This window comes from Podarcis muralis, chromosome 15 (genome assembly GCF_964188315.1).
Source record: "Podarcis muralis chromosome 15, rPodMur119.hap1.1, whole genome shotgun sequence".
NCBI lineage: Eukaryota > Metazoa > Chordata > Lepidosauria > Squamata > Lacertidae > Podarcis > Podarcis muralis.
The window spans coordinates 45,370,136-45,484,881 of NC_135669.1; the positions used below are offsets into that span (position 1 = coordinate 45,370,136).

At 51.4% G+C, this 114,746-nt stretch overlaps 4 protein-coding genes across 5 annotated transcripts; 1 reads left to right on the plus strand and 3 right to left on the minus strand.

Annotated features, from left to right (window-relative positions):
- Window positions 1-1,291: 1,291 nt before the first annotated feature.
- BLTP2 (bridge-like lipid transfer protein family member 2) lies at window positions 1,292-45,060 on the minus strand. 2 transcript variants are annotated; one of them, XM_028707645.2, is made up of 39 exons: window positions 44,909-45,060; window positions 38,810-38,939; window positions 38,136-38,185; window positions 36,729-36,882; window positions 36,519-36,637; window positions 35,909-35,969; window positions 34,781-34,949; window positions 34,173-34,299; window positions 33,774-33,898; window positions 32,557-32,624; window positions 32,299-32,447; window positions 31,199-31,314; window positions 29,930-30,093; window positions 28,722-29,001; window positions 27,676-27,881; window positions 24,921-26,004; window positions 22,637-22,828; window positions 21,157-21,359; window positions 20,922-21,040; window positions 19,753-19,973; window positions 18,058-18,248; window positions 15,566-15,665; window positions 15,254-15,456; window positions 14,573-14,867; window positions 13,316-13,473; window positions 11,171-11,377; window positions 10,201-10,300; window positions 9,436-9,618; window positions 8,541-8,662; window positions 7,444-7,599; window positions 7,161-7,282; window positions 6,437-6,617; window positions 5,951-6,037; window positions 5,606-5,716; window positions 4,716-4,851; window positions 3,842-3,966; window positions 3,101-3,202; window positions 2,627-2,761; window positions 1,292-1,820 (listed from the first exon to the last, which is right to left on the minus strand). In XM_028707645.2, the coding sequence occupies exons 1-39, from the start codon at window positions 44,977-44,979 to the stop codon at window positions 1,635-1,637; spliced, it is 6,708 nt and encodes a 2,235-aa protein (XP_028563478.2). In that variant the 5' UTR covers window positions 44,980-45,060; the 3' UTR covers window positions 1,292-1,634. The 2 variants fall into 2 exon arrangements, with proteins under 2 accessions (XP_028563478.2, XP_077775844.1); XM_077919718.1 differs by lacking the exons at window positions 35,909-35,969; window positions 36,519-36,637; window positions 36,729-36,882; ... (1 more) ...; window positions 38,810-38,939; window positions 44,909-45,060 and having other exon boundaries at window positions 34,785-34,912.
- Window positions 45,061-50,409: 5,349 nt separating this feature from the next.
- SDF2 (stromal cell derived factor 2) lies at window positions 50,410-54,693 on the minus strand. Its single transcript, XM_028708470.2, has 3 exons — window positions 54,306-54,693; window positions 52,582-52,778; window positions 50,410-50,984 (listed from the first exon to the last, which is right to left on the minus strand). The coding sequence occupies exons 1-3, from the start codon at window positions 54,676-54,678 to the stop codon at window positions 50,697-50,699; spliced, it is 858 nt and encodes a 285-aa protein (XP_028564303.2). The 5' UTR covers window positions 54,679-54,693; the 3' UTR covers window positions 50,410-50,696.
- Window positions 54,694-55,430: 737 nt separating this feature from the next.
- On the plus strand, window positions 55,431-96,698 carry SUPT6H (SPT6 homolog, histone chaperone and transcription elongation factor). Its single transcript, XM_077919897.1, has 37 exons — window positions 55,431-55,584; window positions 63,621-63,826; window positions 64,784-64,936; window positions 65,253-65,323; window positions 66,602-66,797; window positions 67,197-67,281; window positions 67,889-68,162; window positions 68,449-68,550; window positions 69,773-69,889; window positions 70,103-70,192; window positions 71,150-71,292; window positions 72,040-72,191; window positions 73,007-73,101; window positions 73,701-73,834; window positions 74,447-74,597; window positions 75,173-75,327; window positions 76,742-76,937; window positions 78,081-78,220; window positions 78,314-78,431; window positions 79,189-79,265; window positions 80,489-80,624; window positions 81,457-81,594; window positions 82,848-83,015; window positions 84,558-84,685; window positions 85,456-85,663; window positions 85,767-85,914; window positions 86,444-86,586; window positions 87,049-87,189; window positions 88,821-89,016; window positions 89,619-89,857; window positions 89,954-90,067; window positions 90,380-90,504; window positions 91,029-91,141; window positions 91,818-91,895; window positions 91,985-92,151; window positions 94,003-94,193; window positions 95,687-96,698. Exons 2-37 carry the CDS (start codon window positions 63,721-63,723, stop codon window positions 95,871-95,873), a joined length of 5,175 nt encoding a protein of 1,724 aa, XP_077776023.1. The 5' UTR covers window positions 55,431-55,584; window positions 63,621-63,720; the 3' UTR covers window positions 95,874-96,698.
- A 6,193-nt stretch (window positions 96,699-102,891) lies between these two features.
- Window positions 102,892-108,590, minus strand: PROCA1 (protein interacting with cyclin A1). The gene is made up of 4 exons (XM_028708463.2): window positions 108,055-108,590; window positions 105,933-106,065; window positions 104,799-104,933; window positions 102,892-103,584 (listed from the first exon to the last, which is right to left on the minus strand). The coding sequence occupies exons 1-4, from the start codon at window positions 108,479-108,481 to the stop codon at window positions 102,915-102,917; spliced, it is 1,365 nt and encodes a 454-aa protein (XP_028564296.2). The 5' UTR covers window positions 108,482-108,590; the 3' UTR covers window positions 102,892-102,914.
- Window positions 108,591-114,746: the final 6,156 nt, after the last annotated feature.

Here is a 114,746-nt window from a genome sequence, read left to right on the forward strand (position 1 = left end):
ACATAAGAACCTGGTCTTCTGGCATGGCAGCACCTTGACTTTGGAACTCCCTGCCTCTTGACATGAGGCAGGCACCTTCACTGTACTTTTTTTTTGGCACATGCTAAAAACACTTTTATTTTCTTTTGTGCACCACTTTGAGGTTGTGTGTGTGTGTTTTTAACATTCCAGTGGTGTATAATCTTAATGAAATAATGTACCAGAGCAAGTCAGAATCGTAGAGTTGGAGGGAACCCACAGGGCCATCTAGTCCAACCCCCCGCAATGCAAAGGGTGCTTCCATGGCTGTGGGTGGGTGATTCTTAAAATCAATCTTTGCTCAGCAGAGAGGAACTTGCACGCATTTGGCTCTGGCGGCAGCCTGCCTGTCCACCTCTGCTTTTAACATTCTGTGTTCCGATGATCCTTCGATGGATGCTTGTCTTCCCAAAAATGCTGCTGTGAGCAGGAGTGAAAGATTTTAAGAGGATCTTTCCATATGAGTGCAACCCACTGGGCCTGAACCCAAAATAATTCCTCATCTTAGTTTCTGCCAGGCCTTTCTACTGAGTCCCCTGGAAGTCGCCCAAGGTCACCTGCTTTGTTGGCCTCATTCCGCACCCTCCTCAAGTGTTTCCGCCTGCCTGGAATTTGTCCTTAAACTCCGGTAATGACTCCTGCCTGCCTGGGATGGAGGACAGATACTGTGTTTGTTTGTGTGCAAAGACTAGCCTGCTGTCTAAAGGTAAAACTTGCATTTGTTGCCTGTCTCTGGCCTGTGACCCCGCCTACCACTAGGTTGCTGCCAGTCTGGCCCCTGACACATTGCCCAGAAAAGATTATGGCCCTTAGGTTTGATAATAGGTTCCCCAGGACTAAGTTCAACTCCGATTAAGTTCAGCTCAGGTCCGCTGGATTTAACAGGCCAAAGTGAGCCATTGCTGTGAATTTCAATAGGTCTCCTCTCTGTAAGAGTTAAAACTGCATCCCATTCAAGCTGTGAGGGGGGCAGTTTTGAAAAGAGTCCCTGTGGCAAATGCCAGTGATATTTTAAGGGCCCCAGAGAGTAGCAGTGTAGAGCCCGCCTGGTCTGGGATAAATGGTTTTGGTGAAAGCCCAAATTCGAGCCCTGCCAGCCGGAACAATTTGAGAGTAGAGTTGGAAGGGACCCTAAGGGTCATCTAGTCCAACCCCCTGCAATGCTCAGACGCAGCAGGGCTCTGCAAGAGGAAGGTGGCGCAGTGCAGCTGAGGAAGGGCCCCGATTCCCCTGCTGGCTGCCCAGAGAGAGTAAAGACAGACACACACCCAGCTCCAAATGATAAACTCTCTTATTTAAACTCTGTTCCCCTCCCGTTTCCCAACAAACAATGCATAGAGCAGCAGGCGGAAGCAGGGCGCCCCCCCCCCCAGCAACCACGCCAAGGCCAGCGCAGACAGCCCTGGTCATCGTCCCGTGGCGCCAGGCCTCCAGCTCCCGCGGGGTGACACTCCGGCCACAAGGCATCCGGCGGGGCTGGGTCCCTGGCTGTGGCCGGACTCTCTGGGCGCCTGCACATCCCATGTGCCGCAGGAAATTTGGTCCCTGGTGGCGGAGACGTCCTCCCTGCCACCTCCTCTCTTCTCCCCGGCCAGCGGGGCAGCGGAGCAGAGGCCTCACTTGCGCCTGCTGAAAATGGACTTCTTCCCGGGGACCTTTTCTCCAACGCTCAGGCCAATGAGGAGCCGGGCCTTCTCGTCCTCCTCCTGCTGCTGAACGTGGCCCTCCAGCTTGCCCTCCTGCTTGCCCCGGGAATCGTTGCCGCCCGTGGCCGGCTTGAGCCGGAGCTTCTCCTTGATGACCTGCAAAAAAAGGGCACGAGAGGGAAAGGGGGCGCTTGTCTGCTCTGCTCCTTAAAAGAGGGTGTGGGGTGAACTTTCGGGTCTGTCCCCCATGCTGCTGCCAGCTGGCGAAGTTTGATTCCCGATTATTGCACTGGGTTGGACTAAATGAGCCTTGGGGTCCCTCCCCGCCCTACAATCCCGGGATCCTTTAGCTGCGCTTCCTGCATTGCAGGAGGTCAGGCTACGTGACCCTTGGGGTTCCTTCCAACTCTGCAATCCGACGATTCTAGGCGGGTGGGACGGTGCGCCTGCCAATCGCCTGGCATAATGGTGTTAGGGGCTGTGGCAGGTGGGTTGTCCAGCCCACCTGCTGACGCTTTGAGACTGCTGATAAAATATAGCTGAAGGGCTCTTCGGATGCTTTCATGGAGCCTCCACCTCCAGAGACAGTCTATCGGGATTCTAGGTTCTATGGGGTGTTTGGCCACTGTGAGGACATGATGCTGGACTAGATCAGCCTGATCCAGCAACCAGGCTGTTCTTATGCTCTTATAAACCCTAAGAGAGCTACTGCCGGACAGTGCAGGCAATACGGGGGCTAGAGGGACTCAGCAGACGGCTGGGTCCTCCGTTCCTAGAAGGCCACCGAAGGCTACTAGCTGCGACGGCTGTATGCCACCCTCTTTGTAAGGCTCCTTCCTAAGCCCTGGCAGTCTTTTGAGCAGAGGCCTGGCAGGCAGAGGGTGAACCAGAAACTACCCCCCTTGCAGTCTTTGGCCCATCCCGTGCCCCTTCCCCACACCCCCGCCAGCACCCACTCTTACCTGCGCCACCAAGGCCTTGCGGCTGTCCCGCTTCACCGCCATGGCAAAGTCCAGCCACGTCCAGGTGTTGTTGTGGTATTCCAGGCAGGGCAGCACCAGGTTGAGTTCGCCCCAGTCCACACTGTTCTTCTCCCCCTGGGGAAGAGGGTGGAGAAGCAGCAGGTCAGGCCATGTCCCGGGGGGCAGGGGGATAGGGACGTCCTTCTCCTCCTCCCCGCCATGCTCCCCGCACCCTAGCCCCAGGAAATGGGAGCGCCCACATATCTCAAGGTGCTGGATGGGGTTAAGGCGGCAGCAGACGCAAGCCGGATCCAAGAGGTTGTGTGGGCAGAGAGAAGGGAGCTCTTCACACAGCTCATGGCTAACTTATGGAACTCTCTGCCACATGATGTGATAGTGACCACGACGGTAAGGAAAAGCCATGCTGCATTCATGGTCCGTGCCCAAACCCCAAACCCAGGACGACTGGCTGACCTTGTAGCTCACGCAGAGCGGCACTTGTGGGATCTTGATGTAGATGAACGAGTTATTCATCGCTGCCCTTTCCTTCATCTTGTCAATGTCGTCTACTGGGTACTAGAACCACAGAATCATGGAACTGAAGGGTTGGAATCACAGATAAAGACTCCCCGGCAGGCGGCCACCCAACCTCTGCTTAAAAACCGCCAAGGAAAGAGAGTCCACCACCTTTATTTTTTAATTTATTAAACTTGTATACTGCCCTTCATCCGTAGATCTCATAAAAATAAGAGAATAAAGCACAGAATACATAATAAAACCAAGCAAAAACCACACAAAACAATACCTTCCCCACAACACGTTTAAAAGGGTATTGGATGTAATCAGCCAAATTGGCCTGGCTGAAGAGGAACATTTTCGCCTGATGCCTAAAGGTGTGCAATGAAGGTGCAAAGTGAGCCTCCCTGGGGAGAGCAGTCTACCTTCCAAAGGAGTCCATTCCGCTATAGGGAGGGAGGAAGGAGCCCGTGTTGGGAGAAAGCACCAAGGGGCCCCATCCTGCCTGCCAGGTGGGCGGCATATGCATATACCTAACATAACATAATGACCCTCCTCCACACCCAGCTCAACGATTATTATTCTTTATAATAATAAAATTCACTGTGCATGGCTGTCAGGTTGCAACCAGCACATTGGGGCAAGACCAACGCCCCCTGCCCCCACGTGCTCTCACACCCCACAAGAGGGGCAAGTTACCTCTGGCGTTTTGCGGAAGGAGCGCCTGACCCCTGACGTCCGGTTGAGGCCCTGAGCCATGCCCTTCCCCGTCCCCAGGGAATCTTCGGAGACCATGAGCTGTCGGGGCTTCACCACTGGCATGCCTGCACAGGGCAGAAAGAGGTGCAGGGGTGGGGTTCTGCTCCCAGCAGCTCCCTGCTCCCCACAGCACACTCACACATAAAGCCCCTCCCTCCCCAGTGAAGGCGGAGTAGAGGGAGAACAGGGAATCGCTCAGGGGTGCGGCAGGCAACCTTCTCTGTGGGGACAGGAGCTGGTCACAAATTTATCTCTGCCCAGCGCAGTGTTTGGGCAAGTGCCAGGTCATGGCAAAAGCGCACTGATGGGGTGAAACCAGATGGGTAACAGCAGCAAGAATATTATTGGCCCAAAAATGGAAGCAAGAAGAGTTACCGACGATTGAAGAATGGAGGATGAAGTTAATGGACTATGCAGAATTAGATAAACTAACAGGAAGGATTCGAAACTGGCGAGACCAGAAATTCACGGAAGACTGAAGTAAAATTACGGACTATTTGCAAAGTATTGTGAAGAACAGACAATGTTTGTAGGGTTACAATAAGTTTTGTGAAGAGTATTATTAGTAGTATTGTAAAAATGGACAAGGGGGAGGATGATTTTTTAAGAGATGTAAAGGCAATATAAAGTTAAGAAATGCATAAGAAGTGGTTAAAACGGTGGATCATCAGAAGGGCTGATGGAAGTCTAAAAAGATTGTATAAGTGATAAGTTTTGTGGTACATTTTATAATTTATATGTTAAAATTAATAAAAAATATTATTTTAAAAAAAGTGCACTGATGGGAGGCCAGCGGAGGCCAGGAGGAGCTCACCTGTCGTCACCAGCTTGGACTTGTCCTCTTCGTCGCCCACCTCCTCCTCCTCCACGTTGCGTCCCGGGAAGAAGAAGCCCATCATGCGGTGGAAAAACTGGTGCGTCAGCTGGATGGTGAGGGGCACCACGTTCACCTGGCCGGGGCGGAAGGGGTGGTCAAGATCCTCGACATGTGGAGCCTTGCCACCCTCTCCCTACCACCCCATTCTCCCTCACATGATTCCATAGACTGCCTGGTGGGGGGAGCCAGCAGGGGAAGAAGGCCAGGAGATCTGGGGTGGGACAACGATGAGTGGTCAGAGGGAGAAGAGGGGGCAGACTGGGAAGCTGAAGAGGCGACAGGGTTTGGTGAGCAGGAAGAGGCTGGAGCAGAGAGCAGTGCAGAATCAGAGGCTGGAGAGGAAGGGGGCCAGGAGACAGGAGGCAGGCAGGGGAGGAAGCCCTCTTGCTGCAACCAGCTCCCTTCCCCTCTGGTCTCCCAGAACCAGAAGAGGGATGAAAAGGGAGGAGCAAAGAGAGACAAGACAGCAGAGCCTTAGGCTGCTGGGGAAGGAACTGGGAAAGGGAACGTAAAGATCGGTGGAAGACGGGAACCTTAAGTCCTTGGGGAAAGACCTACAGGGAAGTGATCCTTGGAGATTTTTAAGCAGAGGCTGAATGACCATCTGCCCTGGATACGTTAGCTGAAATTCCTGCATGGCAGGGGGTTGGACTGGATGACCCTCAGGGTCCCTTCCAACTCTGCAATTCTATGATCGCTAGACCTGCACTGGTTTCTTTGACTGAAGAGTTAACTTCAATGACACCAGTGAAGTTAACCGACTCCAGCTCCTGCCACATGCATCCCATCACCTCTCTCTCTCCCATGTGCGCGCACTGCCGTCTCACCTCGAAATGCTCTTTGATAGAGATGCCACCCACTGGCGGCCGGACTTTGCTGAAAATCCGCAGGGCCAGCTGGCGGCCGGACTGGCAGGTGCTCTGAGGGCGGAGGACCACCTGCAGGCAGGAGCAGACAGGGCAAGGTGGCCGTGGTCACAAATGTTACACCCCACCCACTCAAAAGAAGAGGCTTCGTCATAGGGCTTGGCAGGCTCAGGAGCAGTGGGGAAAACACTCTGCGCATGCCCAGAGCATTCATTGGCACGCAATGGCCCCAAGCCTCTCCACCTTCCAGGTTGGGCAGTGGGGAGTCCAAGGGGCAGGGAGGGGAGTGCTGGCTCTGCCACTGACCTTGTAGACGGCGTTGGGGAGGAGGTTGTTCATGGTGACCCATCCCAGCTCCAGGAGGTGTTCGGCCGTGTCGTCCGACTTATTCACCTGAGAGAGGGAGAGAGAGAGAGGAGGCAGCACGGTGAACCCTGACCATGGCAGCATCTGCTGTGACCCCCACTCTCCTCCTTGGATTCTTACATTGCAGAGCGTTGGATAGATAATAATAATAACAATAATTTATTATTTATACCCCACCCATCTGGCTGGGTTTTCCCAGCCACTCTGGGCGGCTTCCAACAGAATATTAAAATGCAATAGTCTATTAAACATTAAAAGCGTCCCTAAACAGGGCTGCCTTCCGACGAAGCAGTGTGGCTTTCAGGGCAGAAGTTAAACAGAAACTACAAGCTCAGTTTAATTCATTAATAAAATATTTCTCATTCTCCTGGTCTCAGAGCTGCAAAGATGACCCCTGGGGGTCCCCTCCCCACTCTTCCACCCCACCTTGCTGTACAGGAAGCGCTGCAGCTCCAGCTCAGCAATGCCCAGCTGCCCGTCCTCCTCAGTCAGGCGCCACCGGGCCTGGGCGAAGTAGAACTCTGTCCGGCGGGCCACCCCCACGTCCTCCAGCTGCTTCCGCAGCTCCATCTTGTTGGCCCGCTGCAGCTGGAAGTCCTTGAAGCACCTGGAGGGAGGGGGGCAAGGTGAGGAGATGGGGGAGGAATAGGGGCACAGGGAGAGACTTGGGGGCAAGGAGGGCCCACAGCCTGCTGCCAGGGACATTGGGAGAGGTGGAACCGCAGCTGTGCAAGTAGCGCCTCCATTTTCCCTTTCTTTAACTATGTTAATGACCAAAATCAAGACCTCCTTATGCCAAGCGCTCAGTCTTCTCAGTGGAGAGGTTGCGTTAAGTTATGTTTGAACGTTGAATGTGCAGGATTATGTCTGAAGTTCATGGAAAGAACAGACACCATGTACTGCTAGGTAAGTGTTTAATGGTTGGTATTTGTTTTAAAAAATTATGTTCTGTATTGCCCTGAGATCCAGGGGTATAGGGCGATATACAAATTTAATAAATGAATAAATAAATAAATAAAATAAAAGCCAATAAGTATTTGTTTTTTCCTAAAAACAACAACAACATGGGGCTCCCAGGTTTAGAGGCAGTCTACCTGCTCAGGATAACCGCTGCGACTGGGTGCCTCCAGAGGGAGCTCGCCCCTCCTACCTGATGAGGATATTTAGCTCTTCGCTTTCCTGCTGCAGTTCAGCTTTCTCCCGGCTCAGCTGCTCCTGCAGCTTCTGGTTGTGGTCCAGGAGAGACTCGTTCCGGCCGTCGTCCTGCAGCGACTGGAGGAGGGAAGGAAGGAAGGAAGGAAGCAAGCCGTCACAGTGCGCATGGGGACGTGGGATCTTGGGGCTCCCGCCGACCTGCTGCCCCCACTGCCTGCCTGCCTTGGAGAGGCACGCACGGCAGGTCGGCCTGGAGGGTCAAGGGGAGCGAGAGTCACCTTCATGACCGAGTACATCTGCTTCTCCAGGTGGCGGATCTGGGCCACGTGCTGGCGGACGGCCTCCTGCAAATGCAGGATGCTGCTGCGCTGCTCCTCGGGGTTGCTGGAGATCTCCAGCTGGAAGCGGACGCGCTGCTTTTTCTCGCTGTGCTCCTGCGAAAATTGAAACGTGGAGGGGGAGTCATAACCTCATAACCTCAAGACCTGGGCAGGGACAACATGGAAAGTACAGGGGTCTCAATCCAACAGGGTGGATGGATGATGAGAAGCACCCTGCTTTGCCTGAGACCCTGGAAAACTATGGTTTCTTGTCCTTGGCTTACAAAACTACAGCTTGCTGAACCCAAAAGCTTAGCTTAGGTTAGCTGTGGCTTGCTCAGCTATCCCGCCTGAGATGCAAAACAAGTCAGGGTTTTATTGGGGGGGGGGGGGAATAACAAACCATGGTTTGCTTGTTTGCTTGGCTGTGGGGTGGCATGGTTAGAACAAACTGTGGTTCAGTGGTAAGTGCAAACTATGGGCATCGAATGGAGATGGATGCTGGACGATTCGGGACAGATAAAAGGAAAGACTTGTTCACGCAGTGCATGAACTTTGGAACTCTCTGCCACAGGAGGCAGTGATGGCCACCAGATTGGAAGGCCTTAAAAGAGTAGACAAATTCCTGGAAGAGGAAGCAGCTATCAGTGGCTACTAGCTGCCACGGCTATCCTCTGCCTCCACTGTCAGAGGCAGGTGCACTTCTGAATACATTTGCTGGAAACCCCAGGATGGGAAATGGCTCTTGTGCTCGAATCCTGCTTGGGGGCATCTGATCAGCCTCTGTGAGAGGAGGAGGCTGGATTTTTGGAACCTCCCGCTCCAGAGACAGTCTACCTAGATTCCTAGGGGTATCTGGGCTCTGGGAGGACAGGAGGCTGGCCTAGATGGGGCCCCCATGGCCTGATCCAGCAGCCTTTTCTTACGCTCTTACAGACAAACCACACTTTAGCACTCTGCAGAAACGCAGGCAATGTAACCATTGCATACCCCAGCCTGCTAGGATTTCCAAGGCTAACAACAACAAAAAGCTAGTCCCCAATATGTCCTCCCACCTTGCGCTTGGGCTCCACATGGAGCAGGAGGTTGTTGACAATGTCGAGGATCATGGCGTACTGCGCCGGGTTGGTGGAAATCTCCAGGTCGTGGTGGATGAGAGTGAAGGTGTCCGCGGCCCCTGGAGGGTGGGTGGGGGGTAAAAGAAGAGGGCAGAAAGATGCCCCCAAAGTCCTTCATTCAGAACCATGAGGACTGGAGCCTTGCTTTGTTTAATAAATAATTAATAATAATAATAACAATAATAATAATAAAATTATTTATACTCCACCCATCTGGCTGGGTTTCCCCAGCCACTCCGGGCGGCTTCCAACAAAATATTAAAATACAGTAATGCATCAAACATTAAAAGCTTCCCTAAACAGGGCTGCCTTCAGATGTCTTCTAAAAGTCTGATAGTTGTTGTTCTCTTTGACATCTGGTGGGAGGGCATTCCACAGGGCGGGTGCCACCACCGAGAAGGCCCTCTGCCTGGTTCCCTGTAACTTGGCTTCTCGCAGTGAGGGAACCGCCAAAAGGCCCTCGGAGCTGGATCTCAGTGTCTGGGCAGAACGATGGGGGTGGAGACGCTCCTTCAGATATACCGGACTGAGGCCATTTAGGGCTTTAAAGGCCAGCACCAACACTTTGAATTGTGCTCGGAAACATATACTATTTTAAAGCTCAGGGACGCAAAGGCAGAAGGTCCCTGGTGGGATCTCTAGGGAGGGCTGGGGAAAGTCCCTCCTGGCTGAAAGGCTGGAGAGCCTTAGCTGCCAGTCAGTGCTGGCAATACTGAGCAGAGTGGAGCAACGGCTCGGCTCAGGATAAGGCAGCTTCCTCTGCCCCCTGGACCACCCACTACCTGCCACCACCTGCCCGTCCCTCTGCTTCTCCTGGCTCCTCCCCACACACCTTCCTGCTTCTTGAGGAGGTCCTCCTTCTCAGGGTGGGCCGGCGGCTCGGGCGGCTTGATCTCGGTGGCCAGCTCGGGGTTGATGTCGTGGCTGTAGCTGATGTAGTACATGCGGCAGCTGCACCGTGAGATGATGCGCTGGACCTGCTGGGTGGGCTGCACCTCGTGGGGCTGGTTCCAGTCTGGGGGGGGGCGGGGGCAAAGAGTCGCAGGTCAGATATGGTACAAAAAGTGAATAAGGAGTGGGCTATCTTTAAGGAATGCATCAAAATTTATGTGGAAAAAGTAGAATTTGCGACAGATATTAAGTGAATCCAGAAAATGATTAGAGTGAAAGGAGAGTAAAGTTAAGATAGAAGAAGAGATTAAAGAAATAATGAAATGCGTTTAAGCTAGTTGGAAAAATAAAGTAGCGTAACAAGAACAGCTGGAAGTCAAGTCACTTGGTGGGTGTCCGTGTGGGGGAGGTGTGTAGGTATGTTGATATGTACAGTATAGATAGGTATTATATAGAGTAATGTAGCTTTGTTTTATGTTATAAAAATAAGGTAGTGTGTTATGTACGTGTATTGTGTAATTGGATAAATGTATATGTATGGGGGGGGGGGGGAACCAAAGAGTTGGAGGTCAGATTCCCAGGCGGCTGAGAGAACAGCGCCCCCCACCTGCCCGCCCTTCCCAAACCCCTGCCACCCTCCCTGCCAAAGGAGGTGGGCACTCAGCTCTCCGGCCTGGCCTGCCTCCTCTTCTCTTGGCGCACTGACCTGTGGTGGTGCTGACCATGCCGCCCACCGCCTGCCCGCTCTCCATCAGCTCCTGCACGGAGTCCAGGCTTCGCTGGCGGTGCTCCTCAATGTTCTTGACCTGGGGGTGAGGGAGGCAGGGAGCAGGGGTGAGGGAGAGGGAGGAAGGGCAGCCTCCGGGGAGAAAGCAGTGTCGTCCAGAATTCGCCAGGTGCCAGGCACATTTTGCCCCTGGCTATCGGCCACCTGAGACCACTTGTTTTGGCAAGGTGTGTGTTGTGGGGAGCAGCACTGCAGGAGTGCAAATATCCAGAGTGTGGGATTACTATGAGGAATTATAAAATATGCATCAAGCCATTGTGTCCATGATGAAAGCATTGCGTTGACTGGGTTTGATTCATTGACAATAATTTCTGATCAAATCCCACAAGCCTCTGCATCTCTGGCCATCTTCTCTACTCTTCAATTTCTACGCCTGACAGGCACGTATAAGCATTCTATACACAGGCCAGTTGCTTCATCAGGCATCCTCAGTACATAAAGATAGTAGGTTACTTTGATGTAGTTTAGTCTTTAGATAGATCTTAAGGGCCAGGAAGAGAGTTCACAAGGAGATGGTAAATCCTGCCTCTCCTGATTACTTCTGTTTATGACCTCCGGAGTTTCCTAAAAGCATTCCTCTAGTCCTGTTTTATTTACTCTCAGATATGTATGCATGTTCAGAGTAGTCTTTGTAGTTAAAAGAATTTATTCTGATCTAACGTTGTCCCCACATGGGGTTTTTTGAAATGCTCAGAGGAAATCTGATTGGTTCTTACGACACTGTGTAAAAAGTTCTTTTGTGAATAAAATGACCTGGGCCGAGGGGTGGAGAGGGAGGATTATTATTATTATTGGCACCCCCCCCGAGTCTTGCTGGTCAAGCCTCGTGTGTATTCTATTAATCAGAGTCCAATCCTTCCTTGCTTTGGGAAGGCTACACAGCACCCACCTCTAGCCAGAGCTGCACGTCTTCGTGCTCGGAGGGGCTGCTCTCGGTGGTGGCGAAGTACTGCATCCCGTCCAGCAGGCAGGTCCAGGAGGTCTTCTGCTTGAGGGTGTCCCCGTACCAGGCTGGGTGGTGCTGGCACTGGAGCAGCTGAGCTTTGGCGGCCGAGACAATCACACAGCCCTCCGTCTCTGCCCCACGGAGGACCATCTGGGGTGGGGGGAGGGAGGAGCAGGAGTTGGCAAACAGGCAATGATTCACTCCAAAGAGACAGGGTGGTGCAGTGGTTAGAATGCCGGGCTAGGGACCAGGGTTCAAATCCCCACTCAGCCATGAAGCTCTCACCTTGGGCCAGCGACAACCTCTCAGCTTAACTTCACAGGGGTCGTTGTGGGGATTAAATGAGGAACAGGACCTGGGAGAGACTAGGGTTCAAATCCCCGCTTGGTCCGTGACACTCATTGGGTGACCTCGGTGGGCCACTCATGGTCATTCTCAACCCAGCCTACCTGGCAGGGTCGTTGTAGGGATAAAATGGGGAGTGAATGTAACGCCCTCCCATCAGATGTCAAAGGAATAAACAACTATCTGAGGTTTAGAAGACACCTAAAGTTCTTTAATGACTGGTGTTTTAATGTATTTTTAATCTTCGGTGGAAGCTGCCCAGAGTGGCTGAGGAGACGCAGCCGGATATAAGTAATAAATAATTATTATTGTTATGATGAATAAATAAAGTCACTAAAAGACTGGAGTGACATCAAATATACAATCCAAGGATGCCGTCTCAGCCACCAGCAGTTGAAGGTGGCAGATGCGCTGTCAGGGGCTCAGGAGCAGAGGCACAGGAGAGGGAGGAAATAGAGACCGAGGGGGAGGAATCTGAAGGAAATGTTAGCGATGACAGCCGTCCGAGGTCTCTGAGTCTCTCCAGCGACTCGGAGGATTCACAGAAAGGGGCTCCCATGGTCAGAGCAAGGGGGGTGCCTAGGGGGACACCCCAGGAAGAAGGGGCAAGAGGGGACTCAGAGAGCAGCAGTTGGAAATCAGGACCAGCTTCTCCACCAGAGCGCAGTAGGGGGGAGGAGTCCCAGGCATCGGGATCAGGCGGCTCACCGCCAGCGGGAGGACATGAGTCAGGATTGGCCACACCTCCATTGGAGAGCAAGGAAACGGTCAAAAGGAAGGTCGGAGACTGGGCGCGCGCGCCAAGTTCAAATGTACAAGAGGGCGGCGCAGTGGGCAGCCCGGATAGGGAGCCAGGTCCTAAAGCCCGCCGAAAGGAGGGAGGAGACTCAGGGGGGTCAGCGTCAGCGTCAGAAGAGTCCAGGACAGAAGGGACCCCGGGGGGTAGTAGGACCCAGAGGAGAAAGGAGAGACGGAAGAGGTGGAGTAAGGTTAGAGTCTTAAACTGGTGTACAGGGGGCGGAGACTCAGACGGAGCTTCGCCGGTCTAGCCTCTAAGACGTAGAGCTGGGGCGCTCCGGTTTGGAAATGGAAACTGTACTTCAATAAAGACTTTTGTACATTACTGCCGGCTAGCGTTGGTCCTCTGTGAGCTGGGACCTGGAGCCAGCTCTGACATGCGCCTTCACGGGAGGTTTTTAAAACAGAGGCCATCTATGAGGGATTCTGTAAGTATGATCCCTGCATTGCAGGAGGTTGGACTAGATGACCCTTCCGACTCTATGAATAGTACATAAAACCATACAGCAAAATCCATATAAGAGAAGCTTAAAACGGACACCATTTCACTATTGTGGAATGCTCCATTCTTAATTGCCGGCATGGGCTGGGCTGAATAGGAAAGTTTTCAGCAGGCATTTAAAAGTAGGAACAGAAAGCACCTGCTGAACCTCCAGTGGCAGGGAGTTCCACAGGGCTGTGCCATTGACACTAAGTACTAGTCACCTTGCTGTTGTCAAATGAGCCCCACTGACCTGGGGAATGGCCTACGATGTTCCTGCAAGTGAATCTCCTTTGATAAGATGCAGACTAACCCCCTCAAAACAGTCAGCCCCCCCCCAAAGCTGCCCAACCAAGCAAAGTATCCCTGCAACCCCGGTTGCTCACTCCGCTGGGTGAGAGGTGGCAGCAGCCCCCGTTTCCCACCCAGCAAGGAGGAAGGGGGCCGTGGCAAGTGGCAAATACCTGGCAGTTGACCAGCTCGATAAGGCAGTTTCGGTTGAAGATGTCGTCCGTCTGGCAGGCAGCAATCCCACACAGCTGCTCGCTCACCCCGGAATCCTCCTCTGTGAAGACCACAAAGCGGTCCGTCTCCTCGATCAGCTTCTTGAGCATGTAGGCTCCTGGGGGGGAATCACAGATTTCAAGAGTTGGGGGAAGCCCAAGGGCCAACCAGTGCACCCCTGAGAAGGACGAAAGGCTGGGGTGAGAGGTGGGTGTAGGAAGAGCTCTACGGTCTGGGTGTGAGATGAAAAGTACACAGAGCTGGACCGAGAAAGTTTGTCCACAGTAGTTCATGCGCTGGGGACTTCAGGGCTGGACTACTGCAGTGCGCTCTGTGTGGCGCTTTCCTTGCATGTGATTCAGAAGCTGCAGTTGGTGCAGGATGCTGCAGCCCGATTGCTGACAGGAGCAAGGCCTTGTCAGCATTGAACTCCTGTGCTCAGATATACGCACTGGTTGCCAATTTCTTACCGCACAAATTTCAAGATGTTATCAGTTTATAAAGCCCTTAATAACTTGGGACCAATTTGCCTACAATATCACCTGACCCCACATGCACCCGCTTGACTACTTTGATCGGCAGAACTTGCCCTGTTACAAGCGCCACGTTATATCAGTTCCGCATTTGTAAGAAAACAACATTTTAGTCTAGCGGCGCCTACACTTGGGAACTCCCTGCCTGCTGAGATCAGGCAGACACCTTTGCTGCACTCTTTTCAGCTAAAGGTGCTCTTGTTTAGACAAGCCAGTCCAGATGTCCAGAAAGTGGATGCGAGTTTCAATCCATTTTCAGCCTATTGTTGTGTTAACTTTTAGAAAGCTAATTCTTCTCAGGGATTATTTTATCGCTTTAGCTTTCTTGTCGAATGTTCAGAGATTTCTTTACAATGGAGTGGTGTATAATTTTTATGTAACAAGCAAAATAAAAAAACGAGGAAGCTGAAAAAAGTGACGTTCTTTCCCACTTCCTCTCTCTGCTCTACAGTGTGTTTCAAGGCTCAGGTCTGTTCTATGAGGTCCGACTCAGATATTTACACGCATCTTCCCCTCTTCTTCTGTCGGGGGGAATGGGACACTGATCCAGCAATGATTGGTGACCGGGGTGTGTGTGCCTATGACACTTGCTCCATAATTCAAAACCCCCACATGCAAAAGGAGAGGCTCTTGACTTCCCCACCCCCCGCCACTTTACAGCCAACCCCTTTCCCCCTCCCTCACCTCCGGAGGGGCTGCGCTCCGTCCGGGTGCTGCTGGGTGGGGTGATGACCCTCAGGGGAGGCTGGTAGCTGGGGGGAGGCCCCCTCTTGGGCTTCTTGGCCGGCAGCTGGGGGTCGATCCTGAGCCCCTTCAGGGCCTCGGTGGAGAGGTTGCGCTTGAGGACCGCCGCTTTCTTGTAGCCGTCATAGAGGCCAAAGGCGATGTCCCGGTTTGTTGTGGTCCAGGAAGCCCGCAAGTCCACCAGGTGCAGCTGGTGCGTGTGGAAGACGTCGTCCCCGTCGCGAAGAGGCAGCTCCTGGCGGGGAAGGGAGGCTGTCAGGCACCACATGTGCCCCAGGGGAGGAGGCTGCGCAAGGGAAGGACAGGGCCAGGAGCAGCGCGTAACGACTGCTTGTCACACTGGTAGGGCTGGGAACGCACACACACACACACGCCTGGAGAGCTTCTAACAGTCAGTGTGGCTAATGTGGAGCTACTGGTTCCACAGATCTTCCAGATCATGGGGACTAGAAACTTAGTTTGTCTTTCAAGAGAAGAGGCGAATCTGTGGGACAGAGCACCTGCTGGGCTTGCAGAATGCTTGCAGCTCCAGTTGGGGGCTGAGGGAAAACCCCCTGCCTGGAACCTGGGGGAAGGCAGGCTCCCTGCTGAAGGAAGGGGGGCTCCTGCGCTGCTGCCCACCTCCTCGGCGGTGCGGACGCTGTGGCGCTGGTAGGCGAGGGAGGAGAGGCTGAGGAGGTGGGTCTTCTTGACCAGGGAGTCCAGGCGGTGGTCGGCATTCTCGTCGCAGGTGGAGGCCATCAGGTGCACTGTGACAAGGCTCAGGTCGCTCATCATCTGCGTGATGCTCCACTCGGAGATGAGGCGCCGCATCACCGTCCCGGCTGCAGGGTGAGAACGGCGGTGTGAGGGAGAGAGAGGGAAGGGAGAAGCCTCCCCCACCTGCCAACGTCAGATCCCCTCCCAGTTCCCACCCCCCTTGTGCCCACTCACCCTGGGGGATGAGCCTCTGGGTTCCTCGCGTGAAAATGTGCCCCTGCCCACACTCCAGCTGGATGCCACGCTGCTGAGCGAAGGAGGCCCAGTAATGCACCTGGGGGGAAGCAGGAGAAACAGGGTTTGCTTTCGTCTCGGCCTTCGGTGAAGTTCGCTCAAACAAGGCGCACAGCATTGGGGGGGGGGGGGAGAGGTTTTTTACTCTCCCTCTTCCGCAGTGCAGCACCTTACTCTCCCCAGAGCCAGCTGCTCTAGCACTGCCGCCACTCTTTCCAGAAACCATGCAAATTGAGTAATGCGAAGACCCGGTCACCCATCGAGCGACAGCAGCCAGGCTGCAACTGGCCCAACAATGGAGATCTCCTTCCCACATCATTCTAACCTGGGTTTCCCAAACTCAGGTCTCCAGCTATTTTCGGACTACAGTCCCCATCATTCCTGACCAATGGTCCTGCCAGTTAAGGACGATGGGAGTTGCAGTCCAAAAACAGCTGGAGACCTCCTGGGGTTTCCAGCAACGGATTTTCAGAAGCATTGCTGTGTCCAACTGTGGAAGCAGAGCCACTGTGGCTAGGAGCCATTGATAGCCCACACATTTGTCTAATCCTGTTTATTAATTATTTTTGGCCAAATCATTGTTATTGGTTTTTCCTAATTTTTACCAAATCAGCCACAACAAATTTTGCAAAAATTGGTTTCCCGCACTCCGTTCTTGCTGCGCCTAAAGTTTCTTCTTGTTGCTGCAGTATTTCCCTAGTTACTTCTAATTCACATTCCATTCCTTCCAATTAACTTTATATTACAATAGTTTGTTTTTTGTTTGTTTTAATTTTTTTTATTTTCAATGCAGAATCATAACAAAAAGTACAAACATTGAATCCAAAATAATACTATACAAAAAAAATAGGAACATACAAAAAAAAAAAAACCAGAAAAGAAAAAGGGGAAAAAACACCAAGAAACAAAACTAAACAAAAGCGAAAAAGCACACATCTACAGAAAAAAACCATATCATTACGTACATAAACACATATTGACTTCCTTCCTTTGTTCTAAGACCTCAAAAAGTTTACTCTTACTATATTGCTGTGTCTAATTAGATTACTTCCACCTTTGTACTTTTTTTTTTAACACCATTTTTCTTTTTCTTTAACCCTGTAAAGCATCATTCATTACATACCAATATACTTACTCCAGAACAATGTTTTTTCATATACTCTTTAGCACAACCCCATTCTTTTAATAATTTCTGGTCCGATTGTCCCCTTATGTAAGCTGTGAGTCTTGCCAGATTTATGTATTCACAAAATTTAATTTGCCAATCTTTCACTGATGGAATTTTTCTCCCTTTCCAGTTTTTTGCTATAAGCATCCTGGCAGCTGTTGTTGCATAAAGGAATACTTTCCTTTGATTTTCGGGAATATCATTTGTAATTAAACCTAAAAGGAATGCCTCCGGTTTTTTACTGAAAGATATTTTAAACATCTTTTTGAGTTCTTCATAGATTTCATTCCAGAATTGTTTAATAGGTCGGCATTCCCACCACATGTGAAACATTGTTCCTATTTCTTTTTTACATCTCCAACAGGTATTCGATTTTAATTTGTAAATTTTAGCCAATTTTACCGGAGTTAAGTACCATTGGTACACCATTTTCATAAAATTTTCTTTTATTGTATAACATGCCGTGAATTTAATATCTTTCCATAATTTCTCCCATTGTTCCAGCCGAATTACATATCCTATATCACATGCCCATTTAATCATAACTTCTTTTACTTCTTCACCCTTTAATTCCCATTCTAATAATAAATTATACATTTTAGATATATTCTTTTTTGAGTTTTGTAATAATACTTTTTGTAATTTTGATTCTTCTTTTTCAAATCCAATTACTTTATCCTGGTTGAATATTTGTGCAATTTGGTGATATTGTAGCCATGTGGTACAGTATTGGGTCACCTCTTCGTATGGTCTTAGTTTTAATTGGCCCTGTTCTTCCTTTAGGAGCTGCTGGTATGTTGCCATTCTTCCTATAGTATTTTTCTTTTTAACCGATATTACTTCTAACGGTGAGAACCACCATGGGGTTTTCGGTTACAATAGTTGTTTTAAAACTTGGTGCCCTTAACCATGAGCTATCCACTTGCCAATTTTTTGCACGTACAATATTTTAATGCTTACAATATCTACAAGTAAGGTTAGTCAAATAATTACCAGTCCAGAATAAATGATAATTATTCTCATTTCTAAAAGTTATTTTAATTTATTGTCTAGTCCTGTTTAAAAGCCATCCAAATTGGTGGTCACAGATGCCTCCTATGTGCTGCAACGTGCAGCTTCCTTGGGTGTCCCCAAGTCCTAGTGCTATAAATCTGAGGGCTGCCCCTTACACCCCTCCCCACTCGAGCAAGTGGGCTTCCCAAGTGCAAATCCGAAGCCAGATGAGACCCCACCCGGACCTCCGGGAGCCTGGCCTGCACCTCACCTGGAGCTTGGGGAAGAGGGCTGTGAAGGAGAGCTGCCGGTAGTGCTGGCCCAGCTTCTTCCTGATGGGCTTCAGGTTCCCGAAAAGTTTTCCCCGGCAGATGGGGCGCGTGACGCTGGTCCACGTGGCCCAGAAGTTCTGCATCCAGCGCAGGGTGCTGCTGTAGAGCAGGATCCGGGGCTGGGAGGGCTCTGCGGAGGGCGGGGTGGAACAGAACAGTTGTCAAGATCAGATCATCATCGCCATCAAGACAAGAAGTCCCAGGGCAGGGACTTATAACCACTTTATTTTATTTTTAAAATAATTAATAATCCCAATATAACAAATTATCATAACATATCATCTTCCTCACCCCCCCCCATTTCCCCCTCGCAAAAAAAGAACCCTCCCTCCCTTCCCAAGCCTTCCCTCAGTTCCTCTCTCTGACTTTTCAGCACATGTTGTTCTCTGCATATTGTAAAATTGTAAAGATCCTTAAATTGTCTATTATATTAACAGTCAATAAATTTGTGTATGTTTATTCAAAGCCTGCCAAGGAGTCCAATTCATTTTGTTGTTTTTTTAAATAGTTTGTAAAAAGTTCCCATTCTTCTTTTAAAGTCACAGTTGTCTTTGTCTCACAGTTTGTATGTCATTTTCTCCAGTTCTGCATAATCCATCAATTTCTCTTGCCACTGTTCTTTCGTCGGGGTTTCCTCATTCTTCCATCCTTGTGCTATTAAGACTCTTGCCGCCATTGTCGTGTACATAAAAAAAATATTTATTTTCCTTGGCAGGTCGGGTTTTATAACCACTTTAAATGGGATACTTGATTTTTAATTGCACTTTATTCATAGCAATAAGGATGCCCTCAGAAGGTGGGCTCTCTTTTGTTGGGTTTTTTAATAATAATAATAATTTTTATTTATTTATTTATTTATACCTTGCCCATCTGGCTGGGTTGCCCCAGCCACTCTGAAATAATGGGATCATCTAGTAGGAAGGGACCCTAGGAGTCATCTAGTCCGACCCCCTGCTGCAATGCAGGAATCTCAACCAAAGCATCCCTGGCAGGTGGCCACCCAACCTCTGCTTAAAAACCTCCAGGAAAGGAGAGTCCATCACCTCCCGAGGGAGACCGTTCCACTGTCAAACAGTTCTTGCACTCAGAAAGCTCTTCCTGATTCTTAGTTGGAAATCATTTTTTAAATAATTTTTTAATTGGTTTTACACAGTTTTATACATTTTAACTGGAACCATTTCAAACATTTAAGCGAAAGGTTCTTTTGAACCTCCTTCCCTCCTTCCCTCCCTCCCTGGGTTCCATATTTAAAATTAGATCTTCTGCATCTTTTACCATTATCCATCTGTTATGTATCCATAGTTACCATAGATAAGTCCACATTACAAGTGTCATTACATCCCTGCCAATGATTTTAACTGTTTACGTTGGTCTTTTAAATGAATTAAGAATTTACTCCAGTCTTTTAAAAGTACTTGATCTTCCTGATATTTAGTTGGAAATTAAAATATTTCCTCCTGAGGGAATCAGACTCAGCCCAGCTCCTGTACCCTGCCTTACCCTAGAAAAAAAAGTGGGGAAAACACACGACCCTGTCTTCTGTCATGGATGTTTTAGCTGAGATTCCAGCATTGCAGGGGGTTGGACTAGATGAGCCTTGGGGTTCCTTGTGACCTCTACGATTCCACACTCACCCCCGCTGGGCCGCGTCAGGTCCATGCAGATGCAGAGGTTGAGGTTCTCGGAGCGGAAGGCGCGGTAGGAGTCATAGTCCTGGCCCACGGGCACCTCGGGAAGGAACTCTGGGGAGCGCAGCACCACCCCGTGGTGGTCTTGGGGGTTCCCGTGGCACAGCCACGTCAGGTCCAGCGTCATGCACAGCTGCGGCAGGTGCAGGAAGCAGCAGTCGTCATACCTGCCCCGGAGGAGGAGGAGGAGGAGGAGGGTGAAACAGGTATTACGCCCCACGGCAGGAGAGGAGCACCCTGATTCTGCCCAGCAACTAAGGGGAATCTCGGCCTGACATTAATATAATTAATAAAGGCATGATATTGTGCTTTGATGTTGTAACCTAGGAGTCATAAATTCATAAATAATAGCAGTACTTTTTGCTGGGGGGGGGGACACAGGGGTACGCATACCTCTAAACATTTTGTGAATCTTTATATTTTTGTCTATTTACTGTACAGTGGTACCTTGGGTTAAGAACTTAATTCGTTCCGGAGGTCCGTTCTTAACCTGAAACTGTTCTTAACCTGAAGCACCACTTTAGCTAATGGGGCTGCCTGCTGCCACCATGCCGCTGGAGCACGATTTCTGTTCTCATCCTGAAGCAAAGTTCTTAACCCAACTTAATATTTCTGGGTTAGCGGAGTCTGTAACCTGAAGCGTATGTAACCCGAGGTACCACTGTATTTATTTTTCATGATTTGAACTATAAAATGGTGTACCCCTAAACATTTTTTTGGAAAAAAAGCACTGAATAATAGTAATAATAAGGCAACTTATATGCTAATTTTTCTTTATGCAAGGACAACGCTCATCCTGGTTTTTTCTTTCTTTCAGTGGCTTGTTAGACTCACTTACTTAGCCCACATAAAACCCTCTGTATTCTGCGTGCCTGGTTCATGCTTTCGTTTCTCATCTTTCCATTTCCATCTGCTGTTATTACTGCTCTCTCTGGCTCCCTTCCCATGCTACATTCCTAGGATTCTCCGGTTATTGAAGAAACGCCAACAGAGGCAAGCTTCACTACCCAACGCCTGGGCAAACGTCATAGCGCCCTCCCCTAAAGAACCACCTCTCTCTCTCACACGCTCTCGCCCTCGAAGCCCTGCTGCCCCCTGCCAATATGGCCACTTACTTGGAGGCTGTCCGGACGTTGACGTCCAGGTCCCCCTTGAAGACGAACTGCCCCGGGCGCCAGTGGAAGGAGAGGTGGCTCCACTCCCAGTGCATGTTCTCCGTGGTGTTGTAGGGGTCCTGCGGCAGAAGGCGAGGTTGGAGCAGAGACCAGGCTGCCCCCCTTCTTGGTGGCCGCCCAAGCCCCCGGCCCGCCGGGCTCCCTCCATGCCCTGCCTCGCCCTGTCGGGCCTCACCTCCGTGGCCACCTGGTGCAGGTTGGCCTGCTCAATGTCCATGTGCCAGTCGCCGTGGAGAAGCAGGCGGCTCTTGTCCCACCAGGGCAGGGGGGCGCTGGGGTCCTCGGAGGGCTTGGTCAGCAGGTCAATGGCCTGCCCAATCAGCGTCCAGGCCGGGTCCCAGCACGGGCCCCACACGATGGTGTACTGGAAGACCTCGGCTGCGAAGGACAGGGGGCTCAGGCGCGGAAAAGGACATCCCTCCGTTCAGAACCACGAAGACCAGAAACTTGTGTCGCTTTTACCAGGTGAGCTGTAGCTTATGGGCAGAGTCCCTGCTCTGCCTGCAGAAGGTCCCTGGCTCCATCCGCTGCAGCATGTCCAGGTAGGGTTAAGGCCCCCCTGCCTGAACCCCTGGAGAGATGCTGCCAGCCAGTGTAGGCTCAATGGGCTTGGGATAAAGCAGCTTCTGTTTAAGTCAGCTGTTTATTCCACCCCATGAAGACTGGAAGTGATCAAAGCTCAATGGGAGAGCCCCTGCTTTGCAAGCAGAAGGTCCCTGGTAAGAAACAATAACAGCAACAACTTTTGTTTTATACATAGCTGCTGTAAACCTGCTGATTTTTTTAATGAACAATGGCATATAAATATTTTAATAAACACAATGCTGTAAAATACTATTATTCTGAACTCTAGGTTCAGTCCCCAGAGGCATCACCTCTGGCGCGGCCAGGAAAGATTTCCTGCCTGAAGTCCTGAGGAGTTGCTGCCAGTCTGTGCTGGCAGTACTGAGTTAAATAGACTTAGAATAAGGCAGCTTCCAGCATTCCCTTATCATTGCACTTTTCACTCCACCTTCCCTCTCTGACAACTTAGGCCAGTGATTGTGGGTCTCACCAACCTAGCGCCCTGTTTTATCCTCCCAGCAACGGGCCGGGCCATGAGACAGAGAGGCTGGCCCAAGGTCACCCAGCGGGCTTCATGGCTCACAGGAAATGTTAGTTCACATCTTCCTGGTTGGAGACCAACCCTTAGACCCAGCCTTCTTTGCCTTTGGGTGCCTGAATGTTGCATGGCTACAACTCCCCTCATTCCTGGCTGTTAGATTGGCTGTGGATGATGGGAGTTGAAGTCAAGACCATCTAAGACAGAATCACTCTGCATGGAAGAACCATGACACGGGTGCAATTCCTGGAAGCATCTCCAGCTTAAAAACAACAGACGTTCTTTCTTTCTCTTTCCCTCCCCCCCCCCATTTTTTATTTCCCCCCCTCTTCTCTTTCTGTTCTGTGTTTCTATTCATGTTAGCTTTTTAGTCTTGAAAAAGAAATTAATCTTTTCCTTTTTCCAAATTTCAATAAAAATCTATTCTTTAAAAAGGACCAGGTGACAGAAGTGGGATTGGGGCAAGGACCCTTCTCTCTGCCTGAGATCTTGGGGGCGTTAAGGCTGCCTCCTGCTCCTTCCTCCTAGCCTGGAAACCCTCGCGGGGACTCACAGTGGAAGTCGTGGTAGAACTTCAAGGGGGGCATGTTCCTCTCCACCGAGACGTCCCCCCAGGGCGGCCCCAGCTTCAGCACCTGCCGCCGGCGGGAGCAAGGCTGGCCCCGCTGCTCTGCCCCGGCCAGACGCCCCGAGAGCCGCCAGTCCCGGATCTCAAACAGGTAGCGGGGGTAATCGCGGATCCGCACTGCAAAGTCAAGAGGTGAAGCGTCAGGAAAGGGCAGGCGAAGTGACCCAGGGGATGTAGGAGCAACAGCCCCCGGAGGGAGGCCGCAGCATTGGGGGCTTTTTGGAGAAAATGCGAGGAAGAGGCAGAATGGCAGAAATTTATAAAATGATGCATAGCCCAGAGAAATTGGAGAGGGGAAAGCTTTCCTCCCTTCTCTCATAGCACCAGAAGTCGTGGACATCAACGTGGCTGAATTTTGGAAGATCCGGGACAAGTAAAAAAAAAAGGACTTGTGCTGGGTTAAACTGTGGAACTTCCTCCCACAGGAGGCAGTGAAGGCCACCAAGCTAGGTAAAGGTAAAGGGACCCCTGACCGTTAGGTCCAGTCGCGGACGACTCTGGGGTTGCGGCGCCCATCTCGCTTTACTGGCCGAGGGAGCCGGCGTACAGCTTCCAGGTCATGTGGCCAGCATGACTAAGCCGCTTCTGGCGAACCAGAGCAGCGCACGGAAACACCGTTTACCTTCTTGCCGGAGCCGTACCTATTTATCTACTCGCACTTTAACATGCTTTCGAACTGCTAGGTGGGCAGGAGCAGGGACCGAGCAACAGGAGCTCACCCCGTCGCGGGGATTTGAACCACCGAGCTTCTGATCGGCAAGTCCTAGGCCAGATGGCTTTAAAAGAGGATTAGGTGCATTCATGGAAGAGGTGGGTGGCTATCGAGGTCTACCAGCCATGGTGGCTCTGCTCTACCTTCACAGCTGGAGGCAGCAATGATTCAGAATACCAGTTGCTGGAAACAAGGGGAGGGGGAAATTGCTCTCGTGAATCCTGCTTCCTGCTTCCCATTGCGGCATCTGGCTGGCCTCTGTGAGAAGAGGATGCCGGACTAGACTGGCCATTGACATGATGCAGCAGAGCTCTTCTTACGTTCCTAATAGTGCCTCTGAGCATGTACAGAGGGCATCCCCCCCCAACAAGTACCTACACAACCCATCCCGCATTCTCAAGACAAATGGAGAGGAGGAGTGCAGTGTACACAGCCTGAGCTTCTTGGGGAAGAAAGGTGGGGTGTAAATGGAATGATAATAATGTTTAGAGCTTCGGCTGGTTTATCAGTAATGCTCAACTTATTTATTTGCTTATTGGATTAATGTCCCACAATTTCCCCCCTGAGGAGCTCATGGGTTCCCCCCTCCTCGTTTAATCCCTATGAGGCAGTCGAAGCTGAGAGTCAGTTACTGGCGCCCCCAAGGTCACCCAGAGCACTTCAGTGGGGATTCAAACCCTGCTCCTCCAGGGAGAGCCACACTCTGGCTCTCCCTCAAGATTTATGAGGCTTGATAACAAACCATTAATTAGCTGCAGCTGCCCCCTAAACCCTGCAGTCACCTGAGGACAGCGCAGAGACCTTTCCGCTAGAGACCCCCTGGGCTCTAGGGCTGGGCAACATTTGGTTATCAACATCGCGATATATCACCAGCTAAACATCGTGATATGCGGATATTTCACAATCAGGATGGAGCAATGTAGAGGCATTGGGGGGTTTCCCCACATTGTGATTTTTGCATAGCAAGCACATACAGACATCGTGATTCACAATATATCGCCAGGTCAAAAATTTCAAAGCCATTATCGTGATATGGACTCGAAACTGGTTTTGGACAATATATTGCCCAGCTCTAACATGATTCATGATACACTGCCAGGTCAAAAACTATGAACCCAATATCATGATATGGACTTCAAACCAGTTTTGGACAATCGTACCTTGGAATCTGTTCTGGAAGTCTGTTCGACTTCCAAAATGTTCGGAAACCAAAGCGCAGCTTCAGATTGGCAGCCAATCGGAAGCCGCGGAAGCAGTGTTGTACATTCGGGTTCCAAAGAACGTTCACATACCGGAAGACTCACTTCTGGGTTTGCGGCATTCAGGAGCCAAAACGTCTGAGTACCAAGACATTCAGGATCCAAGGTATGACTGTATATCAACATATTGCCCAGCCCTACTGGGCTCCCTCCCTTCGCAGCCCCTCAAATATTCTCCCCACATGCCCTGGGATGAGGACAGCAAAGCCCCCACGTGCTCGGAACGCCAGGACCTCACCGAAGAAACTGTTGATGCTCCCCTTGACCATGCGGCACCAGTGGGTGATGAGGTCCAGCCCGTCAGCGGGGAAGGGGCTGGTGGCGTCCAGCTCGCGGATCTGCCGCAGGACCCTCTCGGCACCGTGGAAGGACTCGTCGGCCAGCGCCACCAGCTCCAGGCCGGCCACGGTCCAAGTGAGGAGGGCTCGGCGCATGGGCGTGTTGCCGTAGAGGCGCTGCGAGCGCTGGATGTAGATCTCGATGTTCTTCTTCTCCAGTGAGGCGTACAGCTCCTCGATCTTGCGGGCCGGCAGCAGCTCCCCGTGCTGCTTGCGCAGAGCGGCCACCTTGGCATCGAGAAGGTGCAGCCGCTTGGCGCTCTCCTTGCTCTCGTCCTTCATCAGCTCGTAGTTGTCGCGCAGCTTCACCTCAAAGACGTCATCCAGGAAGACCCAGGAGAACTGCTGGACTTTCAGCAGCAGGTCAGGAGGGAGCTGGGAGCCAGGGATTTCTCCGGCGCCGCTTCTGCCATGGAGGCCCTTGAGCCACTTCTGGATGCCCAGGGCTTCATCCAGGGTGGCCGAGAAGTCGTACTGGTAGGGGAACTCCACCGCCACGCTGGCGCACGACAGGGCCCAGACGCGGTTGCGCAGCGTGCTCAGGGAGGGGAACGGCCCTCGGTGCAGGATCATCTCCTCCAGCTCGGGGACGGCTTGCAGCTCAACCTCCTTCAAGACAAAGATGCTGTTGCCGTCAAAGCCGGCCGCCAGCCCTGGGCAGTAGGCATGGAGAGATGTGCCGTGGCGGTTGAGCAGGAGGCGCTCGGCCGCCAGGCTCAGGTAGTGCATCTCCGAGACGAAGGCCGTGGCCTTGAGGGAGCTGAGCTCCAGCGTCAGGGTCAGCAGGCGCCGAGGAGGGGAGCTGGCCTCAGGGGAACCCCCCTCGGCGGTGGCGGGGTGGCCGTCAGTGGGCAGGGCAGCCCTCGGCGGGGACAGCAGGTCCCGCAGGGTCTCGTAAGAGTGCAAGGTGGACAGGAGGTGCTGGAAGAGGTACATGTGGTTGGCGGGGCTCCAGAGGATGGTCAGGCTCTCGCCGCACTGGACCTGGCGGTGGAGAAGGGCAGAAGGGTCAGGCAGGAAAGAGGAGAGAGAAGGCAACCCCGTCCCCCAAAACGCGGGGGAAGAGAAGAGAAAGGACTTCTTCATGCAGAGCGGAGTGGAACTGTGGAACTCACTGCTGCTGCAGGAGGCGGTGATGGACCACCAACTGGTATGGCTTGATTTAAAGAGGATTGGGCAAATTCATGGAGGAGGAAGAGGACTTAGCCTCTGGAAGCTGTGGTGGGGAGAGGGCTCTTGCTGGTTTCCCACGGGGGCATCTGGTCGGGCACCGTGGGAAGAGGATGCTGCGCCAGGTAGGCCATGGGCCTGATCCAGCAGGCTCTCCTGAGGTTCTTTTGTGCTCTTGGTAGTGTCAGGGTGTGATGGCTGGGACTCGGGCTCAGACTCGGAGCCAGAGGAGTCTCCGTCTGCACCGGATCCTCTGCTTCAGGCAGCATCTGAACCTAGTCTGGGGCCTGATTCTGAAGAGCCCCAGTCTGCACAGGTTCCCCTGCAACAAGCACCAGCTGGGCCGAGTCAGGGGCCTGACCCTGCCCTGGCTCCAGATGCAGGGATTACCTCCTTGCCCTCTGCTGGGCAATCACGTACAGCAGCTCCATGCCCAGTTGGGTCAGGAGAGGCTGAGGCGGCCTCTGGGTCTAGTAACCCACCAACATCTCTTGAGCTGCAGAGACTGAGGTCTGAGAGAAGGAGAGACCTGAGTACTCGCAGGAGGAGTGCTCGCCTTCGGGCGAGACAGGGAGGTGAGTCACCGGGGGATCAGGACGGGCCGTTACCCTGTCAGAGATAAAAGGCTGCCGGACCCCGCCCCAGGTTGCAGAAGCAACATTGCTGCTTGCTGGAAGCTGCCTGAGACCCTGTGCCTGACCTGGCCCAGTTTCCTGCTTTGGCCCTGTTGGACTGACTCCTCGCGGAATCCTTGGATTTGGGACCGGACCTGGACTGCGTGGCTCTGGTTAATCCCCGGGCCCAGCACACAGGGAAACCACAGAAGGGGAGGGTTAATCCCCGCTGCAGGAGGAAGTGATGGCTCCCAACTTGGATGGCTTTAAAGGAGGATTGGACAACTCCATAGAGGAGGAGCAAACTATTCATGGTTCCTAGCCAGGATGGCTCTGAGGGGGCATTTGACCACAGCGCAAGGTAGGCCCCCTTTGGCCCAGTCCAGGAGGGCTCCTCTTATGTCCTTATGCACATCAATAATAATTATAACAACAAAATTAAAATTGTACACCGCCCTCCATCCAAAAATCTCAGGGCAGGCCACAAAATAAAGATACCGCTGTACCTTGGTTTTCGAACAGCTCAGTTCTCGAACATTTCGGCTCCCAAAGGCCACAAACCCGGAAGTGAGTGTTCCGGTTGGCGAACTATTTTTGGAAGCCGAACGTCCGATGGGGCTTCCGATTGACTGCAGGACCCTCCTGCAGCCAATCAGAAGCCATGCTTTGGTTTTCAAACGTTTTGGAAGTCGGACGGACCTCCGGAACGGATTCCTTTCAACTTCCAAGGTACGACTGTACAGGTAAAAGCACAAATAAATAGTTAAATCATAATAACCGCCCCCCCCTGTGTTGATGCCCCTTGTCCCAGGTGAGCAGGGAATTGCTGCCCGCCTCCCCCTCCCCGCTTGACAAAGGTGGGCGGTGGTACCTCCAGGGAGCGGATGCTGCTTCGATAGGTGAGGGAGAGGCTGGAGAGGTCGGCCAGGGGGCTGGGGATGGCGGGGGCTTTGCAGCAGGGCTGCATCTTCTCCATGATGCTCTTCACCAAGGCCAGCGCCACCCCCTGGACACTGATGGTACAGCTTTCAGCACTGCCCAGCATGGTCAGGGTGTCCAGCCTGGCCTCTGTGGCCCCTGGTGGGGGGGGGAGAGAAGAGGGAGAATGGATGGCACGCCGGTCAAGCTCCATTTATTTATTCATGATATGATTACCTTATTGAATTATTAGGATTAATATCTTTAACAACAACCCGTCCTTCAACCCGTCCAAGCAATGTTAAAAACAGTTGCAAACAGCTCACAATATTTTGTTTTGTTTTGTTTTGTTTCATGAAAAGAGTGTTCTGGGAACAGCAGTTTGCTCTTGGTGCTGGGAATTGTAGCTCCATGAAGGGCAAACTACAGTTCCCATGATTTTTGGGGGGAGTGGGTGCTTTAAATTTATTTATTTCATACCGGTAATTTACAGACCTCTTGATTGTAAAAAAAACACACCCACCAAACAAACCTCAAAGAAGTTTACAAAAAGAATAAAAAAGTTTAAAATCATTCAAAATCAGTAGCAAGAAATGATTAAAATCAGCTAAAAAGCAGATTAAAAGACAGGTCACTTTCTATATAGCCAGGAGAGGCTTTGCAAAGGTGCCTTCCTGGTGTCAAGAGGCAGGGAGTTCCAAAGGAAGGGGGTGCTGGAGCTCTAAATGACTGAAAATGATTTTTCTCCCTCTCTTGTAACACTCAGACATCCAAGGAAGATGAATGTTGGGGGGAAACAGCACAGATAAAAGGACGTCCTTCTTCATGCTGCCCTGAGTTCAAATTTGGAACTCACTCACTTGTGCTCCTAAGGAACGGTGCCCCAATGGCTCACTGAGACCCATCTCCAGCTTCCCCCGGTCCTGTCTGACTTTGGGGGCAGAAACAGCCTCCGCTGCCCCCCAAGGCTCTTGTCCCACCCCCACCCCCCGCACTCACCGGCCAGGCTGGACAGAGTGAAGAGGTTGACGTCCTCCACCTTCAGGTCAACCTTCCAGAGGACCCCCAGCTCCTCCCCAATGGAAAGAGCTGCCTCCTCCTCCTCCTCCGGGCATCCCAGGGTCTCCTCCATCCTCTGGGGGCGCCAGAGGGACAGCACCCTGGAGAGGCACTCAGAGCAGGTGTCCGAAGACTCCACCTGCAGCCCGCGGAGGGTGCAGTCCAGGAAGAGGGTGTCAGCATGGGTGCTGGAGGTGCCCAGAGGCTGGTTGTAGCTGCCCTGCGGAAGAGGCCAGAAATGAGTCACTGGGACATTGTGATCCCAGGCAGCGGCCATGAGGACTAGCATCTTGGTTTCGTTTTTGGGGGGTAGATACCGCTTTAGAATCGTGAGGTCCAGAATCTTATTTTCTCTTCAGGAAAGGGCGACAGCTCAGGGCAGAGCGCCTGGTCTGCATGTAGAAGGGTCCTGGGTTCAATTTCCCGAATGCCGTCTCCAGGTAGGGCTGGGAGAGTCCCCCACCTGCAGCCCTGGAGAGCTGCTGCCAGTCCGTGTAGACAATACTGAGCTAGACGGGCTTGGTTAAAGGCAGCTTCTTAATGTTCCTTTAAAAATTTAGAAACAAGGGCAAAAACTTGCTTTTGGGGGGAAGGAGTCGTAGCTCAGTGGCAGAGCTCCTGCTATGCACACAGAAGGTCTCGGGTTCAATCCCCAGAATTTCCAGGGATGGATGAGCCCCCAAGATGCCAGAGAGCTACTGCCAGTCAGTGTAGACAATACTGAACTGGCCTGACGCCTGCATTGCCTCCTACAGCTTTTGCTTCGCAGGGGGAAATCAAAGCTGTGATCTCCCTGAATATTCACGGAGGTGGCAACTTAGATTAGCACCTTCACTTTTCTCTCTCTCGCTCGCTTCTCTCCCCCACCCCCCAAAAATCCATCTGTTCCCAGCTCTTTTGCCCCACAGAAAAATGGGACAGGAGATGCAAGATTCTCTGTGCCCTGGGATGCAGCAGGGATAGCAAGGATGCTGCAGAAAAATGGGGTGGGACAGCCCCAGGATGCAAGGGTGGGGAGGCCCTGGGCTGCACGGTGGGGGTTTGGCACCCAAGCTGGACCCTGCCAGAAACCTCCCAGAATCTGTGCCAAGCCACTTCCCCCCACCCCACCCCACTCTCCCTGCCCCAAGCCCCGTCCCCTCATTCACTTGCAGATTGAAGGAGTCGAGGATGAGGGCCTCTCCCCAGACGTGCATGTTGGGTGGGTGGGGGGCGCGCTGGATGTGGGAGTCAGCCCCCACGCGCCAGCAGAGGTGGTCGACTGCCAGGACGGCTCGCTGGTGGACGCTCTGCGGACGCAGGTGCTGGTAATCTAGAAGGCAGAGGGAGAGAGGGAGAGAGAGGAGGAGGAAGGGAGGGAAATTGTCCACAAACTCTGCTGGGAAAATTCCCCAACTTTTTCTCCCCAAAGCTACAGGAAATTGCTGGTCTTTGCGGACCCCTTAAAACAACAGGGTTTACTTGAGGGGCATGCGAAGAGGCAAGGAGGTGGCAGGGGGGCAGGCTGCAGGTGTCAATGACCACCCAACTTTGAAAGCTGGCATCACTCGATCAGGTTTTTGATCTATTTGTTGCATTTATATCCCACCTTTTTTCTCCAAGGAGTTCAAGGTGGCACGCATGGTCCCCCCCCCGATTTAATCCCTCACAACAACCCTGCGAGATAGGTCAGGCCAAAAGTGAATGACTCTCCCAAGGTCACACCCCGGGAGAGCTTCATGGCCAAGTGGGAGGATCCGAACCCGGGTCTCTCGCAGGTCCTAGACCGATGCTCCAAAAACTGCTCCACCCTGGCTCTCAATTAAAATAAATGGTTTTAATTTGTTTTGGAATCAATGCACAATTAATTGTGACTGTTCTGAATTTTATTGCATTATCATCTCAGGCTCCAGAGCAGCCGACAGATTTGTTGTTTTGAACGAAAATGAAGCAAGCCCTTTCACGCAGATCAAAACCCTTAAAAAAACTGCCATTCAAAACGTCTGAGATTGATTACAGTCTCAGCTGCATTGCAAAAGCAATAAATTAGAAACAATCAAAACTTTTGAACAACTGTTTTAATGCTTTATATCTAGGCATGCCAGTTTTCCAAATTTATAGTATTATTTTTGAAAATAATATCTATCTATCTATCTATCTATCTATCTATCTATCTATCTATCGTTGCAAAGGGACGATCCCAGTTTTGTTTTGTTTTGTTTTCAAAAAGAGGCCAGTCCCCAGTGAATTGCAGGGGTTAGGCTACGATTCTAACTGCTACTACCATGAGTACTAGTAGTTAGAATCAGAGCCTAACCCCTGCAATAGTAGTAGTAGTTGTTGTTTATTAAATTTACATAACACCCTATACAGGCAGGTCTCAGGGTGGTTTGCGGGATTAAATCACAATACAAAAATGCAAAATACACAATCCTTACCTAGGGAGACGGAGTTCAGGACCAAGGCAAATGGCGGGGTGTCCCCCAGCTGCACAGAGACACTGACATTGGAGACGGAGGCACTGAGGATGATGGTGGCCAGGATCTGCGGCATCCTAAATGGGGGAGAAAGGGGTGTCGCTCTGCACTGGATCTGCATCCTCACCAGAGATGCCATATTTGAGGAAGGGTGGTGTGATGGACCCAAGGCTCCTCTGCTGGCTCTGCTGCAGCAGGCCAGCTCCATCAGGCCTCCTCCTCTCCCCCCAACTGTCGCCTGGGGGCCGCCATCCCACCAGGCTGCCTCGGTGAGAAAGGCAGGAAGCACTCCATCAGCTCTGCTGAAATAGCAGGGGGGTGGGCTAGATGACCCTTGGGTCTCCCTTCCAACTCCGCAATTCTATGAAAGCCCAGCTCCTTCAAGCACCCCCTGCCCCTGAACTGTGCCACCTTGTCATTATAAAAAAAACCTGGTGCCTGAGCTTGCTTCTTTCCTCTACCCTCCTTGGCCCTTTTCCTTCGTGTGTCATGTACTTTATATCATAAGCCTGCAGGCAGGGAGTGCCTTGCTTTATGTGACTGAATGCAAACCACTCAGGAAGACTTTACGGCTGAAGAGGGGGTGCAAATATCCAGAGTGCTGCCATGTGGATGGTGGAGCAAGCTTGTTTTCTGCTGCTCCCGAGGGGGGGACGGGACCGATGGATTAAAATGAGAAGAAAGGAGATGCCAACTACATCTTTGGAAGAACAGACGGTGAAAGCTGTTCGCCCGTGGAACGGACTCCCTCGGAAAGTGGTGGGCTCTCCTTCGCTTTATACAGAGGCCATCTGGCCATCTGTCAGGGATTATTGGGCCGCAATTCCTGTATGGCAGCGGGTTGGGCTAGGTGACCCCCTGGTGCCCCTTCCAACACAACAAATCTATGCTCCAAATAAATAAATAAATAAATAAATAAATAAATAAATAAATCTGATTTTGTGAACTGCCCTGAGGCCTGTGGGTATAGGGTGGCATACACATTTCATAAATAATAATAATTGCAATAATAAATAAGTAGCAGGGCTTTGAGCGCAGAGGGGGGGGGGAGAGACCCTGACCTCCTGTTGCTGTTCCTGGTGGGGGCCAGGGGCCCCTCCTCTTTCCGCGCCAGAGCCAGCATGCTCAGCCAGTGGGAGAACTCCTGGTGGCGGTAGTGGACAATGCAGGTGTTGAGCACCACGGCGACCGAGATGTCGATGGCCATGACCTACAGATGGGTGAGAGAGGAGGAGTGCCATTGGCAGCGCGGCGTTGCAGGGGGTTGGGCTAGATGACCTTTGGGGGTCCCATCCAACTACAGCAAGAGAAGCACTTGCCTGCAAGGTGGCTTTCAGCAGGCTGAGGCAGACGATCCGCTGGCGGCTCTGAGAGAGCAGGAGCCCATCTGCGGGGAGAGAAAAGAAAAGAAGAGGGGCTTCGTCGGGGTTGTGGGTGGCCGAGTCTCCTGCGCCCTCCTGTGATCAGATTGACGTTCCTTGTGAAAGAGCAGCTCACCTAGAGAGCGGGGGGCGCATTCCACTCCGGGGGGGGGGGGGGGGAGCAGGGCAAGGGATGAGACATTTCACCCCTTCCTGAGGCTGGCTGGTCTCCTCCCTTGAGGAGACGCCAAATTAGGGAGTACAAATGGCAGTGCATTCAGTAGATATGCAGTGCAGACATTTCAGTAGAAAAATGAATGAAAGCAAGGGCCAAGCTGGATCGAGACACATCAAAGAAGTGTTTCAGCTAAACGCGTTGCAAACATTGTATGAGAAATCAGGTGAGCAAAAACAAAACTCCACAGCGCCATCTGCTGTCACAGTGTTAGAATACTTAAACATACAGTCGTACAGCCATACCCCATGTTGCGTCCGCTTCAGGTTGCGTTTTTTCGGGTTGAGGACTGCCGAAACCCGGAAGTACCGAAATGGGTTACTTCCGGGTTTCGGCAGTCGCGCATGCGCAGAAGCGCTAAATTGTGCTTTGCGCATGCACAGAAGCACCGAATCACAACCCGCACGTGTGAGTTGTGAACGCTGTGGGTTGTGAACGTGCATCCCGCATGGATCATGTTCGCAACCTGAGCGTCCACTGTACCTCCATTTATGTAACCCTCTAGTTACGTAAACCTCGGGATGCGCACGCAGCAAACCCAGAAGTTTTACCAGGGTTCGCTGTGTGCGCATGCGCAGAAGCAGTCCTCAAGTTACGGAAAAATCAGGATCCAACCGGACCTCCGGAACGGATCCCGTCTGCAACAGGAGATACCACTGTACTGTAAAGCACTTTTTCTTTGCCAATGTAGCTGAGTAGCCAGTGAGCAGAGCGGCCTACGGAGAGAGGGTGTGGCTAAAGAGGAGGCGTGTCCTGAGGAGAGGGTGTGGCTGAGGAGAGGTGTGACCTAGGGGAGAGGGTGTGGCTTGGGAAGAGGGTGTGGCTGAGGAGGAGGCATAGCCTAGGAAGTGTCATGAGGGCCGGAGAAAGGCTCTAAGTGCACACCATGTGCCCTACTGTTCCTCTGCCCTCCTCTTACTACTTTCCTCCAAGCACTTGCCTTCCAGCGTGAGTTCGAGGCTCATCTGGGGCAGGTCGCAGGTGGGCGTGAAGCTGCGGAGAGGGATCTGCTCCCCGTCACACTGGTACGCAAACTGCAGCAGCTTCAGGGTCCAGGCGAGATGCCTGCAATGGAGACGACAATGGAATGGAAGCTCCCTTCAATATACCAAGTGGGACTCTTTGCCCATCTAGCTCAGTGGTGCCTACTCTGACCGGCAGCAGTTCTGCCATGACTCCAGGAAGGGGGTCTCTCTCCCAGCCCCAAATGCAGAAGCCAGGATTGAGCCCAGGACCTTCTGAGCTAAGCTGAAAGCAAGATTCCCCTCTTCATGGCTTTGAATTAAAGGTTTTGCATCCAGGAACAGGGGCTCCCTGAAACCCCCCACTCCCCCGTTACCTCTTCTGGCTGTTCATAGAGAGCACCAGGCTGGTGTTCTGCAGCTCCACCTTCACCCGGCAGGGCACGTACTTCAGGCTAGCCAGGCTCAGCATCGAGGGGCGCAGCTCAACGGCCGTGGCGGGGTCTGGAAGGAGGGGAAAGAGCCATGCGTGAGAGGCTCATGGGCCTCTCGAACCCAAGACACTCGCTTCGAGGGCACCCCACCTGAGGAACGGAGGAGAGACAGACCCCTCTCCCAGCTCCCTCCCTCCCTCTCTCGTGCACTTGCCAGTTTCAGGGTAGAGAACTACAGACCCTTGCACCCCGTGCCAAACCGCCTCCCCACCGCAGCTGGTTCCTTCACACCAACCATTCATTCGTAAGCGACCCGCTGAAAATGGAAGCAGCAAACCAAGGGTTTGGGGTCAGGACACCAGGCGCCCTTTCCAATGGCAGGGCAAGAGAGTATACTTCACTCAACTAGGAGGAGCGGGGTGTTCACCCCAGGTGAGTTGCAAATTGTGCCTGAGCTCTGGGAAGCCAAAGAACAGGAGGAGGAGGAAGGAGCCCACCCTCAGCCCTTTGAGGTCCCCCTCAAACACCCCTGGGAGCCCAGAGTTCTCGACCTGCCGTATCTCCGACGCGTCGCAGCAGCTCGCTGTGGAAGAGTCCCTCGTGCAGCTCGGCGTGGAAGCTCCAGACGCCCACCTCCAGGCCGCAGAGCTGCCACTTCCTCAGGCGCAAGTCCAGGGAGACGGTGAGGGCCAGTGACAGCTCAGCCAGGCAGGCGTCGGCCTGCAGGGGAGAGGGAGAAGGAGGAATCCGCCATGGGGGAGATGCATTTCTGCCTGTTAGGGCTGGACGATAGATCAATGTATTGACCAAAGCCAATTTGAAATCCGTAGCATGGTATCGGTTTCATAGTTTTGGACCTGGCAATATATCGCAACTCATGATGTGTGTTGTTTAGACAAGTCAGCCTGGAAACTTGGAAAGCTGGTGTAAATTGCACAGTCATACCTCAGGTTACAGACGCTTCAGCGTTTTTTCGGGTTACGGACCGCCAAAACCCGGAAGTACTGGAACAGGTTACTTCCGGGTTTCGGCGGTCGCACACGCGCAGAAGTGCTAACTCACGCTTTGTGCATGCGCAGAAGCGCCGAATCGCAACCCGCTGTGTGCAAATGCGCCGCTGCGGGTTGCAAACGTGCATCCCGCACGGATTATGTTCGCAACCCGAGCATCCACTATAATCTGTTTTTATTCAACTGCTATTTTAACTTTTGGAAAGTCTTAGGTTGTTGTTTTTCTTTACTTATTGACTTCTTTTTTTTGCAAACCGTTTTGAGGCTGGTGGCTGTTTTAACACCCAAGTGCTGTATATGAATCAATAAAGCAAGCAGGTCTGAGAAAGGCAGGAGCCCTTGGGGAGAGGAAAGGTTGCAGCTGTTAGTGATTGGTCAGAAGTTGGGCATTCAGCATCCTTGATCCTAGGCTGCGGGACATGCATCCAGCAGAGATGCAACAGGCACCCTCTCACTTTCAACTTCTGGGCATCTCTAGAAGACCCAGACCTATGCAGTTACTTCTAATTATGCTTTTAAAGAAAATCGCTTTCTTTTATATCTTGGTGCTGGACACTGCTGTGTCTTATCCTACAGGCTGGCAGTCCGGAAACACTTTTACAAATAAATTGACATAAGCAAGCTCCCAACCACCAGGTGTTTCTCTCACTTTCCCCCCCTCTGCCTTACCTGTCGGCTGCTTTTCAGGACTTTGCTGTTCACCTGGGAGAAGGTCGCCTCGCAGGCCATGCTGGGGGAGGCAAAAGGGTGGGGGACAAGAGAAAGCCAACTCTGAGTGATCGAAGAACAAAGAAAAACACTGCAGTGACCCCCACCCACAACTGAGAGATTTGTTTTTTAAGAAATAGTACTGCCTTAAGAAGAGGCTGGCTGTTGGAGCAGGCCAGTGGCCTGTCTAGTCCTGCCCCCTCTTCTCACAATGGCTAGGAATCTAGATAGACTGCCTCTGGACCTGTAGGTTCCATAAGAACTGAAGAAGAGCCTTCTGGATTAGGCCAGTGGCCCATGAGGTCCAGCTTCCTGTTCTCACTGGGGACAACCAGGTGCCCTTAATCCAAAACCCACAAGCAGTGCTCCCCAGTTGTTCCCCACTGCTTGGTTTTTGGAGGTAGACTGTCCCTGGGCATGGAGGTTCTGCTGTACCAACAGAAGAGCTGGATCTGGAGACCTCGGGAAATGAACCCAGAACCTCTTGCACGTTAAGTCAGGCGCTCTGTCCTGAGCTGACCCTTCCCGCAAGGCAGGGCTACAGGTAGCCAAACCACCCCCATAGACTCACCGTCTCCCGTCGCCATCCAGCAGGATTTGTGTCCTGGTCACCTGCACGTGCCACAGGGACTCGGAGGCCGCTGCATGCAGGACCATGACGTTGACCGCCTCCACATGGACAGAGCAGAGCTGGGGAGGGCGCAGAGGGGGGTGTCTGTGAGGAGGCAGAGGTCCAGACCTGCCCACCCAGGCTCCCTGCCCAGACCTGAGCACCTCTCACCTGGCTGAGGAGCCGCAGCAGCGAGGGTCCAAGGGAGAGCACCTTGCCTTGCTCAACGCCACCATCTGCTGGGGCCTCCGGGGATGGCAGCCTGGGCGCCTTCTGCAGGTCCACGCGGATGCGCACCTCTCCGAAGCAGAGTGCCAGGTAGCGCCTGCAGATGGAAGGGGGGGTGAAAATGGGGTCAGGAGCAGGGGGGTGCAGCTGGAGGTGCAACCGTCTTCCCCCTGCCAACCCTCCCACCGAGAAACAGGATTTCAATGCAAGCAGAGCTAGTCCAGTTCAGTATCAAGACTTAAAGAGGAATTTTTAAAGTGCTTAAAAAGCAGTTTGGGGATTTGTAGGAAACTGGCTTCTCCTCCGATATTTGGGTCTGTTTAACTCAGCACTGTCTGCACTGACTGGCAGCAATGGCTCTCCAAAGGGTCCTGCCCTGTCCCTCTTGCAGATGCCATCAGGGATTCAGCCTGGGGCCTTCTCCCAGCAAGCTGCAGCTCCTCCTCTAAGACTGAAAACAAGATTCTAGTCCTCGTGGTTCTCAAGGAAGGGCGGCTTTAAGCAGGGGCACAGGATGCTGCCTTACACTGAATCAGGCCATTGGTCCGTCTAGCTCTGTATTGTGTACACTGACTGGCAGAAGCAGCCAGTAGGAAAAGTAGCCAATGGACAGGGCATTGGGAGTTGTAGTTCAGCAGCGTCTGGAGGCCCACAGCCTCCTTTCTGCTGTAGGATGGTGGTACAACCATCACCACCAAGCCCTGTTTCTCAGCCCTAAATGGAAATGCTATGAGTCAGCAGAGGTTATTTTTATTTTTTATGATTTATATATTGCCTTTAAGCAGAAGATCCCACGGCAATGTGCAACATAAAGAACGTAATTTATGTTATGAATGTGTTCTGGGGCCAAGCAGAGGTTGTAACACCACCCTTCCTCCCCAAATTTGGCCCATAATCCACCAGGGTTCAATATCCGCCCGCTCTGCAGAGTTCCATGCCAGACGAGTGGATGCAGAGAGCGTTCCCTGAAGGATTGACTGGTGGGGAAACTACAAGAGGCAGTGTGGTGTAGTGGTTGGAGTTTTGGACTAGGACCTGGGAGACCCGGATTCAAATCTCTCACTTGGCCACAGAGCTTGCTGTGTGTGACCTGGGCTCTCCCTCTCAGCCTAACCTGTCTCACAGGGTTGTTGTGGGGATTCAAGGACTAGGACCCAGGAGAGACCAGGGTTCAAATCCTCACTGAGCCATCAAGCCCACTGGTTGACCTTAAGCCCAGTTGCTTCCTCTCAGCCTAACCTACCTCACAGGGTTGTTGTGAGGGTGAAATGGGAAGGGCGAAGACAACGTGCGCCACCTTGATATCGTTCGAGCAAAGGCGGGATATGAATGCATTCAAGAAATACTCACGGGACATCATGGTTCAGGAGCTTGCTGGAGATCCAGACGCTGTCGATTTCCTAAAACGGCACAGCCAAGAGACACCCATGATGGCTGCATGTACCTCCCAGGTATGTGCCCTCTGCCCCACAGATTCAGTGTGGCACACCCACAGCTATCCCCCCCCCCCCCGGGGACAAGGTTCAAGGGGCAGCACCAGCTTCGTAGGGCTGAAGCAGGGGAAGAATTGCACAAAACTGCTTCTTTTGTGTGGTTTGCCTAATAATAATAATAATAATAATAATAATAATAATAATAATAATAAAAAATTTGTATTTGTATCCCGCCCTCCCTGGCTGAGGCCGGGCTCAGAGCAGCTAACATAATAAAAACAACACAATAAGCATAAAAACAGACATCAATCAATTAAAACACATCTTAAAATTAATTCAGACAAGTTAAAATCTGGGCAGGTGGGAATGATCAGGGTGGACTTGAGAGTGGTTAATAATTGCCAGCGGAAACCAACTGTTTCCGCTGATCATACAAGGACCTGTGAGCGCGTTGGGGACCTCCTTCGGGCTTGTTTTATACAAAGGAAAGTAAGTCAAATGGGCAAGACTCGCCACAGGTGAGCAGGAAAGTTTGCAAGCCTCGCCAGACCAGGGTTGATGTCAAAGACTCAAACACCCCCCGGTACTTACCACAGTCTGTTGCTCCTCCTGGAACTTCAGGCTGAGGTTCTGAATCCAAAAGAACCCAAAAGAGCCCACCTTCAGCTCTGCCTGCAGCCGCCGGCGACACCAGTTGGTGACCAGGATGTACAGGAGCCACCTGAGGGAACGTCAGGATTCGAATCAGTGGCCGCCCACGCATGCAAAATGCAGTCTTCCCCACGGCACCTGCTTTCTGAGGTATAGCTCAGCGGTGGGGAAACTCTACCGGGGGAATCAAACGTGTGGCTGTAAGGACATAAGAAGCAGGAAATCTCCCCTCCTGGGGTTTCCAGAAACTGGTATTCAGAGGCATCGCCGCCTCCAACTTTGGAGGCAGAGCAGAGCCCTCTTCTCTTCCATCCAAGTTGGCGGCCCTCACTGGCTCCTGTGGCAGGGAGTTCCACAGTTTAACTCTGCCCTGAACAAAGAAGGGCTTTCTTTCATCTGCGCTGAACCTCCCAACAATCAGCAGAGGAAGGCAGCCAAGATGTCTGGAAGCCAAGATGGAGCAGACTCAGCCCGCAGACCACCAAATAATAAAGTCACGGATCCCACCACTGACTCCCCCCCCCCCATTAAATATTGCACCTCACAGTATGCTATTGACACAAATGTCTTCCATTTACCACAGGCTATGTGTGTCTTGCGTGAGGGAATAATAATAATAATAAAAAATATATTTATACCTGCCCTTCCCGGTTTAGAAACCAGGCTCAGGGCAGCTAACAGCAAATATAAAACATTGATTAAAATGCCACTTAAAAACAGCATAAAATACAACATAAAATGCAGTATCAATATCAATTAAATTCAAAAATTCAGGGGTCATTTTGGGGAAAAACAAACGAACTCAGGTGGGCTGACCCAACAAGAAAAGTTCCATTTGCCAAAATAAGAAGTTGGGTCAGGAGAGGCGTTCTTTCAGGCAGAAGTTAACTTATGGCTTATGTTTCAGGCTGAAACACAACAGGCGCAGCAGCTTCTCTTGAAGTTCAGTGACTCAAAATCAGTTGTTACACTTCACTTGGAAGAAGAGGTGGTAAGATGCAGGGCCGGATTTAGGTTTGATGAGGCCCCATTACTGAAGGTAATGGGGCCCTTTATATGTCCAGCTGTCCTTTCACTGCGGAAATGGATAAAAGCTCCCCATCTCAACAATGACTATCATCAATGCAGGTAAGAAATTTTTTAAATTTTCATTTTTATCATCTACAATACTGTTTTGTTTACTTTATAGTACAGTCCATTGATTATTGCTTTCATTTTATGGATCAATGGTCTCGTTAGATAGTAAAATTCATGTTAAAATTTAGGGGTTGTTTTTAAAAGTCTGGAACGGATTAATCCGTTTTGGATTACTTTCTATGGGAAAATGTGCCTTGGTTTTGGAACGCTTTGGTTTTGGAACGGATTTCCGGAACGGATGAAGTTTGAGAACCAAGGCACCACTGGATATATAGAAATGAACAAACCAGTGATATTTTAGGGAGCAGGCTAGCAGGTGAGGCCCATTCCTTACATCATAGGAGCCTACACAACGCAAAACACTGTTGCTGTATTTTGTCTTATTTGTTTTTTATCTTCTATTTTGGAAATGTACAACCAGGTTTTTTTTATTTACATTTTTTTGGGGGGGGCCAAGAGAGTGGGGCCCTAAGCTATAGCTTGTTTAGCTTATACGTAAATCCGGCCCCGAGGAGATGTTCTTCTGAGCTTCTGCGTACTCTCATTCCTTTACTTAGTTGTGACAGGTGTCAGTTACGGCGAAATATTTTGGACGCAGCTAAATCTCCCTTCGCCGCTTCATATTTTGGCTCCTGAGCAAGGAGCCCTTTCCCTCAGCTGCCCTCTCTCTTAGCAATGCCCCTCCTGAGGCGTTTTATTTGGGATACCGGATCCCAGGGAATCCCCTCGGCCCTTGTGACTGGCTTGGGAGCCTCCTCTTTCCAGAAGATCTCTCCCAAGAGGAAGAGTGGACTTTTTAAAATTTAAATTTCAATATATTTTTAATCTTTTGTTGGAAGCCGCCCAGAGTAGCTGGGGTAACCCAGGCAGATGGGCGTGGTATGAAATAATAATAATAATAATAATAATAATAATTCCTGCAGTGTCTGCCTCTCCTGCCTCAGCCCTCCATTTTCCTCCCCAGACCCTCAACCGGCTCTTAGAGCCAGTTCTCCCTCAGTCCAAGCCCTGACTGACTCTCTCCCTCAGAAAAAGTGCCTTTTATTCTCCCGCCAAAATGGCTGGCTCCTCCCCCTCCTCTCAGCAGCCAATCGGAGAGAGGCTCCGGCCCTCTGGTGGAATCCTGAGGGACTGCAGCGCCAGACTCAGGCTCTGCTGTCCGTCACATGCGCCTGGTGAGGAACAGTCGAAGGAGCTGGGGATGTCGAGCCTGGAAGAGGAGACCGAGAGGAGACAGGAGAGCCATCTTCAAATATCTCAAAGTTTGTCAAATGGAAGAGCAAAGAAGCTCGTTTTCCCCTGCTCCAGAGGGCAGGACGTGAAGTGATGGCTTCAAATTGCAGGAAAGGAGATTGCTTGCTTGCATGGAAACGGATGAGCAGAGCCTACCGTCCAAAATGGGAAATGTGCCTTGGTTGCTCCACCCAATTTTGCCTTTTTTTGCAAGTGATTCCTGGAAGGTTGCTTAGAACTGGATTTGGTTGCTTTCAGGGGACAGGCTGAACAGGTTTTTGAAAAAAGAAAAAAGAAATCTGCAAATGTGTGCCTTCAAACACTATTGACCTTACTTCACACAGTTCCTCACCCTGGTCTTCTGAACGCTTCCCAGTAGCATACTACATGGCTGAAGAGGATCTTAGGAGGGCCAAGGTATATTATTTTTTGCTATAACAAATCCACCTCAATTCTCACCAAATGCCATTATTCACTGGCTTGCCACTCTAGCCTGAGATAGCTTGTTTGGTTTTAATGAACTGCATCATTTTTTTTAGATGCGTAAGACTGGTGAGATATATTTTTACGAACAACAGAAGGAAGGAAACAGCAAACAAAAAAATGACAGGATTCCACACCAAAAAGTTAACTCCAAAATTCTGCATGGCAGGTAGAAATCTGCAAGCTGAATTAAACTCCAACATTTAAACCTATTGGTTTATTTTGCACAGAATTTGATTCCGTTTCCTTTCACAGTAGGGAGGTCTCTCCTCCTTCTTCCCCACTCCCATCTCAATCCCATCTCTCAGTAGCCAATAAGGACTAGAAACTTTAATTCTGCACCCAACGGTGCTAAGTTCTGCACTGGGGCAGCGTCACTACTGGAACAAAATATCTATGCTGCAACAGCTAAGCCCCTCGCCATTCCCCTCACAATGGGGACATCGTGTAGGGGGTTGGACTAGATGACCCTCGGGGTCCCTTCCACCTCTACAATTCCATGAAATCTAGAGTGCTCATTTTTTCAGAATGTCAAAACCAGACTATTGATCCATCCAGTTCAGTATTCCTTACACTGACTGGCAGCAGCTCTCCAAAGTTTCAGGCAGGGGATATTCCCAGCTCTGCTTGAAGATGCCATTGGGGATTGAGCCTGGGACCTTCTGCATGCAAAGCAGATGTCCCCCCCCCACCTCCTCCCTTAAAATGAATTAAAACGCTAGTCCTCATGATGTTAATAATTAGCTGGCTTAAATAGGAACATGGGAAGCTACCTTGCACAGAGTAAGACCACTGCTCTGTCTGGCTCAGTGTTCTCGACACTGACCGGCAGTGTCTTCCAGGGTTTCAGGCAGAGGAAACCTGCAACCCCATCTGAAGAAATCGGGGACTGGACCTAGGACCTTCCGCCTGCAAAGTAGGGGCTCTGCCACTGAGCTACGCCTCTTCGCCTAGAGAGAGCAAAGCAAGGCTGCAGTCCTCATGGCTATTCAATTCGGGACCAGGGACACGGGTCCCTGCTTTATATCACTGTCCCCACAACCATCCAAAATGCTCCCGGCCAAACACAGAGCGACTCGCGACGGAACAGGAAGATTTTGCACTGCTGAAATTCAACTCTCCCCCCCCCCTAAAATGATTGGACTTGAAACACCACCAACCTGTCTCCTTTTGAAACTGATTGTATCACTCCAAAGCAATCACTGAGGATGCGCCATAAATAACCCTGATCCGCCACCATGGCTGAAAGCAAGACTCACACCCAGGACCCAGACAAGGCCTACGGGATCGGAAGTGCGAGGAGCCCAAAGGGGTGCCCACGGTCCTTTAAGGGTGCTGTAGTTCCCAAACTGAACCCCGACAAAAGGGGTCGCCCCACCCTTTGCAACCAACATCTCCTAGTGAACACTTGAGACACCGCTATTTACGTTCTAAGCCAGCCTTTGGATACCTGGAGCCTGGCAGGTGTTTTGGACTACAACTCCCATCAGCCCCCAGCCGGCCCGACCCAGGGGGACAAGGCTCTTCCTATCTGTGACCAGGCCCCAAACAAACGTGAGCTGCTGTTGCTTACTGGCAAAGGAAAAGCACCCTGCACGAGCTCAGGGGCACTCCTGACATCAGGAGTATTATTAATTGCAATCAGTATTAATGCATTTCTGTCCCGACCTTTCCCCTTCCAAGGTGGCATGTGTGTCCCCGCCCTCGTTTAATCCCCACAACAGCCCTGTAAGGTTCATTAAGCTGCGAGGCACTCTAACCACTACACCACACTGCCTCTCGCGAGCACCTTGTAACGTCGTCTCAACCCCCCCCCCCAGGCTGTGTGGGGCAAAATGAGCTAAAGCGGTGGGGTGGTATATTTGGATGATGTGGTGTAGTGGTTAGAGCAGGTACCCCCAAACTCGGCCCTCCAGATGTTTTGGGACTACTACTCCCACCATCCCTAGCTAACAGGACCCGTAGTCAGGGATGATGGGAATTGTAGTCCCAAAGCAACTGGAGGGCCAAGTTTGGCCAAGGGGAACTCAAAAGCGAGTTGCCAGGCACTACCTCTCAGCCTAGCCTACCTCGCCGGGTTGTGGTGGAAATTAAGCGAGGAGAACCATGTGCAGGATCTTGAGTTCGAAAGAAGCTGGGACAGAAATGCAGACCCTGGAATTGGGGGAACAGAACAAACCCCCCAAAGAGGCGCAAAGCTTCGCAGTGTTGCGGGCACTGGTTGGGAGCAATGCCAGCAAGGGGGCAAAGAAGGAAGGGCAGTGTCAGCAGTGGGCATCTGGGTGGGCAGCAGTCCAGGGACAGGAGACCCCAGGGGCTCAGATTTGGGGGAGCGAAGGGGTTGAAGACTGGGCCGGTGGTGACGGCAAAGTGGGACAGGCAATGCCAGGCAAGGGGTGAATGAGAGGCTGGCACAGATGCAGACAAAACAAACAGCACAGCCACTGGCAGCTTGGCCAGCCGCGATGCCCCGCAGAGTGGGTGTAAGGCAGCCCCGGCTTGTGGAGGTGCCCACACCGAACATTTGGGGAGCCTGTGGGTGGTATTTTGGGTGAGGGGCGAGAACAGGCGCTTTGAACCCCGGCCTCTTCTCTCCAAAGCTACACCACGGGAGCCAGGCGTGCCACCCCACTGCAGAAGGACTTCCCCAATTCCGCCCCTCGCCCTTGGAGAGCCAGTGTGGCGTAGTGGTCAGAGCAAGCCCAGAACTTAGAAAAGGGGCTTTCAGAGGCCGGAGCCGGCGACGCTACCTGGAATCTGAGCAGTGCCAGGCTGACGAAAAGTGGCAATCTGTGCCATGGCAGATAAAAGTGGCAACGTTTACCCAGGGCGGGGGACCAGTTGGCATGAGGGAGGGAGGGAGGGTGGGCGGCACACAGAATTATTTGGGAAAGGGAGAGGGCTAATGAAACTGGCAGTGCCCCCTGGCATCCAGAGTGGGCAGAGTGGCTGGGGGGCGGAGGACTAGGCCAGGGTGGCAGTGCCAGCCCAACTGCAGAGAGGTGAACAGCAGGGGGTGCCCAGTTTTCGGGGCTGGGGGAGCAGGGAAGGGAGGTTGGCAGTGCCACCTGGTCATGGCAAACTGGGGGTGGCAGAGGAGGGTCTCGGGCCTTAATGGGGACGGGGAAGGCGCCCCCTAAACCGATGCCCCCCTGGAAAAATAAAGAGTGCTGCAATCTCCCTTACCTCCCCAGGCAGAAGCCGCCCAGTAGCACCAGCAGGACCAGTAGCAAGGCGCCCAGCACCGGGCCCGCCATCGGGGGCGCCTGGGCAGCTCCTTCCAACCGCCCGTCGCCGGCAGCGCCTGGGGAAGGGCCGGCGGGAGCGCGCGGGAGGCGGAGGCGCGCGCGCGGCCCCGTGCGCTGCAGCCATAGGCCGGGGGCCGGGGGAGGGGCGGGACTAAGGCCTCTCCGGGGAAGCCCCGCCCCTGCCTGCCTGCCTGCCTGCCTGCCGGCGCGCCAGCCTCCGGGTGCGCACAGAGCGCTTCGGCACAGGGCGGCTGCCGGCGCCGGAGGGAGCGGCGGGGCGGGGCGGAGGCCGGGTTCAAAGAAGGGGGGCCCTGAAGAAGGCCCCCAGGAGGGTTGCTGAGCCAGCCCCCTCCTCTGCCTTCCCAGCCCGGCTCTCCCTCTCCGAGGGAGTGGAGAAAGGCTCTGTTGCGCCCAGCAAGGCGCAGCACTTGGCAGATGCAACAGCGGGTTAGTGGCCCTCCCGTCTGCCTCCAGCTCCTCCTGGAGCATCCTGGGAAATGTAGTCCCTGGCCTCGGCCTGCCCAACAGATGATGATGATTATTATTATTATTATTATTATTATTATTATTATTATTATTATTATTTACACCCCGCCCATCTGGCTGAGTTTCCCCAGCCACTCTGGGCGGCTCCCAATCAAATATTAAAAACAGTACAGCATTAAATATTAAAAACTTCCCTAAGCAGGGCGGAAAAATCCCTCTGCAATCGAGGAATGAGCCGAGGCTTTGTATTGAAGCGCCTGTTCAGCCAACAGCATTCCAGGGTTTGTTTCGTTCTGTAAGAATGCCGCGCTCTCTGCAGGATGTCTTTGCCCTGCCGTTGTCACCCAACTGTATCCAGCCATGCAATTGTCAGCTGTCACCAATAAGCCTGGGGGTTGGGGCTGCTGGGAGTTGTAGTCCCAAACATCTGGAGGGTACCCAGTGAGCGAAAAGTGGCTTATGTAAATAGAGAGAGCACATTTAGTTTTTGCACCACTGTGTGTACTGTATTTTATTTCGCTCCTGGATTGCAGGGGGTCCCTTCCAATATTCAATTCTATTATAATATGCTCCTTTTTAGATGGATCAAATGTGGAACTTAAAAAGAAATTCAAGGTGCTTGAAAATATTTAACTGTTTAAATATGAAAAGTTTTAGCTCTACACTGGAAAACAAGCATGTTATTGCAATGAGTAAAAAAAAGTCTGTGAGGGATGCAGTGTGCCATTGTCTGCTCTACAACATACACTCCCCCCCCCCCCCGAAAAAAATGCATTGCAATCTCCTTAAGGATCGCTTTTAGGGAGGGCTAGGAGTGGAGAAGGCAGGATTTCTCTTCCCTGTATCCCCATCTCCAAGACCAGCACTGCGTTCCATGTAACACCCATTCCACATTTGGGAACTCAGCCTTTTAGGGCGGAATCACCTGCCCTTCGGAACTCCCTGCCTCTTGATATTAGGCAGGTGCCTTCACTGCAAACTTTTTGCTGCCTGCTAAAAACATGTTTTTTTAGGGACGCGGGTGGCGCTGTGGGTTAAAGCCTCAGCGCCTAGGACTTGCCGATCGAAAGGTCGGCGGTTCGAATCCCCGCGGCGGGGTGCGCTCCCGTCGCTCGGTCCCAGCGCCTGCCAACCTAGCAGTTCGAAAGCACCCCCGGGTGCAAGTAGATAAATAGGGACCGCTTACCAGCGGGAAGGTAAACGGCGTTCCGTGTGCTGCGCTGGCTCGCTAGATGCAGCTTTGTCACGCTGGCCACGTGACCTGGAAGTGTCTTCGGACAGCGCTGGCCCCCGGCCTATAGAGTGAGATGAGCGCACAACCCCAGAGTCTGGCAAGACTGGCCCGTACGGGCAGGGGTACCTTTACCTTTACTAAAAACATGTTTAGAAAGTTGATGCGAGTTTCAATCTGTTTTTTTCCTCCATACATTTTTATTGAAAGTATGCAAAAACAAAAACAAATCAAAGTACAAAAATTATAACAATATATGTACTTATAGCCATTCGCAATAAACATATGTATACCCAAAACTATCTTGAAATGAGTATAAATATAATTTGTTTACATAGCTTATTTGTTTACATAGCTAATTTGTTTACATAGCTTATTATTTCCCTTCCCCAAACTATACTAAAAGGAAAAGAAAAAATAAAATAATCATAAGTAGTCATACTATTTAGGCTCAACCTAGCCTTAGACTCCCCTCCACCCTTTTGGTAAGTATCGAATAAATACACAGTCACGTACTTGATTTTTGATCTTAGAGTTAATCGCTGATAGATTTTTTCTAACCCCGCCAGTTCACTTTATAGATTTATTCCAATATATTTCCAATATTTACTCCAATTTTTCTGAAATTTCTGTTCATCTTGATCTCGAATTCTACCTGTTAATCTGTCAAGCTCGGCATAATTTATCATTTTAACCTGCCAATCACTTATGCTGGGCAAAGTTTCCAGTTTCCAATTTTGTGCCAACAGGATTCTTGCTGCTGTGGTGGCATAAAGAAATATTATCTTGTCTTCTTTTTTAATTTCTTTACCCATTAATCCCAACAGGAAGGCTTCAGGCCTTTTGGGAAAGGTATATTTAAATATTTTTTTGAGTTCATTATACATTAATTCCCAAAAGCCTTTCACCTTATTACACAGCCACCACATATGGTAAAGATCTCCCTCCACTTCACCACATTTCCAGCATTTCTTATTCTGTAACCTATACATTTTGGCCAATTTCACCGGCGTATGATACCATCTGTATAACATCTTCCAGACATTCTCTCTCAGTGTCATACAGGCCGTAAATTTTATAGTGCTGTTCCACAGTTCCAACCACCTTTCTAAGTCAATATTGTAACCAAAATCAACTGCCCATTTAATCATTGCCTCTTTCACCTCCTCATCCTTTGTGTACCATTCTAATAGCAGATCATATATTCTAGATGTTTTGTTCTTACCTTCTACAACCTCTACGTTAAATTTTGACTTTTTGTCTTCAAAACCTAGGTTCTTTTTATCTTCTTTTAACAAGTCATTCACCTGGTGGTATTGCAACCAACCCGTGAATAGGCTTTTTATCTCTTCGTAGGGTTTAAGTTTGGGCCCTTGTTCTGTTTTTCTTAGAAGTTCTTCATAGGTGGCATTCTTCCCTTCCATATTAGTTTTCCTGATCGTTAGTACCTCTATTGGTGAGATCCACCAGGGTGTTTTCCTTTCTAAGAGGTTTTTATGTCTTTCCCATATCTGGTAAATTGGTCCCCTGAAAATATGATTTAGAAAGTCCCGCTTCTCGGCCTTTTGGCTAAGATCAAGTGTAGAGTTTCAATCTGTTTTTAGTCTATCGTTGTTTTAATTTTGCAAATGTCCTCTATTGTTAATTTAGGTTTTTATATTTTTATTACTTTATCATTTCTGTAAACCGCTCCCCCCCCCCGATCAAGCAGTATATAAATTTTATGAAACAAATGAACAGCAAATACGTATGCCACCCTAGGACAAGTTCCAACCATTCTCTTTATAGGCAGGGGAAGAAAAGGCCCTGTTGGTGTAGGGCAATGTGTGGCGAGCATACAGCCCTCCAGATGTTGCCAACCCCATCATCTCTGTCTATTGGCCACACTTGCTGTGGCTGAAGGGAGCTGTATTTCAGCAATATCTGGAGGGCCAAAGGTTCCCCACAGCTGGTCTTGGAGGAAAGCTGCCTCCAGAAGCCACCTCAACTGAGTTCTGAAGTCACATCAGAATGGAGCAGATACTTGCAAGGGAGGGAGAGATTCTATTTATTGGTTCAAACACAGGACGTCACAAAGCATGGACTGGATGGAATGTATTCATAAAAATCAAACATTAACCCGGTTTCCCCAAGCAGGTGACCTCTGGAAGTTTCTCACTGCAATTCCCATTCGCTCTAGCCGCCGCTGGCATAGCCAGAGATCGCTACGTGTCAGAAAAAAGTGACAAGGAAGAGTTTTCTTTCACAAGTCAAGGTTTCTCACCAGGGAATGAGGAAGGGCCTTGGGCAAGCACAAGTGTGTCAGCTAAGCACACAGAAGGTCCCAGGTTCAAGCCCAGACAGCGTCTCCAGGTAGCAGTGGTCTAATCAGTTTATGCCCAACTCATGTCAGTTTATCTTATATGCAAAAAAGGGCTCCATGCCATCCTATTTTAAGGTGCTGGTTTTGACCCTTAAAGCCCTATGTGGCTTACGACCCACGTACTTATGGGACCGCATCTCCTGGTATGCCCCATGGAGGACCTTAAGGTCCACAAATGACAACATTTTGGAGGTCCCATGTTGCAAGATGGTTAGATTGGTCTCAACTAGGGCCAGGGCCTTTTCAGTACTGGCCCCGACTTGGTGGAACGCTCTGTCCCAAGAGACTAGGGCCCTGCGGGACTTGACATCTTTCCGCAGGGCCTGCAAGACAGCTGTTCCGCCTGGCCTTTGGTTTGGACTCAGTCTGACCCTTATGTTGCTCTCCCTTTATGGTCTTGATCTATCATCTACTTCAAAAAGAGGCTGCGTTTTAAATTGCATTTTAACCTGTATTTTAAATTGGTCCCCCCCCCCCTTATGTTTTTACTGTGATTTTATTGGTGTTAGCTGCCCTGAGCCCAGCTCTGGCTGGGGAGGGCGGGGTATAAATAAAATTCATTATTATTTACATGCATGTGTTTTTTGTACCAAAAAAACACCTTTAAAAACCCACCTCTGTGTGTTTTAGCTTGTGAATCTTTTGATGAAGGGCAGTATATAAATCTAAGAAATAAATAAAAATGAGCACATGGATTCCCTTGCAGACCATGCCCTGTAAACAAACCCACAAGTTACTAGCCTGAAAACACTTTTTTCCAAGGTTGATGGAAGCAAATTGGTAATCCTCCTCCAGAAAACCCGCTTGCTCCTCTGGATGCAATTCCTCCTTTGCCTACTGCTAAATGGAAGAGCTGTGGGCATACAGGACTTGATGGGGAGTGGAAAGAGGGTCCTGAAATGATGGGTCAGCTGAAGCAGTGCACCAAAATTAGGAGGGAGGGGAGGAGTAGAGTAGAGGGACAAAGCCAGCTCTTACATGGGAACATGCATTTGGCCTCTTCCTCTCAGTGCGGAGAAATACAGAAGAGACCTTTAGTGTGTGCATGCGATATTGGCTACCATTGACCAGCCAAGAGCTGCGAGCTCAGCGTAGGTGGGCTTGCACCCGATAACTTTTTGTAAAAGCATTAAGCTGTCCTGGGGAACTGCCATGTAGCTGAACACCAATGGCTTCCTTTCAATGCCTTTCTTTGAGAACTGATGAGAGAAACAGAAGATACTATGAATTGTGAGGTGGTAGAAGGGAACACGCAGTATCAGACATTTTAGAAATCTCACTGCTGACTCACAGTAAGATTTCTGTTCTTACTGTGAGCATAAGATGGGGAAGGGAGAAAAACCACAAAGTACTCATTGCACCTGCTTGAATAACCTGCATTTATTTATGGCTGACTCCCAGGCACACGGGTGCTTGAATATCAGCAATAGGTGTGCAGGGAAGGAGGGATGGGGGAACACTGTTGTGCGGTTGCAGATGGCTGCCCACGGAGTGGCAGAAAACCTTTGTCCTGGTATTCCCACAACAGGACAGCGTCTTAGCACCACTGCAACACCTGCAGCCTCAACCGCCTAAGGATCAACCTGGGGCTTGCTGGCCCTGAACACCAGACCGTTGGCAGAGGAGGAGGGAGAAACCTCGATGCTGTCATAGCTCAGAGTGGTAGATTTCTGCCTTCAGGAACTCGGAAGGCTTCATGAAAATCCCTTCCATCGCCTTCCAGTAGCTGTCCTGGCTGGAGTAGGACATGCCGTGGACCTCTCTCTGGCCATGAATAGGTCGCCCGTACTGTTCGCCAGTCACGGAGAGCAGCACATCTGTGGAGGAGTGCTTGAAGCGCACCTCACTGTCCCGGTCCCAGTAGCTGCCCCCGCACAGGACAGTCCAGTCGTCCAAGAAGTCTCCCTCGCCATCCTCCCCAAAGGCGCTGACCTCCTGGAACAGACAAGGCAGAGAGCAAGGCCATCTTAACAGACGCACACACTCTTCAAAGGAGAACAGCCTCCCTTTGGAAGGTGGTGGACTCTCCTTCCTTGGAGGTTTTTAAGCGAAGATTGGATGGTCACCGGTCAGGGGGTCCTTAGTTGCAATTCCTGCACTGCCAGGGGCTGGACTAGATCAGGGGTCAGCAAACTTTTTCAGTAGTGGGTGCTCCACTGTCCCTCAGACCTTGTCGGGGGCCAGACTATATATTTTTTGTGGGGGGGGGGGAATGAACAAATTCCTGTGCCCCACAAATAACCCAGAGTTGCATTTTAAATAAAAGGACACATTCTACTCATGTAAAAACACGCTGATTCCTGGACTATCCACAGGCTGGATTTAGAAGGCAATTGGGCCAGTTCCGGCTCCCGGGCCTTAGTTTGCCTGCCCATGGACTAGATGACTGTCGGGTTCCCTTCCACCTCTACGGTTCTATGAAACACTCATCAATGGCAAGAGCTACTGTAAGGCGAGTGACAGAGAACCTTTGCCACTAGCTAGAGCAGCTGGTGCCAAGGTGGTGCCCTCCAAAACACATGGTGGGGGTGGGATACCAGGGTGGCAAAGAGCGGGTAGAGCTCTAGCGCTGCAACCCCAGAGTCGGCCACAACTGGACCTAAAGGTCAGGGGGCCCTTTACCTTTACCGTAGAGGGTGCCAGCCAAGACTTTCCAATGACTCTGTTGTCATGTGAGAGAAGTGGTTACACTGTCCAGCACAGGGCTGGCAGCACAATGTGAAAGGGGTGTGGAGGCCGCCCCATTGTAGGTGTGCAATGGCCAAGACTCTCATTTCTGTTGCTGATATCAAGCATTCAAATTTCTTGGGGGTGGGGCATGAAAAACAAAAACAAAATAGAAACCTGGGGTTGAAAAGAGCTGGAGATCACTGGAAGAGCCCCTGCTTTGCATGCAGGAGGTCCCTGGTTCAATGCCCAATGGCATCTCCTGGTAAGACTGGGAGATACTTCCTGTTCAGAGTTGGAGTTAACTCTTTATTACTAAAACAATGATCTTCACACTCAGCACAGCAGCTCCTCCTCTGTAGGTCTTACTCCATGAACCAGTTGCCGAGAATGAAAGTTGTACCCCCAACGCAACAGCCCACTGCACCTGGGTGAAGCCTGTCACCGCTTTACCCTTCTCATGCTGCTTCTGGTTCTGGGAGACAGCTGGGAGAGGAGCTTGTTGCAGCAGGAGGAAGAGACCCCCTGGCATCTTCACCAGCTAGATTCATCTCTGCCTCTTGACCTCTCTGTTCCTCCCACTCACCAGCTTCTGCTTCTGATACTGGACTCCTCTCTGTCACAGACTCTCCCAGCTCACTAAGCCCTGTTACTTCTTCAGCTTCCGGCACCTCCCCCCCCCCCCGTCTGCTCCCTCTGATCACTCATCATTGTCCCAGCACCAGTCCCTGGGGTCTCGGAGTCTTCTTCCCTTGGTTCCCCAGCTCCCACTGTTCCTCTGTGTCCATGACACCACCCTCCACCTGGCAGTACAGGTGGCAAGTTGAGCCTTCCTCCTGCGCCACCTCCAGTCCACCAGCCTCACCTGGTTGCCCGAGAGGGGGGATGTGAAGTGGTGGCTGTGCAGGTTGCGTCCGGTGTTAATGTGGGTCAGCCTGATGGACTGCCCGCACTGCACAGGGGTGCCCCTTTCACACACCGTGTCTGTCTTGCCCCGGACCCGCCAGTAGCTGTTGCTGTCGTCGACCGTCGTGACCCCCGTCACCGACTGCTGCCCACTGCCTGTGGGGAGAAAGGAACCCACAAGTTAGCCTCACCCTCCCTTTGTTCCAGGGACGATGCCTGCAAGTTTATCTGAAATGTTCTTTGTCCGTGTGCTTCTATGACATATAGGGAGGGGTCTATAGTTCTGCACAGATATTGAAAACAGAGCAAGACCTCTTCCTTTTTTCTTAATTCACTGTCACAGGAAATATAATAAAAAGAAACATAATTTCAACGGGTCTACCCTAAATATGACTTCAGATTGAAATGATGCTTAAATTAATTTGTATTATTATCATTATTAGATTTTATACACTGCCCTTCGTTTAAAAAAAACCTAGAGAATTTTATTATTGCTCTTATTTTAATAGGTAAAGGTAAAGGGACCCCTGACCATTAGGTCCAGTCGTGGACGACTGGGGCTGCGGCGCTCATCTCGCTTTACTGGCTGAGGGAGCCGGCATACAGCTTCCGGGTCGAGTGGCCAGCAGGACTAAGCCGCTTCTGGCGAACCAGAGCAGAGCATAGAAACACCATTTACCTTCCTGCTGGAGCAGTACCTATTTACCTACTTGCACTTTGAGGTGCTTTCGAATTGCTAGGTGGGCAGGAGCAGGGACTGAGCAATGGGAGCTCACCCCATCGCGGGGATTCGAACTGCTGACCTTCTGATTGGCAAGCCCTAGGCTCTGTGGTTTAACCCACAGCGCCACCCGCGTCCTTATTTTAATAGTGGCCTTTAAATAGCAGTGTTTTTACTATCTGCATTTTAATATATTTGTTTTCATGTTTTAATTCTAAGCATTATATTATATTTTTATACACACACACACACACACACACACACACACAGTGGTACCTCAGGTTACAGACGCTTCAGGTTACAGACTCCACTAACTCAGAAATAGTACCTCGGGTTAAGAACTTTGCTTGACTTTCTTTGAAAAGCTGGTATCATTGAATCAAGTTCATCCATTTTGTTGAATTAAACTGAATAGTTCATATATACAGTGGTACCTCGGGTTAAGTACTTAATTCGTTCTGGAGGTCTGTTCTTAACCTGAAACAGTTCTTAACCTTAAGCGCCGCTTTAGCTAATGGGGCCTCTTGCCGCTGCGCAATTTCTGTTCTCATCCTGAAACACCAAGTTCTTAACCTGAAGCACTATTTCTAGGTTAGCAGTCTGTAACCCGAAGCGTATGTAACCTGAGGTACCACTGTATACCATTATATATCATCTTCCTGTGTATTTTCTGTGTTTGTTTTGGTTTTTGCAAGCTCCCTGAGACCCAGTTCGGAGAGGGGGCAGAAATGTGGGATATAAATAAACCTAACAACAGTTTCTGTTGTTATTTGTTCACTTGTTTTGTATACCAGGTCGCTAGAAATATTGTGCCCAACCCGGAACTCGAACCCAGGACCTGAGATTAAGAGCATGGACAGAGTGCCGCCCTCCTCGCCCCATGGGGGCGGGGCTTCAGGCAGCCAATCGGCGAGCGCCCCCCCCCCCGCGAACTTGAAGGGTCTCGAAGGCGGCGGCCTCACCGGAGCCGTATCGGACGTCGTGCGAGTGGAGGCGGACTCCGTGCCGGGGGTTGAGCAGCTTCACCACGGAGCCGCACGTCACCAGCCCCGAAGGGGAACCGTCGCCGCCGCCCTCCGCTGCCGCCGCCACGACGCCCAAAAGCAGCGCCGCCCACAAGCGGCCCCGCGCAGCCCTCATCGCCCGCCGCCGCCGCCTTCCTCGTCCCTGAGGTAAACCGGAAGCTCCTCTCAGAGGCTCCGCCATCCGAGAGGGAGGGAGGGAGCGGCGCCAGGGGCTACTTCCGGTTTCGACGTCGGCGAGGTGGGAGGAGGACTCTCCCTGGAACCATAGAGACAGGCAGCTGGGCGGAAGTTCCAGGAAAGAGGGGCGCATGGCTGACCATAGAGTAAGGAAGTAAAAGGAAGGGAAAGAGGAGCGAGATAGAGCGCCTCTGATCTCCCTGGTTCAAGGGCTGGGGGGAGGGGAACTTCCAGGTGTTTATATAAGAATAAGAATAAGAATAATAAATTTATTATTTATACCCCACCCATCTGGCTGAGTTTCCCCAGCCACTCTGGGCAGGTCCCAATCAAATGTGAAAAACAGTACAGCGTTAAATATTAAAAACTTATAATTTCTCCCGGTCGCTTTTCTTACCAGCATGGCCAAACTTGACCCTCCAGCTGTTTTGGGACTACAACGCCCATCATCCCTAGCTAACAGGACAAGTGGTCAGGGATGATGGGAATTGTAGTCCCAAAATAACTGGAGGGCCAAGTTTGGCCAAGGGGAACTCAAAAGCGAGTTGCGATCAATATGTAAAGCAACACGTGTTTGTAAAACAGGAGGAAAACACAGGAAGATTTTCTAGAAGGCAGCCCCAATCCCCCTTTGGGGGAAGAAAAGGCAGGGCCGAAGCATCCCGCCCACCTCATGGAGGCCCCGGGTGTAATTAAGAGCCGATGGCCTGGCGGAAGATCACCGGGAAGCTTTTAATGTCGGACTTTTTTATTTTTTATTTTATTTTGCCGGAAGCCGCCCAGAGTAATGGGCGGGGTATAAATAACAATTATTGTCGTCGTCGTCATCATCATCCGCATACGGGTATTTGGAAGGATGCCGGAAATGGGCACAGCGAACCGGAAGTCCCCCCTGGGGCCGCTCTGCCCCGACGCCTCCTCTGCTCCCTCCCTCCCCGCCCCCAGTCTCGCCGCTGCGGCTGACGGAGCGAGGCCTCCATTTTGCCTGCGAGAGGCCGGCGCCGTCGCTCGGCTGGGTGGGCGGCCCCCGACCGAGGAGGTGAGGCTGCCTGGCGGGAGGGCGGCGGGGACGAGGAGGCCTGAGGCCGGGCTCCTTCCCCCCCGAGGAGCCGGCGGGAGGGGGGTGTCGGGCTTCGCCTCCGAGGCCTCGCGGCGCCTCCAGAGCTCCTCCGGGCCCAGGCGGGGAAGGGGAAAGCGGGTGCAGGGGGGGGGGAGGGCGCCTGGTCTCCTGCCGTCCAATTTGGGGAGGGGGGAATTAGGCAGGGCCCGAGGAAGGGGGCGGCGGGGGAAGGGAAAGGACCGGGGGGAGGAGAGGGTCTTAATTGTTAGGGAGGCTCGTGGGGGTCATAATTTATTACTTATACCCCGCCCATTTGGCTGGGCTTTTCCAGCCACTTCAACAAAATATTAAAATACCAAGGTATATAATAATTTTTTTTGTCATTTATACCCCCCTCCCATCTGGCTGAGTTTCCCCAGCCACTCTGGGCGGCTTCCAATCGAGTGTTAAAAACAATACAGCATCAGACATTAAAAGCTTCCCTAAACTGGGCTGCCTTCAGATGTCTTTTAAAGAGAAGATAGCTGCTTATTTCCTTCACATCTGGTGGGAGGGCGTTCTACATGGCGGGCGCCACTACCGAAGGCCCTCTGTCTGGTTCCCTGTAAGCTCACTTCTCGCAATGAGGGAACTGCCAGAAGGCCCTCGGAGCTGGATCTCAGTGTCCAGGCAGAACGATGAGGGTGGAGACGCTCCTTCAGGTATACAGGACCGAGGTTGCAGTTTCCTTGCTGCTGCTATCTGTAATCGTGATTGGAGGGGTGGGATTCGCTTGTTATTGGTGTTCCTCCTATTAATCATGGTGATCGGGGAGGGGGAGGCGGTTGGACTTCCCTTTTTGCTCTCCTTACTGATCATGATGGTGTTTGGTGTGTGTGCGGGCTCTTGGACTCTGCTTAGTATTGTCAGCGTAGAAACAGCGTGGGGGGGCAGATGGAAATGCTTCTTGTAATATTTCTGCCCCCCCCAAACCTGCTGGCTGCTGGGAGTTTGAGTGCAAGAACATCTGGAGGACCACAGGTGTTCTCTCCCCCTTGTTTACCGAAACAGTTGTGATGAAATCCACATTTGTGTTGTGGTTTTTAATGGCTTTTGATCTTTCCGTAAGTCACTTAAAGACATTTTTGGTGTTCTGTTGCTGATACTGTATAAATAACATTTGGTATGGGCTTTGTTACAAGAGAAATAAACTGCTCCCTTTCCCTTATGGGGTATTCTGGAGCCCATATACAGTCCTTGAGGGTTCCCTATCAGTAGGTGGAAATAACAGGCCAACCAGAGTGTACTGTATTTGAGAAACAAAGCTGCTAGTAAGCCTGGTCTTTATTCAAGGAACTGTTGCAACAGGGTCCCCACACGCAGGAGGGAGGAGAGCCCTGAACAATGGTGTTCAAGCCCTTATATAGACTTTTCAAATTGCTCACCCTGTAGCCAAAAGACCACCACCCCAAAACATCATAAATACATCACAGAAGGAGGCAGTCTACAGCAGAAATCCTGTCTGCCAGGATACATGATAATGGTCACTGATTGCATTACCTGGGCTGTCTGGCCATTCTTTTGTTATGGTTAATACTTTCTCATTCCCAAATCGTAGGTCACAGGCTCACCCTATTCATACCCAAATGCATCCTTAAGACACGATTTGCAAGCAAAAAATACAATAGGAAGACTTTCCCCATTTGCTTCCTTTAACTGCAGAGGAATATTTGAGGTCATACTATTTCAGACACGTGATTTATATACTTATGTATGTGTTTGCCTTATAAGTTTATGAACATTTTATATTTGAGACTTTAGAATTCTTATAACGGGTTGAAAATTGATTTTTTAAAAAAGCATTTATCCCCCTTCTTAGTGGCTAAAAACAACAACCAGGCACCCAACCAAGAATCTTGCGCTATCTGAAAGGCTAGCACATTCATTGCTTATGCCCCCCCCCTTTGTTATAGACTGCAGCATACCCTCTAGTCCAGGAAAATATCCTGATGTAATAAGTGCACTTGTTTTTTAAGCTGACACAGATTCTTCTGCTCAGGGATCCCCCTGAAGAATCCTCCCGCATTACTGTCTCAGGCACTTGCTCCTTGTTTTCCTTGCCTTCTCCCCACCTCCCAAATTGCTCTCTGTAGCCAGGGTGGAATTCCCCCTTCTGTTCAGAAGCATCAGCCATTAAGGGAAAAGAGGCCCTTTGGTGCCTGCTCTGGGGGGTGGGGAGGGCAGCAGGTAGAATCATGGTTCACCAGATTTGTACCACGCCACATCTCAGCCACTGTGCTCCTCGAAGCTGCTTATATTATCATTTTTAACCCCCTGTTCCTAGGGCTAATCCTGTTGTTTTTGGAGGAAAAGTGCTATTGACAATGGGTGCTTTTGTGCAGGAATCCTGCTTGTGGATTTGCCATTGGGGCATCTGGTTGGCCACTTGGAGAACAGGCTGCTAGATGTGCCCTTGGCCTGATTCAGCAGGGCTCTTACAGAAGACAAGGCTATTACTGGCTACTAGCGACAGTGTTGGTACTTCTGAATTCCGGAAGCCACAGGAGGGGAGAGTGCTGCTGCACTCAGGTCTTGCCTGCGGGCAACTGGCTATCCACTGTGAGAACAGGAGGCTGGTCCGGCCACTGGCCTTATCCTACCAGGCTCTTCTTATGCTCTATTCCAGTGATGGCCAAACTCGGCCCTCCAGCTGTTTGGGGACTACGATTCCCATCATCCCTGACCACTGGTCCTGTTACCTAGGGATGATGGGAGTTGTAGTCCAAAAACAGCTGGAGGGCTGAGTTTGGCTATCACTGCTCTAGTCTTATGGAGCTCCTGGTTCTGTTTCCATCAAAGGTAGCAAACCAGTGACTCCTTAAAGCAGCCTTTGCCAACCTTGTGCCCTCCTCAGCCATCACAGCCGTCTGATGGGAGCATGGCTGTCCTAGTTGAGTCGGATGGGTGTCATAACCCAAAACATCTGGGGGGGGCACCAGAAGAAGGCTGTGGCTTACATCCTCCACTCTGCATCCTCATCCTTCCCTCTGAGATGCAAAAACTATCTAGACTAACTTAAGAGGAAGGTGGTTGTTCGTTTCCTCCTATTTATTTATTTATTTATTTATGCATTATTATTATTAAATCGCATGGATAGCACATGGATAGTGCTTTGCTGGCTGTTTTATGTCTCCAAGATCTTTTGTAATGGATCTGGGAAGTTGGATGGATGTAGGAAGCTACCTTAGACAGAATCAAACCCAAGGTCCACCTAGCTTGGTTTTGACTGGCAGCAATGCCTACCCATGATGTTAGGTTGAGAGTCTTTCTGAGTCCTACCTGGAGATTGAACCTGGGATCATCTTCATGCAAAACATGTGCTCTCCCCTGGAGCTATGCCACTTCACATCCTCTGCAGCAGCCTTTCCCAGCCTGGTGCTCTCCAGTTTTTCGACTACAGCTCCCATCAACCCCAGCTAGCATGATATAATGACCAGGGCTGATGGGAGTTGTAGTTCAGCAACATCTGGAGACCTAATGTCCCCCACGCCTGATCTGCATGAAAAGCTAAGCATTTAAAGAGGTACTGTAGCATCATGCCAGAGACTTGAGTTGTGAACTGGGAAGCACCCATTTCAAATACCTTTTGGTCCACAAATTAGCAGACTCTCTCGCTCTCCGCCTTGGCTCCCCAGCTGCAACGTGGCAGAAATGGTTCTGGCATAAGGGTTGTTGCAAATATTACCGAGAAGCTGTGTGAGGTGCATTGAGTGCTCTAAAGTGTTCTCCTGTAAGTGCTGTGTGCTATTAATGCAGGAAACTGAGAAGATGGATGTTTTCTCAGTGCCAAATGCTGGAGGAGCCAAGAACAATAAGAAGAGCCTGCTGGATCAGGCTCAAAGGGGCCCGTCTAGTCCAGCATCTTGTTCTCATAGTAGCCAGACCAATGCTTCAGTGGGAAACCACAAACAGAACCTGAGCCTTTTCCTCCCCTCCCCTCCTGTGGTTTCCAGCAACTGGTATTTAGAAGTATTACTGACCATGGATGCAAAGCATAGCCTTTCTCCATCCATCCCTCAGTCATTACAGCATAGGAAGCTGCCTTCTCCTGACTCAGACCATTGATGCACAGGCATCCCCAACCTTCAGCCTTCCAGGTGTTTTGGACTACAATTCCCATCATCCCTGACCACCGGTCCTGTTAGCTAGGGATCATGGGAGTTGTAGGCCAAAACATCTGGAGGGCCGCAGGTTGGGGATGCCTGATTTAGCTCATTGTCTGCACTGAGTGGCAGCTACGATTCAACATTTCAGGCAGGAGGAACATTCCCAGCCCTATGTGGGAGATACCAGTTGTTGAAACTGGGACCTTCTGCTACGAAGCAGGTACTCTACCGATGAGTTATGATCCTCCCTGTTAAATGAGGGTGGCAGGGTCCCAGTTCTGTGTAGAAACCTGTGCATCAATGCACCTCTCTGCTTTGAGGAATGCCACATCAGCTAGCTTTCATTCATTGCAGGAAGTTTGCCTTGCTATTCTCCCCACAGCCCAGTTAAATCTTGAATATTTCTTTTGGATTCTCCCTTCTGTGCTCCCTGAATCAAAGTGGTGCCACTGAAGCATGTAGGTCCTTCCTCTCTGCCTTAGTGACCAAAAACTGTGAGCTTCGGGAGTCTGCAATGATTAACCCAGAGCCACATCCAATTCAAACCAATGTCCTGTGTATGAAAGGCCACAAGTAGCCTGACACACCCCCCCCCCCCCCGCTAGGGGACAGTATCCAGCAGTAAAGATCTTTCCAGGAGTAGAAGGACGATGAAAACCAGAGGGCAGCACTTCTGGATTGAAAGTAGACCCAAAGGAAGTGGGCATGGTCCTTGGTGCCACCAACTCCTGGACGGTTAAGTCCAGTCAAAGGCGACTATGGGGTGCAACGTTCATCTCACTTCAGGCTGAAGTTTTCCGGGTCATGTGGCCAGCATGACCAAGCCTCTACTAGTGCAAAGGGACACCATGATGGAAACGCCATTTACCTTCCCCCCACAGTGGTACCTATTTATCTACTTGCACTGGCATGCTTTCAGACTGCTATGTTGGCAGAAGCTGGGGCAGAGTAGGTGGGTGTTTTGTGGCCAGTGCTTTCAGTCTGCCAGCCTCTGGGTGCAACCCAGCCCCCTCCTTATGCACCCTGCCATTTTAAACCCCCAATCCCTCTGTGGGCCTGTGGGTCTGAGATCTCTGCTGGCAGGAGTGTAGAGCATGCTGCGATGGGGAGAGAGCCTGGAGGCTGTGGTAGTGCTGGAAAAACAGGAGGGAGCACTTGTCTGATGAAAGGCAAAGGGAGAAAAGAGAGAGGTGCTTTATAATTAGAAACCTGCCTATGAAGTAGGAACACCCTTGCAAAGTATAGTTTGGACAATGAGGATGCAGTTTTGGAAAGGAGGATGGCTAAATATTGTGTGTGTGTGATCTAACAATGCGATTGCCCATGGAGGCCTTGTTCCAGTTGCAGTCATTGCATTTGAGCCAGGATTAAGAATTGCCAGGGTGGGTCTGTTTCACCCAGGGAGGAGGAAAGCCTGCATAGAGCCTGGTACCCGAGCAAGGATCGCAGGGTTGGCTGGGATCTGTCGCTTGTGTTGTGGCTGGAGCGGGGCATAAGCTGCCACCCCCTTGCATCCAGCGTTGGTGGTTCTTACCTCTCACTTCTCGTCCCCCTCTGTCAGTAAACAAAATGCTGGCAAGAGGCCATTGATCTGTGTGTTGCCTGTAGAATGTGCAATCTGAACCCTTGGCCTGCCTCTGCCTCAAACCAACAGACAGGAGAAATACACGCTCCTTCACCTGTCGGCAGTTGTCCCCTCATGGGAAGGATTTGGGGAGTGTCCCTGAGGATATCCTGGTACCCACCTCTGCCGCCCAAGCTGCAACACGGAGCCCACTTTCATGTTTTCACTTCGGTTTTATGCTTAATAGCGCTAACAATGCATGCTGTTAATCTTGAGAGCAACGTATATCGTGTTGCCTCATCATTACTGCATTAGTAAATGAAAATTACTCCTGCTGTATGGCAGCAGAAGGGCATGAGTGTGGTTTTGGCCAGAAATGCGTATCTTATTTTTAAAAATGACTCATGCCTTTCTCCTGCCATACTCCTGCAGCACTCGTGGAATCTGATAAAACGAACAACTCATCAGAAGAGTGTCCTAGTCCAGACCCACGAGGAGTGCTCCTTTGGTCCAGTCAGCCCAAGATGGAATCCAACATGGTAGCAACAGCTGTGTTGTGAGCCACCTAGCGCGGCCTCACAACTCAGTGGGTGAAGGCCTACATCCCAGCAGATCACAGCTGCAGCCAAATGTGGGTTTGGAATAGCTGGATATTTGACTGTGGCCTGAAGAAACCTCTGTGTTTGCATGTCAGAGTCAGTGGGTCCAAAGCTTTGGGTCCAAAGCATGGGTGGCGTGGGGGACCTGCGGAGGTCCTCCAGGTCAGGGATTGGGGCTTCAGGGCCCCACGTGGCTCTGGTCCTCTGCTCTTGCCACCATTTTGTCTGCCAGCAGTCTCTATCCACCATTGACCACTCCAGTCTTTGTCAAAGAGACCCCTTCAAAGATTCTTGGAATCTTGACTACAGCTTGTTGGAAGTTAAATGAGAGTATCTCCTATACAGTGGTACCTCGGGTTACATACGCTTCAGGTTACATATGCTTCAGGTTACAGACTCTGCTAACCCAGAAATAGTACCTCGGGTTAAGAACTTTGCTTCAGGATGAGAACAGAAATCGTGCTCCGGTGGTGCGGCAGCAGCGGAAGGCCCCATTAGCTAAAGTGGTGCTTCTGGTTAAGAACAGTTTCAGGTTAAGTACGGACCTCCGGAACGAATTAAGTACTTAACCCAAGGTACCGCTGTATATTTTGGAAAGTGGTTTGTCTGTCTGTTCTCTATAGGTTCCACCCCCTATCTGGATATCATTGGCACAAGGGTTTCTAAGGTGGGAGCAGGGGTTTCTAAGGTGGGAGCAGGGTTGTCAAATTTGGGCCACTGGCTGCCATTTTGAATCAAGATAGCACACCAGAGCATTTCCAGGAAGAAACATGCCAGGAAGAACCTGGCAGTGTGAATCAGCTCTTAGTTGGATAGAGAAGGATAACGGTGCACATGTCAAGCACAGTTGCTAAGAACAGCCAGCACTGCCCCAACATTAGATTTGTGCACAGTGGTAGAACTTGCAGCAGTCGAAAACAGTAAACCTGAGTGATTAAGAGGCTTAACCATTCCCTCTTCCAAAGTCCTGTCCGTATCAGAGATCATAACTATTTTATCAAGCTTTAGAAATTTTGTAAGAATGTTTGAGGAAGGGACATAGCTCAGTAGTAGAGCACATCCTTTCCATGTGCAAATGGTCCTAGGGCACATTTCCAGGGTGGATATACAAAGGCTCCCTGGAAAACTGCTGCCATTGTGTACAGTAGTGAGCAAAAGTCATCAGTGGCCTGACTGTGATGGAAGGTAGTTTTCTAAGTTCTTAAGAAGTAAGCAGAGCCAGAGTGCAGGGGGGCCAGACCAGAGGAACAGACTCTTGCACTGGGGTTTTGTTTCAGGGGTTCTGTTGGCAGAGGGGTTGTTGCTGATATTAATTTTTTGTCTCTTTTTAGAGTTATGTGGAAAATGTTCAATTTGGTTGTTTACTTTTTGATGAGTTTTATTTATTGTTTATGTCTACTTTTGTTATGTTTGTAATGATGCACATTTTTTCATGTTGGAAGCCACTTTGAGCATGGTTTTAACTATGGAAAGGTGGCATACAAATTAATTAATTAATTACTTCGCTCGATCTTTGACATGGTGGGTCCAAATTCACAAATTATCGAGTCGGGTATTCCTTTCTCCTAAAAATTTCTGGGCCACACCGGGCCTTTGCAGTGAGATCTGCTTCCCTCCAGCAGCTCCACCTGCCCTGCCTTGCCCTTGTGCCTTCTTTGTGTGCGACGGCCTTATTCTTAGTCTCCTTCCCTCCTTGTTTCCTCACAGGTGCTGTAACCCAGCAAGGGAGGGCCACTTCCTTCGCTGACTTCGGCCCCTTCCTCCTCCTCCTCCTCTCCCCCCCTCAGCCCCATCTATAACCGCAACCATGTCGGACTTTGTGGAGAGCGAGGCTGAGGAGTCCGAGGAGGAGTACGATGAAGATGGGGAAGTCGTCACCAGGCCACCCAAGAAGTTTGTCGAGGATGAAGACGGTGAGCTTGCTTCGCTTTCCCCCTCGGGTTTCTGAGTTGTGCCAACAGTCTGTCCATGTGAGTCTCTGCCAGAAAGCTTCCAAACAGCAGAGGGAGCGTCTGTGCTGGTCCATGGCAGGAAAAACAACCAAGGCTCCTGTGACTCATTTCGGCTGGCGGTTTTGGGGGGCTTTAGCCGACAAAGGCTTCTGACTTGGTTGGCTGCATTGCCCGGAAGCTGCGCCCTGGCAGGCCAGCTGTATTCAGGGTTTGTTCACTTGGGAACAGGCTGCATCTACACACCTTAAGTGGCTGGAGGAATGTAATTGGATTTGGGGGCAAGAGGAATGAACGGATTGAGAAACGCATCCACCGGGCGCCCCAACATAAAAATTGGACTTTGGAAAGGGAACGGTTGTGTGTGAGCTTCAGGCCTTTGTGGAAGTTTGGTGCTGGCAAACAAACCCTCAGTTAAATGAGAGCATAAGAGCCTAAACCTAGCTCTGCTGGATCAAGCCAGTAGCCCATCTAGTCCGGCATCCTGTTCTCACAGTGGCCGACCAGATGACCCAAGGGGAAGCCTGTGAGCAGGATGTAAGTGCAAGAGCGCTCTCCTCTCCAGTGGTATTCGGAACCATAGCTGCCTCCAGCTGTGGAGGCAGAGCATGGCCATCGTGGCTTGCATCCATTATTGATAGCCTTCTCCTCCGTGAATTCGTGAAATCCCCTTTTATATTTTGTGTTTCTGCATTTTTATGTTGCGAACCACCCCGTGAAGGACAGCATACAGATTCAATAAGTAAATGGATAGATTTTAAAGCCATTTAGGTTGGTGGCCATCACTGCCTCCTGTGGCAGGGAGTTCCATAGTTCAGCTAATCCTCTGCCTCTGGGAATTTGCTTTTTCTGCACCCGGTGCCTGACTTCTGTATATTTATTGTATTGACTTTTATTGTATTGACTTTCTCCTTCTATCAGAGGAGGAGGAGGAAAACCTTGATGACCAGGACGAGCAGGGGAACTTGAAAGGCTTCATCAATGATGATGACGATGAGGAAGAGGAGGAGGAGGAAGAAGCCAGTGATTCCGGAGACTCTGAGGACGATGTTGGTCGTAAAAAGAGGAAGCGCAGTAAGTTTGGGGGGTGGTCAGCAACAAGCCAGTCCCTGTCGGTCTTCATTCTCTGTGCCAGTCCTCTTCAACCGGTGCCTCTCTGGATGTTGGGAACTACAACTCCATCAGCCCCAACTAGGAGTTGTGGTCCACACCATCTGAAGGGCTACCCTGCGTCATTTGTCCTCATTGAATTCCACCTGCCCATAGCCCCACCTTCTGCCTGACCTGGGTGGCGCACCTTTTTCCCCCTGCCCTCCTCCTTCCCACCAATCTTTTCCAGCTTCCTTTTCTACTTGTTTGGGGTCCTGACTTTCCATCTCTCCCTCTCTAGACTTTGATGACCGTCTTGAGGACGACGACTTTGACCTCATTGAAGAAAACTTGGGTGTCAAAGTTAAACGGGTGAGTAGCACGTCGCACTCTGGCAATCTTTTAAGTGAGCAAGGTGCTCTTATCTCAGCTATCCTAATCTACTACTATTTCGATTTGCTGGATCTTTTGCTTTAAAAGGAAGGGCTTCCTCAGTCACCTCTCCTTCAGGCAATGTCTCATGCTACCATGCAGTCTGAGAAGGCTGTGCTGGAGAGACTTAAATCAGCCTTACTTCCCTCTCCGCCCCCCTATGTTGTTGACTGGGACTGATGGGAGTTTTTGTCCAAAATATCTGAAGGGTACCTGGTTGGGACCTCAAAGTAGATTGGGTCCCACTGCAGCCTGGCTCTTACCCCTATCACATGTCTTTTGTTTGGCTGAGGTGTGGTTGTTAATAATAATAATAATAACAACAACAAATATTTATACCCTGCCCATCTGGCTGGGTTTTCCCAGACACTCTGGGCGGTTTTCAATAATAATAATAATAATAATAATAATAATAATAATAATAATAAAGTGATAAAATGTCAAACATTAAAAACTTCCCGATACAGGGTTGCCTTCAGATGCCTTCTAAAAATCAGATAGTTGTTTATTTCCTTGACATCTGATGGGAGGGCCTTCCACAGGGTGGGCGCCTCCGCTGAGAAGGCCCTCTGCCTGGTTCCCTGTAACCTCACTTCTCACAGGGAGGGAGGGAACCGCCAGAAGGCCCTCGGCGCTGGACCTCAGTGTCCGGGGAAACGATTGGGGTGGAGACACTCCTTCAGGTATACTGGGCCGAGGCCATGTGGGGCTGTAAAGGTCAGCACCAACACTTTGAATTGTGCTCGGAAACTTACTGGGAGCCAATGTAGGTGTTTCAGGACCAGTGCTATATGGTCTTGGCGGCCACTCCCAGTCACCAGTGTAGCTGCCGCATTTTGGATTAACTGTAGTTTCCGGGTCACCTTCAAAAGTAGCCCCACGTAGAGTGCATGGCAGTAGTCCAAGTGGGAGATAACCATAGCATGCACCACTCTGGTGAGACAGTCCGCAGGTAGGGTCTCAACCTGCGTACCAGATGGAGCTGGTAGACAGCTGCCCTGGACAGCAGTAACCCTGCCTTCTGCTACATCTTGAATGATCTCCAGGCAGAGTGGAGGCCTCTGTTTATAGGCAATAGGGTTAGGAAAGACGGTGTCCCTGAGAGGTTGTGTTGGGTGTGGAGATGAGGGGCTGCCTGCTGAGTCCCTGGAAGGTGTGGGGAGTCCCTATCTCAAGGGGCCCGCAAACTGATCAAACAGAATATATTTCCCTCGGCAGCAAAAATTCAGGCGGGTGAGGAAGATGTCAGATGACGAGGATGACGAAGAAGAGGATTATGGGAAGGAGGAGCACGAGAAGGAAGCCATTGCTGAAGAGATCTTCCAGGATGGGGAGGGCGAGGACGGGGGAGAGGGCGGCGAAGGCCCCGTTGCCGCAGCCGAGGAAGAAGAGGAAGAGGAGGAAGATGAATCTGGTAGGTATTGATGCTCACTCCTCTGGGATACTGGATGAAATGATAGGAAGGGCTATGAGTTGAAGGAAGGTGTTCAAAGGAGCCAGTGGCAGCTAGTGGCCTTTGGAAAGATTCAGAAGCCAGCCTTGGGGAGCTCTTACCTAACATGGGAGCAACATATTTCTTATTTCATTAGATTATTTTGCTCAGGCTGGAGCCCCCATGGCAAAGTAGTGGTATATTCCAGACTGGTGTGAGGGGGAGACCTCCCTCCCTGCCTCCCAGCTGAATGGGGGGTCCCCGGCAGAGATGCACCAGCCACTGGGCATAGATCAATAATTGGTCGAGACAGAGGTGGGGTGAGGGAAGGGCCCAGTTCCAGCCACCCATGTGAGCAGTGGCCATTGCTGTTTCTTCCAGACATCGATGACTTCATTGTGGATGACGATGGGCAGCCTCTGAAGAAGCCCAAGTGGAGGAAGAAGCTCCCCGGATACACAGACGCGTAAGTCGGTCGTTCAAGATCCGACTGCGGGGAGGGAACCACCGCCAAAGGGAAATGTTGGGCGTGAGCGGTAGCATGACAGCCATCTGCAACCCCCAAAGGGCTGTCGCGTGGAAGATGGAGCAAGCCCGTTTTCTGCTGCTCCAGAGGGCAGGACCCAAGCCAAGGGTTCAAAGTGCAAGAAAGGAGATTCCAGCTAAGCTGTAGGGAAGGAGATTCCTGAGAGTAAGAATCATTTGACAGTGGGACGAAGTGCCACAGAGGATGGTGGCTTCTCCTTCCTTCCTTTAAGCAGAGTTCGGATGGCCATCTGTCAGAGGTGCTTTAGCTGTGATTCCTGCATTGCAGGGGGTTGGAATAGATGACCCTTGGGGGTCCCTTCCACCTCTACAATTCTGCGAAATGGTTTTCCTTGCAGTGGCCCCTGGAGCTGCCCAGCTCCCTTTCAATGTGGAAATGGGCCTGCTTTGGCTTTAGGTGTTCAAAGGCCCCCTGTTCTCATAAGGCTCTTTGTGGGCAGGTCAGCTGCTGCCCTCTCTCCTTCCCCCACCCCTGAGACATTGAGGGTCTTCAGTGGTCAAATACCAGTGTTCCTGTCCTCTCCCAGTGCTTTGCAAGAGGCTCAGGAGATATTCGGAGTGGACTTTGACTATGACGAGTTCGAGAAATACAACGAGTACGACGAGGAGATGGAAGACGAGTACGACTACGAGCCCGAAGAGACGGAAGGGGAGATCCGCGTCCGGCCCAAGAAGACGGCCAAGAAGCGCGTCAGCCGCCGCAGCATTTTCGAGATGTATGAGCCCAGCGAACTGGAGAGCAGCCACCTGACAGACCAGGACAACGAGATCCGGGTGACTGACATGCCCGAGAGATTCCAGGTGAGGAGACCTGCCTGTCCGGTCCTTGCTTCTCCCTTTTCACTACCTGCTGCATTTGCAGCAAGGGTGGGGGGACACCTGTGGCTGCCCCCAGATGTTGCTGGAGTCCAGCGCCCATCACCCTCATCCCTGACCACTGGCCCTGCTAGATTGCTGGGGATCTGGAGTCCAGCAACATCTGGGGGCACAGATGTTCCGTAGCCTTAGGTCACAAAACGCAGCCCTGACCCGCTTAGGCCTCTTGCAGCAAACTTCACCCCTTTGCACTCTGTTTTCCTCCTCCCAGCTGCGCTCGATCCCTGTGAAGAATGCCGAAGATGACGAGCTGGAAGAGGAAGCGGACTGGATCTACCGGAATGCTTTTGCCATGCCCACCATCTCCCTGCAGGTGAGGATCTGCTTGGAGTGACAGCTGTTCTTGGAAGACTGTAGGACATGTCTCTATGTTCGTTGTTTGCTTTATTATTACTCCTCCACTCTTAAGGTCCCAGGGCAAGTTGCAGCCTATAAAGCAATATTGAAAAGAATGCAAAGCAACTTAACAGCCATAAAATTGAGATGGGTTTTGTCAAAAGACGTGCATCTTCAGCATCCTTTGGAGGTATATAATGTAGGTGCCAGAGACACATCTCTGGGGAGGGAGTTCTACAACTGAGGGGCAACCACAGAGAAGACCCTCTTTTGGCCTGCCACCTGCTAAACCTCTCAGGGCAGAGGGCATACCAAAAGGGCCCCCTCTGCTGATCTCAGCACCCAAGGGGACTGTAGGGAAGGAGGTGGTCTTTCAGGTATTTGGTGCCTGGGTCGTTTAGAGCTTTAGATGCTAACATGTGCACCTTCAATTGGGTCTCGAAGCGAGCTAGCAATCATTGCAGCAATCCCTGGTGGTAGGTAATCTCGCTGCTGCATTTTGGACTAACTCTAAGCTTGCAGAGCCTGCAATATTGACCCCCCCCTCCAGAGTTCTCCTTCACCGCCTTCTCTTTGGAGTTGTGTTTTTTGCCAGCTGGGTGTCAAAAGGGTTGAGGTTCGGCTGTCTCTGGCGCACAGGTGTGGTAGTCTGTGAGGTGGGGGCTTTGGGCAGGGGCACTGTTAAGGACAGTGGAAAAGGAGGAGATATTTGACATTAAAAATATAATTAGAGTAAACAGTTGGCTTAAAACAGCTATCTTAAAACACACGTCAAATTTAGAACCGTAGAACTGCAGAGTTGGAAGGGACAGAGTTGTATGTGGCCCATATGGGGATTAAACCCATGACACTGGCGTTGTCAGCTGTAACCAACTGAGCTAACTCTCAGCCTACTTGTCTCACTAGGTGTTCCCGTACAAAAAAAAATGTGTTTCAGCTAATTCTGTTTAAAATTTAAAATATGATTAAAACCAGCAGCTGAAAATGCACGTCAAACCCAGATGTCTTGCTAGGCTTTCCAGAACAAGAAATATTGTTAGCAGGTGCTTGAAATGAGTACGGTGACAGTGTCTGCCTGGTGTCAATAGGCAGGGAGTTCCAAAGGGCTGGGTGTTGGCACGCTCAATGATAGTATTTATTCTATGGTTGTAAGAAACGTCAGTGTCAGCCGACCCCCCTGCCTTCTCCTTGCCCCCCAGGAGAGTGCCGACTACCTGGACCGCGGCCAGGCCAGCAGCAGCTTCAGCCGCAAGGGCCCCAGCACCATCCAGAAGATCAAAGAGGCCCTGAACTTCATGAGGAACCAACACTTTGAGGTGAGCTGGGATGGGACGGCTGGGCTGCTTCCTTGAGGGTGGAAGCTGGAGTCCAAAAGCACAGCCACGCTGACAGGGGCCGATGGCAGCTGGAATCCCTAATCCCTGGCAGGTGACCGGGCACCGAAGCCTGCCATGAACAGGAGGGCTCCTGTCCGTGAGCCCAACCTCCTTGGGTTTAATGGGGTTTCCCTGTCCCCCCCCCCCCCTTAGGTTCCGTTCATCGCCTTCTACAGGAAGGAGTACGTAGAGCCAGAACTGCACATCAATGACCTGTGGCGAGTCTGGCAGTGGGACGAGAAGGTGAGCCTCCCAGCCCAGCCGCCTCACCTGAGACGGTGATTCTGCTCTAAGATAGTTGCTGTTATCACTGAAATGGGAAAGGTGGTGCGGACATAATGGACTCCTCTTTTTAAAAACAGTAATAGGGAAGTGCAGGGATGCGGGTGGCGCTGCGGGTTAAACCACAGAGCCTAGGACTTGCCGATCAGAAGGTCGGTGGTTCGAATCCCCGTGACGGGGTGAGCTCCCGTTGCTCGGTCCCTGCTCCTGCCAACCTAGCAGTTTGAAAGCACGTCAAAGTGCAAGTAGACAATCTCTGTGTGAGGGGGAAATGGGCCCAAACTTGACTGACCACGACCAGATTGTCTGTGTCGTGGGGTGTTGATGTTCATAAGGGCACAAGAAGATGGATCAGGCCAAAGGGGGCCCATCTAGTCCAGCATCCTGTTCTCACAGGCGCCATTCAGATACCCGTGGGAAAACTGCAAGCAGGATTTGAACACAAGAGCCCTCTCCCCTCCTGTGGTTTCGAACGACTGGTGTTCAGAAGCATGGCTGCCTCCAACTGTGCAGGCCGAGCAGAGCCATCCTGGCTAACTAGCCACCGAGAGCCCCTCTCATACATGACTCCCTCTATGGAGTCAGCTAGCTAAGCCCTGTGACTTCAGTTCCAGCATGACCCTGGCCAGGAGTCTCTCATTCCTTTCCCTCTCTCAGTTCACTGACCTTTGCAAGAAGTGGGGGTCCAACCCCCCCAACCGTTGGAAGGAAGCCCCCACCCCCTGCATCTTCCGTGTTCAGACCCACCACCATATTTTTGTGCTCGCTGGCCAAAGGGACCTGTCTGGCTCTGCTCTGACTCTTGCTGCTTTCCTTACTCAAGGAAGTTCAGTTGGAGGCGAGAAGTCGGTGGGGTGGTTCTGGGAAGGCAGTCAGGTGACTCAAAGCAAACTTCCCTCTCTCTCTCCCTTGTCCCAGTGGACTCAGCTGAAGATCCGTAAGCAGAACCTGACCAGGCTCTTTGAGAAGATGCAAGCCTACCAGTACGAGCAGATCTCTGCGGATCCAGACAAGCCTCTGGCAGACGGCATCAGAGCCCTGGACACCACCGACATGGAGAGGTACCGTCTCTCCTCAGAGCTGTTAGGCCAAAACTTCAAGGCAAGCCGGTGCCTTGTCTCAATGGGAACACGTGGTTCCCCCTGGCCGGCCTGTCTGTCTCTTCCCGAGAGCCTCGGGGAAAACTTTCTGTGTCTTCTTTTCTTGACTAGGGCTGCCCTTTTGCCATTTCTTGTCATTGTCGTGATTTTGAACAAAAGGGACACTGCAAGTATTTTAAGGAGAGTCTCCTTACATCCAATCGTACCTTGGTTGTCAAACGGAATCCATTCTGGAACTCCATTCAGATTCCGAAAACATTCGACAACCATGGCGCGGCTTCTGATTGGCTGCAGGAGCTTCCTGCACATAATCGAAAGCCGAGTTGGATGTTTGGCTTCCAAAGAACGTTTGCAAAGCAGAACACTCACTTCCGGGTTTGCGGCGTTCAGGAGTCAAAACGTTTAACTCCCAAGGCACTCGGGATCCAAACTGTACTTAAGAAGTGAAGAAGAGTCTGGTCTAGCCATGTCCAAGGTCCGTTTTGGGGGCCTAATCCGGCCCGCAGGTTGGTTTGATGTTGCCCCTGTGGCAGTTTATTTCCTGGGGTAAAATCCTAAGAAAACCTCAACAACTTCAATCCTAAAAAAATCTCAGCATCTTCAATCCTAAAAAAAGTTAGTAAAGTAAAGAAATGAAATCTGTTTCTTGTGGCTCCCGCCAAATATATATATATTTTAAAATGCCTTCTCCTGCTTCTGTTTTGGCAGGCTGAAGGACGTGCAGTCCATGGATGAGCTGCGGGATGTGTACAACCACTTCCTGCTCTACTATGGGCGAGATATCCCCAAGATGCAGAATGCTGCCAAGGCAAGCCGCAAGAAGCACAAGAGGGTCCGGGAGGACGGCGAGGAGGAGGAAGGTATGTGGGTTGCAGGAAGGGGCTGCCTGGTTTCTAAGGTGGTCGTCTCCATACTCCCACCCCACCATCTCCCCCCTCTGGTGCCTTCGCTACAGGGCTGTCTCTCTCCCCCACCCTCTGAGCCTGGCTTTCTGCACATGGTGGTGGGGCCTGGCCCCATACCCTCCCTGTGCCAATTGCTGTGGGTCGCTAAAGCCCTGAAACTGGGCTGCTGCCTTCCTTTCGCATCAGAGGTCTCTGCATCTCTGTGTTAGTTCAGCCTCCCCCTCTTGGGGTTTCCTCTGGGCATTGTTGCCCTGTGAGGCATCTTCGCAGCCACACTGCCTGTCGGACTGATGGGTGTTGTAATCCCAGGCCATCAGGAGGAGCACCAAGCTAGGAGTGGCTGTGCTAGAGAGACGAGATGCTCATGGTGAATCTCCCCCCTTGCTGGATGGGGGAAGGAGGCGGCCTCTCTCACTTTGTCAGGGGGGCTCCCCTTTCCTTGAGATTTCTTGTTAGTTTATTTATTGGATTTATAGTCCACTTTTCCTTCAAGGCACTCTTAAGTGGCGTACATGGTCCTTCTCCCCATTTAATGCCCACAACAACCTTGTGGGGTAGGTTAGGCTGAGAGGCAGTGATTGGCTTCCAAGATCACCCATGGCTGAGTCGGGGAATTTGAACCCTGGTCTCCCCTGGGTCCTAGTCCAACACCCTTAACCACTGTGCCACAGTCCCTCTCTGCTGATGTTCCCAATGTGTCTGGCCTCTCCTGGTGGTCCCTGGTAGTTGGGCATTTCCCCAAGGGCCTCTCTCTCTCTTTCCTTCTCCAGGCGAAGGGGAGGACGTGGAGGACGAAGAGCAGAAGGGGCCGGAGCTCAAGCAGGCGTCTCGACGGGACATGTATACTATCTGCCAAGCGGCTGGCCTAGGTAGGTACCAGCTCCTGTGCTCCCTTGGCCTTTGCAGTGAGCCAGTTCTCTGCCTCCGCAGTTGGAGACAGCCGTACTTCTGAATCCCTGTTGCTGGAAACCTCAGGAGGGGAGAGGGCTGCTCTTGTGTTCAAATCCTGCTTGGGGACTTCTGGTCGGCCCCTATGAGAACAGGAGGCTGGGATAGGTGGTGGTGATAATAATAATAATTTTTAAAAAATATTTATACCCCGCCCATCTGGCTGGGTTTCCCCAGCCACTCTGGGCGGCTTCCAACAAAAGATTACAAATACATTAAAACATCAGTCATTAAAAACTTCCCTAAACCGGGCTGCCTTCAGATGTCTTCTAAACATCAGATAGTTGTTTATTTCTTTGAAATCTGATGGGAGGGCGTTCCACAGGGCAGGTGCCACTACGAAGAAGGCCCTCTGCCTGGTTCCCTGTAACTTGGCTTCTCGCAGTGAGGGAACCACCAGAAGGCCCTCGGCGCTTGAGCTCAGTATCCGGGTTAAATGCTGGGGGTGGATGACTGACGGTAAACTCCAGCAGGGCTATCCTTATATTCTCATGACTGACGGTTGCTGTTGTCCACCTAGATGGCCTAGCCAAGAAGTTTGGGCTGACCCCCGAACAGTTTGGGGAGAACTTGCGTGACAGTTACCAGCGCCACGAAACAGAGCAGTTCCCAGCTGAGCCCTTGGAGCTGGCCAAGGATTACGTCTGCAGGTAGGAGCCCTGGCTCAGGTGTAGCACCCTCCTGGCTGGGGAGCGGGGACCCTTTGACCTGTCTGCCTCAGTTTCTTCCTTTGGAAAGGAACTCAAAATGTCTTGGCGTTAACAGCAATAATGTTAAGGCTTTTGGAAAATAAAAATAGCAATAGTCTAAAAGCAGATTAAAACTCGCAGCAACTTACCTAAACCAGAATGTTTTCAGTAGATGCCAAAACGTGTACAGCAAAGGCACCTGCATGTTTGCAATAGGCAGGGAGTTTCAACGTGCTGCCACACCAGTAACAGTGCCAGTTCCATCAGTTTAAGTGGTCAAGTGGGCATAAACCACACTTTGGTTATAAGCCCAGAACACATTGCAATTAGTTTTAGAATATCAGACACAGCGGTACAGAAGCTGGTTGGCAAAGCCTCTTGGGTTTGACCGGGCTGCCTGAATAATGCACGTTTTTAGAAGGCTTCCTGTGGGTGGGCTGTGATGAAGGCGGAGAAGGGAGGGAGTGGGTGGGAGGGAGTTGTGAATAACAGCTGGAGGCTGGGAGTGAGGAAGGGGGTGATCCTGCGCCCCACCCTGACCCAGCCGTGCCCTTGCCTTGGCGCTCTCCACAGCCAGTTCCCCACCCCGGAGGCCGTGCTGGAAGGGGCCTGCTACATGGTGGCCCTGCAGATTGCCCGCGAGCCCTTGGTCCGGCAGGTCCTGCGCCAGACCTTCCAGGAAAGGGCAAAGATCAACGTCGCTCCTACCAAGAAAGGGAAGAAGGTAAAGCGCACCTGCCTGGGTGGTTCTCCCTGGCGAACGGGGGGAATCTGGTGCCAAGGCTCTCTCTGCTGCAGTGGTGGTGGAGCTGTTTGGCTTGGGCTTTGGACAGACCCGGGTTCAAATCCCTCTTCGTGTGGCTGTCCCCAAGGCCCAGCCAGTAATTCTACAAACCCGTTTGCGGCACGCTTGAGAATTCACAGTTCAGCAAGCAAAGGCTTACATTTAAAAACTGAGCAAGCAGAAGCTGTGAAAGAAAATGTGGAAGAGGAAGTGGAAGACCATGGCAATATATCTCTCTGTCTCTCAGCCTGGTCCTACCTCACAGGGTTGCTGTGAGGGTGGGGGGAGCAAGAACCTTGAGTTCCTTGGGTTGGAGGGAAGGCATTAAAACATGCCCAATTGGCAGGGGAAAAGAGAGGCGAGCCCTGGTGGTCGAGGGGAATAGCTGAATTCCAAAAACATTGGCATGGAATTGGGGGCTGCGAGGGTGTCCTGGGAGGGCCTGCATGGAGTGTTCCTCTCTTCCCCTCCTGAGTCGCTGCCTTCTCTCTCCCCTCCCCTTCTCAAAACGGCAGGATGTGGACGAGGCCCATTACGCCTACTCCTTCAAGTACCTGAAGAACAAGCCTGTGAAGGAACTGCGGGACGACCAGTTTCTGAAGATCTGCCTGGCCAAGGACGAGGGGCTCCTGACCATTGACATCTGCATCGACATGAAGGGCGTTGAGGGGTGAGTCTGCGCCTGAAGACACCCCCCCCCATTTCCTCCGCTGGGTGAATCTCAATGTCATTGGGTGGGTAGTAAGTTGCTCTGTGGCAGATCATCGGCTTTGCTTGCATGCAGAAGGTCCCAGGTCCAATCCTGGCGTCTGTCTCCAAGTAGGGCTGCAAAGGACCTGAGTCCAGCTGCAGCCGCTGTCCCTGTAGCATTCCCCAAACAAGGAAGGATTGGACTCTGATTAATAAAATACACACGAGGCTTGATCAGCAAGACTCTGGGAGGAGTGCATATAATAATCCTCCTCTCCACCCCTCGGCCCAGGTCGTTTTATTCACAAAAGAACTTTATACACAGTGTTTGTAAAAACCAATCAAATTTCCCCTGAGCATTTAAAAAAACAACAACCCCGTGGGACAAAGTCAGATCAGAAGAAATCCTGTTAACTACAAAGACTACTTTGAACATGCCTACGTATCTGGGAGTAAATAAAGCAGGACTTGAGGAATACATTCAGCAAACCCAAAGGTCATAAACAAGCAGTAAAGGAAGGAAGGATGGGGTAGTATTTGCCATCTCTTTGTGAACTCTCTTCCTGGCCCTAAGATCTATCTAAAGATTAACAAACTCAAGGAAAGGTACATCAAAGAAGCTACCTGTCAAATTGATATGTGGATGCTTGCGAAGATAACAGCCCAGGACTCCAGCCTGTCTTTTACAGGATTTATTGAGTGCAAAAACTTATGTACAGTGCAGAGGTTTTCAAAGCATGTCTGCCTCAATCGCTAGCAGTTTCTGGAAGTGGTTCTCACCTGTTCCCCCTCCAGCAGAAAACCCCCGGAAACCCTCCTCTTCTTTTCCTTTCCTTACGTGAAAAACTAAGCGCCGGAAGCTGCTCCTTTCTCTCTTCGATCGCAGCCTTTGAGCTTCTCTCTCTCTCTCATCTTCGGTGTCTCCTGAAAGTCTCTTCTCCCCCAACTCTGATGAAGTACAGCTGCTCATCAGAGGAGGCTCTCTGTGCATTCCTGTCTCTCCCCCCTTCTCTGCGAACCCATCCCTGACACTATCTACTATCTTTATGACTCAGGATGCCCAGTGAAGCAACTGGCCTGTGTTTTTAGAATGCTGATAGGTATCTGTCAGGCAGAGAAATAGGACATAGATGCAGAGGCATGGATTGATCAGAAATCATATCAAAATGGCTCAAACCCAGACAACGCAATGCTTTCATTGCTGACACAAATGGCTTGCTCCATATTTTTTTATAATTCCTCATAGCAATCCCACCTGATCACTACAGTCCCCTCTTGAGTTGCCCAGCCAACTGGCATCCAGGGGCCTTTACTGCCTCCTAGTGGTGGGAGGAGTGACGAAGCCATGATGCCTAGGAGCCCCTGACTGCCTCCTCCTCCTCCTCCCTTTCCAGCTACGGCAACGACCAGTCCTACTTCGAGGAGATCAAGCAGTTCTACTACCGCGACGAGTTCAGCCACCAGGTGCAGGAGTGGAACCGGCAGCGCACCTTGGCCATTGAGCGGGCGCTCAACCAGTTCCTCTACGTCCAGATGGCCATGGAGCTGAAGAACAAGCTGCTGGTGGAAGCCAAGGAGTTTGTCATCAAGGTGGGTGTCCAATGCTGCCCACCCCAACCCCCCTTGGCTTAGGCCCCATGTGCTTGGGGAGCAACTGGCAGGCAGCTCCTGCCTCTGGGAGAGCAGGCCTAGCCTAGATGGTTGCTCAAGGAAGAATCCTAGAATTGTAGAGTTGGAAGGGACCTCTTGGGTCATCTAGTGCAACCCCCTGCAATGCAGGTGTCACAGCTGAAAAATCCCTGACACCGGAGTAGGTGAGCAGGCTTTCTTACTGCAGGCTGGGGGTGGGGTTGCATTTGGCATCTGGAAAAATCCATGTTTTAATTTCCCCCTCTTTGTTAAGCAAAACTTATGGTGAAATCCCAGCCCTGGGCCAGGGGAGTTGGGAGGAGACCTCCTTCCGCCACCCCTCTGTGTCATCAAGCTTTCCACTTCCCAGTGCCAAAAAAAAGTCTTTGGGGAACATGCATCATGAATGCGGAAAAATCCCTGCAAAGCAGATGCGCATGATTCTGTCCGATTTTGTGTAGTTTAGTTCCAGGAAACAAGAGCCAGGTGTGCCAGCTGTGGTGATGGCAGATACTCTGGTCCTTTTCTCAATGTGCTACCGCCCTTCCTCTCCAGAGAGGCTGCCTTGCTTTGCACGGAAGAAAGAAACGAGCATTCCTTTTTGCATATTTAATATACGGATGAGCCAGGTGACAGTGGGCGACTTTGTGTTTCGAGTATTTGCACCCGAGATAAAATCACATCATAGAAGTGGCTCCCAAGCTTGGGGGGGGGCACAGCCCCCTCAGATCCATAAAGTCATCCCCCTACCCTATGAAAAGCATCGTTCAGAACAGCTGTTTGCACAACCCACTAATAACACAAGGAAATTCAAAACAGTAACAATTAATTGCACATTTATTCATAATCCAGTTAAAACTATTTAATTTAATTCAAAAAAACCAGAAGAACTTTATTTTTCAAAGCTTTGCCAGCTCCAGTTCCCCTTGCCTCTTAGGGAATTCCACCGCCCCCTTTGGGGACCACTCTCATGCAGCCCCAAAATGGTTTTTCGAGCTCTGCCCCTTAGATACTTTCTGAGGTTCCGTCAAACCCTCCAAATGGTCCAGGTGGAAGTTTCTTCCAGGGTCTGCCCATGAGTCGCCTTCCTCCTTCCTTTTCTAGGCTTGCAGCCGGAAGCTGCACAACTGGCTGAAGGCGGCTCCTTACCGGCCAGACCAGCAGGTGGAGGAAGACGACGACTTCATGGACGAGAACCAGGGGAAGGGCATCCGGGTGCTGGGCATCGCCTTCTCCTCGGCCAGGTATGGAGGCTCCTTGGCAGAGATGCGTCCCCAGCGCCCTGGTGGGGTTTCCTCCCCGCTTTTCTAACGGCGCACCGTTCCTTTTTCTTACAGAGACCACCCTGTCTTTTGCGCCCTGGTGAATGGGGAAGGGGAGGTGACGGATTTCCTGCGCCTGCCGCATTTCACCAAGCGAAGGAACGCCTGGCGGGAGGAGGAGAGAGAGAAGAAGGTGAGGGGAGAAGCTGAAGTCTTTGCTAGGAAGCCACCAGATACTTGCGGGAGCTTCTGGTGCAAGGAGCCGGTCTGTGGTTTTCCTCCCACTGCCAGTCTGGAAGTGCAGGGCTGCTGGTGTGTCTCTGGTCTCAGGCCTAGAACATTCTCCCCGCAGTCTGCTGCAACCCTCATCTGAAATACAATACAATACGATAATCTTTATTGACATTGTCCCATACAGAACAGCGAAATTGGAAAAATCTATACCAGACATTCAGAAACCAACAAGCCAGCTATCCCAGCCTAGTTAGCCCCCTAAAAACTCTGATACCCCGTGATTAAATAGGATATACTCCCATAGAGACTACCTCACACTGTGTTTAAAACCAAAATCGCATTTGGATAGAAACTGTTTCTCAGGCGGCTAGTCCTAGTCTTTATAACCCTGTACCTTCTTCCAGAAGGCAGAAGCTGAAAGAGATCATTTCCGGGGTGCGCACTATCTCTGCAGCTTTCTTGTTTCTGGTATAGTGGTAGAGTCCTGGGCTCTAAGACCTGGGAGAGACCAGGGTTCAAATCCCCTTCTTCTTTCCCGCCCCCAACTCCCTGGTGGAAATTTGAGCCCATCACAAGCCCTGCCTCCATACTGGCTGAGAGGGCTTTCTTCCCATCACCAAATCACCTGCTTTAGGAGCCTTCATGTGTAAAGTCGCTGTGTTCTGTCCGGTGTCCTTTCTGCCTCCCTCACTCTCTACCCCTTTCTCTGCCCTCAGGCTCAGGATATCGAGACCCTGAAGAAATTCCTGCTCAGCAAGAAGCCCCACGTGGTCACCATTGCCGGAGAGAACAGGTGAGCCACCTGAACAGCAAAAGAGCCTGACTGCTGGATCATGCTCAGGACTCCTCTAATTCACCATCCTGCCGGATGCCTCCTCCTCAGCACATTCAGCCCTCATCCCATTTTTAAAAAAATATATTTATCTCCTACTTTTCTGTTTTAAACACAAAACAATCACGACTCCAAGCAGCTTTCATCATACTTTAAAACAGCCAGCTGGAGTGAGGGTGTGTACAGGGCCTGCTGTGTATCATCTACTCCTGGTTTATATTTGGCGTTTTTGCTTTTTGTTTTCGGATTGGCTGTTTTAAATACTTGATGCAAGCTGCCTTGAGTGCTTCTGCTGCAACAGGAAAGGAGGATATGAATGTTTTAAGAACAGCAGAAGTTTGCTCAGGAATGAGCAAGTAGCAGCTCAGTGCCGGGGGATAGGGGACCTTTTTCACCCTGAAGGCCACATTCCCTTCTGGTTTTTTATTTTAAAATATTTTTTATTACAAATTTGCAACATATTTTAACATAAGCAAAAATTCAAATTACATTTACATTTCAAAATCCACCCCCCCCCCCACTTCTCACAACTTCCCTTCCTGGTTTATCACATTCTTGTTTCTTCTGCTTATAATATACACCTTATACACTAAAATTAAAGTTATACATTCTTAATCTATTTTATATTTTCTATTTATTAATTGTAAGTGCCGGCCATGTTCCCTTCTGGATCATAGCCGTCAACGTTTCCCTTTTTTAAAGGGAAATTCACTTGTTCCGAATAGGATTCCTTGCAAGAAAAGGGAAAAAGTTGATAGCTATGTTCTGGATGCAGCCTGCCAGGGGCCCGCATGCTGGGGTGGGCGGGGCCAGAGGCAAAAGTGGGAGGAGCAACAAATGTAAACTGCCTTTGCATGGTAGACTAGTTTCTCCATTCAGAAATCCCTTTGCAGCCTTCATCCAGAAAAACGAGAGGCATCAATAGGGTCCAGCCAGGCAAAAACACTCAAGGGAAGGTCCAGCACTGGGCCGGTGACGGGGTGTGTCCTGAGGGCCAGATAGAGAGGTTGGGGGGGGTCATCTTTACGTAGAGCAAACCCTGCGCCCAGACAGGGACAGGATGCCTTCTGCTGCACGGCTCCCTCTTTGGGGTCAAGAGATGCCGCTCAGTTTGCAACGGTGGTTCGCTCTCTCTCATGGCCAAGCTCTCAGCTGTTTCCTGCTTCCTCCTCTCCCTTTGCCAGGGATGCCCAGATGCTGATAGAGGACGTGAAGCGCATTGCCCACGAGCTGGACCAAGGGCAGCAGCTCTCCTCCATTGGGGTGGAGCTGGTGGACAATGAGCTGGCCACTCTCTACATGAACAGCAAGAAGTCCGAGGTGAGCCTGGAGACCCTCCCCCCCCCCCATTGCCCAAACTCGGGACACTTGCTGTCCCCTGCCTGAAGCCCTGGAGAGCCACTGCCAGCCAGGGTAGGCACTGCTGAGCTAGACGGACCAAGGGGCTCTAAATGAGGTACCGTAGTTTTCTGTGTATAAGGCGAGGTTTTTTGACTTTTAAAATATGTTACAAATTGGGTGTCGTCTTATACATGGAGGGGACAGACAATAGGTGGTTTATGCGACACGTGCGATGGGCAGCACTGGTCAATCTATGGGCAATCCTCCAAAAAAGCTCAACAACTCTGGGCAATCTCCCCCCGTTTTCCTAATTTTGAGTCCCCCAAAATAGGGGGCGTCTTATACACAGAAAAATACAGTAGTTTCTTGCGTAGTGTCTAGCTTTTAAAAAGTGTTTTATTTTATTTGTGGTTACAGTCCAGGAGCCTTCAGCAAATTTGAAAACTGATTCCCCCCACCCATTTCTCGTGATGCTATATCTTATTGCCGTTCATATTACAGTGGTACCTCCGGTTAAGTACTTAATTTGTTCCGGAGGTCCATACTTAACCTGAAACTGTTCTTAACTTGAAGCACCACTTTAGCTAATGGGACCTCCTGCTGCCGCTGCGCCACCAGAGCACGATTTCTGTTCTCATCCTGAAGGAAAGTTCTTAACCCAAGGTTAAGAATTTCTGGGTTAGCGGAGTCTGTAACCTGGAGCGTCTGTAACCCGAGGTACCACTGTATTTGGATGTCATGGGAAGCTGCCTCACGTGTGGTTATGAGAGGAGGGCTGTATGAACCCCTTTCTGGTGTGATTCTCTTGCAGACCGAATTCCGGGATTACCCCCCTGTCCTGCGCCAGGCCGTCTCCCTCGCCCGCCGCATCCAGGACCCCCTGATTGAGTTCGCTCAGGTCTGCAGCTCCGACGAGGACATCCTCTGCCTCAAGCTGCACCCTCTGCAGGTAATACCACCGGGAGAAGATCTCCTTCAGAAAGCAAGACTTGCCGTCCTTTGCTCAGCATCAAATTCTGTATCTGTAAAGAATTCCATGTCTGGAGAGGCACTGCTTTTTCATTCGGAAATCTGGTTCAGTCCCTGGAAGTGTGTGAAGGCTTTCAGTTGTCCGTTGAAATCCCGGAGGCCGGCTGTGAAAAGGGCTTGTGTCTGGGGTTGGGGGGCTGCGGGGGGGGGGGACGGCAGGCGGTCATTTTCCATTGCAAGCTGAAGCAGAATAAATCATGCTGAGTCCCTGCCTCTTTATCCCCTTGCCTTTGATATATTTTAAGATCCACCTTACTCCCACTTTGTTGTAATCTGCTTTAACTGTTTTTTTAATATTGTGTTCTTAAATTCTTGTAACCTGCCCCGGGACCTCATGGAGGGGGGAAGGCAGGTAAAATAAATAAATACATGAATTACATTACATTTGTATCCCACCCTTCATCTGCAGATCTGAAGGCAGTTCACAGCATAAAATTACAATAGAAAACATAATAAAAATAAGAATAAAAACAGACCAATAACTCCCCCTCCCACAACACATTTAAAAGGGTGTGCCAATCAGTTAACGGCCCGGTTGCAGAGCGATGTTTTCACCGGGTGCCTAAAAGTGTTTAATGAAGGTGCCCGTTGACGAGGGCTGCCCTGTGCCCTGCAGTCTGCCACCCTGGAGCTGAGCCTCACGGCTCCGGTGTGTGAGTATAGAATATAATAAAATAGAGTAGATTTTTATTATTACGGTCACAGACCAGTTCCGGGTCACTTACAATATCAGGAAAATCATAAAACACAACAGGAATACATTGAATTGCAATTGGGTATAACAGAGACAATTCAGCTATAGCAGCAGTTAAAAAAATAGATTAAATCTTGATCACTAAAATATAACCTAAAATTATCATTTAAAACCTTAATCATTTTGGTAGTACAGCTTGTTCCCTGAGTTTTATGGCAGCCGCACAGAATTTGGCCACCCTTAGTGTGAGTTTTAGACATTGAGGTTCAGACCCATTTGGAGATTTTTGTATAACAGGAGCGATAAATACCGAGCGTATATCCCTGTAGAAACGGCAGCGTAACAAGGCATGAGAGACAGTTTCTACCTCCATCAAGCTGCAGGGGCAGACTCATTCCACATACGGGTTTACCCTCGAATCTGCCCTGCAATAAGGCAGATGGCAGCCCGTTGATGTGGGTGTGTTTTTTCTCCCCCAGGAGCACGTGGTGAAGGAGGATCTGCTGAACTCCCTGCACTGTGAGTTCATCAACCGTGTGAACGAGGTCGGGGTGGACGTCAACCGGGCCATAGCTCACCCGCATAGCCAGGCCCTCCTGCAGTACGTCTGTGGCCTGGGGCCCCGCAAGGGCACTCACCTGCTGAAGGTAAGCAGAAGGCCCTAACAAGTCAAAGACGGCACTTGCGTAAGTCTCCCCCTTGAGGCCAGGGTGGCCTCACTCTGCCTCCTGGTAGTAGGGGCCTGTCCTGCTTCCAGCTCTGGGTTGGTTCAGTCTCCAGGGAATGATCCTTGCCTGAAATTCTACAGAGCTGCTGGCAGTCTGTGTAGGCAGCACTGAGCTATATGGACCCAGAAGTCGTATCTTTGTAGAAGACAGCTTCCTGTGTTTCCATTTAAAAATCTCTTCATTTAGAATCATGAGGACTAGGGTTTTCCTTTTGAAGGGAAGTAGCTTTAGGTTAGTGGTAGAGCACCTGCTTCGTATGGGAACGACGAAATGTCTGAAGCCGTGTGGACAACACTGAGCTACGTGGAACTGTAGGGGAAACACTAGTTTCCCTTACTGGAGGTCAGTAATAAATCAATCAGCGTTTATTTTGCGCATGCAAGGCGGCAGCCCTAATGCAGAAGTCACTGCAAAGAATTCAAATGCAGTACAAGCATAGGTGTGGCAACAAAAAAATCATCCACCCCACCCCTTCATCGCGTTTGCTCAACACCGTCGTGAAGCATCGTTTCAGCGACACTAACCAACCAGCAGTTTACCCCTTTTGACACAAACGGTCCCTTTCGTTGGTTCTCTGTTTTACAGCGCCGGCGATGCAGAAGTGCTTGATCTGCAGTTCTCTTTGCAGCTTCTACAGCATTTGTTGCATTCTGCATCTCCTGATATCTCCTGATGTTCTCTTTTCTGTAACATGGCTCACTGGCTCCTTTTCAGCCACGTCAACTGTGGCCTTGTCTTTCCCCCTCCTAACAGTTTCTTATCAGGGCAACGCAACGATTTATCTGTTTTGGCCTCTTGGTATAAGGCAGCCTCCTACACTCGTGTATTACGGAAGAGGCCCAGCTCAGCAGGAGAGCCGCCTGCCTGCCTCGCAAGCAGAAGTTCCCAGGTTCAGTCCTGGGCATCTCAGCTGGAAAAGGGACAGGCAGGAGGTGACAGGACAGGGCTTTCTCTGCCCTGGGACCTTGCAGAGCCCCTGCCAGTCAGAGGAGGCTACCGTGGGCTTAGAGGGACAAACATCCTGTCCGAGCATAAGGCAAGAGGACATGGCATTGAGGCCCTTGCCCAGGCCACCCAACCTCCTTATATAAGGCAGCTCCTTTCTGCCAGGACGAAATGCCTCCCTCTGGGCAGAGCTGTGCCACATAATTCCTGCTCTGCATTTGTAAAAACTCAAATCTTTTAGTGTGGCGGCACCTGCACTTTGGAGCTCCCTGCCGTTTTACCCCAGGCAGGCCCTTTCGCTGTGTTCCTTAAAGCACCTCCCAAAAACATTTTTTAATTTAGACGAAGCCTACTCGGATGCCTAGATTGCTGGCCTGTTTTTAGTTTTAATTTTTGAAATGTTTTAATTGGTTCTTATTAACAACCCTGTTGTTTTCTTATTTGAGGTTTTCTACGATCAAACAGCGCATGAATTTTTATGAAATGAAATAAAGGGATGCTCTGTGCTCCTCTTAGATTCTGAAGCAGAACAACACCCGGCTGGAGAACCGGACCCAGCTGGTCACCATGTGCCACATGGGGCCTAAAGTCTTCATCAACTGTGCCGGCTTCATCAAGATCGACACAGCATCGCTGGGCGACAGGTGAGCAAGCGGGGCGGCAGCGGGGGGTGGGGGTGAAAGGTTTCCCTCCCTGTCCTTCGGGTCTCAGGTTGGTTCACAGGATAAGCCAAGGATCAGCAAACTTTTTCAGCAGGGGGCCGGTCCACTGTCCCTCAGACCTTGTGGGGGGCTGGACTATATTTTGAAGGGGGGGGGGGAATCAACAAATTCCTGTGCCCCACAAATAACCCAGAGGTGCATTTTAAATAAAAGAACACATTCTACTCATGTAAAAACACGCTGGTTCCCGGACCGTCCGCGGGCCGGATTGAGAAGGCGATTGGGCTGGATCTGGCCCCCGGGCCTTAGTTTGCCTACCCATGGGATTACTGTTATTTTTTATAAATGGTTCTATAGATTTTTTAAATAAATAAATAAAATAAAATAGAGAGAGTCTGGCTGCTGGATCAGGCTAGAGACTCAGTATTGTGTCCTCACCGTGGAGAGTCAGGTGCCTGCAGGAAGCCCCCAGGTGGGATCCAAACACGAGAGCCCTCTCCCCTCCTGGGGCTTCCAGCAACAGGTCTTCAGAGGCATCCTGCCTCCCGCAGTAGAGGTGCAGAACACCCCTTGTGGCTGGTCACCACTGGTAGCCTTCTGTTCCTCCGTGAATTTGTCTCACCCTCTTTTATAGCCATTCCTGCATCAGGACTTCCTTCTGTTCCAGGGGGTCTCGGTCGCCTTTGCAAGACCAGCGCACTCCAGTTTTTCACACCTTCTGCTCAGTCCTCCTTTTCCTTCTCTTATTGTAGCACGGACTCCTACATCGAGGTCTTGGACGGGTCCAGGGTCCACCCAGAGACCTACGAGTGGGCCCGGAAGATGGCCGTTGACGCCCTGGAGTACGATGAGTCAGCTGAGGATGCCAACCCGGCCGGAGCTCTGGAGGAGATCCTGGAAAACCCAGAGCGCCTGAAGGACCTGGACCTGGATGCCTTTGCCGAAGAGCTGGAGAGACAGGTTGGTGGCGGGAAGAGCCCTGAGGGGCTTAGATGGGGGGCGGGGAGAATCTGGCCCTCTGGTTCTCACCTCTCCTTTTTCTGTCTGTCTCCCCCTCTCTCAGGGCTACGGTGACAAGCACATCACCCTGTATGACATCCGAGCCGAGCTGAGCTGCCGCTACAAGGACCTGAGGAGCCCCTACCGCTCCCCCAACTCGGAAGAGGTCTTCAACATGCTGACGAAGGAGACACCCGAGACGTTCTATATAGGTAGGAGATGTTCTATAAATGTCTGCCTCTCCCCTCGGGGCAAGGCTACCGAGGAGGAGGAGGAGGGCAGTTGCTGTTCCGGTGCTTATGGCCAGAGAAGCGGGGGCACTGATGGAGACTGGGAGGGGTGTCACCAGCACACCCCCTGGGGCCACCAGTGTGCTGCCAGCCTTCTTTATTTATTTGGGTTTTGGGGATAAAGATTTGATTTCATTTTATAGCAAGTATAAAACAGACAGAACGGCTGCAACAGCATATGAAAATCAAAACCAAAAGGGGTTGCGAAACACCTCTTGTGCACCCATAAACTCCACCCTTCCCATCCCACCTGTGCCAATTTTTAAACATCTCTATAAACTTTTTTATTCCTCTATTAAGAGTGCTTCCTTCCCCAAAGGTCTGCTTTTGACTTTCTAAATATGGTTTATATGTTTTTTATTACATGGCTTTATGTATTCTCACTGTAAACTGCTTTGAGAGAGAGAGACGTATACAAATATTTGTACAATTAATCAACCTCCATCCCCAGGTAAACTCATCATCTGCAACGTGACGGGGATAGCCCACCGGCGGCCCCAGGGGGAGAGCTACGACCAGGCCATCCGGAACGACGAGACGGGCCTGTGGCAGTGCCCCTTCTGCCAGCAGGACAACTTCCCCGAGCTCAGCGAGGTAACAGAGCAACACCAGTGTGGTGCAGTGGTTAGAGAGGGTCAGACTAGGACCTGGAAAACTAGGGTTCAAGTCTCCATTCAGCCCCGGAGCTTGCCGGGTAGCCATCATGGTGTCTCAGCATAGTCTGCATCGCAGGGCTGTTGCAAGGATAAAACGAGGAGGGGGAGAACCGTATAGACCACTTTGAGCTCCTTGGAATAAAAGGTGGAATATAAATGCAACAAATGAATAGGTCTGCGCCATCAATAAGTCTCGTTCCCTGGCAGCTGCTGCGATGCTTGCTAGGCAGGGGCGCCTCACCTGGCCAGGCCTTTGGAGAGATCCCGGCTGAGGGCACACATGGCCAGCCAAGCAGCCACGCGAGTGTGTGTGTGTGTGTGTTTGCCTGGGTCCTGGTTAGGCAGAACTCCGCCCTCCACCCTCCTTTTGCCATGATCTGCTTCCTCTGCTCCGTTCCAGGTCTGGAACCACTTTGACAGCGGCTCTTGCCCCGGCCAGGCCATCGGGGTGAAGACACGGCTGGACAACGGCGTCACAGGCTTCATCCCCACCAAGTTCCTCAGTGACAAGGTGGTCAAGCGGCCAGAGGAGAGGGTCAAGGTAGGCCATTTCCCTGCCTCCAACCCCCTGCAGTTTAAGTATCACAGCTAAAGAATCCCTGACGGTGGCCACCCAACCTCTGTCTAAAAACCAACAGCTCTGACTGTCAGAAAGTTCTTCCTGATGTTGAGTCGGAATCTCCTTTCTCGTAACTTGGAGCCATGGGTTCGAGCCTTACCCTCCAGAGCAGGAGAAAATATATATATATATATATATATATATATATATATATATGTAGGTTTTGGTGTCCTCGGGTGTCTTCCCGTGTAAAAGTTGGGGTGTCTAGGCGACGTTTCGACGAGGTCTCACTCGTCATCTTCAGGCTGGTGCTTTCGGCTTCTTGTTACTGGAACAGAGCAGGGTCTCAGTGTTTGAGTTCCTATAAATACTGTTGAGGGGTGTGGTGTATAGCCTCCAATGTTCTGGGCCGAGAGGAAGTTCCTAGGCTAGTGTGCCTTTTCTTCTTTTGTTCCTTAGTTGCTTGAGGGATATCTTGAGTGATTTCTTGAGTGATATCCTGAGTACCACTTAGGTGGGTCATTAGGTGTGGATTAGTTGCTAAAGCCTTTGTGTCTTGACCTCTTGAACTTTGTGAAGAGTTTTTCTGAGAAGATGGCTGTAGTTGTGCTCTGGCTTGGCTTCGTGTATAGGGGCGAGCTGTGGTTTTGTGGCCTGTGCCAGCCAGATCTGTGTAGGGATTGCAGGGGGGTGCAGCATCCGGAGGTGCCATCATGGTTTGGCTACTGGATGCTGTCTGTAATTTATCTGTGGAGAGGGTCTGGGTTTGGGTCTGGTGTGGTTGATTGGTGATGGCGTTCTGTGTGCCTCTGGATCTGGTGTCAGTTTTTGTGGGGAGGGCTAATTGCCAGCCTGAAGATGACGAGTGAGACCTCGTCGAAACGTCGCCTAGACACCCCAACTTTTACACGGGAAGACACCCGAGGACACCAAAACCTACATACCTATACCCGTGAAAATCTACGAAAGCATATATATTATTAATTTTATTTTAATATATCATTTTCAACAATTATAAAACATACTTTTATATCTTATACGGGCTTTTTTTACTTCCGCCAATCACATATGAAAATTTTCCAGTCTTTTCCACTTAATTTGCATTTCTTTCTTTCATTATTACATAGAAGTATCATAACTAATGTCTTTCTTCTTTATCTTCTTTGCAATATTTCATATATTCCTCCTTACAAAACTTCTTGTAGTCCTACTAGCGTAATTTGTTGGTTACAGTTGCTCTTCAAATAGTTTGTATATTTCTTCCAGTCTTCTGTGAATATCTGGTCCCGTAGGTTTCGAATCCTTCCTGTCATCTTGTCCAATTCTTTGTAGTCCATTAACTTCGTCTGCCATTTTTCTTTCATCGGTATTTCTTCTTGCTTCCTTTTCTGGGCCAACAGGAGAAAACCATCTTGTTCCCTCTTCCCTGAGACAGCCCTTGAGATAGTTGAAGATGGCTCTCCTATCTCCTCTCAGTCTCCTCTTCTCCAGGCTAAACGTACCCAGCTCCTTCAACAGTTCCTTATCAGGCTTGGTTTCCTTGCTCCTCTCGGTTGCCCTCCTCTGCGCACCTCTTTCTCCTCCCGCTGACGGTCTGCCTCTGTCTTGCCCAGGTGGGGATGACCGTCCACTGCAGGATCATGAAGATCGACATTGAGAAGTTCAGCGCCGACCTGACCTGCCGGACGTCGGACTTGATGGACAAGAGCAATGAGTGGAAGCTTCCCAAGGACACCTACTACGACTTTGATGCCGAGGCCAGTGACCACAAGCAGGAGGAGGAGTACAAGAAGAGGCAGCAACGCACCAGTGAGTCCCTGGCGCTCAGCCGGCTGTCTTGGGGGCAGCCAGGAGGGTGGGCTGTGGTCCCAGTCAGTGGGGCAGCCGGCTGTCAGCCAGTGGGGAAGTGAGCAATAGAAAGAGCCTGTTGGATCAGCCCAGTGGCCCATCTGGTCCATAATCCTGTTCTTCCAGTGGCCAACCAGATGCCCCTTACAGGAATCCCGCAAGCACCAGAGTGTTTTCCCCTCTTGTGGCTTCCAGAAGCAACTGTGGAGGCAGAACCTAGCCATTATGGCCAGTAGCCATCGATAGCCCTCTCCTCCTCCTCCATCAATTTCTCCAGTCCTCTTTTAAAACCATCTAGTTTGGTGGCCATCCCTGCCTCCTGTGGCAGGGAGTTCCACAGTTTAACTTTGCGCTGCTTGGAAGGGCTTTCTTTGACCTGTCTCGTGTCTCCCAATACCCCACTTCGCTGGGTGTCCACAAGGTCTAGTGTTATATGAGAAAAGGAGAAAGCTTTCCTCTTCCCGCTCTCACCATGCATAACTCGCACTGTGTCCCCTCGAATTCACCTTTCCTCCAAGCAAGAAAGCTCAGTGCGCTGCCACCTCTCTTCCCCCTCTCCACAGCGTACATCAAGCGTGTGATAGCCCACCCTTCCTTCCACAACATCAACTTCAAGCAGGCTGAGAAGATGATGGAGACCATGGACCAGGGAGATGTCATCATCCGCCCCAGCAGCAAAGGAGAGAACCACCTGACGGTCACCTGGAAAGTCAGCGACAACATCTACCAGCACGTGGACGTCCGCGAGGAGGGCAAGGAGAACGCCTTCAGCCTGGGGGCCACCCTCTGGATCAACACAGAAGTGAGTCCGGAGTCAGGAAGCCTGGTGGGCTTGTGGGGAAACCCACCTTGACCCCCCCCCCCCGCCTGTAACCCTCTCTGCCTTTTCTGCCCCCAGGAGTTTGAGGACCTGGACGAGATTGTTGCCCGCTATGTGCAGCCGATGGCGTCCTTCGCTAGAGACCTGCTCAGCCACAAATACTACCAGGATTGCAACGGGGGAGACAGGAAGGTGAGCGCGCACACATCTGGGCAGAGCTGAGATTGGGGGCTTCTCTTTTCAAGGAAGAAGTGAGCCATGGGCGCTCCCTGCCCCTGTGAGTTGGCACTGCCGCTGGGGGAGAGGACCTTCCCAGGGAAAAGAGCCTAACCAGTGCCCACCAGGTGAGGTCAGGGTGCCAGGTGAGGCAATGCTGACTGGGCTTCGCAGCATGTCCGAAAGCCCCTTGACTTCCCCCGGGCGGCCATTCAAGGAGGGGAGAAGCCACCCCCTTCAGAAGCAGCATTGATAGCCCATTCTCTTACTGCTCTGTCTGTCTGCCAGAAACTGGAGGAGCTCCTGATCAAGACCAAGAAGGAGAAGCCCACCTTCATCCCCTACTTCATCTGCGCCTGCAAAGAACTTCCGGGCAAATTCCTGCTGGGCTACCAGCCACGGGGCAAGCCCAGGTGAGTTCCCCGCCGCCCCCGGGACTAGTCCTTGCAGGAACAGGGGAGGTGATGATAAGGTGCCTCTTGGGGGATCACTTTCCCCCTCCTGCCCACCCCCAACAAACCCCCTTTGGCTGGGAAGCTGCTTAGGCTGGGCCATTTCTCCATCTAGCCCCATAATGTCTCCTCTGATGGACAGCGGCTCCCCAAGAAAGAGCAGCTTTCCTGATATCTTCTCAGGAGGTGCTGTGGTCCTTCTGCGTGCAAAGCTAGACTGAGACCCAAGCCTGCTGACAGGCATTTTCAGGCCAGCTTCAGGAGCTGGCGGCAGGAACTCCCTGGCCTGGCCTCTGTCGCTTTTGCCCTTCCTCAGGACAGACGTGTCTTAAGTAGTCCCAGGAAATGGGGGAGGGGGGTCCTCTTGGGTGGTGGATGGCCCCGTCTCCCTGGCCTGGGCCTCATCACTTCCCACCTTGGGATGACTCTGAGCTGGGGTGTTCAACTCCATGTCACCAGGGTGGGGGCCACTTCTCTCCCCGCAGGATTGAGTATGTGACGGTTACGCCCGAAGGCTTCCGGTACCGCAGCCACATCTTTCCCACGGTCAACGGGCTTTTCCGATGGTTCAAGGATCACTATCAGGATCCTGTGCCAGGTAATCCCAGCCCCAATTAGGGGATAAAATCGGGGGCAGCGAGAGGCTTGATGTGCATCATGGGGATGCGGGAAAGGCGGCAGCCGTGAACCAGAAAGGCCGCTTCTGACAAAATAGCATGCCCCACTGCAGGGCAGGAGACAGGCTCGATGGCCCCTCCAACGTCACCCTAGGGCAGAGGTGGGGAGCCAGTGCCCTGCCCCCCCCCCCTTATGATATTGTTTGACTCCTTCCCATTGGCCATGCTGGCCGCAGTGGCAGATGGGAATTGGAGAGCATCAGGTTCCCCCTCCGTGCCCTAGAGCTAGCCAGCCTTCTTCCTCCCTCCTCGGTTGTGAGCCTGGGGTGCTGTCAGCTTGGAGGACAGGAGGTGCCTGTTGGAACTGGGCCTCCAACCTTCTGCTTCCTGTCTCCTGCTGAGGCAGACTGGTGGGACGGCCACCCCCAGGTGGTGGTTATGGGGAGAGGAGGCCTGATGGGGCTGGCCAGCTGCTGGAGAGCCGACGGAAAGAGCTTTGCTTCCCAGCCCTCTGACTGCTGGACTGCCCTCATTCGGTTGCACGCTGGGGGGCGGGGGGGGGGGAGATGGCCCATGCGCAAGAAGACCACAGTCCACTTGTGCAGCGACTTGGTCAGATCCCCAGGCCCCGCAATTCACCTCTCTTCCCACCCCCAGGAGTCACCCCCAGCAGCAGCAGCAGGACCAGGACTCCGGCTTCCATCAACGCGACTCCCGCAAACATCAACCTGGCAGGTGAGTCCCCTCTACCGCCGCCTCCCCTGCTTTTCCCGCCTGCTCTTGGCGTCTTTGCTCACGGGCTCCGCCTCGCTTCTGCCCCGCAGACCTGACCCGAGCGGTGAATGCCCTGCCACAGAACATGACCTCGCAGATGTTCAGCGCCATCGCGGCCGTGACGGGCCAGGGGCAGAACCCCAACGCCACCCCTGCGCAGTGGGCCTCCAGCCAGTACGGCTACGGAGGCAGCGGCGGCGGGAGCAGCGCTTACCACGTAGGTGAACGCAGGAAGAGAGGGGCCGAGTGGGGCAGAGGGCGGGGACTGGGGGGCACCGGGTGGGGCTGCTCTAGACTCGTTCTTCTGGTTTTCGCGGCAGCACATCCCCGCCAGCACTCAGGCTCCGGTTAAGGTAAGAATCATAGAGTTGGAAGGGTCCCCAATGGTCATTAGTCCACACACACCCTGGCCTGCTCTTGATTGTTCATACATCTGCCTTCCTTTGGGAAGGACGGTGGCTCAGCAGTACAGCATCTGCCTTGCGGTGGAAGGTCCCAGGTTCCGTCTGGGTTGGGAGACAACCCCTGCCAGTCAGTGTAGGCAGCACTGAACTAAATGGACCCAAGGTCTGACTTGCTTCCTAGCTGGGTATCTTCTTAAAGTGTGGGTATCGCAGCGTCGCCTGCATGCGGTTCCACCGTTTTTCTTCACATTGCGTTTTCTTCCACTAAACAGAGTAGATGAAAGGGAAATCAGCCGCGGGCAAGTGAGTAGCCCCCACTCTAAAGGAATGTGCTGGGGGGGGGGAGTATGGAGGAGGCAGGCTGGACGCTAGTGAGGGGGAGAGGACGTGAAGGACGCAGCTAAGCTGCCAGCGAGAAAAGGCTTAGCGGAGGAAGAATTTGCTGAGCCGACAGGCAGGCCGGCAGCGCTTGGCCGGCTGAGCTTGCTAATCGCCCGGCAGGCAGGGGCTGTGAGTGGAAGGGCCTCTGGTCCTCCCACTGACCTGGAATTAAGGGCACCTTCCTCCGCTCTTAATCCTGGCACCTCACAAACACTTGGCAGTGCCCTGCGGAGCGCAGTCAGGAGAGGGGGCTGCCTCTCGGGCAGAGGGCTGGGGAAAAGACTTCCTGCCTGAGACTCCCCTGGAGAGATGCTGCCAGTCTGTGTAGACAGGGCTGAGCTAGATGGAGGCAACAGTCTGATTTGGTATAAGGCGGCAGCCTCTTAAATCGGCCTTTAAGGCAGAACCATGAGGACCAGGATCTTGTTACATTTTTAGGGAAAGAGCAGCAGCAGCAGCAGCTCAGGAGCAGAGCACCTGCTTCGCGTGCAGAAGGTCCCTGGCTCAATCTATTTTTACTCAGTGTTAACTGCTTTTCATTCTGAATTTTGAATGGCTGAAATTCACACTGGGACCTGCCAGTAAAGGGTGGGTTATAACAATGATGAGGGGCTGGGAATGCCCCCCAACTTGAAGCCTTGCGGAGCTGCTGACTCGGCCGAAGGCAGCCTCCTTTGACCTCCCATCTCCTGGCTGGACGCAGAGGAAGGGTGGGGGGAGCCTCCAACAGAAAAAGGCTCAGAGCCCGGGGAATGATGAGTGGGAGGAGAGGGAACAGACTGGGAAGAGGAGGTTGAAACGGAAGGGGTAACAGTGGGCAGAAAGAATATTTGACAGAGAGCAGTCCAGACACGGAGGCAGAAGAAGAAGCCAGTGGTCTCCCTCTCCCCCATGGCCTCCCCGAACCAGAAGAGGCATGAAGAGAGAGAAGCAGAGGCAGTGCATTGGCATAGTCTCAGATTGCTTGTGAGGGACCTGGTGGGGGAGGGAGGTTTAGGCAGATGTGGGAAAGCAGGGACCTCTTCCTCAGTCCCCACAACTGCCTCATAGGGGCAAGACCTACTGGAACCAGTTGCTGTGCCTCCTGAGTCCACTTTGCTTCCTTGAATAAAGAGTTAACATCACTGACGCCGTGTGATTGATTGTTCACCTGCTCCTGACAGCTGGCCGCCTGCCGCTCATGACTGTGGCTCCACAAGCTCCTTTCTGATGCTCCCACTCAGCCCTTTTTCGTCATTGGCTAATCTGTACTTTAATCTCTTTGTCTCTCTCTCTTGTCCCAGGTCTTCACGACTCCTGCCCAGCAGCCAGTGGCCACCCCACTTCTGACCCCCAGCTACTCCTACACAACCCCCAGCCAGCCCATCACCACCCCCCAGTACCACCAGCTCCAGGCCAGCACCACGCCCCAGTCCACCCAGTCTCAGCCCCAGTCCCAGCCGTCCTCCAGCTCAGCGCAGAGGCAGCAACCCAAGTGAGTGCTCTCCTTGTTTTATTATTTACTTGAATGACGTTGCATTTCTATCCCCAAGGAGCACAAGGTGATGTACATGGTTCTCATTTAATCCTCACGGCAACCCTGTGAGGTAGGCTAGGCTAAGACCCAGTGGGCTTCATGGTCCCAGTCCAGTGCTCTAACCACTAGGCCACACTGGTTCATGATGGAGAAGTGGGGAGGTTGGAGAGGGAAGGGGGAGAAGAAGAAACCATGGGGGGAGAAAATTGGGGTGGGGTGAGACAAGGAGGAAAGGGCAGCACAGTTCAGTCAATTGATCAGTTGGGTTAAAAATATTCTTGATCTTTGGGGAGATTTGTAGAACACCTGGAGAGGGAAGGCTGGATTAAAACAAGCACTTTTTCAAAACCAAAAATTAAAAACAATGGCAGGCACCTCTTTAGAAGAGACTTTCCCCCCTATGTTTTGTGTGCATTTCAGTCTCTCTCACAGACTCCTCCAAGGCAGCGCTCACCTGCTGCAGGTGCTTGCCTCACCTGAGGCGCTGGCTTCTTTCAGAGTCGTCTTTAGACAGGTGCGCGTTTTGTGCTGGTGGAGCTGATCGGCTGAGGCTCCTGCTCTTCACTGGCGCAGGAGAAACCAGATTTCTTTCAGCGGGAGGGCAGCCCCTACGCTGGGGGCTTTGCTTGCCCGCTGGGGCCAGAAGTCTAGGTTCAATCCCCAGTGGCATCTCCAGGTGAGGCTGCAAATGTCCCCTGCCTAAAACCCTGGAGAGCCATGGCTGCTGGTCAGTGTAGACAACACTGATCAAGGGTCTGGCTCAGTATAAGGCAGCTTCCTATGTCCATATTTAAATCAGCACTTAATTCAGAACAATGAGGACTGGAATCCTGCCATATCTTTAGGGCTAGGGCACTTTATTTGCATGCAGAAAGCTCTGAATTCAGTTTCCAGCAGCAGCATCTCCAGGTAGGGCTGTGGAGGGACCCTCTGCCTCGACCCTTTGACTTAGCTCTGGTGTATGTCTCTAAACCGCAGTCCTGCACCAAGAGCTCCAGACACACAGCACACTCTGGATCAGCCCAGCTTTCGAAACGCCCATTGTTCTAGGCGCATTTTGTGACAGGGAATTTGCGCGAGTAGTTTCTGAGCTCTGAGGAGCAGTACTGCGCCTAAGATTTCAGGTTAAAACTGCAGCCTGGAAGGAAAGGAGGACATTTTTCTGCCTCCCCACTTCCAGCCAGTCTCTGAAGACAGGAGAAGAAGCCCTCTTAAGGGATGGGCATTGGAAGGACTAGGCCGTGTGAAAAATGAGCATAACAGTTTAGCTGCAGTTCATTCATTTTCAGCTTTGCATTCTTGTTGTTTAAAAAAGTGCGCCTAGACATTCTGTTGTTGCTCCTGTAACTTTGGTTTAAGGTGCCCTTTAGCCTCCAGCTTTCCTCTCTCCTTTTCTAGCACTGGATTGGCCTGTTATCCTTGACCTTCTTCCTTTCTCCCCCCCTGCCCAGGTCCAGCAGCCACACGGCCATCGACTGGGGCAAGATGGCGGAGCAGTGGCTGCAGGAGAAGGAGGCCGAGCGGAGGAAGCAGAAGCAGCGGCTGACCCCCCGCCCCTCACCCAGCCCCATGATCGAGAGCACGCCCATGTCGGTCGCCGGAGACGCCACCCCGCTGCTAGATGAGATGGACCGGTAGTCCTGCTCCCCTCGCTGCCGCCGGAGACCCCCTCCCTCCCTCCCTCCTGCCGGCTGGCCACCTCTCTCGGGGTCTTTGTTTCCTTTGCACTGGACACTTGAGGCATGTGCCAGGGACGCTGGGCAGCGCCCTCCTTGTGGGTTGGAGAGGAGAGGCCCTTGTGTATATACTGGCAGCGGAGGCAGCCTTTCTGCTGGGCGGGGCGCCAGTCCTGACCCGGCCTTCCCGCTGCTCTTCTGCGCTTTGCTCTCGCAGCCGGCGTCAGCCGGTCCTCCCGCCAGCGATGTTCTCTTTTTCCGAAACCGCCCCTGGAGTGCTGGCCAGATCCGGCTGCGTGGAGGAATAAAACCTTTGGGGTTGGGGGGGCAAGGGGTTCCAGGAGAGGGGCTCTGCCAGTGACTGGGCCAGGGTCTGCTCTCTCAGTCTCTCTCTCTCTGTGTCTGTCTGTCTGTCTTTCTCTCCCTCCTTCTTCGCTCATTGCCTGTATTTGTACGTATGAAAAGGGCTTTGCTTTTGCCCACCCCCCGGCATGCCAGGGCGAGGGGGGGGGCGCTCCGTGGCTGGAGCCCATCAGCTGGCTTTTCCTTGGCACACCCTCTCCGGGACAATATTTATTCAGTTGTGTTACTTTTAAAAAAAAAGGAGACTGCAGAGTTGAACCTGGGGCGACCGCGGCTTTTGTTTGGGAGCTGCGAAGTACCGGGAGAGTGAGAGTTTTGCGGCAGCCTGAATGCCAAGTAGTGCTCCCCCCCCCTTTACCCACCCCACTGCCCCCCCTCCGCTCACTCCCAACAGCACCAAGGAATAAATAGTGTTTCTACTGAACCTTTGTGGAGGTTTTCTCTCTCCTTGCTTGCCAGCCAAAGAGGGCAGAGACTGAGTCTGACTGGACTCCCTTGCACAAAACCCAGGGCCAAAGCGGGGGCAGTGGGGAGGTTGTGTTTGAGGGGCGGGAGGGAATCTGTGGGGTAGGAGGAACTGGCTTGGGGGGGGGGGGGACTCTGGAGATGCAGGGATTTAAGTTCCTTCCTTTTCTGCCCAGTCTCCTGTGGGTGGGGGGCTGGGGACAGCTCACCAAGCCCCCGCAACTGTGGCAGCCCTGGACAAAGTGGACAAAGGCTCTGCCTCAATTCCTGAGTGGCGGATCAGGGCCAGGCCATGTCTGCCATCTCTCTCCTTCCTCCCCAACCCTTTCCCGTCCCCATGAACCTTGGGCCTGGTCTCTGGAGCTGTTCTGTGCAGCGGGGTGGGGGGCACGCTCCTCTTGCCTTGTGCTCTGGAGCCCCCACCAGGTGGAGTCCCTTTGTCGCTTTGTGGCTTGTCCTCTCGACAGTGAAATCCTTGCTCTTTGGGGAGGCTGTCTGGCTGCTCCTGGGAAGCCAGGAGGAGTCTTTGCCTCTCTAAGCACCAGCTCTGCCAGAAGCTGTTTGCTCTCCTTTTCACTCTCATATTCTGGCTGACCTCCCCCAACCCACCCCGGTTTTCTCGCTGTGATTTGCACAGCACTGGATGTTGCCACAATTTTCCCCCACCCTGCCCAGCATCCCTAGAATTGCTGCTTTCCATTTTGTTTCTTAAAAGAAACTTTCCCAAGCAATGACTAAAAAGCCCGCTGTCCCACCTCTGCCAGCTGCTCCCCATTCGTCTCTTTGGAGGGGGCTGCTCTGGCATCCCTGCCCACTTGGTCTGCCTTGAAGCTGACCGATTCTGCTCCATCCCTGCGTTTTGGGTGTGAGCCTGGAGCAGTTCCGCTGTTCCTGCAGGATCCCTGTTGCCTCATTTGAGGCAGGAAAGGGCACTCGCATCCTTTCAGAAACAGGGCATGCATCTCTGAGGACGCCACCCCAGTCTTAACCCCTGCAGTCTAAACATAAGCCTGTTGTTGAAGCCGCTGCTTTGAATTTGGAGAGGTTGCAGGGTGCTCTTTCATAGAATCGTCAGGTTGGAAGGGAGCCCCCTCTGCAATACAAGGATCACCGCTAAAGGTCAGGAACCCTGGTGTTACTGGAGTCCAATCGGCCCCAGCCAGCAAGGGATGATGGGAGTTGCAGTCCAGAGGCCTCTGCATGACCCAGGGACCTTTAAACGTCCACCCAGGGATCTGGAATCTACTTCTCTGGGAGCTTGTTGCAACGACCACCGTCTTGTGACCGGGGGTTGATTTGTGAGGGTCTTTCCTGTGGAGAAGGGGCTGTGTCCCAGAGGAAGATTGTGGGGGGTGGTAGAGCCCATTCTGTCTTGCCCAGTGCTTCAGGTCAAAATAAGACTTGAGATCGATGCAATCTTCCAAGTATCTAAATGACTGTTGTGGAAGATGAAGCTAGCTTGCTTTTGTGATTATTAAATTTGTTGGCCACTATCTTGCCCAGGGCAACCCAAAGCAGCTTAAAAACAAACAAAAAACCCACAACGGTACACTACAACGGGTGGGTGTGTGGAAATACATTTAAAACCCTCTACTCAAAGGCCCCGTTCTTGTGTTGCCACTCTCCAGACTTCTTGTGGAGGAGGGCCTCTGGTGACAATCACAGCAGGTCGGTTGATAAGCGGAGAGGCAGTCCTTGAGGTATAATAATAAAAATATTTTTTTATTTATACCCCGCCCATCTGGCTGAGTTTCTGCAGCCACTCTGGGCGGCTTCCAATTGAGTGTTGAAAACAGCACAGCATTAAATATTAAAAACTTCCCTGAACAGCTGCCTTCAGATGTCTTTTAAAGAGAAGATAGCTGCTTATTTCCTTGACACCTGATGGGAGGGCGTTCCACCGAGAAGGCCCTCTGTCTGGTTCCCTGTAACCTCACTTCTCACAATGAGGGAACCGCCAGAAAGCCCTCGGAGCTGGACCTCAGTGTCGGGGCTGAACGATGGGGGTGGTCCTGAGCCGTTTAAGGCTTTATAGGTCAAAACCAGCGTTTTGAATCGGGGCCCAGAAACTAATGGGCAGCCAGTGCAGTCAGCCCAGGGTCATTGGTATATGCAATGCTGAATACGGGGTTCTCAAAGAGGCTGTGGTCATTATTACAATTTATTACCCTCCTTTCACCCAGAGATCCCAGGGTATTAACAGTTCAAAACAACTTGCAATCTCAGAAATAAGGCAAGACCTTTAAAAAAAAGAAGTATGCATCATCTCAAGTGTCAAAAGCCAGGTTGTAGACTGCAGCCAGCAAAGCTGTAGTCCCAAACATACCAGCTGGGGCAGATGGGAGATGTTGTCTGGCAACATCTGTATGGCACCAGGTTGTTGGAAACTACCAAGCAGCTACTTCCCATCTATTTTTGTATTACAACTCCCATCAATCCCAAACATGCAAGTCAAACAGGCTTTCTGCTGCTCTGGAGGGCAGGACCCAAAGTGATGGACTCAAATGACAGGGAGGGAGATTCTGACTCAACATTGGGAAGAACTTTCTGGAGGGAAGAGCTGTTCCCCAGTGGAGAGGACTCCCCGGGAAGGCAGTGGGCGCCCCTTCCATGGAAGTTTCTAAGCAGAGGTTGGCTGGCTATCCATCGCGGATTCTTGAGCTGGATCCCTTCATTGCAGACGGTTGGATTGGGTGGCTCTCTGCCCACTCTGCAATCCTATGAAATGCCTTCACAGCATCACAGGTGTGGCTTCGAGAGCTCAGGAAATGTCTAGCAGCAGGCAGCAGCAGCAGCATCTGGCCATGTCCTGCTTAATTCCTTCCCTCTGCATTCATTTGGGGAGAGTGGATGTTTGTGCTCTTGTTAACTGGCCGGCAGTACGTCCCAACCTACTAGCAGTCTTAAATGGTGCCTGGGTATTGACCATTTTCGAGCACCATGGCTCTGATCCTTGCTAGCGATGCCATGAAAAGGGTTTGGGGGTGAGTACCTGGTTGTGCCCTGGAGGTAGATGACAGGGGAAAGAGTTCAGAACAGCTACCTTTGTCCCTCTGAGAAGGTTCAACCTCCTGGCCACGGTGTCCTGCCTCCCCAATGGGAGAACCACCCTCTGCTCACCCTAGTTTTAATACCCATGGTTTAAACTGCGGAACTCCCTCCCACAGGAAGCAGCGACGGCCACCAACCTGGGTGGCTTTAGAAGTTTTATTAGACCATTCCCTGGAGGAGAGGACGATCGGTGGCTCCAACAAGGATCGCTTTACTCTGCCTCCACAAATGGAGCCAGGGATACTTCCGAATCCCAGTTGCTGAAAGCCACAGGAGGGGAGAGTTGCTCTTGTGGGCATCTGGGTAGCCGCTGGGAGAACAGGAGGCTGAGCTAGATGGGCCTGATCCAGCCGATTCTTACTGTGTTCTCTGTGTGAGCTGACAGGTTCACCCTTTGCCTACGGCAGGAGCCGTATCTGGTAACAGCTGTTTGACAGTGGAACAGTCACCCTAGAGAGGTGGTGGAATCCCCTTCCTTGGAGGTTTTAAAGCTGAGGTTGGACGGTCACCTGCAATGGATGCTTTAGTTGAGATTCCTGCATTGCAGGGGGTTGGACTAGATGACCCTGGGGTTCCCTTCCAACTCTACAATACTACATTGGCTCCCAGTACGTTTCCGAGCACAATTCAAAGTGTTGGTGCTGACCTTTAGAGCCTTAAACGGCCTTGGTCCAGTATACTTGAAGGAGCATCTCCACCCCCATCGTTCTGCCCAGACACACAGATCCATCGCTGAGGGCCTTCTGGGGGTTCCCTCCCTGCGGGAAGCCATGTTACAGGGAACCAGGCAGAGGGCCTTCTCGGTAGTGGCGCCCGCCCTGTGGAATGCCCTCCCACCAGATGTCAAAGAGAACAACAACTACCAGACTTTTAGAAGACATCTGAAGGCAGCCCTGTTTAGGGAAGCTTTTGATGTTTGATGCATTACGGTATTTTAATATTTTGTTGGAGTGGCTGGGGAAGCCCAGTAAGATGGGCGGGGTATAAATAATAAATTATTATTATTATTATTATTATTATTATTATTATTATTATTATTATTATTATTGACATGTACTAGGGAGTCTCTGTATTGCAGTGGCGCTCAACTGGAAGTATTTGCCTCCCTGCTCAGAGTGGCTCTTCAGAGGTGGTTGAGAAACCCAACAAGGTGGGAGAGTGAAGACCAGATAAACAGGGTGGTGGGAAAAGATGGGGAAAGGCTCAGGCCCATTAGGAAGGGTTCTGGCTTGGTGGTGGGGCCAGAGCCCAGGGGTAAGCCCTGCCCGAAAGCCTGGAAGGCTTCTGCCAGTCAGGGATGATGGGAGTTGTAGTCCAACAACATCTGGGGACCCACAGGTTGAGAACCGCTGGTTTAGACAATGCTGGGGTGAATGGACCAATGACCTGACTCCATGGCAATTTCTTGGATTCCCAATCAAATCACCCCTTTATTCAGACCATGAGGCCTGGGAACTTCATTTTGGGCGGGGAGTGCCACAGCTCTGTAGCAGAGTATCTGCTTTGCATGCAGAAGGTCCCAGGCTCTGCCCCTGATGGCATCTGCAGTTAAGGCTGGGACAGAGCCCTGCCTGAAACCCTGGAGATTCATTGCTGCCAGTTGATGCAGACAACACTGTGCTGCCAAGGAGGCTTTGGGTGCGAATCCTGACAACTCTAGGGTTCTGAAATTCTAGATGGAACAAATCTGACTTGCTGGAAGACAGCGTCCTTTGCAACCAGACAAATCTTTGGCTGCAGGTCCCTAGGGAAAGAAGGAAGGCCTGGAAGCAGAGAAACTGTAAATCAAAGGTGTAAAAATGCTGGAAATTTGAGAGCATGGGCTTTAAAGGCCGCTCCTGTTGGCAGAATCTCTTTCCTTTCTTGTCTGGGAGCAGCAACCTTGATTTCCCCTTCGTGTCCAGAACACCAGTGGCCTTTCATGGAGAAGCCAGAGAACGCGAGGAGTGCTCAGCAGGCAGACCATTCCTACCCAGAGCCTCTCAAGGAAGGGATACCCATTGGCCTCCACCTGTGAGCAGTCAATATCTGGGGAGGCAGACCCCCTCCTGAAGCGTGGGGAAATGAGCCAAACGTGCCTTTGGTGGGCCTTTCCAACTCTTCGATTCTAAGGGTCCCACCACATCCTGAATACACTTGGTACTTGGTGCAGGATTCTGCAGCCCGAGAACCATACCTGGGTCACAACACCCAAAAAACCATGTTCTGGTCCTTTAGATTTAGCTAAGGAGGTCACAAAGGATGAGATTCACAAGCTCCTTTATTTTTCATCATAACATCATAGAATAGGAAGGGACTGTCTGCATTGCAATCCCTTGATGCTAAAGAACTCCCAAGTCGAAACAACATTTTAAAAAATAAATAAAAAATTCCTTCCAGTAGCACCTTAGAGACCAAGTTTGTTATTGGTATGAGCTTTCGTGTGCATGCACACTTCTTCAGATACACGAAGGCTCATGCCAATAACAAACTTTGTTGGTCTCTAAGGTGCTACTGGAAGGAATTTTTTTTTAAATTGTGTTTCGACTATGGCAGACCAACACGGCCACCTACCTGTAACTAGAACTCCCAAGTGTTCAGGGTCAAGCTGCTTCTCTCTACCTGAGGACTGACTGACTGTCCTGGAAGAAACAAGCATTTCTGATCACTTACTCTCTTTATTTTTCAACCAACTTTATTTTTCTACAGCATCAGGGTTAGGGAGCCTTGGTCCAAACACCTGGGGAGCAACATCAGGTTGGCACCAACTGGGCTTGGGGCTTGAGCCCTAAGGCCTTCTGCCTGCAGATCAGCTGCTCTGCACCTCTGTGCCCCCTTGGCAGAGCTATTGGGGTTTTGGGAGGTGGTCTTGTGTCCTGTTTTGCTTCTGCCACCTGGCAGATGAAATCCCGCAAAATGCAAGCAAACGGGTGCCAGTTTGCACGACTTGGCAGGATTTCATTCTCGAGTGCATGTATAGACTTCCTGGGGTGGGACACTTGGTGCCAGTGGACTTTGGCAGGCAAGCACCTTTTCCCTCGGCTCCTCCAGACCCCCCCCCCACTGATGTTTCCCTGCCCTCCCCTGGAGGGGAGCACACAAGTAAAGTCAGGGTCTTTGGGCTCAATCTGATTCTGCCTGTTTATTATGCAGCCTGGACTGCAGAGATCTTTCCCCCCAAGTCTGGGTGGGGCAAATGCTGGGACCGTCCATCTCTCTCCCTGAGACGCCTCCTCCTCCCTTTCCTCTTCCTCGGAGGAGGCTGGACAGTGGGGGGCCTGGGGGTGGCCTTGGGCAGGGCAGTTGGCTCTCTGCCCCCTGGTTCGGCCAACCCCGCAGGGTCGTCGCCAAGGATGGCATTGAACAGATCTTCCTCCCCTAAGTCCGGACGCCCCACGGGATCTTGGAAGTCCACCTTGGCCGGCTCTTGCTCCACCAGCTGCTTTGGGAAGGCGGCGGGGTCCTCTCTCGCCGGATGAGGAATGGTCACAGCCTTTGCCTCTGCCTTCTTCTTCTTCAAGCCTTTCCCCCTTCTGCCTTTTCTTCCTTTGCCCTTGCCCTTCCGCTGCTTCCTGGGGGTGTCGCTGGGCCTCGCCTGGGGGGCAGGAGTGGTCCCAGCAGCTGCCACAACAGCTGGGTCCGGCTTGTGGGGAAGAGGAGATGAACCCGCCGACAGACGGAAGGAGGTGGTGGTGGTGGAAGACTTTGCCGGGGGCGGCTGATGGGTTGCCAGCCCGTCTATGAGCCCCCCACCATATTCATACAGCACCGGATCTTGTGCCACGGCAACTGCCACGGTTGTGTAGTTCTTGCACCTGGCAAAAATTGAGCAGACACAGATAACCAGGAGTTTCAGGGATTCCCTGAGCACACAGGGGAAACTTCACGGGCTGGGGGCATCACTTTGGTTCGTTTCAAAGTAGGGATGCTGAGGACTAGAAACCTGACTGCTTTTTAAAGCAGGGGTGGGAAATCCTGTGGTCTTCCAGGTGTTGCTGGACTTCAGGTCCTGTTAACCCCCGGGAGGGTGATGGGAGGTGAAGCCCAACAAATTTCCCCACCTCTGCTTTAAAATGAAAGAGGTCAAGTTTCTAGTCCTTGTGCTACCATTGCTTCAGAAGTCAGATGATTAGCTGGGGAGACGAGGTGTGTGTTTTAAGGCCTGGCAGTGCTTCTGGCACCCATAGCCACACACCTGTGACTGCCACCAGCAGAATAAATTACATGCATGGAAAGAAAATGTGCATTTCCCCCCATATTTGCATACAGCACATGTTTGCAGAATCAGGATTATTCTGGAGCAGGTTCCTTTTGTTTCATTTTAAGGCCAAGTCCAGCCAGCCCTGGTTACAGGCTCCCTTCTTGATAATTGATTTGAATAAATTCTGATCCTCCCAGGTGAGTTTTGCAAAAGTGCTTTTGTAACTGTAGAGCATAGAAAAGATAAAGCCCACTGAAACCAAACTGCAGCTTTTCAAGCAATGATATAAAAATCACGTTAAAGAATTTAAAACGTGCAACCTCATTGAAAACCGCAATTCTACCAGCAGAAAAGAAAACAAAGCAGCCTCTGTCTTGAATAAAAGCTAGGAATGGAGCGGGAGGCAACCAGGCCGGAATCCCCAGAGGGAGAAGAGTTGGGCAGTATGGCATAGTGGTTAGAGTGTCAGACTAGGAGCTGGGTTCAAATCCCCCTGCACTCAGCCATGAAGTTCCCTGGTTGTGACTTTGGGCCAGTCACTGTCTCTCAGCCTAATCTACCTTGCAGGTTTTTAAGTGCAATAAGAAAATAGCATAAAAATCATCATCAACAACATCCCCTCTGCTCATTCCTTCCCTTGTTTCCCTCTGCATTCAAAGCAGCCTCTCCCAACTCCCAGCCCCTCTGTTTGTGCTTTGATGGAAAAGCCCACTCTGTTCTGCTGCGGCAATAATAGCAGAGCCGTTCCTTGAGCACTCATCCTGCTTCTGTTGCTCAAGTTTGAAGAGGAGGTTGCTGGGGGCAGAGAAGGAACTAAGAGCCGCTTACCAGACGTAGAGATAAGGCTCCACACATTGCTCTTTGTAGGCAAATTCAAAGCAAGGCACTTGGATGACGTTGAAGAAGGCCTGGCCCACCACGCGGGAGGCTGTGTCGTTCACGGCGCGCAGGCATGCCTTTAACCTATAAAAGGAAGGTGGAGGGGTTTCCATTTCACTTATTCTGCATAGAATAAACATCTAGCTTTTCCATTTCAAAAATCCCAAGGGGGTTCCCTAAACACATCCTTTTAATTTTTGTATTTTATTTTTTAAAAAACCCACACTAGCCTTGTGTTGTGCATTGCAGAGGGTTGGACTGGATGACCCCTGGGTTCCCTTCCACCTCTACAGTTCTGTGCCGTTGGGGATTGAACCTGGGCCCTTCTGCATGCAAAGCTGGAGCTCAAACCCTGGCAACCCCCTGACGTCTTGGTCTTGTGTTGTTTGAGGTTTTCTATGTTATAACACACAATAGCTGCACAGATTTCAGTCGCCTTATCTGGGCTGGCCTTGAAGATCTGGGTGTTGGGAAGAAATATATGGAGGGGGAGGCAGGGTTGAAGAGGGGCTCCTCCTCCTCACTTTTGGAAACTGCAGGGCCGGAGTTTTGCACGAGAGGCAATATCTCAGTTGGTTAGAGTGTGGTGCTGGTAACCTGCTAAGGTTGTGGGTTTGATCCCCGTATGAAACAGTTGCCTATTTTTGCATGGCACTACCATCACTACCGGGACGCGGGTGGCGCTGTGGGTTAAACCACTGAGCCTGTTGGGCTTGCCGATCGGAAGGTTGGCGGTTCGAATCCCCGCGACGGTGTGAGCTCCCGTTGCTCCTGCCAACATAGCAGTTCAAAAGCACACCAAAAAGTGCAAGTAGATAAATAGGTACCGCTCTGGTGGGAAGGTAAATGGCGTTTCTGGTTCGCCAGAAGCAGCTTAGTCATGCTGGCCACATGACGCGGAAGCTGTACGCCGGCTCCCTCGGCCAATAAAGCGAGATGAGCTCCGCAACCCCAGAGTCGGCCACGACTGGACCTAATGGTCAGGGGTCCCTTTACCTTTACCATCACTGCCATTCTGTGGTTCTGTGTTTTGGGGGCCCTGCAGAAACTTCCTCCCAAACCCCGCCCCTCCCTTCCGCTCACCTGTTATCGCAGTCGCAGTGGCTGATGGTGTGCCATCGGAAATTGCGGTACCCGTACTTGTAGGTGAAAGGGTGGATGACGTGCTGGCAGTGGTCGTGTTCCCGGCAGCACCTGTCCGTCTCCTGATGAGCTCCTGAAAGAGGGCGGGAGGGATTGGAGGGCGGCAGGTAAAATTAAGAAGACCAGCCTAGGTATGGCTTTAGAAACACTGGCTCCACAAGCTCATCCCCAGTGTCCCCTGCCCTACCCCGAAAAAGCATCCTTCAGAATAGCAGCATGCATGACCCACTGAGGCAGAGGGCGACACAGTAAAATTCGCAACAGGAACAATAATAGAATTGGAAGGGACCACCAGGGTCATCTAGTGCCCAGTGTGGAGATCAAACCCACAACCCTGAGCTTAGGAGTCCCATGCTCTGCTGACTGAGCTATTCCTGCTGTCGACTGCATGTCTATTCAAAATCCACTTTAACTACTTAGTTTGGTTAATTCAACAAAACTGGTGAACTTGATGAGCAATGCCAGCTTTTCAAAGTCTGAGAGTTGCTTTCACCTCCAGCGCTTCTTGCTGCCCCCTGGCATCTTAGCACCCCCCAGGTAATCCCACAGTCCCCCTAAGGGGCACTGCCACCCTCCCTGGTCCAAGCCAAGCAGCTGCCCTTTGGGCTCCTCCTCCGGTCAGCCCCCATCATCATCATCATCACATAGCTGTGGTCACAGGAGGACACAGGGTGGCCCTCTGTCCTGGATGCTTTAGCGGAGAATTCCTGTATTTCAGGGGGTTGGACTAGATGACCCTCAGGTTGCTATCTCTTAACAGAAAAGGTTATTAATAACATAACTTCAAACCTAAAAACATAAAAAGAAAATTAAATACATCATCTTATTTCCGAATAGGATTCATCACAAGAAATAGGAAAAGTTGACAGCTATGCTCCTAGCTCTGACTTTCCCTAGAGACCTTAGATTCTAAGATCAATCATCATCAATAATAATAATAATAATAATAATAATAATAATAATTACTATTATTAACATTATTGCAATTTACTACCTACCCTGCATCCTAAAGTCCCAGAGTGGGGTGCAACTATTTATTTATTCATTTCATTTTATTTTATTTCACAGAATTGTAGAGTTGGAAGGGACCCTAAGGGTCATCTAGTCCAGCCCCCTGAAATACAGGAATTCTCCGCTAAAGCATCTCTGACAGATGGCCACCCAACCTTTGCTTAAAGACCTTCAGGGAAGGAGAATCCACTCTTCCTGTCGGAAAGTTCCCCCTGACGTTTAGTTGGAATTTCCTTTCTTTCTTGCAACTTGAAGCCATGGGTGCGAGTTCAAGGTGGAGTAACATGGTTCTCCCGACAACAACCCTGTGAGGTAGGTCAGGCTGACGGAGGCAGTGTCTGCTCCAATGACACCCGATGAGCTCCATGGCGGAGTGGGGGATTTGAACCCTGGTCTCCCAGGCCCTAGCCCGACCCTCTAAGCACTACGCCACACTGCCTCTCTCAAACATTGCGCTATTCCATCCTTCCAGTCTTCAGGATGGAAGGATGGAAGACTGAAGAAACCCCAACTAAAGAATGATGGCAAGAAAAATTGATGGACTATGCAGAACTGGCAAAACTGACATATAAGCTACGGGACAAGGATAACTGTGACTTTAAAGATGAATGGGAACCCTTTACAAAGTATCTGAAGATGCAACAAAGCGAACTGGACTCCTTGGCAGGTTTAGAATAAACATTCACAAACCTTTTATTGATAATAATCAGCTAAATAGTTTGAGGATCTATACAACTGTGTAACATGCAGAAAACAGCATTTTTAGAGAAATCAAAAGACTGGAACTGAGGGAAGTCGGGGGGTGGGCGGGTTCTGTGGGGGGAGGGAGGAAAAATGGGGGGGGGAATAAGGATGATATGTTTCTGGATAATATGTTTTGTTTTAATTTTGAATAAAAAAGTTATTTAAAAAACAAACAAACAAACAAACATTGCGCCGTTCCAAGTATCCGGAGGGCGCCAAGTTGGCGAAGCAAGAGGCTCCTGGCTGGAGAAGCCCCCCTTTCTCCGTCCCCTCCCACCCCGTGCCTTCTCCATCTCCCGTTAGTTACCCAGTTCTTCGTAGCTCTCCGCGATGTTGCCGGCTCCGCACCAGAGTGTCCCCGGGTAGGTGAAGCCGCGCTTGGTCCGGCGCCGGGAGGAAGCCTCTCTGCCGTCCGCGCCGTCGAGGCAGGCCGCCTTGGCTTCTTCCATCCCGGGGAAGTCGGGCTCCTCCGCCTCCTGCGCCCCAGCGGAACAGCGGCCCAGGAAGGCGGCCACCTCCCGGGGCTCCGCGGAGACGCTGCAGCCGCTCAGGCCGGCGCGTCGTCGGGGCGCCCAATTGGCGCTCAGGAGCTCCTTCCCGTCGGACGCCTCCAAGCGGAGCACGCCGGCCGCCAGCGGGCTGCGGAGGACGCAGAGGGCCGCCGGGGGCCGGGCCGGGTCGGACCCAGCCCCCGCCAGCAGCAGCAGCAACAGCGGCAGCGACGTGCCAGGCATCGCGGCGGGAGCCACCGACGGAGCGGGCGGCGGTGGCGGCTCGCTTTCAGCACCAGGGCGCAGAGACAGCGCCCGGCGCGCCCGGCGCCTTTTAAGCCCCGCCGTGCGGTGGCCTGATCCGCGGAGAGGGGAGGGGCCGGAGCCCTCCCTCCCTCCCTCCCTCTCCCCCGCTCCAAATCTCGACGGGCTCCCAGCTCTAGGAAGCAGAAAGCGCAGGCTTTTCTTAGTCCGGGGTGGCGGACGTAGTTCTTCACTTGACAGCTGCGCTGGATGGCTCAGCAGGTGCGTCTGGGCACCATCGAGGAATCGTGGGGGGTTCGAGGTGGAAGAGACCGCAAAGGTCCAGTCCAATCGCCTGCAATTCCAGGAAGCACAGCCAAATGATCCTTGAATCATAGCTCATGGTTTTGGGCATACTTATAGTTTAGATTCCAAGAAAACACCCCAGTCCTGTAAAAGGTAGGAGTCTTCCTTGCCAGCTGTTGTAAGGTGATGGTTCAGCTATAGGATGGACTAGCTTGGAGCACACAGACGACTCAGGTTCTCACCTTGACATGAGAACAAACATTTGTGATCATCGTCTGAGGTCCAGAGAGTGGCAACACGAGAACGGGGCCTTTTCAGGGGTGGCTCCCCGTCTGTGGGATGCTCTCCCCAGAGAGGCTCGCCTGACACCTTCATTGCATATCTTTAGGCACCAGGCGAATGTTCCACTTCTCCCAGGCTGATTAAACAATCAATGGCCTTTCAAGTGTGTTTATGGGAGGGGGGTTATTGGTTTGTTTCTCTTTTATTGTGCATTTTGTGTTTTCATTTTGTATTTTCATGTTGTGAACTGCCCTGAAATCTACAGATGAAGAGTGGTATACAAACAACAACAACAGTTGAAGGAAGGGGCCCTAAGGTCCCTTTGCAGGAAGCACAGCAAAACAGGGTGGGCATTGTGTTGGCAGTGAAAAAGTCAGAGCTGCAGGTGTGGGCCTGGCTGGTGCCCCAGATCGAGAGGCTGGCATTCCCACACACGTCTGCAAGGCATGTCACACATCCCAGCTCCCCTTGCCATAGGCCTGGAAAGGAATATTTGCAAAAATATTTCAATGCCACATAAGCATCCACAACTGAATTTGATTCCAGCTGCAAAGCTGGTACTTTAATGTTCCAGATTTCAGTGGGGTCTTCATTCCAAAATCCATATTGGGGCAAAGTCTTCATTAGGCCAACCAAAATGTCCCCAAAATATGTTTTTAGCACCACTAATATACTTGACATGCGATCTCTACACCATTTACAAAGAACAAATGTGAAAGCTTTGGCACCAACCAGCTTTTGTTTACTTCCTAGCCTGATGACTTTGTTGTTGTTGTTGTTGTTGTTGAGTCGTTTAGTCGTGTCCGACTCTTCGTGACCCCCTGGACCAGAGCACACGAGGCACTCCTGCCTTCCACTGCCTCCCGCAGTTTGGTCAAACTCATGCTTGTAGCTTCAAGAACACTGTCCCACCATCTCGTCCTCTGTCGTCCCCTTCTCCTTGTGCCCTCCATCTGTCCCAACATCAGGGTCTTTTCCAGGGAGTCTTCTCTTCTCATGAGGTGGCCAAAGTATTGGAGCCTCAGCTTCACGATCTGTCCTTCCAGTGAGCACTCAGGGCTGATTTCCTTCAGAATGGAGAGGTTTGATCTTCTCGCAGTCCATGGGACTCTCAAGAGTCTCCTCCAGCACCATAGTTCAAAAGCATCCATTCTTCGGTGATCCGCCTTCTTGATGTTCCAGCTCTCACCTCCATACATCACTTCTGGGAAAACCATAGCTTTAACTATACAGACCTTTGTTGGCAAGGTGATGTCTCTGCTTTTTAAGACGCTGTCTCGGTTTGTCATTGCTTTTCTCCCAAGAAGGAGGCGTCTTTTAATTTCGTGGCTGCTGTCACCATCTGCAGTGATCATGGAGCCCAAGGAAGTAAAATCTCCCACTGTCTCCATTTCTTCCCCTTCTATTTGCCAGGAGATGATGGGACCAGTGGCCATGATCTTCGTTTTTTTGATGTTGAGCTTCAGACCATATTTTGCACTCTCCTCTTTCACTGCATTAAAAGGTTCTTTAATTCCTCCTCACTTTCTGACATCAAGGTTGTGTCAAGCCTGATGCCTAGTTTTGGATAAATCCACACACTATTTTGTGATGCTTTGGTTGCCACAATGGGCAACCATTAAATAGGGATTTACAAACCTTGTGAAGTTTCAGAAGGCTGCCACCTGCCACATACACTGCACGTTTTCCTACCAAATGCTGACAGAGGCGAAGCACCATTGCATGTCAGGCGTCGAACGCTGTCAAAGCACCATTGCAGGTCAACGGTCAGATGCTGAGAGGTCACATTTGTCCAGTGTGGAAATCGAGAACCGTCAGATGGTAAAACACTCAGTGAATTAGCATTTCAGAGGCTGTTCAGAGGATGTTTGGACTTGGGCCTTCTTGGTGGTGGTGCCTGCCCTGTGGAACGCCCTCCCACCAGATGTCAAAGAGAAAAACAACTACCAGATTTTTAGAAGACATCTGAAGGCAGCCCTGTTTAGGGAAGCTTTTAATGTTTAATAGGTTATTGTATTTTAATAGTCTGTTGGAAGCAGACCAGAGTGGGTGGAGAAACCCAGCAAGATGGGTGGGGTATAAATAACAATAAATTATTATTATTATTATTATTATTATTATTATTATTATTATTATTATTATTATTATTATTTGTTGTTGTTGTTGTTGTTGTTGTTGTTGTTGTTGTTGTTGTTGTTGTCAAAGCACCATTGCAGGTCAACGATCAGATGCAGAGACGTCACATTTGTCCAATGTGGAAATCGAGAACTGTCAGATGATAAAACACTGGGTGAATTAGCATTTCAGAGGCTGTTGGGAAGATGTTTGGACTTGGCACCATGGAAGTCTTCACCCCACCTTCCACAGAGTTCCTCTCTTCACACTCTGAAAGAGCCATAATGATAATAATAAAATTTTATTTATATCCCACCCTCCCCAGCCGAAGCCGGGCTCAGAGAGGCTAACAACAATAAAGTAACACAACATTCTAAAACCGATACATTCGAAAATCAATTCAGAATAATAATAATAATAATAATAATTTATTATTTATACCCCGCCCATCTGGCTGGGCCTCCCCAGCCACTCTGGGCGGCTTCCATAAAAACCAAAAATACAGTAAAATCACATGTTAAAAACTTCCCTGAACAGGGCTGCCTTAAGATGTCTTCTGAATGTTAGGTAGTTGTTTATCGCTTTGACATCTGCTGGAAGGGCGTTCCATAGGGCGGGCGCCACTACCGAGAAGGCCCTCTGCCTGGTTCCCTGTAGCTTTGCTTCTCGCAATGAGGGAACCGCCAGAAGGCCCTCGGCGCTGGACCTCAGCGTCCGGGCAGAATGATGGGGGTGGAGACGCTCCTTCAGGTATACTGGACCGAGGCCGTTTAGGGCTTTAAAGGTCAGCACCAACACTTTGAATTGTGCTCGGAAACGTACTGGGAGCCAATGCAGGTCTTTCAAGACCGGTGTTATATGGTCTCGGCGGCCGCCCCCAGTCACCAGTCTAGCTGCCGCATTCTGGATTAATTGTAGTTTCCGAGTCACCTTCAAAGGTAGCCCCACGTAGAGTGCATTGCAGTAGTCCAAGCGGGAGATAACCAGAGCATGCACCACTCTGGCGAGACAGTCCGCAGGCAGATAGGGTCTCAGCCTACGTACCAGATGGAGCTGGTAAACAGCTGCCCTGGACACAGAATCAAATTAATGGCAACCATTGGACTAGAGTTCTGTGAGGATTACCAAAGGAGGGTGTCAGACTGTGCCCTGGCCAAAGGCCTGGCGGAACAGCTCTGTCTTGCAGGCCCTGCAGAAAGATGTCAAGTCCCACAGGGCCCTGGTCTCTTGGGACAGAGCGTTCCACCAAGTCAGGGCCAGTACTGAAAAGGCCCTGGCTCTGGTTGAGGCCAGCCTAACCTCCCTGTGGCCCAGGACCTCCAAGATGTTTTTATTTGAAGACCGTAAGGTCCTACATGGGACATACCAGGAGAGGCAGTCCTGTAGGTACGAGGGTCCTAAGCCGTATAGGGCTTTAAAGGTCAAAACCAGCACCTTGAACCTGATCCTGTACTCCACCGGGAGCCAGTGCAGCTGGTATAGCACCGGGTGAATGTGATCCCACGGCAAGGACCCCGTAAGGAGTCTCGCCACGGCATTCTGCACCCGCTGGAGTTTCTGGGTCAGCTTCAAGGGCCTCCATGATGCATCCAGAGGAGCCTTTTGGGTGCGCTATGGGTGCACCTATGGGTGCAAGAAGATCAAACCTCTCCATTCTGAAGGAAATCAGCCCTGAGTGCAGGTCCAGGCTGGCAGCCTTTCTCCCCCTGGAGCAGCCTGAGGACGAAAGGGTTAGCTCTTCAGCAGCTTCCTTCCCTCCTGCTGTTCCTGGGACTGACCGAGAGTTACCTCGGCAGCCCCCCCTTCTCAGATTCATGACTGGCTTCCAAGAGGGTGGGCTGAGGCCGGTCGCTGTGGCAACTGAGATGGGGTGATCTCGGAGGGCCCGTAGGACGCGGCCTCCTTTGGGATTCCTTCCTTTCAGGCCCCTTCGGGACAGAGCTCTTTGTCCAGAAAGCTGCGCCCGCCATCCCGGGTCAACGAGGTGACCCCCGCCTGCCCTGGTGGACTGGAGGGACCCCTGCAAGCCGGCTCTGGTGCTGAGCTGGTTTCTCCAGAAGTGTTCTAAGAAAGCCCTCTGTGTGGGGGGGTTTGTGTGTGGATCCTGGGGAAAGTTATGCAACCCACTTGCGTCTTGGGCTGGACAAAAAACGAAGGCTGCTTTGAATCCTGGAGTTGTAGAGCTGGAAGGGACCCGTGGGTCATCCATCCCAACCCGCTGCAATGCAGGGACCGCAGCTGATCACAGCGCACATCAGGCCCCAGAAGGTGCAGTTCCCCTACAGAGGGGAGGAGGAAGAAAAGTTGCAGCATTGGGGAAGGAAAAGAATCATAATAATAGTAATAAAAATAAATAAATTTTATTTATACCCTGCCCTCCCCAGCCAGAGGGACGCGGGTGGCGCTGTGGGTTAAACCACAGAACCTAGGACTTGCTCCTACCAACCTAGCAGCTCGAAAGCACGTCAAAGTGCAAGTAGATAAATAGGTACAGCTCCAGTGGGACAGTAAACGGTGTTTCCGTGCGCTGCTCTGGTTCGCCAGAAGCGGCTTAGTCATGCTGGCCACATGACCCGGAAGCTGTACGTCGGCTCCCTCGGCCAGTAAAGCGAGATGAGCGCCGCAACCCCAGAGTCGGCCACAACTGGACCTAATGGTCAGGGGTCCCTTTACCTTTGCCTGTTCTCACAGTGGGCTCTCAGGTGCCCCAAAGGGAAGACGTCCACAAGCAGGACCTCAGCACAAGAGCAACACTCTCCCCCTTGCAATTCCCCAAAACTAGCATTCAGAGGCATTTGCTGCCTCCAACGGGAGGGCGGGAGAAGAGGGGTCTTGTGGCTGGCAGGCCCCTGATAGCCCCCCATTCGTTTAACAAAACGGTTTGTTTTAATATTTCTGCAAAGCTCAGTGAGCTCAGCCTCCTGCTCTGTCGACAAAGCCGCTTCTTGACGATGACTCTAGCAAGGAAGTGCAAGAGGAATAAATCTGCAGTTCTGCTGCGGGAGAGGGGAGACGGTCTGCAGCCCTCCTCTCTTGCTCTCCCCTACAGCTTAGGAGCTTCCCTGCTTGGCTCTGCCACTTCCAGACAGGACCCCCCTCTGCGCTGGCCTACTGATCTGAATTGTAAATGTGTTCCTTGAAACGCATTGTGTGCCGCAGGAGAAAAGCGAGGGGGTGTCCCTGGCAAGGCCTGCCTGGATTTCATCCCAGTAGTTCAGCGGAGCAAAGGATTGGCTGGTTCAGGGGGTGGCGGCTCCCCACTAAGTGCAAGCTAAAAAAAAAAGAGGGTGCAGGATTCAGAGACATGCTAGAACTTGGCCCCGAGGGAACCAGAAGTCTGGTTTCCCCACCACCACCACCCCAAGAAAAACTGGGATCTTGTGGGACCTTGAAGCTTGCTCACTTTTCGGCAAAGAGTCCTGTGTAGGTTTGAAGCTTGCTCGCTTATCGGCAAGGTGCGCTACCACAGAGCTATGACCCTTTCCCTAAAAACAAAGTCAGGTTCCAGTCCACATGGTTATGAATAAAGGGTTGATTTAAAGAGGAAGCTGTCCTAATTTTT

Excerpts from the sequence above, each read along its gene's own strand:
- BLTP2 (XM_028707645.2), bottom strand. The coding sequence starts at position 44,979 with ATGGCGGGCCCGGTGCTGGGCGCCTTGCTACTGGTCCTGCTGGTGCTA. Across the intron at positions 34,300-34,780 it reads ACGCGTCGGAGATACGGCAG|ACCCCGCCACGGCCGTTGAG; the intron begins GTCGAGAACTCT and ends CCCTCCTTCCAG. Across the intron at positions 3,203-3,841 it reads CCTTCCGCAAAACGCCAGAG|TACCCAGTAGACGACATTGA; the intron begins GTAACTTGCCCC and ends CTGTGGTTCTAG.
- SDF2 (XM_028708470.2), bottom strand. The coding sequence starts at position 54,678 with ATGCGCCCCTCTTTCCTGGAACTTCCGCCCAGCTGCCTGTCTCTATGG. Across the intron at positions 52,779-54,305 it reads CGACGTCCGATACGGCTCCG|GCAGTGGGCAGCAGTCGGTG; the intron begins GTGAGGCCGCCG and ends TTCTCCCCACAG. Across the intron at positions 50,985-52,581 it reads CCCCCCTCTCGGGCAACCAG|GAGGTCAGCGCCTTTGGGGA; the intron begins GTGAGGCTGGTG and ends TGTCTGTTCCAG.
- SUPT6H (XM_077919897.1), top strand. The coding sequence starts at position 63,721 with ATGTCGGACTTTGTGGAGAGCGAGGCTGAGGAGTCCGAGGAGGAGTAC. Across the intron at positions 91,896-91,984 it reads CGCAAACATCAACCTGGCAG|ACCTGACCCGAGCGGTGAAT; the intron begins GTGAGTCCCCTC and ends TCTGCCCCGCAG. Across the intron at positions 92,152-94,002 it reads GCGGGAGCAGCGCTTACCAC|GTCTTCACGACTCCTGCCCA; the intron begins GTAGGTGAACGC and ends CTCTTGTCCCAG.
- PROCA1 (XM_028708463.2), bottom strand. The coding sequence starts at position 108,481 with ATGCCTGGCACGTCGCTGCCGCTGTTGCTGCTGCTGCTGGCGGGGGCT. Across the intron at positions 106,066-108,054 it reads GGAGAGCTACGAAGAACTGG|GAGCTCATCAGGAGACGGAC; the intron begins GTAACTAACGGG and ends GCCCTCTTTCAG. Across the intron at positions 103,585-104,798 it reads GAGCCTTATCTCTACGTCTG|GTGCAAGAACTACACAACCG; the intron begins GTAAGCGGCTCT and ends AATTTTTGCCAG.